Source organism: Camelus bactrianus, chromosome 11 (assembly GCF_048773025.1).
Source record: "Camelus bactrianus isolate YW-2024 breed Bactrian camel chromosome 11, ASM4877302v1, whole genome shotgun sequence".
Lineage (NCBI taxonomy): Eukaryota > Metazoa > Chordata > Mammalia > Artiodactyla > Camelidae > Camelus > Camelus bactrianus.
In genome coordinates this window covers 34,320,388-34,455,190 of record NC_133549.1, presented here as the reverse complement: position 1 = coordinate 34,455,190, position 134,803 = coordinate 34,320,388, and the positions used below count along the sequence as shown (strand labels likewise).

The window sequence follows — 134,803 nt, the reverse complement described above, 5'->3', positions numbered from 1 at the left end:
TTAGTGAAAAATAGATATGTGATTTTTTTCCCCATCCATGTTCAAGAAGTCCCTGCATTCACCTCTGAACTAAACTTAACCCTCTTAAAAGCAAGGATCATATCCTAACCACATTAAAAATTCAGAATCTGACACAAAATTTGGCACACCATTGGTGGTCAATAAATTTTTTTTAATGATAAACTCATGAATGACAGTAGCAAACTTTGCTTGTGCATAAAATATGTGCCAGGCACTGTGCTAGGCTCTTCAAATATTCTTCTAAAAATCCTCACAACAACCTTTTGATTACTGCCCCCATTTTATAGATAAGGAATGTAATTTGCCAAGATTCTACAATCAGTAAGTTTCAGGCCAGGAATTCAAATCCAAATATTTCTGACTCCAAAGCCCCCAGCGGACTGCTAACTTCTATGTTTACTGCTGACAACTGAATGAAGAGAGAAATGAATAAGTGAATAAACAAATTGATGAACTTTACCAATCACACTCTCTAGTCCCCTAATCCTTACAACTAGTGGAATAATTTCAAGATGCAACCCATTGGAATTAGTGATGAAGTCTGGTTGTTGAAGAATAATTTTTGTATGTGAGGCATTTGTGCTATTGCAAACCACATGGCAGGGAACATTCTTATAATTATCTTGTTCAACTGCTCATACAAGAATTTCCGTTGGGTAGCTTCTTTTATGTGGATTTACTTAGTCAAAGAGTCATATGTTTTCATGTTTGATGGTTATGGTCAAATTCAAGAGGAGATACTCTGAAGCCTCTGTTCGTAAGGAAACTTTCTCTGAGGTTTTGACTGATGTGAGAGCCACAGCTCTGGGTTATCTTATTTCTAAAGTCACAGAATTCCTTTCACTCCAGTAAAGTGAACATGTTCTTTGTATTGCTGCAACCTGTGCTCCCAGAGCACATTTTAGCCACTAGGCTTCATTTCAGAAGCAAATGATTTCTTTGTAGCAAAATTCAGAAGCCTCTCAAGCTTCAGAGTAAAGATTAAACTCCACCTCTACAGTGGATTTTTTTTCCTAACGGGCCAGTATACGCTCACCTACAATTTCATTAAGTCCATGTTCAAGCTCCCTTCTCCTTTTTTTTTTTTTTCTTTTTTTTTTTTTCTCCTTTTCTAATTGTACAAGGAAAAGAAGATTTATTGGGAAGGCAAATGCAGTGAAACATACAGGAAGTGGTTACTTATTTAGGACTGAAACAATGGGAAAAATTAGGACACTTTCAAAACAAACCATTGTAAGGAGGACATAAAATCATGCCATAAACTCCTCAAGCCTCAATAAATATTGATTCTGTTACATTCTAAGAAGAAGAATCTTCTTAACAGTCTTTTTTATTAAGGACTCTTTATGTGAAGGCATTTTACATAAATTATTTCTAATTCTCCTGACAGACTTACAGGGCAGGTTGCCATTTCTACGCTAGACAGATAAGGAAACTGAGCCTCATAGAAGGATGCAATTTGGTCAAGATTTCACAGCTAGGTAAGAGCTCGAGATGGGGACCCAGACTCAGGCTCACCTGATTCTTTTTCCACTGTACTGTATTCTTTCTGTCACCATCCATGTTGCCAACTCAGAACTTCACAGGGGAGAACTGAGGCCAATGAATAGAGGTCTGAGGTCCCTCCTGATGTATACAGAGCCTAGCTCTGATTAAGGAGAGTAAGGAGATTAAGAGTGTCCTTTCATGGAAGGTTGGGTGATTGGTTTTCTGTCAAAAATATCACAGGCAAAATTCTTGCAGTGGATCAGAGGCTGGATCAAATGAGCTCCAAGTCCCTTTCCAAGTTTACAAATGTATAATTTGACTCCCACACCCATTTTACAGATAAGGAAACAGAAGGTGAGAATCTTCAAGTAACTTTCTCAAGTTCACAGCTAACTAGTGCAGAACCCAAGCATCATGGTGACTCTTCTACTGACTTTCCTATAGAACACAACTACTTCCATGATTGTGGCCTTTCTAGCACTTTGTCTACCTAATTTTGAAACCCTTTACAGGCATACTTAATTTTATTGCGTTTTGCAGATATTGCCTTTTTTCAAATTAAAGGTTTGTGGCAATCCTGCTTTGAGAAAGTCTAACAATGCCATTTTTTCCAAAAGCATTTGCTCACTTCATGTCTCTGTGTCACATATTGGTAACTCTTGCTATATTTTAAACTTCTTCATTATTATTATTCTATTCATTATGGTGATCTGTGATCAGTGAGCTTCGATGTTACTATTGCAAAAAAGATTACTGCTGACTGAAGGCTCTGGTGATGGCTGGTGTTTTTTGGCAATAGAGGTTTGACCTTTTTTTTTATTGAGGTATAGCTGACTTACAATGTTGTGTTAATTTCTGGTGTACAGCATAGTCATTCAGCTATACACATACATATATTTCTTTTCATATTATTTTCATTATAGGCTATTGCAAGTTATTGAATACAGTTTCCTGTACTATACAGTAGGACCTTTTTGTGTATCTATTTTATATATGGTAGTTAGTGTCTGCAAATCCTGAACTCCCAATTTATCCTTCCCCATCCCTTTTCCCCTCTGGTAACCGTAAGTTTGTTTTCTGTGTCTGTGAATCTGTCTATGTTTTGTAAATAAGTTCATTTGTATCCTTTTTTAGATTCCACATACAAATGATATTATATGTTATTTCTAAATAAAATATTTTTAAATTAGGGTATGTACATTGTCTTTGTAGACATAATGTTATTGCACACTTAATAGACTGTGGTATAGTGTAAACATACATTTATATGCACCGGGAAGCCAAAAAATTCATGTGACTTGCTTTATTGTGATATTCACTTTATCTTGGTGGTCTGGAACAGAACCTGAAATATCTCCAAGGCACGACTGCACTCCCTTGTGACTTTGGCTAACCTAGGTTCCATCTTGATATCCTACAACAAATACATGATTAGAGGCAAGGAATCATGCCTTTTTTTTTTCTCTTCCTGATTCTTCCTTTTCTCCCCGATTTTGTCTCTTCTAGGAGCAAAGGCACAAAGGGCAGGACCATTTGGTGTCACCTGCCATTCTTTTTCTTTTTTGAACACCTAGGATTCCTAATCCAGTAATAAAGGTATGAATCTTGTATGTAAAGAAAGTGTCTACCTGAGGGAAGAGGGGCTGCATGCTCCCTGAAAAAAACAGAAGCCAAGCCCAACTAGAGGTACATCCTATAAAAACTCTGGTAAACTTTTGAAAAGCAGTCAGGATTGAATGAATTCTACATCCCACTTCAAGGGAAAGAAAATGAAAAAAGACTAAGAAGAATCTTCAAGAAACTACCCACCTTCAGGGCTGAAGCATGCTATGTCATGGTCAGATTGCAGGGAGACCAGTTCAGAAAGTCCACACTGTACCTGAAGAGAATGTTCAAGAATAGGTTTTTTAATGTATGTGTCACCCTCTCTGTACCCAGGTTGCTCCCAGATTCAAGTCCCAGACTGGTCTCTCAATTACCTCTCTGGCAAAGAAGTAAAAGCCATCTATCAGAGAAAAAACCCACTTTTCTGAGGTCATCAGCCTTTTTCCCATCCCAAATCCACAGTAACAATTGGCAAACCCTTCAAGGGAATTTGAAAACCAAATTCTTTGCTCATGCATTTGGAGACTTGACTTGGATTAGAGCTCTAAATTCTTACTATTTTACTCAAAGTGTAAATGTAGAATCTGGGTAAGTAAATTCTGTCAAGGCTGCTGGAAAGGCTCACCACTTAGTTAACAATTAACATCTGAGCAATTTGGCGTCTGACAAGTCTATTTTTTTCCATTACCTGGTTTAGGTACTTTTGAAAATGTAGTTTTAAACATTCAAAGTGAAAATTAGAAGGGCCTCAAGTACAGGGAGAAGACCAGGTGCTGTTTCTCTAACTCACCAAGAGATGTTGGAAGGTAGTAAGGGAAGACGTTGAGAGCCGAGATTGTGGAGTCATTTTATTACCCAGATTCAAAACTCAAACTCTGCCATTTACCAGCTCTTTGTTTGGTTGGGTTTTTTTTTGGGGGGGGGAAGGTAATTAGGCTTACTTACTTATTTTTAGAGGAGGTACTGGGGATTGAACCCAGGACCTCATGCATGCTAAGCATGCACTCTACCACTCGAGCTACACCTTTCCCACCATTTATCAGTTCTTTGATCTTCAGCAAATTGCTTAATCTCTCAGTGCTTCAGTTCCCTTGTTTCTAAACAGGAATAATAGGATAATAGCTCATGAGGTTGTTTTAAAGATTAAATGAGATATTTAGATCATAAAGTCTTTGAATAGTACCTGGAATATAGTAAGTGTTCAGCAAATGCTTGTAATACTATTTTATGTTTTAATGATGAGAATCGTGATCTGCCCCTCCCCACATTTGAAATGAAAATGATTGGCCATGCAAACACCATACAGATTTATAGCCAGATTTTATTGCACTTAGTTTACACAAATAGCAATCACTACTAAAAACAAATATGTTTAAATTAAAGAGACTGGTTTTTACATTTGATTTCCACTTATACTGCATATAATCTGCAAGTGATTAGATTTCATTTTTATTACTCCTGTTAAATTATAACATGTTCCTTATTCCTCTCTGGGTGTGGCTCACACTCAACTTGCTCTTGGCTGTGTTCAGCATCCTCACTCTTGTGACAATTTCAGTAATCACTATGAATGAGGTGTGAGAACCTTGTCTTGTTCAAAAATAATGCTTATAAGACACTAGTTAAGTCATTAATTTCTTAAGAGTCTTAAAGAGTTATAGGTCTTTTTTTTAAAAGGTCAACAAATGACTAGAATTTAACCCAAATGATTATAAGGACAGGATGTTCTTTTTTTCCCCTAGGGGCCACAGAAGGAAATGAGAACTAAATTTAATATTATGAGTTCTCATCATAAATTGATGTCTTAGGTTTATATGTCCCAGTAATTATGCCCTGTTTTGGAAAGGCTTACTCTGAACATTTAGTCTGAAGATAGAAATTCAGGAGCTGGGATAGCTGAGTAGAAATTACTTTGAGAGTTTCCAGCAAGGTATTTATTTCATGTGTAAACTCAGGACAAATTTGTAAAGTGGGATTTATGTGTCATGTGCCAGCCACATCCTTTTCCTTCCTATCTCTGTGGTGGGACTGATGTCAAACAAGGAGAACTTTCACTCTCATCTACCTGCTCAGTCTCTGCTATCAGACATTTACACTTTAGTGAAAACATGGTTCAATGTGCTACTGCTCTAAGGAAGGGTTTGTTTTGAAAGCTTTACCTGTAACTATAGATTGCGAGGTTTTTAACCGCTATGTTATAGGTTACATTGCAAGCAACTGAGACCACTCTTATTAATTTAGGCAAAAGGAATTTATTGGAAGAATAAGGCTCATGGCTCATAGAATTGAAGGAAAAGCTGAATAATCAGGTCTTGGAAGAGACAGGAGCTCAGTCAAGCAAGATTTTTGCAGTAGTATTTAATCACATTCTCCTCAGGGACCTCCTTCAAGATGAATTCTGATCTTCTGTAGTGTTTGTGTCATTCTACTCAGTATTTAAATGCTAGGGAGAAAACATTGGTTGATCCAACTTGAGGCCAACCTCTTGCTCAGGGAAAGGGAACAGTGCCAAGACTGCAGCAATGGGGTGAAAAGGGGTTCCACAAAGGAATACTGAAGCACTCTTACTGGAAAAGGGAATAGATGTGCAGACAAAAACATACATTCATGAAAATCACCAAGTAAAGGAATTTCATATACATGTAAATGCATGTGGGACACATACTTTGGAGATGTGGTAGAAGAGGAGGATTGTCTCAGAACTTGGGTAATCCCCTTTCTTCACATAAAAGACCTTCCAAAGAGATGCTTTCCTGGTCTCCAATGAGAGTCAAATGAGATAGGAGGGACCGCAAGATTCTTTCAATGGTTTTCTCTCAAAAGCTTTTAAATTAATACCTTATGACTTAACTATATATGAGAATACCATTGAATTCTGAAAGCCATACATTTTCATCTTTGGGGATGGTGCTGAAATGTGGTTTCCAAAGTAAATATTTGAATCAACATGAATATATCTAAACCACTGGTTTAGACTGTAGACCACTGCCCATCTATGGTGTTGACTAAATATGCAGTTTCCTGAATGTGACCCAGACCTACTCAAGCAGAGCTCTGGTGGGGAGAGGTTTGTGTGGGGGCTGATTCTAAACTTTTAATAAAAGGTTGCAGTGTAGAATAGCTCTGTGGTGGAGCATATGTTTAGCATGCATGAGGTCCTGGGTTCAATCCCCAGCACCTCCTTTAAAAATTTTTTTTTAAGAATTAAATAAATAAACTTTTAATAAGCTGCTCAGGTGGTTTTGATGTACATTTGCGAACCACTGAACTATACTCAACAAATTCCAAAAGTTGTTGAGCATATACTCTGTGCCAGTCAGTGTTGTAGACTCTGTGGACACAACAGTAAACAAGAGAAACAAGTTTTTGCTCTTTTGAAGATTTTTTATGGGGAGTAAATTAATGATGAACGAATACAAAAAATAAACAAGATAATTTTAGAGTAGGATAAGTATTTCGAAGGAAAAAAGTGGGTGATTGCAAGCTTAAAATGAGAGAACGGTAGCATTCACTTTTATGTGTCGTGCTCTTCCTGCTCAAGTCTTCTCTGTTTTCGATGATGGAGCCCCCACCAGACAGATGCTCAGGCCAAAGGCCTGGAGATCATTCTGGGTTGATTTCTCTCTTTCCCTCCCTTCTCTTACCTGTCACATGCACTCCATGCTCAAGTCATGTCAGATCTACTCCCAAAACGTGCCCAAGTCTCATCTCCACAGCCGCCTCTGCAACAAGACCCCATTTCCTCTTGTATGGAAGATTTGATAACTTCCTAACCAGCCTTCCAGTCTCTAATCACCTCTTTCTGCAGCCCATTCTCCACACAGTTGCCAGAGTGAAATTTTAAAAATGTAATTGAGACCCTATGACTTCTTGGCTTAAAATCTTCCATAATTGAAACTGTTACCCTGACCTACCAGAACTATGTGATGCAGCCTCCACCCAGTTTTCTGGCCACATCTGGGACACTTGGTCCCATGCATATAGTGCTCAGCCACCCTGCCCTTCTGTCAGTCACCCAAGCTTGTTCTGCCTCATGACCTGTAAATGTCTTTTTCTCTCCAGCTGATAACTTCAGGTCACTTGAGTCTCAGCTCAAATGTCACCTCCTCAAAAAGGCCTTCTTCATCCTTCCTAACTAGTCATTGTCAATGGTCTGTTTTATGTTCTTCATAGTCCTTAGCATCGGAAATAACTTTACTTGTCAACTTGTTTATATGTTAACATCTGTGTTTTCTCAGTACAAGAAATCTTCCTGAGCGCAAGGGTTTTTGTCTGTTTTATTCATTGCTCAATCCCTAGCACCCAATGGCTGGCACATAGTAGGAGTTCAATAAATACCGTAGTTTCATGAATGAAAATAAGTGAGTGTATCAATGGAAAGTAACTAGAGTTGGGGCTATTGAAACAGGCTGTCAGTAAGTAAAGACTGACATTTCAGGGCTATGGGTTTGGGGACTATATAAATTCTAACTTTGCCCTACACAAACTTTTCATTCCAGGCAGACAGGTTTACTTGCTGTTCTGCCAACATTCCTCATACATTCCTGCCTGCTCAGTAAAGAAGACCCAAGTCATGCATTCACCGTGAGCATTGCATAAGCCAAGTGCTGGGGGACCTGTCTCAGAAAACCCCCATACATACCTTTAGTCCTCCACCTCCATCATCAAAGGCCCTTCTCCTCCATCTCTCCCCCATCACAATTCTACTCTTCTTACTCTGAGATGTCGTCCCTGCCTTCTCCAGCAGGAACTGACCTCTCTCTTCCCTGACTCTTTTTGGATTCTTTGAGTATATTATTTACCCTAACTCTGGATATCAAATGTGTGGCTTGGGCAAGTTATTTAACCTCACTGAGTCTCAGTTTTTTTCATTTAAAAAAATATGATTAAGGATATTGATTTAGCAGGACTGATAAGATGGTTAAATATGTGTAAAACACTAAGCACAATACTTGGCACATAATCACTCATTAAATGGTAGCTATAACAATTATTATTTCTTCTTATTGTTAATAAAACTGTAATAATCAAATAATAATTGATAGTAACAATCATATTATTGATAACATTTATTGATTGTTTACTGTTTGCTAGGGGCTTCACATTTATTATCTCACATGTGGTGATTTTGCAATCTGGTTGCTTCATACATTTGTGTTTATTTCCCAGCTAGATGTCTCAAGTTGTTTTTTTTAAATAATCCTCTCAGTGCCAAACTAGTGCATAGTTCATTGCAAATGTTCAAGGACTATTTGTTGCCAATGATAAGATGATCTGTACCTCTGAAAGTTAGTGACTTGCATTATGTTAGAATACAATCTGATCAAGAAAATCTGGAAAATTTAAAACTTAGGCTTAGATACATCAGCTGCTTAAATAGTATGCTGGTTAAAGCTCTATCTTCCATCTGTTAAGGACTTTTGAATACCTACTATGTGCCATACTCTGTTACAGGCAACTAGTAAAGTCTCCTAAGAGAAGGAAATGATAGCATTCATCTTTCTGTATTTCTGGAAGGTTTATAAACTCCATTTTTGCAATTGCTTGTTCCTTCCAAAAGACTGGCCCTTATGTTGGAATCTAAGCACTGAGAGAATCTACAAAATATACAGCATAATGAACAGTTACTCTCTGGAGTCAGAATTCCTGGGTTTGAATCCCAGCTCTGCTAATTCTTTGCTCTGAGATTCTGGGAATGTTACTTATCCTCTATAAGCCTTAGTTCCTTTATCCAAAAACAATAATGGTACCTATGTCTAGGATTATGGTGGGTATGAAATGAAATAATGCATATTAAGTCTTAACACTGACATACTGTAAGTACTCAGAATATTAGCTATCATTTAAGTACTACTTCATATTCCTCTACCAAGTATACTAAAACACTGGACAAGAAGAATGCACCTGGAACTCATGTTTTGAACAAAGAGAGAAGAAATGAGCATATACTTAACTTCCATCATGGGTCAGACACTAGAGTAGAAGCTCTCCACGTGTTATGTCACTTAATCCTCGTAACAACACAGTCAAATAGAAATTATTTTACAGATGAGGATACTAAGACCAAGAGAGATTAAATATTTTGCCCAAGTTTACACTGTAGAAAGGGTGGAGCCAGTGTTAGTCCTTCTCTGAATCCTTTTCACAGAGTAAAAAACGAGCCACCTGCATCTCACTCACCGTGCCTCTGAGATCTACACACACTGCATTATTTCTGTAGGATAGCAATACTCAAATTTGGTGTACACGAGAATCATTTGGGAAGCTTAAAAAAGACCATCAATCCAGGGCCACACCCTAAAAGTCTCTAATTCAAGGACAGGGTCTAGGAATCAGCATTTTAGGAAATACTCCAAGTGATTCTGTTGCAGGTAGTTCCTGATCACGTTCTAGAAATAGTGCCATAAGGATTATAACACCCACCCAGTTTTAAGATCATGTAATTCAGACATATAAAGATTAGCAGCTGAAATCTTAAGGTAGATGATGATAAGATATATAGATAAGATGATGTATTTTAGGCTTAACATAGCAGTTGTATACTTTGTATTCATTTTACAGTTTCTCTACACAGAAACTGGTAACTCTTAACTTGATTCTGTGCGAGTTTTTATACTCCATTTGGAATACCTTATTTATAGCAGTTCTTTATTAGCTTTTTTGTGTACTAGCAGTTATTTACTTAGCCATGATTATTTCAAATGAATCATCAAATGAAAAATGAATAAGTGACAATAAATACCTTTGGGGAAAAAAAGGAGGAGGACACTGAGGGTGATATTTTATAAACATTACAGAAATTTATCAGGCCTGATCACTGAAACATTTGTATAAGGACCTATCAGGTATTTAGCAGAGGTAATTTCTTTAAAATAAACCATATAGGTCACATAGTGCTAATAAAATATGTTGATGAATCCTTGAGTGTTGCCCTGATTATGTCTCCTTGGGGAACAGAGAACTCATTAGCATGAGTTCCATGTCAATCCTTCCTGCCCTGTTCCCCAAGTACTTTCCAGACTTGTTTGACACAAAAGGGTCATCAAAACATATGTAGTATGGCCACGTTTCAGAATGAATGGTTCATCTAGCCCTGCTGATGGAATACATGACATTAGGTAATATGAAAAGGCTGTTGTGCTTTGGAGTTTATTTTTCTGTCTGAGAGCTTTAAAAAAGTAAATCTGGGGAGAAGGAATGGAGAAGGGCTCTCTATATAAATTCTTAACCCTTCAAATTGTAGATGTTATTTCCCAGTTCAAGGGAAAAGCCTCGAAGCTAAGAAGTTGTTAAACTGGGAGCAGCAGGGTGCATGCGCATATGTGTGTGTGTGTGTGTGTGTGTGTGTGTATGCGTGCGTGCACACAGGGAGATAAACCTGTTTGCCTTCTGAAACAGTAAGTAGTAAAACAGGTTGTTTAGGGTAAAGTCCCTTGAACTAGATAATTGATTTTAAATACATCTACCTATAATAATACCTTCTATTTATAAAGTGCTTTGAAAAGTTCAAAGCATTTTTACCTTTTATTGTCATTTGAACTTCATAACCACCCTATGAAGTAAGTACAGCAGGTATTATAATCCACCACCATCACTTAAAAGATGGCTAAACTGAGGCACAGTCAAGTCAAGAAACTCGTTTGAGGTCACATGACCAGCTGGTTTCACAACGAGAACTAGAGCACTGGAATTCTGAAACTGAATCCTGTGCTTTCTTGGCAGAGAGTGTCTCGGCTACTGCTTGATCTACCCAGAGTTCATGTGGAGATTTGTGGCTACAATTTAATTGGAGAATACAAATCAGGCATGCCTGAAGAGCTCTACAGAAAGGAGATTGTTTCTCTTAGATCATGACTGTGTTAGAAAAGGGAGGTAGAGAATGGAGTCAGTTGTTTCAGACAATGCAAATCACAAACAAACAAAAAGACTTTGTAATCAGTTTCTGGATATTTGGGGGGCTATTCATTCATTAGTTCGTGTATTCATTTTTAAAAGTATCTATTAAGTGCCTTTATATAAGAGACTGCACTCTGGGGAAGATACAAAGAAATACATTTAATTTTGAGGGGTTCTTTTAAATTATAGAAATAATGGCTATTTTATTCATTGTTCATTACCACCTGGTAGGAAATGAAATGCCTTCCTTGCAGAAGAGCAAGATAAACAAAAACAGATGAAGAGACTGGGCAACTAATTTCCTTCAATTCTCTCCCTATAGGAGGCTTTTTTTTTTTTTTTTTTAAATAGGGGATAAATTGTCCTGCCAGGTACACAAACACCAAGTTTACTATGTCATCTAATCTAATCTAATGCCTCCCTGAAACTAGGGAGAATGGGCTTAGGTTAGTGCTTATCAGGAATACCAGATCAGGATTAAAAGAAAAATGTAAGTATCTAGCCCAAAAAGCAACTTCCAAAAAGCATCTCTAAAGGCCAGAATCAAATCTCTATAGTACTTTCCCCTGCCTGGCTCCAAAAAGAATTCCTCTTGGCAGGCATGCTTAGGGACATAAACAAAAGGGAACAGAGGCACCAATGGGTGCAAGGAAACAAGTGACAGATTTGAGGGCCTTGTCATTTGGGTGGGAGATAGTAAGAGTTTACAAATGTTGTGAGTTTCCTTAGGGGCCACTTAAAAAAATTTCCCTAGACAAATTTTTTTACTTTCCAGCATAAACATCTCCAAACCTGAAGGCAAAAATCTGTGTTATTATTTACACACACTGTAAGTACTTGTTTGATATGTCTTTAGTTTATACTACATGTACACAAACAGTGTCATTGAGTGAAACTACTTTTTTTTGGTTCTGAAAGGTCTTGCTAAGTCCCCAATGTAGGTATGTGAAACAGTGTGTATGTTCATATATGTGGTTTTTTTTGCCATGGGTGTGAGTGAGTGTGTGTGTGTGTGTGTATGTGCGAACAGAGTTAACTCCCCTGCATCCCCATTTTGCTTCTCTGGGTTTCCATTTTTTCTACTTGTGAAACTACAGGGTTAGAGTCGGTGAGCTCTAAACTCTCTGTTTCAACTCTACTATCCAATAACGCGCCAGTTTTAAAAATATGTTCTCATTGCTATTAAACATACATTTTGCATTTTAGTCGGCATCCTTAGCAAGACAGGAAAATTGGTCATAGTTGAGCACAAAGTCATAAGTCAGATAAAATTAAGTTTATTCACTTTATAAAAATGATATTTAATTTGAGAAATAATTTCTGAATAGTAGTAGTAACAAACGCTGGTTATACATTAAAAATAAAGATATACCTTTAATCCAGGTTTCCAAGAAAAGTAATGTAGAGTGAGAAGTACATGCAATAAATAACAAAAAATATAAATGTATAAATGTCATGAAATCATAGTATTTTGGAATGCTAAAGGAAATGTTCAATCCAACATCCTCATTTTACACAATAGGGAACTATGGAACAAAAAAGTTCTCTTACTGGCTCAAGATCACACAGGTAGCTAACAAATGCTGTGAAAAAAAAAATCAGTTGCAGAATATTTTCTGTATTTTTCTCTGTTCATATTTTGGGACCACACCTCATCATTTACCCATGAAGAAAAAAGATCATAGATGTTCAGTGCTTAAATTGAGGAATATTATTTAAAATAAAATTTAAAGTTATAATGCAGACTCTCAAGTTCCTCATGTGTGGACACAACACAAAATAGTCTAAATAGTAGGTCTGCATTCATTTAAAGTAATCTACTTATGAGTTCCTTAATTTTGCTGACTTTTGAATTGCCACTGAAATAGTATAGTACCCTGCTATTATTTGCTAAAATTATTTTATATGTTAAATTTTTACACTTTTCGATAAATAATATTGTGATTTTTATAAGTATGCATTGATCCCTGTCAATAATATACTTTCTTTTTTATTGAAGTATAGTTGATTTACAATAATATATTTTCTAATATTAATATTCACTGAAATTCCAGATACGCTTATAAGTGTTAGTAAGACTTCACTCCATTGCTCCCAATCACATAAATGAGTTTTATGATTCTTTTCACATTCTTGTATTAAATACAAATAACCTCTCGTTATAAAGTTACCATTTTAGCGCAATGCTTGGAAATTAAATATTAACACAAAATACTAGTCAGTTTCAAGGCACACCCCTTTATTTTTGCCATGGACCCCAGTATTGGAAGTTAGCAGGGCTCTTTAAAACTAATGCTTCCAGCATTTCATTGACTCACACTAAATTGGTCCCTTGATCACCCAGTTAATTTTAACCTTGACCTCCCACAGCTGTACTGCCTTACTCAGACCAAAAAAACTCCCTGCTTCCACCCTTTCTGCCTCTTATGAAGCAATAGTGGGGAGGAAAAACAAAACCCATCCCTTTAAGAGAGATTCCGCCTCCTCTCTTATAAGCAAGCTCCTAATGGTAATTGTGGAGTCTCTACGAAAGTCACACACTTTACTACTCAGCATTGGAAAAAGCTGCTGTTGCCGCCGCCGCCGCCGCCGCTGCTGCTGCCGCCGCCGCTGCAGCCGCCGCCGGTCTGAGGCTGCAGTGGGTTTCTGTGCAGCACTGCAGAATCCACACCTAGAAGACACACACGCCTACTACCCTGGGCACCTGAAAGCCTTGAATCTTCAGTGGGTAAGCAAATCTTTTATCCATTTTGTCTAGAAACTGTGGCAAAGGGAGTGTTGATGGAAAGGGTTGCTCGTCAGACATAGTTTAAAATGGGTTATGTTAATTTGTCTTCCTTTGAAGGGGGTCTAGATTTGTGACTGGCAAATGCCCTGTACAGTGGAGACTATTGTCTGGTATGTGCCCTTAACATACTTTCGGGGGGCTATTCATAAAAAGGGCTAACCTTGATGCATGCCAAGCTTTTCATTTTTTGCTTTTTAAATGCAAGAAAACATCCAGCCACTCCCAATATTTCTTTCAAATACTGCAGATATTTCAAAATGCCAAATAAAATGACAGGCCGGGCATTTTCTAAATATTTTCTCCCCAAAGCCAGGAAGCCTTCCCTACCATCCTTTTGGGGTATTTAAAAATCATAAGGCATGGTTAGATTTTAAGCATATGGGAGATGGTGGTAGACTAAAATTTCTCTAGCTTTAGTCCAGTGGAGAGAGAAAACGGGGATAAATGAATCACAGTTTATGCCAAGACAAGATTCATTTTCCACACTTCATATGTGGGAAGAGGAAACTACATTTTAATTAGCACATTTTTAAAGAAGAGGGAGGGGACGAGAGTGAGGGGGATGGCGTGAAGTATTTGAGGGGGAAGAGAAGAGTCTGCAGAGGAGGAAGGAAATGAAGTGGACTGTCGCCAGTGCCTTGGAAACGAAGGAAGATAAGGGTGGAGAGTGAAGTTTGTTTGGTGTGTTAGGGTGGGGTTGACCCAAGGGACCATGAATAACCAGAATGGCGCTCAGAGGGGTGTGCTTGGGAGTGGGTTCATGTCCATACGAGACATATATGCGGGAGGCATGTGCAAGTCTTGGGTAGCAGAGAAAGGTGTGCGTTACTGGGAGGTCTATTTCTAGAGTAGGTCATGTCTTGGTGGCGAGGGTGGGCGGCCCAGTGTCACCTGTGGATGGATCCACATTCCTGCAATTATGTGTTGCAAAGTTTACCCGGCCCCGATTTCATTTTGAAGGCTGTCGGTACCTTGACTTTTCACAGCCAAAAGGTCAGCTCTCATAAGGTCTTAAGGCCAGGGGCCAAAGTGAAGACCCTCGATGGGTGCCAGTAGAGCAGGATAGAGAGAGCCCCTAACGCGCCCCTCTGTGGAAGTGGGGAGGAGGAGGCGCCCCCACAGGCAACTATGCTGAGAATACCCAGGCCCCTCACTGTGGGTGCGAGCAGAGGTTGAACCTTAGCAGTGGCCTCCCGCTGAAGACCCAGCAGCCAGTGGGCGGCAGAGGCTGACTCTGAAAGCCGTGGCTCAGCCTCGGGGCGAGGGGACTCTCTCAGGTTAGGGCGGGGACATTTCCGACGCGCCCCTCCTTCCTCTTGTAGACTGGTTTCCGTCAGGGTCGTTTACTCCTCCGACCCTCTGGGGACGCCGCGGATCGAAGCTGCATAGCTGGAGGAGGACGTGCAAGAGATGCCAAGCGGTTTCCCCGCGCCAGGCCCTCCCAAGAGGCCGGGCCAGTAGGCCGTGGGGGCTGCGGCTTCAGAGACTTAGTGCTCGCGGGCGCGGAGGGGGCCGCAAAGGGCGGGACCAAAGCTCTGGAGGGGCGCGAGGGACCACTAGGGGCGGGGCCTTGAGGAGGCGGGGCCAGGAACGTCCGGTGATTCCGAGGGGCGGGGCCGGGACGCTCGGGGGCCCGAGGGGCGGGACCAGGGGCGCTCAGGGGCTGCGAGGGGCTGGCCTGTGGGGGTGGAGCCAGGGGCGCTTGGGTACCTAAAGGCGGAGCCTTGGGGGCGGGGCCAGGGGACGCTCAGGGGGCGCTCGGCCAGTCGCGCCAGAGCGCCAGCCGCCTGCCCGTAACGGTCGCTGGGGCGAGGGGCGGGAGGGAAAGAAGGGGGGGTTAAATTATCATTTTAAAAACAGAGCTAGAGCTAGAGGCATCGCGACCCAGGTGTCGCCGCTTCCTGCTTCACAGGGCTCGGCGCCCAGGTCCCTCCCTCCTCACGCCCCCTCCCCTTCGGCCCTCCCCTCTGGAGCCGTGCGGCGTTTAAGAGGCAGCGGCGGAGGATCGCGCGGCCGCTGCAGTGCCAGCGGCCGCGGAGAAGGAGGGAGGGAAGCACAAAGCCGGCTGCGCGCCTGCGAGGTAATCCTGAGGGGAGAGAAGGCGTCGCCTTTCCGTCTCTCCTCGCGGTGGGGACGGCGGGCGCCCGCGCAGGCTGGGCTTCGGGGACCCTTCCAGGGGGTCGCGCGGGGGTGGGATACGCGAAGGCTCGTGGGGCGGAGGGGACTTCCTATTGGCTGCTCCTGCGGCCTCAGGTGACCCCCCCCTCCGTCCGAGGGGCGGGAATGGGAGCCTTGGGCTGGTTGGAGGCGGGTGGACCTGCAGGGGAGGATCTCGGGGCGCCATGGAGTGGGCCCAGTTCTTTCGGGCGTTTTTTGGTTTCCCCCGGGCGGTGGGGAATTCTAAAAATCAAGAACTAGCTGAAGCTTCGGTGACCCGGAGACCTTAAGCTCTGAAGGTGCTCTCCAGGAGGGTGGGAGGTTCCCGCGCATGGAAAAGGTGGAGGTAAGGGATGGAGTATTGGTTTGTTTTGTTTTCCTCATTTAAAAAACTTTGGTTACAAGTCGAAAGCGTTCAACCAAACGTTCCTCTTGTATTCTGCGTCCCCATCCCCCTCAACACACACCCACACAAACACCCACCCACCCTACCCCTACAAACGTATACACGTTAGGTTGCGCTTCCTGCCCGGGGTGACGAGCAGGGTTGGCAGCTGGTCGGCTTTGCTGGTGCTTGGGGGCACGTCCAGCCTCTTTGGAGGTATGCTATTACAGCTGAGGCAAGACCACAGAGACAGAATAAGCTAGGCCTCTATTAAAATGGCAAGAATGGCCTCAGGTAAACTTGCAGAGTTTTAATCGCAAGTAGGCGCCCGTTTAAAATGGGAGCGTGAGTAAAACCACCAATTTCTTTGGCACATGTGCTGTTGCAACTGACCTGCTAGAGTGGTATGGAGAGAAATGGAATTTAACTCAACCAGGAGGCTTTGAGTGGGGATTATGTGCATGTTTGGTGAAGGAGTTTATAAGATTTGGGGGGTAAGTGCCAACTACATAAACGTGTGTGCGCTTTTATGTTAAGTTATACGACATTTTAGATTTAGCGGTGTGAAATGGTTGCTTTCCTTGGAATAGAGTGCATCTACATCATGCTGAGTACATCCTAATTTTGGCTTTAGAAGACTTCTACTGAGACTGTTAAAAAGAGTATAATAAGAGTACGGTATAATTTGTCGTTTTTAAGTAAGATATTTGACTATTTTAAAAAATGTGTTATTAAGATGTGGGGCCGATTCATTTATAGGGTTAAATTACTTTTGGAACATGTGTATAAAGTTTTTATAGCTAAATCTCAATTGCATTGTAATTGCACTGTAACTCACTCATTTTCTTGTGCTCAAATTGCGCAGATTAACTTTGCAGAGGGAAGACCCCCCCCCAAAAAGCCACTTTTGCTACATTTAACTCTCCATCTTTCCAGAATTCAGTCTGTGCTCTTAAAAGTCTTAAAATTGACTTCAGGTGCTGGCATGTTATAATAGTTGCTTTTAAAGAAAAAAATTGGTGTATCTATTTTGAATGTTAAGCGTAATTAAGAGTTCTTGAAACAGTTGGTTATGAGGCATTCAATATGTGGCAGCTTGTTCCATGTATGATATAAGGAAATGTTTGTTGGGAGACATTTGACATATGACATAGGTGATTATACATCTGGAAAATATTTTGCATGATAGAATTGTATTTTCAGAATGTTTTACATTCTGAAAATAAATGAGAAAATAATAATGTACTCTTTGTTATTTCTAACCCCTTTTTCAGTAACGTTACACTGGGATGAATGTGAGTACTGCTCAATGATGTTTAAAGTGTGGTTTGGTCTTTGTGAAACCAGAATGTCTTTTGAGACTAAGAGGGCATAGCATCTGCTCACCTACACACAATCCTAAAACCTAAATACAGGGTGGGGCCCAGTTTCTGAGGTTGTGAGGCCTGCTGAAGGAGATCGATCGTGTCTTGAGTGTTTTTGTCACACTTAAGCCCATGCAGATTGTTAGCTCTTTAATCTCTTGTATCTCAAAGTAGTTGGTTAGCTGTACTGGGCAGCACTTATATACATCATCATGTGTAAGAAGCATTTCTGTTGAAGGAAAAAGTCACATAAAATCATAAAAACCCAACTGTGGACAGATTGGGTTTGTAAAATGTTGGGAAATGAGAATATCAGACCTTTAAACGAATTGTTGTAAGTAAAGTGCTTAGAATATATTCTGGTACTCAGTAAGTGCTTTGTTTATCATTATCAATATATAAAATGACTTTTTTTTTGAAGGCCATATATCATGCAACCCAGTAGGTGAAGGCTCCGCAAAAATTTGTAACAGCCAGTATTTATTTGCTCTACCTCTGTGCCAGGCACAGAGTTTTATATGATTTAATTTACTTAATCTTCATGACAGCACAATGACTAAACAGAGACAGAGAGAGGTTAAATATTTTGTACAGCTACTAGGTGGCACAGGCTGGTTCTGAACCTAGAACCTGGCTTGAGAGTGAGCCCATGTAACTAGTGGCCCCCGCTGCTGTTACCCTTCTGGTAATACTTAAAAATCAATGAAAGTTCTTCACAGTATCTCCAAGACTACTGTGTGTATATGTCTTTTGTTTAGGTACACCTTCCTGTATTAACACTACTAAGTTTAAATCTGAAGAGTGGTAATTAATCTGCATTAAGTAGAATCACCTTTTGACTTTGGAAGAAGGTTCTCTTTTCATATAACATGTTTAGCTAGGGTGCTAGAATTTGGGCTATAGTATGTTATCTTCTTAATTTCTAAAGATTAAGGTCTTTTTTGTTTTTTAAGCTTGCCAGATATGTAGGACTCCACCTGGTCCAGCAGGCTCCTTGGAGAGATTCTGGTTCTGCATTAAATTAGTAAGCCTGAGCTGATTACCAACACCATATCAACCTGAGGTGAATTTTAAGTTTGTTCGAAGTTCCACCTGAGTTGCCTCCTAAAATTAGCCTTAAGTGAAAAGCTGTATGTAGCTCGTGCCTTATACTTTGTCACTCACATTCCTCAAGGAACTGTGTTGCTGCTTCACCAGTGTAGCTGATAGGTCAAGTAAGTTAATTATAACGTAAATTAGTAGCTGTTTTAAGTAATGTTCAGAATTACTCTTGTAGAGAGCTAATATGTCCTTTGTTGACAATTTAGTGAAAGGCCATATTAAGAAAAAATGTTTAAAAACAAGCATACATTGAATTAAAGCTCAAATTGTATTGAAGACACAGGTTACTAATCTGTTTCTCACGCTCAATAACCACTAATTCTTTTGCTGTAATTAATATTCAGTGCTGTTTCATACTCCTTAGGATATATTAAACATGTAGAGTTTGAATAGAGAACATTTTAAGTGTTTCATCAGGAGTACTATTCTTCCCTTTTAAACATAGATACCCTATTTGAAATTAATTGAGCAGTCATAGACTGTGTCATGTCATTGAGATTCAAAATGAATGCCCTAATACTTTATTTCATGTCTTCTATGTTAACAGCTTTATCGTTTGATCTTGGGGTCCATGCTGTAGTATTTCTAGATGAGATTGTTATGACGTCTTTCAGATCCTGCTAATGACTAAATTCTCTCTGCCAAAACCCAAGACAATCTCAATTTTTTTTACTGTAATGGGATGTGTCTATTAAGAATCCTCCTTAAATCAAACAGTTTAGGAGTCTTTCATTGACTATGGCTTGAAAGACAAGTCTGTTATCCCTTGTATATCTCTTATATATAATAGAGGAATTACTTTTTTTCTTCTAGCAATAACTAGTTATGGATACACATGTGTGTAATCATACTACTTGGGGAATGCTTTTCCTTTCAGGTAAAGTTAAAAATGATTCACCTGGCACTCATGCAATGAATATTTGAACACCAGCAGTATGCAAGGAACAACAACTTTAACTGAAAATTAACTGAAAGTGTTGGAGAAAAAAGGTGTGTGGGGTTTTTGTTTGCTTATTTAATGTGTATTTTACTGTTGATCTCTTATATGTGGGTAAGTCTCAAAATCAAGTTTAAAAGTAATTGCACGGTTGAAAACATACTTGAATGTTAAGAAAGTACTGTTTAACTTATCCTAAAGTCTTAGATGATAGCGTGGATAATGAGAATCAGTCTTTGGTTTCTTTAAACTGTTTTTTGGAGTATCTTTGAAAAGCTGTCTTAATAATCTCTTTCAGGTTTCTAGAACATGATTTACTTCATTGAAGGAACAATTTAATAAAGAGTCTCCTACTTTAAAGAGTGGATGTGGCTTTCAGAATTGTCTAGCATAACCCAAAAAGTAGTCGCATGATCACCAAAAGATATAAAATGAATGAAACCCATATTTGTTATTAAAAGGCTTACCGTTCCTATAAATTTCCTTCTTAGTAAGATAGTATAGACTTGTTTTTACCTATGCCAAAGCTGAAATGTTACTATAAAAGATGTTTAGGCTTTGACCTAAGTTGTATCTTTATAATGAGTTTAGATCTAAATGAGCTTTTTACCTGATGTCAGGCTGATCTGTATCACCACCATATACTTTACATTTACTTGTTTTAAAAGTTGGCTTTAGTTAAAGCTTAATTGGAAATGGTAAGAGTCCCTGATATAAGATGAACTTTGAAACCTCTTGTTTTAAATTGCCTCAAACTGGGCCTGAGGATATTGGTGTATAGCAGTACATTAACTAGCATTTAAGATTGCTCCCTCCTTAAACAAGGCTACAGTTTGAACCCTGGGTTATGAAGCTCACTTTTTCTGCTGCATGCATGCATGACTTATATAAGATGAAAAATTTCCCACAACCAGCCGGCCAGGGGGTAAAAACACTGTTTAGAAACTTAAGGACAGTAACAACATAAGTTCTTAAATCCAGTTTCTCAAAAAACATGCTGTATATATGAAAAAAACAATTAAAATTTTTTAATGCTCACAATGTGGATTAAGGTAAGTAGACATTAAGGCAAGAAACTTGAAAACCTAACTCCAAGTAACATACGTAAAATTGTTACTTTATTCTTTTTTCTAACTCTCATGCCCCTTTAAATTTATTCTTGTAATTTTTCACTCCCCCATCCCCCACCAAGGAAGCGCTCACCTTGAATGGAGGAGGAAAGGAGAAGGCTGGTGTAGGTTCAGGAACCTGTTTAATTCAGCTCCCACGGCTATTGTTGGTTGCCTGCTAGGGGAGCTGGAATTCCAACAATGTAGAAAGCAGTCAGGTTGGAGAAGTGCTGAGTTTTATCAGTATCCTAGGGACTTAGTGTATGCCTTTAATTTGTCACCATCAGTAGTGTTTCTGTGAAGTTCTTCCACAATGGCTCAGCTCATCCTGTGCAAGGACAGCATTTCCTTTTCCCTTTTCCATACAATACCCTCATCCTGTCGTTTTTTGATCTGCTAGAATGACTAAATGCCATAGCAAAAAGATTGGTTTATTCAGTATCCTCATGGAGGAGGTAATTAGGCTTATTTGGTGTTTCTAAAGAAGTATATTTTGGGATCGAGGCCTCCCCAGGGACCCTTTAAGAAACGCTCTACTTTTAATCCTTCAGAAATTAGAGCCAGCAAGTGTTAGCTGCATTGTTACTTCTAATCTCATTTGACTTCTTGGTACGTAAGAAAAAGATATTAAAAAGATATTAAAAGGTCAGCCTTTTAATATCTAAGGAAGTGGTTGGGGAAGGGTGATGGTCAGAGCTCAAGTCATGTTTATGGATGGACTTAAGTGGCACAGTTGCCTGTGGACAGGGAAAGAAATTGGCAATGAATTTGATATATGGGTCTTACTTCTTACACCCACTCCAAGTGCTTTTTTTTTTCCCCCTTTTTAAAATTTTAAAACAATGTTCCTTTTACCTCACCTTTCTCCCTTGACTTTTATTGCTAGGACTGAGTTTTATCTCTCCTAGAGAAAGGTGGAATTTTTAGGGTGATTCCCCTGTGATTGCTGAAAAGTTTGGCTGTTGCACTAAAAAAGAATTTCCTTCCATCTGGCTCCACAACTGTCTGCTTTTTAAATTATATAAAAAAAAGATCTCTGAATCAGAAGTGTGAGAAACCTTATTTATCATATAATAGTTGGGAGCATTAGGTATTAAAGTAAAATACATATCACTAATGAATCAGAAATCCATATTACTTTAAACATTTTTTTCCCCAAAACTTGAATTACAGTAATTTGTATTAGAATGTTGAATTCTTTTAAAGTGGGCATCAAAAATAAGAATATGAATTTTTTAACCCAAAAATGTTAAAAGTAATATGAAAGTAATACTGCTTTCATTGGTCCTAGTGAATGTTGGTAATTACACAATCATAATTCTCTAAACATATTGCTATCATTAAAACTCTAATGAAGTACTCAATAGACAAGATTTGGTCACCAGCCACTGAAAGGCTGTCACCTCTGTAGCAGAATGTATGTAACAGGGGAAGAACATTTTGTGCCTGAGTAAGAGCTGTGGCATCTTCTTAACATAGACAAGGCTCTGAGAAGCTGATTACTTGGTAATCACTTGAGTTAGGTGATTTTATGTTGTGTTTGATGTTTTATAATCTGAACTTCCCTAGGCTGTTAAAGTGTCTGGTTGTACCATCAGCTTTTGACGAATGGGTTTCTGGAGGGATTGTGATGACCAGTAAAGTTCTTTGAAAAGAGACTCCCTGCTTTGTGTCATACCTGAATGTAACAGAACATGCTTCTTGGCACTTGTGTAATTTAGGCTCAAGGAGAAGAGTGCCATCTGCTGAATGGCCAGCATCAAGTTGAGCAGCCCCAAGTTTTTGTTGCAAAACTTTCAGCTGTTTTCTGGAGAAACCAGACTCAACTTCATTGAAGGATTTGAAAGGATCTTAGCACCAAGTGGAATTATTGCTTGCTTGATTTTAATTATGCTTCCCAGCAGGAGGCCTAAACACATGATGAAGAACTAATTCACCACTTGTTGGAATGCATGGGAAAGGAGAAACTTGAAGTTGTTGAGACTTTATATTGGAAAATAGTCTAGCAATGGTGAAATCATTGTTAAAATGGTAAAGAAAATTATTTTAATGAGCATGTTTCATTAGTAGTTTTGGTTATTGATGGCTCCTGCAAACAATGATGTTATTTAAAATTTGGCCTTCAAATCATCAAACAAATTATTTTCTTAACTGGAGGTAAGGGTTTTAAAAGTACTTGGATTTTGATTTTTTTTTTTTTTCTTTTTCTCTTGCCTTTTTCTTGTCTCAGGTTCTAAGGCAGTGACTCCTACTTGAGTGAGTTCACTGTTTCAAAGTGGATTTTGTTGTTTTGGCTTGCTCAAATAGCCTCCTGTGTTGTGTTTTGTTTCATTTCCCGTAAATTCCAGAAACTGGCTATGGTAGCCAGTTAGCCATGGGTAGAACTGGAGATAGTAGAACCAGTTGTAGGTCTGTAGTGGAGGTTTATGATACCTGGAATAGACCCGTCAGAGACAAGAAGGAATTGAAAGGAAGCATTGAAATTGGTATGATGAAATTGGTAGGCATATCTTTGTTGTTAAATATCTATTACATATATTACTTAATTAATCAGTGACCACTTTTATCCGCCCTTAAAATGTGCCGAGGATCATGTTAAGCACTTTACATCAATTATCTGAAGTTAAGTAACTTGCCCAAGATCATACAGTTAATAAGGGTTAGAGCCCAGACTTGAGCTGAGGGCTAATTCCTTTAAACACTATGCTATACTGCTATTTATTATAAGCTCTTTCTTATTGATGAGTGTTCAAAAACTTGAAGCAAAATTAGAATGGTATTTCTATGTCCGCTAGGAAATACTGGTGGTTTTCATTTGTTTGTTTTAAGAGGGTGATGAAATGGGTAGATAGGATTGAGATTTCACTAGAATCAGGAAACATATATGAGATGGACTTTCAAATATTTGCTATTTGGCTTTGTCTGTCATGTTCATTTCTTTGTTCTTTTTGCTATATTATTCACTAACTTAAAAACCACAAGATAAGTTTATTGTTGAAACAGAGAAGTGAATTGTTTCACATTGCTTAAAATACGCTACTTCTTGAGAGGAAGGGTTGAGTTACTGAAGGATTTTATGCCGGTTTCTTTTTTTTTTAGGCCAGGGTTGGGGGTAGATGGGGATTTGTTAGTCTTTCTATATTATCCTTGCTCCTAAATACTTAAAGGTGGTAGTACTTTTTGATGTGGCAGTAATGTTCCATGTTCACAGCACAGTAAAATTCAACCATGTGCCAGTCTGAGGTCCTGGGGGAACCTTAACTTGTGTGCACAGCAAGTGTGCTCTGGTAGACCAAATGAGTACCGTACCTCACACGTACGTACTTCTACTTTTGAATGCATATATTTTCAATTAAGAGATAAACACCTGACTAATATTTAAGTATGTGTTTGGTTTTTTAAAACATATTTTGACCTTAAAAGTCATCTTTATTACTTTAAAAGGTTGGGAATCATTATTTTGGTATAACCGAAGCTTCTAAAATTACATTACAGTGATGATTGTGCTGTGTATTCTAAAACCCAATCATTCTTTTAGGACTTCTGACTCTTTTCCGTTAATAGGTAAGAGCATTACGCTTTACATTCCAGAAAAATCCCCATAGGAATATCAACTATGTAACTCTTTGGGATCCTGACACTTTGCTGTCAGACATTTAAAAAGTCAGCAACAACTAAGACAACTGTACAAAAGATGTTACTTGCCAGTGTCTGAAGAGTGCTAAATGACAGGTACAGATAACAAATGCCATAGGTCATCTGTTCGAGAAAAGAGCACCATAGATGGAATGGTCAGAAAAAGGTCCTCAGGAAAGAGGAACAAGGGTGGTCCTGGAAAGGCACAGTAGGATTTCACTAGATGCAGACCATGGAAAGGGTTTTGGTGAGAAATAACTGTCCAGGAAATAATAGCCCTTTTTCCATAGCACTACAGGAGATAGTTTATAATAGTGGTTCACAGTCTCATCCCACTGTAAGGCACAACATACTCTTTATCAGTAGCAGTGCCAAGGACACACTTCCCTAGGAGATGTGTTAGAATATTGCAGGGGTAGGGGGAGAGGGTGGTGATAGGGGTGGTGAAAGTCATGTACATTTTAATAAATGCTCCCTCTGAACCCCACATGAAAATGACTGGTTTGTAGAAATAACCTTATACTGCTGTTTTTGAAGCGAGTTATGCTTAGGAAGGTTGGTACTTTCAAAAAGACTTTAGAAATCCTCATCATTCCCACATTGGACAAGTAAAGCCTCCTTTGTGGAAGAGGTGTACATATTTTTAAAATCTGAATTTGTCCATCCTTTACTTTGTGGAATGCTAGAGTATTGTTTTGTTGATGGGTCTGTATAATTTTAAAATCTAGTGTGTGGATAGATAGAAGGGGTGTTGGTATTATGAGACATAATCATTTCTTAATTTTTATAAACAATCTGGTTTTGGATTTTAGAGAATTTGTTCCAAATGTGCAAATTCTCTTAGATTTGATAATGTTTATTATTTACTATTTGAAATATTTAGTGTAACTATTTAACATATTTAGGCAAGTCCCTTTCTTTTTTACTATAATTTTTAAAGTATCTGACATATATGAGCAGTTGAGATTATTTTAAGATCCATTTCAGTTTGAAGATTCTGTGATTACTTCCAAGGAAGGTTAATTTACCAGTTAGTGGTTTTAGTTGGAAGGTGGCCAAGAAACCTATGATTGTACTGTATGACAGTCCTGGGAATAGGTCTTATAGACGGCCAGGACCGAGAAGGTCCTTAGCTTTGTGTATATCTGGCAATTAAGAAAAGGAACATCATCATTCCAGGAACTTGTCAACTCCCAGAGGTTGGGTTTTTTTTGTTTTTTTTTTCCTTCAGTTTTTCAAAAGCTAAGGGCCCTTGGCAATGGACAATTGACGGATCCTTTTCAAAAACAATGAAATGAGCAAGGATAGCAGTTTTTCTTAAAGCAAACTATAGAAATATTGTAGCATTTTTTTTTTTTTAGAAATGGTACTTTCCATTCCCATCATAATCATATTATGTTAGTATTTTGGTTCCTCATGGATATTCCTCTGACCTCTTTTTAGCTCTTCTGAGTAGCTGTATGCTTCCTTTCACATGTTCATTTATTCATTCAACAGATATTTATTGAGCACTTACTGTGTGCCAGGCCTTGTTCTGATTGCTGAGAATTCAGCAGTAAGCAAGACAGACAAACTCTCTTACCCCACTGGAGTTTATATTGTTAGAGGCAAAGAGAAATAAACGAGAAAAGCATATATTGTGTTGATATAAATATTGTGGAGACGTATAAAGCAAGGAAAGAAGATAAAGGGAGTGTTGGGGGCAATGGCAAATTTAAATGGAGTAGCCAGGCGAAGTCCTCATTGAGAAGGTGACATGAATTGCAAAGACTAGAAGAAGGTAAGGGAACATGTATAGCCTGCCCTCTGTTTCAGTGGGTTCTGCATCTGTGGATTCAATCAACCATGGGTCAAAAATACTTGGAAAAAAAATTCCAGAAAGTTCCAAAAATTAAACCTTGAATTTGCTGTGCACCAGAACTTATTTACGTAGCATTTACATTGTATTTACAACTATATACATTGCGTTTACATTGGATTAGGTATTGTAAGTGACCTAGAGATGTGTATGTGGGAGGATGGTCATAGATTATATGTAAATATTGGGCCATTTTATATAAGAGATTGAGCATCCTCAGATTTTGGTATCATCTAGGCCTGGAACCAGTCCTCCTCAGATACCAAGGGACAACTGTGGTATTAAAGGGAAGATCATCGCAGGCAGAGGGAACAGCAAGCAAAGACCCTGAGGCCCAAGAGTATCTGGCATGGATGAAACAGAGTGAGGGGTGGGTGCTGGGAAGCCACTGGATGACTCTGTTAACAGAGGTGGGACATGATCTGACATGTTTTAGAAGGATTTTTTTGGTGAAACACAATTCAAATGCTTCTTGGATCTGTGTCTCCTGGCATTTCATTTAAAAATTTTTGCATATTTGATCCCTTTGATGACTGGAATAAATTTTGCTGTAGTAAGGGCTTGATGTATTGCTATACATCTTTATGCTTTGAAGGGGTTTCGTCTATCTTGTAAAACTTTGAATTTATTTTAACTTGTAAGGACACTTAGTCCCCAAAGAAATCTTTTCCTCTAGAGATAGAACAACTTACTTTTAATCAAAATGTGAAAATAAAAATAGTGTTATTGCCCTTTAAAACGTGTGTGTGAATGTAAATGAACAGTTTGGCAATTCTTCCAAAAGTTAATACGGTTTAATGGTTAAAAATAGTAACATATAATTACCATAATGACCCAGCAATTCTATTCCTATGTTATATACTCAAGAGAAGTGAAAACATATGTTCACACAAAAACCTGAACACTAATGTTCATGGCAGCATTATTCATAATAGCCAAAAAATAGAAAAAACCTGTCTATCAACTGATTAATAGATAAGTAAATGTCATATATTCATGCAGTGGAATATTATTCAGTCATAGAAAGGAATGAAATACATTCTACAACATGGATGAACCTTGAAAACATGCTAAGTGACAGAAGCGAGACACAAAAGACCACATATTGAATAGTTTTACCCATAGTGACTAAAAACATTGTTTAGTGGTTGCTAGGGGCAGTGGTTAGGGAAAATAGTCAGTGTCTGCTTAATGGATACTGGGTTTCCCTTGGGGTGATGAAAAAGTTCTATAACTGGATAGTGTTGGTTGCACAACATTGTGAAGTGTAGAGTGTACAGTGTACAGTGAAGTGTAGAGTGAATTTTAAGGTGTGTGAATTGTATCTCAATTTTCAAAGAAAGATACCAGTTAAAAAAGTGTGCACACCCATATGTATGCAAGAACAACTGAAACAACATCTGTAGATCTTATTTTGAAAATCGAACTGTTTTTTCCAGTAGAAAGTTGATGAAGCAAAATCACATTAGACTTGGTTTAGCTTGCTTTGCTTAAAGAGACAGAATTAAGATACTTAGATCATTCAGGTAGAAATTGGAAGCAGTTTGTGATCCAATACTTGGCAAGTCATGAGTGAGTCTTAATTTTTTTTAAATACCCAATTTCATGGAGATGACCTAGATAAGCAAAAGAAAGCTCTATGATTATCATTTCTATGGGTTTCAGAGAGCAGGAACCAGTTTATAAACAAGTTTATTAGATCTTTTTTTTTTTCCAGTCATTATTGTGTTTATTTACCATAGCATTTTTTTTTTTTTTTTGCTTTTTGAAAGTTTATTAGATCTTAAGTCGATAATGATGGATTAATTTTTTTCTCCATACCTATGATTTAAAAAATGGAGAACTCAGTTCCCAATAATTTTTTAAGCCAACCCAAGATGATGTTTGCCTTCTTAAAAACATTATTACCATCAAAGAGTTGGTTGTTGAAGAAGTACATGAAAGGATTATCTTTAACTTTCAGGTACCACTTACCCTAATGTTATTTTTTATTAAGATATAATTCATATATCATAAAATTCACCCTCTGATTTTATTATGAATATACATATATTCATATATTCCTTTATTAGAATAAAAACTTCTAGAGAATAGAGATCCATATTATTTGAATGGCTTGATATGTTTTCAGCATTTTAAGGGAGACATATGTGAACCAGACAAGAACTGTAGTGGGGAAGATAGACACTTATATAACTGACTCAAGCACCAACCTGAGAGCAATGCTATAGCAACAATTTAAAGGAAGAGCAGGTGGGTACAGAGAAGGGAAATGTTTATCCCACTGGGGAGAAATAGTTCATGGAGGAAGATGGCATTTAACTTGAGCTTTAGAGAATCTCTCAAATATTGAAGAGAGGAGTAAATTACTGACCAAGATAACAGACTATGCAAAGGCATGTGGATCTGTGGGATGGGTGTGGTGGGAGAGAAAACAGGAAAGGTAAGGTTGAGAGCACCAGATCATGAAGGCCTTGGGTGCTATTTTAAGAAATTTAGGTTTTATTCTGTGGCACTTATTTTAGCTGATGAGAGGCAGAATCAGATGTCTGAGATTAGTGTTGTGAAGAGTGTTGTGATAGAGGGTCTCGGCAAAGACAAGTTAGGCATTTAGAGATAAGCAAATGAACTAAGGCAATGGCTTTGAGATTAGAAAGGAAAGAATGGAACATTTTGGAGACAGAAATCCATACAACTTGCAGAACAATGCAGAGGTTGAGGGAGCATTTGATTACCATGGGTAGAAATTTAATGTTTTACTTTATTTCCAATACTTTGATTTATGACAGAAGATATACCTGTAATACTAGAAATCAAGTGGATTCAGTAAGTCTTTTCCATACTGTACATAAAAGACTTTAGAAATGTGTATTTCTTAGTTTTCTTTAATTTTTACTGCTTGTCAACTGTTTCTCAGTTTTCAAGGCTTTAAATTTGTTTTTATTTGTACATTTGGAAATGTTGAATAGTCATCATTTGGCACAAGAATAGTCTTTTGTTTCCAAATGAAACTGCCTCCCTATGCTGCGTTTTTTGTGTTTCATTTTAAACTTTTGTGTAGTGGAATAATAAGAAAGAACTGAAGATACTGGGCACTGCAGTATCAAGTATTGTGTAGTGTCATTACAGGAAGTCATTGTTCCATCTTGAAGTTTCCCCTTAATAACATTTAGTGGTTTATCTTGTAACTTCTAAAGTAAACAAATGGTAAGCACCTGTAAGAAACAATTAGAAATGTCAAAAGAAGCACATGCAAAATCATTTGTTTTTTCTATGTAAATTTAGTGGAGAATCCAATCCAGTAAGATGTTTTTGCACATTTACTTAATGAAAAAACTAATATAAGATTTGGCTCCTCTGATGTTTCTCATAGCTTATTTATAGGCATGATTGACCATTTTTGTTTATTTGTTTGTAGCTCCCTTTAATAAAACATGTACAAAGAGGGTGTTATATTAGGAAATAATGATTTTATAAATGGGCGAAAGAAAATACCAGACTTGACAGAACTGACTTTTAAAGTGTTGCAGTGTAAAACTTGCTTTCATGCTTAAAACTTCTAAGTATTAAAAAATGTTTAAAATGACTTATTCAAAAGCAACTCAATAAAATTAAAAATATTTTATGAATATACAATATAATGAAAAGTTTAAAAATCAGAAATATGAGAGCACCCTTACTGAGTTTTTAAAAGGAAGAATGATTTTATTAACTTGATTTCTAAGGTAAACTTATTGAGTCACATTTTTACAAAATCAATTTCATTTTTAAATATTTGAAATTAAATTTTGTGTATGAAATAACAGGACGTGGAACAAAATCCAAAAGACATAAAAGAGTATACAGTGAAAAATAAGTCTTCACCCCACCCCTAAACTACTCCATTCTCTTTCTTTCTTGTATATTATTCCAGAGATAATTTTCCATTGTTTATTTTTAAGTTCCTGAATCAAGGCTTTGCCTACCTACACCTGGTGGATGAATTGCTGCATAAGAAATACAGCTTTAGGCTCAAAACAACCTGGGGAAATAGCCAGCACTGTTCCTCCTCCTAGGTGATTTCTAGATTCATTGTCTCTTTTTGTTAGAGTGTGCTTTCCTAGCTTCCCCTCCACTTAAGGCAGAGATATTGAAAGTGGGAGGTGGTAATTGTAATTATCTTTCACTCATATTGTTCCCTAGGTAATGACAAATAACTTTTATGAAATCATACATGCTAACAAAGCAAATTCCAGCTGAGAAGTGCTCCCAGGGAAAAACATCCTCTAGTAGGAAGGGCAAAGAATGGTCAGGCTTTCCCATCTTTGTGCATCTACCCTGTTAAGCCAGCTAGCTGGGCTAGACCCCTTCTAAAGCTTTACTTTTAATTTTTTAGTACTTGGCATTATTTTGTTGACTCTCCTTTTGGCTACTTACCAAGTCATAAGATTTTCTTCCAAGCCTTGGGATTACCTGACTCTAAAGTTTGTTACTAGACTTTATTTTCTTCTTTGGATGATATTTAATAGAATGCTATTCCTAAGCAGGTACTGTTAAGTAATAGTTTCATATTTTGTGTCTGTGTGTGTGGAAGGGGAGGTCCTTTTTAAAAATTTTCCAATATATTTCAAAAATTTTTACCAGTTATCTTTTATTGGGTGTTGTTCTCAATTAGTGTATGAAACTATTCAGCAGTGATCAGGTCCTTCAAGGAAGGGTGTCAGGCAAAGATCATGGTCAGGAAAGCAGAGTGCATCCTCTGCTCCAGACCCTCTTCAGTGATACTTGCATAGCTGCTCATGTTTGAGTTCCTTCTAAGAAAGGCAGTATTTGAAAAGCACGTAAGTGACCAGCACCATACAAACCCCAGCCGTGCTTCCTTTCTTCACAATGACATACTTGCCGTCATACCAGCAATAACCTCTCTGAAACACTCCAGCAATGCCTTTAGGGGCATAATTCTACATCAGTATCCAGCTTGGCAGCTCCCCTGTTTTAACATCCTTGAGTTTCCTTTTCACTGGTACCACTGATGCCATCTTGCAGTCTGCTGTCTTCCAGTAATTTTTATTGTGGTAAAATACACATGTAATCTACCATTTCATCTATTTTTAAGTGTATAGTTCAGTAGTATTAAATACATTCATAATGTTGTATACCCATCACCAGCATCCATTTCCAGAACTCTTTATCTTGTAACACTAAAATTCTGTACCCATTAGACAATAACTTCCCATTCCCCCCTTATATATTTCTGGATCAAAAAAAATTGTTTTAAGAGCAAGGTTTTGGGTGATACAAAATCTATTATTCCTATACTTAATCATGATTATAATTTGAAACTCTCTATACAGGTCTGTATCATGCAGCAAAGATTATAACTGACATTTAAGACCCTAGACTTTTGACAAGAGGCACAGAACCTATGTCCTTTGACACATTTCCAAGTGAAGAATCATAGCTTCATAACTAGAAGGGACCTCAGCCCTCATCTGTGCTGATTCTACGTTGGTAGATGAGAGAGAGAGGTTAATATTTATGGGAGAAGCAGGAATCAGCAAACTGGTGCTAGCCAACCTCTGCCTCCATGACCCAATAAAAAGGAAGTTTCCCCAGTATTAGAAGTAGGGGCTCCACAGGTTTGAAAATCCCATTAGATGCTAAAATTCTGCCTTTGTTGAATCGTTCAGGCTTTCTGCTATGAGTAGAAGTGGAAATTCTCTATAACCATTAACATTTGAAGAGGCAAAGTTTGGGAGAGTAAAAAGGAGGATGAAATCTAGACTCATACAATTTTGGAAACCCTCACTTCATTTTTATGGATGAAGGACCTGGTTTGATTGAGTGAAAAGACATGCTCAAGGTAACATGTCACTTGTGGCTGGTCTAGACTCACAGCTGTGATTCCCGACTCTTGGTCCAGTGCTTTTTCTACTTTATCACATTACCAGCCATCACAACACCCCATTCATGCAATTCTGGGGTGAGGGAGTTCACTAGACCTTCCCTGAAGCAAGGTTTAGATAGGATGAGAGACCTCAGTTTCCTAGGGATTTGAATCTGTTTTTCAAGAAATGGTAACTTTGTTTTAATCTTTCATTAAATTAGGGAGTGTTTTTTGTAAATAAGATTTTTTCCTTAAATTCTGGAATGTGTTGTGAACTTTCTTGCTATCTTAAAAAAGCTTTTCTGATCTTCTATAAATTGCTCCAGTTTAAGCATGCTCACCAATGAAGCAAGTCATGTACATGGTAAATGTTTCTGACATGTTTAGGAACATTATACTGAAGACTCAAACTGGATGTATTTGGCTGCCTTGACTTTTCTTTTGGAAAAGAACATATTTAAATGAGAAACAGTTTTCCAATGAGAAGGAAAAATTTTAGGTCATTTGTTTGAGTAAAATACATTATAGAATTTATGGCCCCAATTTTCCATTATTTTTACTAAATGGCCAATACATGAAGCACAGTGAAGAAGAAATCAGTCATATTAGAAATGTTAATGTTTTAATCAAATTTTGTGGTTAAACTAATTTATCAAATAAGATTTTTAGCCATCAAGAATACATTTTGTCTGTGTTGCGTTATACCATGGACTTTGGATGGAATCTATCAGATTTTTTTGTGTTTGCGATAGCATTTGGTTTCCTGACAACAGTTTTAGTAGGCAGTTGCAAGATACCCTGGTCTTTTCAAAATATGTCTATGGCCTTCTATAATACACCATTCTGAGGAACTAAAAAGATTCATTGTTATAGTTGGGGTCTAAGTAAAGTATAATTGGTTTTGACTTTATTACGAGTATAATCAGTTTTAATAGGAATAGGTACAAGGTCAAAGTACTTACTAGAGAACTTCAGTGTTTTATTAAGTTGATTTAAACTATTCCGGTGCTAGTTGTTTCATGGTGACAGTTATTTGTATTTAAAACCTACGTCCATTTTTATGAAAACCATGTAGTATTTCTTTTAGCTTACTAATTTTTTTAAGCTTCTATTGGTGCTTTTTCCTGAGATTTTTGGTCCATAGAGAATGAAATGTCTTTTAAAGAGAAACTTCAATTGCCTAAAATGTTAGGGGTCCTTTAATGGGAGAGTACCAAATGATTAAGCATACAAAGGGGTTTCAGGGATGTATTGGAAACAGTGACTTCTGGGGTGGGTGCTGAAGTTGGCACACTTTGACTCCCCTATCTTCAGTGGTCTACTGTACTTAGAATCAACATTCAGAATGAAGACCCTAATATTTTGCACAAGTCTTAAACAGTAAAGATAAATATGTTCACGAATATATAGGAAACCAGAAGCTGAAATGATGACTTTTTAGATTTTGGGGAGCATGAGTGAGAAGGCTGCATTTGTTTTGCTTATTATTGTAAGAATTAACATTTCTGTACCATTTCTGATCAGAATAATTAATTACTTGGGTTTCCCCAAAGTGTGTTTTTTTTTTTATAGCCCACTACATTTTATTTTAAGAAGTTTCATCAAAGGAACCTAGGCCTTCTGTTCAGGGATGGCTTTTGTACAGACTACCTGTATAGTTTGATCTGAAGTCTCGTAGGAAGGCCCTGGGCTACTACTGTCCCCTCTCCCAAAATACAAATGTAGTTTAAAATTTTCTAGTAGCCATGTTAAAATTCACACATGTTTCTTTGTATTTTTTTATTTAACACAATTTAGAAATATCTTTCAACATGTAATCAATATTAATGAAGTATTGATTCATTGAAATATTGATTTAGTGAAAAATTAATGAAATAGTTTGCTCTTTTTTATATACCAAGTTTCTGAAATCCTTTGTATATTTTGATTATAGCACATCTCAGTTCCGACTAGCCACATTTCAAGTGCTTGATGGTCACGTGCAGCTGGTGGCTACCAAGCTGGATGACACAGCCCTAGACAATCCTTCTGTTTTGTCCCATGTCAGTGTTGAGGATTCTTCCACTAGAAGTTTATTTGGGGAGTCTAAAGTCTTGGCATCTCTAAGTATGCTCTTCTATAATTGAGTGAAAAATGAAAGACTCCATAGAGAAAAAAAAATTCTCAATCATGTTTGTTTTGACCATTTTTTGCCTTTACAATGTGATAACAAAAACCGAACTGCTGAAGAAATGCAAGTATTATTGAAAGAACTTTAGAGGGCAGCAGGTTCAGTTGGTTGTGCTTACGTGAAGAGAGCTGGGGTAGAAAAGGAAGAGTAGTCAGCACTGGGTAATACCAATAGGACAGGATTTACCATTGAACATGTCTGACTTGGAATCCTGCCGGCTTTGAGCAAGTTGCTTCCCTTCTCTGAGCCTTGATACTTTATTCATATATTAGAATTAGGATAAAAATATCTATCTCTTGAGTTGCTATGAAGGTTAAATAAGATGACATGTGAAGTACTTTCTGTGTATCTGGTACCTATGAGGTGCTCAGTAAATTTGTTTTGAGTAAATGATTGTTGCTTACGTACATCCCCCTCTCCCAAATCCCTGCTTATAAGAGGAAGAGGAAGGAGGCATGCCTAAAATGAATGTTGTAATATATTAAAGAAACTCATCTCATTTACTAAACTGACTAGGATTCAGTGTTTGTCCAGAGCAAACTAGTCCCTAAGCATTGTGGTTAATTGAGATTTTAATTCAGGACCACTATCTGAAAGGTTCCCTTGGCAATGATGTGAAATAGTTCATACTCTACATTGTTGAAGTAGTAAGAAATGAATTTTGCCATTTTATTTCAGTATACTTATTTTAATAATCAGTGAAATAGCATCTGTAAATGTTTCTAAATTTGTTTCAATTATGTAAGAGAAAAACCTCAATTATTAAAGCTACCTCTTTATCTTTTTCTAGATATAATACAAGTGCATCATCTTCCATTTCTTTAAAAGTTTTATCACAGGGGTTATTGCAATTTGGAATTTAAGTATGTTTTGCATCTACTTCAGAAGACTGGTTTTCAGAGTAATAGCATCCTGATTGTAAACTTGTGTGGTAGTTGGAACTAAAGGAAAAGTTTTCTAAATGGAAGAAAAACTGTCACTTGGTGACTAAGCTTTACAATGCAAGTGACCTATTGTTCTTGCTCAGGCATTAACATCAATTTGTATTTTTAGATGAACGAGGACTTTTCTGTGACATTAGCTGTATAGCGTGTTCTGAATCTATTTAGGAGGAGGGAGTTTTCAATCATACATATATTTCTGATTTGCTATGCATTTTGAGAAATTTACTTTATTTGTAAATTTGAAACATCATTGAAATGCAGGAAAGCATGGAGTGTTCTGAATAGATGATTAGATTAGATATGAACTTTTCAAAGCTTATAAGCACCCAGTGTGTAGGCCACATCTGTGATAATGTTCTTGGAAATCGGTCACATTTGAAGATTGAGTTCTTTGCCAGTAGCATCTGGTTGCACTTTACATTACATACTTTGAAAGTACTTTTTGAATTGCAGAAAAGCAAACCATATGACACAGACTTTTTTCCTGATTGAAACTTGTTTACAGTTACAGTTCAACTTCAACAAACAACATAACTAAAGGCATAATTGTCCAAATTCATGGGTTATCACTGGCACCTCAGAGAGAAAGGATTCTTAAAGTTATCAGCTTTTCATATTATCCAGACTTTTACATTATTCTAGTGACCCCTTACAAAAAGTTCTTTAAGGTTTGTGGAATTTGAAAGGTGCTGACCTGATTCGAATACACTCTGCTAATGGACAATCAAGAAACGATGTTGATGTGATTGGCATTCCTCTGCCAATTTCTTACAGTTCTCAGCAGGTGTCACTGGTTACATCCTTGAGTATATATTTGTCATAGCTGGTTGTGTGAGCTTTTGATATAATAATAGTAACCTAGGGCTAGGGCTAAAGAAGATTTGTGAGATGATTTTAAGTGGCATGGATCATGGAACTAGACAAAATATGTCCTTGGTTTCCTTGAGAGTTCCTTTTCAGCACCCCTTTTTTGCTTTCTTCCTCTTGACGTAACAGGTCTCAGATAATTCCTGCTGAAATGTTAGCTGATTAGTTCACTGCTTTCCAGAGATGTTTAATTTTAAAGGTGAGATCTTTTAATAACTAGGCTTTCAATGTCTTTAGTGAGATAGTGGAGTAACAAGTATTAGGGTAGATTCTTTGGACTGGGCACAGGCTTGGTGTCAGGATTGTAGAGCCCCACTGTCCAATATGGCAGCCACTAGCTGCATATAGCTACTGACCACTTGAAATGTACTAGCCGTAATTGAGATGTGCTGCTAAGTGCAAAATACACACTAGGTTTCTGAGACTTAGTACTAGAAAAAGACTGTAAAATAACTCAATTTCTAATATTTATTGCTTGTTGAAATCATGGTATTTTGATATATTGGGTTAAATAAAATACATTACTAAAATTAATTTCACCTGTTTCTTTTTATGTTTTTAATGTGACTACTAGAAAATTTTAAAGCAATTGTGGTTCTCATTACATTTCTATAGGACAATGCTTTTATAAAGACAAGAGAGTTTATGTTGTGTTCTTACTGTTGGGACCTTGCAGAGGTTCAGGGAAATGCTCCCTCAGGATGCCTTAGCTACAGCTGTTCCAGCTGACTTGGCTGGGCCACTTTGTATTACAGTGCTGTTTTGAGAGCTATTGCCTACAAGCAGCCATTGTCTCTCCTTCTCTAACTCTCCAAATTTATGAGTTGTTTTTTTTTTTTAAAGTTACTCTGCCCACCACCTCTAATGGTTACTAACTCCTGACCAGCTTCTTCTTGAAGACAGGTGATTAAAAAAATAAAATTATGGCTACTATTTATTGGGCACTTGCCATGTACCAGATACTGTGCTAGATACTTTAGATAAAATCTTGAATCCTCACATCAGTTCTTCAGGATTGATATTATAAATGAGAAAAGAGATTCAGATACATTGTGACTTTGCCCTGGGTCACCCAGTAAGTGGCAGAATCAGGATTCCATCCCAAATCTGTCTAATTCCAGAGCCATTTTTCTTTCTGCTGTATTACATTCTGCTTACTGTGGTTTTCCATTAACTATGTGTGTACTTTAGTCTGAAACAGAGTGCTTGTATATAAAGAAGTCCTTTGCCAAGTGTTGTCTGATCTTGAATTGATTTCCTTTGTCTTGGTGAATGACTTCAGTGTCCCTCACTCCAGGTCACCTCCTCCCCTAACTAGAACCTAGTGAGTGGCCCTGACATTAATGGAGAGACTAAAGCTTACTGACAGCCTGTTGAGCAGGGTAGATGATCTAAAAGCCTGTGAAAGAGCATGTCTTCCACCTGGACAATCAGTCAACAATGTTTCAGTTGCCTTCAGGAAGAGATAGAAGAAGAGAAGTTCTCTGAATGCCAGGAATATCAAATCTTAGACTTAAAAGACTGGCCATGTAAGGAAAGGGCTTTTTATAGACAAAGGAGGTTGAAGTAAAATAATGGGATAGAATAAGCGTATTGAGCTGGATAAGTCTTGTATAATCCTAGATCATCTCTTAATGGCTGTGTCCTTGACATTGTTGCATTAAGAATGAGCAGGGGAAACAGCCCATGTGTTGGCATGATTGTCTATAAATTAGAATAGATGTCATAATTCATGGGATTCTGGAAGGCTGGATGCTGCATTTACTCTGCTGCTGTCACTTAGGCTCAAGCAAGTGGTAGTGACTGAGGGAAAAAAAAGGGGAGAAAAGGAAGATCGACGAGGTTGAAGGAGTGAAACTAGATGACGTGGGCCACAGGGAGGTTTGGGCAAGTTCAAAATGTAAAGCCTTTTATACATATACACACATATTTTATTTATAATACTAAAAGTTATATATGCTGTAAAATACTCTTTATTTCAGGAAAGAAACTGTGATAGACTAGAAAGAAAATAAAATTTCTAACAGGTGGTATGGATTAATTTTCCCAGCTCTATCACTACCCTAACTGTGTAACCCTAGGAAATTATAGAATCTGAGTTAGTCATTGTCTTTCTACCTTTCTGGCTTTCCTTTACGATTTAATAAGATTCTGGTGAGTTTGAAAACACTTTGGGTATGCTTACACGTTCTATTCATATTATTAGTTTTATTTATTCTTCATCTGAAGTGTTGCTTACCTGTAACTTCATTGAGAGGAAAAGACGTGTACCCAAGCATGATTAAGGGAAGATAGAGTTAAATGGCCAGCAAGTAGGGACTAATTTGGCTCTCATCCCTAGGCTTTATAAAAGGGACAGTGGCAGCCTTGTGGGCGAAGGGAATGTGAACCTAATTGCTTATTTAATTCAATCATTCATCTCTTTAACCCCTTTTATAGCTTGACTTTTGTAGGTCGATTATATAATGGTGTGAATGTGCAAGCACACATGGTGTTTCTCTTTAAGTGAAAAGCCCTTATTCAATGGCTATTTTAAAAAATGTTTTGATATAGTCATAGTAATAAACCTGGTTTGCATTTCTTTGAGGCTCATGGTCTTTAACTTCCGACCAAGTTAGTAAAGGGTTGCCATAACTACCAGATGGTAGTCTTTATTAATCCAGTGTTAGACACCAACAGACTAACACAGAATGAATGTAAACAAAATTCAAGCACAGAATTTGAAGAATTATTTAAACTGTTCGTCTTTCAAATTTAGTATAAAGAGGATAAGTTGAATATATCCATGTTACCATACAATTATTTGGTTCTCAGGGCAGTCCTGAAATTCATCTTTAATTTGTACTGCATATAAAATCCTGGATACGGGGATATTTTGCCAAATGCCAGTTTGAAATTTACTTGGGATCCATCCAGCTGGCAAATCAGTTGTGCTAATCAGCTGAGCCCATTTCTGGAGAATGGAATTTTATAGCAGGAGCAGTGTCCTTGAAGTATAGTTACTTTAAAAATAAATTAACTTTTAATTAAAAAATTCTCATGTGCTATATTGAAATGTATATACTGTAAACATTGTAGTATATGTAGTGCAAATACTTCATGCATTTTTGTAAATAATAAATAGGGACAGTAAGTTCATTGTATTGTATTCATTTGTTTTTCATTTCTGTTCTGAGTTCCGAAGATCATAACTTGCTTCCCCTTAATCTGTGAACAAGAGAGATACTGAAATGCAGATGGGTTAAACCTAATAACTGTGGGCAGTTAACTTTTGGTATAGAATAAACTCTAAACCAATATTCTGTTTAAGGGGAGCTGGTAGATGGACTTAGCCAAAGACCACTTGGAACAAATGAGAAGGAATTCAGACATCATAGGTGGAGATTAGACCTGAAAAACTAATATGGCTCCTGTTTAACCTCAAAGTTAACCTTGTTTAAATGTTAATATACACTTTCATGTTCATGTTAGAAACCTCATGCCCTAGAGTAGTATGTTCTGTAGATTATTAGTTCCAAAAGACTTCCCAGGGATATTTCCAAATATGTTTAGGAAACTACTTTCTGCACTCTTTCTCAAAGTTCATAATGCACATTAGCATAGCAAAGACTGATAAGTATTGCTAAGTACTGGGTTTACCTTTGAAAAAACAAGCTTAGTGTATCTCAAATATGTCACATAGGCCAGAGAAATCAGTCTCTCTGGTAAATTGTATTAATATCCCATGGAACTCTTGTTTCTTAGAATATATGGATGGAAGTGGGGAGGGGACAGTGTCATTAAGTAATGTGTTAACAGATCTCAACTTATTTTTGTGATTACTCTTTTTTTAAATCACAATTTAAATTATATTTGGCGGTCATAGATATCTTGGCCTGGGGTATGTAATGCTCATGTTTAAAATTTTTCTTTGTAAAATTTCCTTATAAGACAATTTTTATAGAAATGTTCATTTCTATGAGGTTATACCTTTATATTGATATTAACTTATCTTTTGGGGGCATTTTGATGTTTTTTGTAAATGTAATTTTCCTTAGTTTAAAGTTTACATTTACTTCTGATAGGCCAGGTAATTTCTTTAATGAGCTATTTTCTAATACAAATTATATATATAAGAATAAAGTAAGATGTAATTGTTTTAAATTGAACTGTTAGGTAAAGAGATGTTTTTATAGCAATTAAACTAGTCTATAATTGTTTTCATTTGAACTGGAAGGAAAACCAAAGATTCAATAACCCAAGATACTGCCACTAATTAATTCTATAAAATGAGGTCAACGTAGACAATGACACTCTCAGGATAAACAAATTACTTATCTATATCTAACCCTACTATTTATATTCTCTAACCTGAATGTACATCAAGGATTTTAAGCATTTCTTGCTTTTCATGAATTCCTTAAAAATGACATCTGAGAATTTTTTTTAAATGTTACATCTGGATGTGGATCTTGAATCATCCCCAGGTTGGAAAACTGGAAAGTTGTCTCATATTGTGAGTAATAAAAAATACTAAATATATTCAAGTTTCTAAGTGTGAGCCAGTGCATACATTAAATTAAACCAAAAAAGCTTAACCAGCCATGTTTCAGGTTTTGGGATATGTAATGTATAAATATAACCTCCAAGAAAAGAAGTAGCTCTTTTACGTGAACCACCAAACCAAACCATGAGACAATATTTTATTTTCAGTTGTATTTGGAAGACCATGTTAGCTTTGGGCTTGCCATTTGCTGAATAACTAAAAATGGCATGTTTAATGCTAAGTAGTATTTATGACTAGACCATCAAACCCCAAATGGAATTGAAGGAGAGACTTTTTTTTTCTGAAATATAAAATAAACATTTTTTTCCCCTTAGCATTATGTTAGCCAGTACAAAATCCTTAAACTTACTCTCTTGCAGAACATAAAGTAATTATCTCATCCACATGGTTTCCTTTTGTCAGCGGGTCTATCCACAGGATATTGCTTAGCGAGAAAGCCTAAAGATTAGAGATTAACTAACTCCACCAGAAAGGAACTGCTCAGCAACAGAAATGGGATCAAAAATTTTAAAGCCAGGCTAGACTAGCTGACTAAAGAGAAACTGCACTTGCAGAACTGTCCCAGCTACCTGTAGAGGGACGTGCTCTCTCACTACCAGTGACAGCGTTAAGCCTTTTAGACTGGTTCTCAGACTTCAGCGTGCACTGGAAGCAGTTGGTGGGCTTGTTAAACCATAGACTGCTGGGCCACACCCCCACACTTTCTGATTCAGTAGTCTGGATTAGGGCCCGATAATTTGCATTTTGAACAAAATTTCAGGTGATACTGCTGTTCTGAGACCAATTTTGAAAACCACTTGTTTTTTTCTAGACTAGAAAATGTTTTTGAATCTTCTCTTTTCCTTTCTGTCCTTTTCCTCCCTTATGCCACCCACTGGCCCCATCAAAGCCTGGCATCTTCTGTTATGGACTGTCCTAGAAACCCTCTTTTCTTAATGGCTTTTCCTACATTGGTTCCTTTATTTTTTTTAACCTCGACAGTGAGGCAGCATTGTATAGTGGAGTCCATTTTTTAAGTTATTATAACTGTACAGTATTTTTACCAGTCTTAGAATTTTTTATACTTTCTCCAAGTTCTGATATTTCTCCTATAAACATCCCATTTCATAATTTAGAAAGTACATCTTCCCTTTAAAGTTGTCACATTTCAACTTTTTTTTGTTCTGTTTTGGAGGTGATGGATGTGTTTATTACCTGGATTGTGGTGATAGTAAAATGAGTGTATACATACATTCAAACTCACCTAATTGTATTCATTAATAACAATTATACCTCAATAAAACTGGTGAGGGGGAGAAGTCAAATATCAAAAATGGGTTTTGATTCTTTATTTCAGGGGAAAGTTAAAACTCCCCTGCCCTTTCTTAACCCAAAGAAAACTCTGGCTGCTCCTCGGTGTAGGCTCTAACAGAAAATCTTAGGCAAAAGTCATGTCAGTAGCCTTCCTGAGTCATGTATATGCAGCATCAGTAGGCTCCTTTAAGGTTTAGAGAGGCTAATAAGAAAAGTGCTTTACCCCTTCTTGAGAAAGGGCAAAAAAGTTATCTCTTGAGAGGTGGGATGGAGCTTCTGGGTCTGTGAGGTGGTTGACGCAGGGGTGGATCCTGCTCAGCCTCCAGGGTTGTGCCATGCCCTGAAAAGTGACTGTGTGTGGAACAGAAGGTCATTCTGTAGAGCTGTAGTAATGACTTCTTAGGGAATTGCCACTGTGTGGCCAAGGAAATTGGTGTTTCTCCCACTGCTAGGGAAGGGCTCTGTGTAGCACCTGTCATGCCCAGGCACCTGCCTTCAGGGACAGCCTTATCATGCTTATCTGCCACCACAGACTTCAAGAAATTCTTGAGCAGCTTCAGATCACCTGTGCTGCTTCAACTCCCTACTCCTTGTCCTTGCCAGAGAGACCTATATTTCTTTTCTTTTTGTTGCATGTTTCAGATGTATAGCATTATAATTGGACATCTGTATATACTACAAAGTAATCACCACCACAAGTATAGTTAGCATTCATTTCAACTTTTAAATAGATGATTCTTACTCTCTGGGGTGTTGTCATATACGTGATCTTCCAAATTCACTTTGGCATTTTAAGGCAGGAGGATAGTGTTTCATGGAGGGGCATGCAGATCATTGCCCAGCAATAGAAAGTAGTGTTATGACTAGCCTGCTAGAGTTAGAAGTTAGGTGAGGAGAAACAGAATCTCTCTTCTCAAGCAACTGTTGCTTTAGCCACAAACAATACACAGACTGTTTGTTATCTCAGTCCCTCCCCCACTGTGGTCAGCCAGACTAGTGCTTTTTCACTTTCCAGAAATTGGCAGGTACTGAGTCCTGAGAATGAGCAGGTGGATTTTCTGGGGATGGAGAGTTACAGGAACACTAGGTGCATCTTAAGAAAGTAAGAAAATTCTAGGTGTAAAGAACTGTTCATCAATGTTAGAGGTCTTTGTTCAGCTTTCTCATTTTACATAGTAGGAAATGGAACATTTCCCAGACTTGCTCACAGTCATATAGCCAGTCATTTACAGATCACTTGACCACTGTTTCCATCTTGCCTCAAAGCTGCTTCTGCTCTTTGACACTGACATGAAGGGAAATTATGTGGTATACTCAGATAGTAACTAGCCACATAGTTCAGCTTCTTAAGAAATTAATGGCATATAATACTTATTTTTCAAATCGTAATGTTTTGGGTGTTTTAAAATTTATATAAATCCAAGGAAATCACTGTGCATGATAACATATACTGTGTGCCTGTCTTATTTGGCACTACTTTTTAAAAATGATGTTTGTTTCTGACTGTAAAAAAAAAATACATAAGCCCATTGTGAAATGTTTAGGAAATACGGATACAAGTTAGTAAATAAAAACCAGGAATAAACCATTCCCCAGAGAGAGCCTGTAATGTTAGAGTAGGCTATTGGTGCTTATAAACATCTCCAAAATTTAGTGATTTAATGCAGTGGTTTACTTTTCACTATGCGCAGTTCAGTGTAGATGGGGAGAGTGGTGGTTCTGAGACCCGGGCTTATCCAAATAGTGGCTCCATCCCCAGGGCCTTCAGATCCTGTGCTTAATCTTGGATGTTTTGCAACTGGCCAGTGAGGTAAGAGAGAGAGAATGAAGGAACCCATAGTAGTTTTTAAGAACTAGTGCTCAATCCTGTAACAGCAGTGTGAAAACAATTTTGTATCTTGTTTTATTAAAACATTTGCTTATCATTTGCCCCTAGTCATTAAGTACTACTGGAATATTATGCAGCTCTTACAAACTGTCTCATTATTAGTACTGTTTTTAAACAGATATATAAGATAGCTTCTTTAATCTAACTACCCCTTTAAAAGAACATTTTCTTGATGCACTCTTTCTGAAGGTTTGTGTGTGTGTTAAAACACTTTATACTCTGACTCAGTCCTACTCCAAAGAATTTACCAACAGCACATGTGAAAAATTTGTATGCATAAAGATGAAAATTACATCTGTAAAATAGTGAAAAACTAGGAAAAAACTGAATTTGTATGAAAGGGACTGATAAAGTTACAGTAATTACATGTGACATTGGAATACAGTGCAGCTATTAACAATGATGATTTTTATTTGCTTAGAAAGATGTCACAAGTGGGACTTGAAGGTTACAGAGTAGCATATATAGTATGTAAAATTGAATATGTGAATGTATGTGTATTATCAGAAGAGATAGATGTCCTTATGTTTGTATGAAGGATGTTTACTCAAATGTTAATAGTGATTATTTCTGATTTTTTTCAACTTTTAAAAAATGTTTCAGTAGTTTTAAATTTTATCAGTGAGCTTAAATCAATTTTATAAAATCAATAAAATTAGTAAGATTATTATTAGAAGGTAAAGTATGTTCAGGGTTATTTATATGTTGATTTACTCAATGTTCCCTGTTGTATGTTTTCAGCCTCAGAGTTACACATTCTTCTAGTTACTATGGGACAAAATCATAAGGTTACATTTGTCCTGTAGAAGAAATCCCAATGTAGTTTAGAGCGTCAGACCCTGTATGTAATGGTCTTTTGCTGATAAGGAGCAACCTTAAATGCTGAACTGTAAGCCTCGGATGTGGCAACTATTTTCATTTAGGGATTGCAGGCCCTATGTTATAATGCATCTGTGGGCTATTGCTTTGTTCTGTTACTGAATCATTTCTTACAGAGTTATTGTCATGGGTACCTTTCATTTTATTTACTACTGGATCCTTACCTGTCCATTATATTCTTTCTTAGAAAACTGACTTGATCTGTAATCACAGCTAAAATGTACATATAGGGCCTGAAGTAACTCTGGGAGCCCATGGTCATAGCCCTTCCCTCAGCAACCTCCCTTCTTTCCCTCTCCCCAACACTTCCTCACCTTTCACAGATACCAGGTACCCAGATACCTTTTATAGTTCTGTTTTTTAGTGTTTGAGTTTTTTCCTTTAAAAGTTGATATGTTATTCAAGCTTGACAAATGCTGCTTTAAGGGATTTTTGGTGATACATCGGAGATGGGGGAAGAATTTGTGTGCCTCATTGTTTCCAAGAGGTAAGTAAACATGAGCGCTCTCTGATGTTAAAATAAGCAAAACCCAAAATACTATATTAGTTATCTACTGCCATGCAACAAATCACCTCAAAACTTAGCAGTTCAAGACAACAAACATTTATTATTTCACAATTTCTGTGGGTCAGGAATCCAAGAGCAGCTTGAGCTGGGTGGTTCTGGCTCAAGATCTTTCTTGAGGTTGCAGTCAAGCTACTGGCTGGGGCTTCAGTCTCAAGACTTGTCTGGGGCTGGAGAATCTCCTTCCAGGCTCATGCACTTGTTTGTTGGCACACCTTAGTTCCTTATGACTGGAGCCTCAGTTCCTTGCCACATGAGCTTTGCCACAGGGCTGTCTGAGTGTCCTTAAGACATGTCAGCTGGCTTCCCCCAGAACAAGTGGGTGGGGTGTGTGTAGGGGTGGAGGAGGATCTAAGATGGAAGCCATAGTATTTTTATAACCTAATCTTGCAGGCATACCATTACTTCTGTCATATGTTGTTATTGCTCTCTCAGACCAGTCGTAATACAGTGTGAGAGTGGACTACACCAGAGTGTGAATACAGGAGGGTAGAATCATTGGAGGCCATCTTAGAGGCTGCCTACCACAAATACCAATGTTCTTTTTAGGTAAATCATTAGGAAAGTTAATATTTTCACAGATTCCTAACTTTTATCTTAGGAAGAGATGTTAGACATTGCCAGCAGTGCTTGTTTGAGTGAGGTTTTGGTGAGAATACACTCAGTGGAAAATGTGTGGCGTGAAGCTAGATCATGTAAAATGTTTGCCAAGATTGAGAGGTGATTAATGGGCCAGTTTACCTGAAACATGATTGAACAAATTCACACTGGCAAGATTTTATAGCACACATCTGCAGCCAGTTAATATATGTACCAATTAACATATGTATACTTGTACAGTAATTTTTAAATCATTATCCGTAATTAGGAGTAGTTAATTACAAATTTAAGTACTCATTATTTCATTGCAGTATAAAGCAGATAGTAATTTTATAGCAAAGATTATATCATGGAGAATTTTACTTACCATGTTGAGGAATTTGGACGTTATTCTTTGGGAAATGGAGAGCCATTGAAGAATTTATAGGAAAAGGAATGATGCAGTCAGATTTGTTTTTAAAAATCTCACTTTGGCAGCATTTTGAAAGTAGACTGAGGGATGAAAAGTTGAAGGCAAAGAGATCATTATAGTATTGCAGAAGAGAGAGAAAATGAGTGCTTGAAATAAATCAGTTGTCTCAGGGATAAAGAGGAGGAGACTGGTCCAAGAGAAAGAATGGTAAAATCAGAAAGAATTGGTTACTATCCAGATGTAGGAGGTGAAGGTCTGGTTAAAGAAACTCCTACACTTCTAGCACAGAGAAAGAAAACTGTGAGAGAGGTCTCTTTTATCTCTGTAGAAGAATGTGTGGGAAATAATGAGTTTGATTTTTCAACATGTGAAGGTTGAGAGACTTGGAAGCAGTAGGAGATACCACGTGAGCAGTTGAACATATAGATCTGGAGCACAAGCACGAAGTTTGACAGGACTGGAGATACAGATTTGTGAATTATGAGAGAATGATAGTTGAAGCTGGGGGAGGCAAATGAGGTTGTCCAAGGTGAATGTGTGGAGAAAAAGAAGTATACCAAGGACGGAACTTTGTCAAATACCAAGGTATAAAATCATTCTTTTTGTAGCTACAATCCAGACTAGAAAATTCCAGTGTAGGGATCCATTCTAATCCCAGCCCTGCTTGAGGTTACATAGATTGAAGTACCAGGACTCCTCTGTGACTTTGAACAGTCACTTAAAATCGCTGAGCCTGTTTCTTCACCTATAAAATGAGGAGGTTGGTTCAAATCAGTGGTTCTCAAGCTTTTTTCTGCAGGATTATGTGTGATGTATGATGTTCACATGCACAGCACATTTCCACGGGTGTGCTCAGAATTAGGGGCAGTTTCACTGCTCTCATCTTCTCTGTCGTACGAGAAGTACAAGTAAATGAGAGTTATGTTAATATAAAGATAATTTTAGGTCTGCTCCATTATGTATTTCAAAAAGCAAATATTCTAGAGACTTGAGTACTTAAATCAGCAAGAAGTTATTTGTGACAGATAACCTCACAGCTGATAGACATGTAACAAAGAAACCATACTTAAAACTCTCAATCTAGTTTGATCACTTCCTAAACTCTTTTACAGGCCACTTTGAGAATCTGATGAAATCTATGGACTCTTCCCAGAAAAGTGCACGTAAAATTTTTGTATTTCATTTCAGAGTCCAGATTAATTTTTCTGAAGTTTATCCATGGAAGCTCTTGGGATCCATAGGCCCTTTGTTAAATTTCTCATCTTAGAAAAATCTTCTCCATCAAGATTTTATGACTTTATATGTTGCAAAAGGAGGCCTCATTCTTTGAAAATATACTTTGTGATTAGTTAATTGTAGGTGAGGAATTCCATAGTAGTTTTCAAATAATGTTGTTTCTTAAAGGCATTATTATTGTTTATATTCAAGCTTGTCATAATTAGAAAACAGTTGCCTATTTTGTGGGCAAACTAGAAACCACATTAACATAAAGAATAATAAGGTGATTTAAAACACAACTATATTAAAATAACAATTAGTTATTTTATGTTAACATTCTATATTATCTTCTTGGGAGGGAGACAGTGGTGGCAGTGGTAGTAAGGCAGCTAGAAGGTTAGAAAGAGCCCAGGCACTCAGGAGGTTTGACTGGTATGAAAGTGTTTTTGCTTGTTCCTGACAATGTGTTTGCCAAATTCGGTCTTGCCTGAGTGACTTGGAGGTATTTAGGAGTGTATGTTAGGTGAACTGTAAGTAATCCATAAATAAAATGATCCTATAAGAGAAATTCTATGTGAGAAATAATCCTACAAATCTTTTTACCAAAAAAAACCCCCTTATGCTTTAAAAAAAGAGAAAAAAATAATTTATTTCAATTAAAATAATGCTGTTTTTAACCAGGGAATATTCTGGAATTACATGGAAACTGAATTTTAATTTAGACTTAGGACACTAATACAATCATCATCATCATCTTACTCATAACTGATTTTGTCTGGTACTTTTTGCCATCAATTTTTTATGTCTTAAACTCAGGAACCAAATCTAATTCTCCTGATAATTACAAATAAGTACTACAACAATTTCCATCATCTAGTATTTCATAAGAAAGTTTCCACTAATGGTGAAACAATTTGATTTTGTTCTTTATTTAAAATTATACACATATGAAAGAAAATTTAGATTAACTTTGATCTAAACTAGTTATAACTTTGAGGAAAAAAGAATGCCTTTTTTTTTCACTTCAGAATCTTAATGGGTTATTTTTTATTTTGTTTTTCATGAATTATTATGTATTTCACCTTTTCAGCAGAATGCATGTACTGGCCAGGAATGATTAATCCTGGTTCAGTGGTCAAGAATGTTGATTTAAAAAACTTATTTCCAGGCTGTGGAATAGCCTAGGGAGGACATAGTAATTTTGTTTGCATTTCAGTTATGTGCTATAGACCTTTGTCTGTATGGTTGTTGGGCCAGTCCAATTTTTAGTCATTCTGCTTGCTCTTCACAAGTGGACCTCTCCTCCTGCTCTTGTAGTAGTTAAAACTTTACTTGAGCCTTGAGTGTTAGCCTTTAAATCCAGATGTATTGATTTTTTTTTCCTGAAATAACTTCAAGCACTAAAAAAAACAGGATTGATATATATACCCATCAAATTTTTTTGGTATTTTTAAACCATGCAATAGAAACTTTTCAAATATGTACATGTGTATTTTTGAAAGAAGGAGCATTTATTTTCAGCTGTATCTTAATGTTTTTCAAGAAAGCTACATTATCGTGTAAAGAAATTGATCCCCCACCTCAGTATTTTCTAACGATTCTATTTTTAAAGTATGGCCGGTCTTTCCTTACGACTTTCTACCTTTACTGTATAAGTTACATTTGAAGTTTTTAATATATTACTTAACTGTTTGCTTTTATCCCATTTTTATGGTTAAGTTACTCGGTCTGATTTTTTATTTTTATGTTTCAACCCAGGATGAATAGTTTGGGAAGAATGACATGGCGAAAAGAACCTATCTTTCTTTGAGGGGGGAAAAATATCCCCATGGGAGCCATGTTTTTGCACTGAATAAGTTCTCTCAAGAGTAGACTGGGAAATTTTAAAAGCTACATTAATCCCTTGAAACTAAGATGTTATTTTTGAATTATTTCATGGGGTTCTAAATTCTTCATTCAATAAACATTTTAATTTTGGCTGTTACAAAACAGGATAGAGGATACAACGATATGTCAGAAATAGACCCTTTCCTCAAGGAATATCAACTCACTTGGAGAGGACATGCTGTGTACTTAAATGACTATGACGTAAAGTACCAAGTGTTAAGTAGGTACAGATCGAGAACCATGGTAGCTCACAGGAAGGATCGATTTTTTTTTCCTTTTTTAGTTTGGGAGGAATGAGAATTGGGGAAGATATTCTTATGAATCTTTTATAATGAAGTTTTCTAACTACTTAGTTAAAAGGAAGCTAATGGTTCTATAAATGAGACTTCATACTTTGAGTATATCTTATGGAGGTCCTTATGTGGGAATTTATCATTTTGTATAGTTGTATCTTCTGGCCTATTAGACCACTGACTTCTTGACAGTAAGAATCATGTATTTTTATTTTTGTGTTTCTAGAACTTTATACTTGATTAATGTGTATTATGTGATTTCTGAGAAAAATCAGCTAGGAACCTAGAATATTACTCAGCCATAAAAAAAAAAGAATGAAATCTTGCAACGTGCGACGACATGAATGGACCTAGAGGGTATTATGCTAAGTGAAATAAGTCAGACAGAGAAAGACAGATACTGATGATTTCACTTATATGTGGAATCTAAAAAACAAATGAACAAACATAAAACAGAAACAGTCATGGGTACAGAGGACAAACACAGAGGAGAAGGGTTGGGGGATGAGAGAAATAGGTGAGGGAGATTGAGAGGTACAAACTTCCAGTTACAAAATAAATGAGCTACAGGTATGAAATGTACAATGTGGAGAATATAGTCAATAATAATTTAATATCTTTATGTAGTGGCAGATAGTAACTAGACATATTGTGGTGATCATTTTGTAATATATAGAAATAATTGAATCACTATGTTATAGATCAGGAACTAACATAGTGTTGTAGGTCAGTTATACTTCAAAAACAAACTTACAGAAAAAGGGAGCAGAATCTTGTAACCAGAGACATGGGGTAAGGGGAGGGGTAATTAGATGAAGGCAGTCAAAATGTACAAACTTTCAGTTATAACATAAGTACTAAGGATGTAATGTACAACGTGATAAATATGACTAATAGTGCTGTATGTTATACGTGAAGGTTAAGAGAGTAAATCCTAAGAATTCTCATTACAAAGAAAAAAAATTTCTTTTTCTTTTATTTTGAATTTATATAAGATGATGGATGTTCACCAAACTTACTGTAGTAATCATTTTATGTTAAGTCATTATGCTGTTAACTTACACAGTGCTGTATGTCATTTATATCTTAATAATACTAGAAGGAAAAAAGAAATACAGTGTAATAGAATCTTCACCGATCATTTGGTGATAATGTGTTTTCATGCTTTCTTAGTGTGCCCTGAATAATGATAGCTCAGTTCAAAGTAGCTAAATACATGTTATCCTTTATTCTTTAATATTTACCTTTTGGGGCAGTTATAAGAGTTTTCCTATTGATAGTCATTTAGATGTTTAAAACTCATAAGTAATTTATAATCTAAAATGTAGATTTACCAAATTAACACACTTTTAGAAACCATATGAGTAAGATTGGACTTATTTGTGTAATCCACTTACAGTTGGAGGACTTGGATTCTATGACATAGCCTTGGGCAAGCCACTTGGCTAACTGAGCCTCAAGTTGCACATCTATAAATGCATACTATAAAAGAATTGTTACTGCACAGAATTGTCATGATCGTCAAATGAGTGATTCTTAACCAAGGAGATGCATTAGAATCAGATATGAGCATTTTATAGGTATATACGTCTAGGTCCAATTCCAAGTCTTCTAAATCAGAATTTCTGTGGGTTGAGGCCTAAATAATTTTTATATCAATCCATGGTTAAGAACCATTTTACAAGTGAAAATTTGTACAAATCCTGTCTTATAATATTTATTCTTTTTTGAATCTTAAGTATTTTGGGATCAGTGGAGAGAAACACTTGTCTTGCTACTTATCATAGATCTTTTAGGAAAATATTCCAGTATTTTATGAAAAAAAATTACTATTTCATATCATCTTTGACCTAAAAGTCCCACTTCTGGGTATTTATCCTACAGGTAGACTAACAAATATGTACGAAGAAATATATACAAAGATAACCAGTGCATCATTTTAAGAGAATGTTTAGGAAAAATCTGAATGCCTATTACAGAGAATTTTTTTAAATATCCATAAAATGGAATACTATGCAATAATTCAAAAATAAATTTGGATCTGTAAATTCTGTAATAGGATGTACTCTAAGATATGACATTAAGTGGAACAAAGCAAGATGTAGAGAGTGTGCATTCTTTAATTTTTGTAAAAATGGGTGAGTGAAGCTATATGGAAAGTATCAGAAGAAAGTGGCAAAAGTGGTTTCTTTTAGAAAGAGGTTCTAGATTGAGAGAAAGTCTAATAACTTCATCGTGTAGATTACTTTGTACAATTGACTTTTTTGTATTTTGAATTTTTTACCATGTGCAGGTATTACTAAGTAAATTGGAAAAAAGTGTATAATATATCAACAGTATGGTTTTATAGAGATCTTTTATATGACCCTCTTTATCAGCCTATGACCCTCATTATCAGCCTGAAAAATGAGTAGAAGGTAGGGACCACCTTCCTCATGTGGAAAACACTGAAGAATCACTGCTCATAAGATGTCTCTTTCATTCTAAATAGTCTGTGCTACCAAATGTTTAGGATAAAACATTAGTTTCCTTGGGCAAGTTAAAGGGCATGGTCCTCCTGTGCATAAGTATACCCTGGTTATTTTGACAAATAGCTTATATTAAAAACATAGTAAGTGAATGAATGGTTTTCTTTTTAAGCTTAAAAACCATTTTAAGGGGTGAGTATAGGTCAGTGGTAGAGCACATGCTTAGCATGCACGAGGTCCTGGGTTCTATCCCCAGTACCTCCATTAAAAAAAAAAATTCAGAGGTTTTATATATATATTTGATAGTAAAGAAAGTGACAGTGATTCAGATGGAAGAGACTGTATTAGTGAGGGTCTCCCAGAGAAACAGAACCAATAGGTCGGTCTGTCTGTCTATCTATCTATCTATCTATCTATCTATCTATCTATCTATCTATATCTATCTATCTATCTAAAGAGATTTCTTACGAGGAATTGGCTCATGCACTTACGGAGTCTGAGAAGTCCCATGATCAGCCATCTGCCAGTCAGAAACCCAGGAAACCTGCTGGTATAATTTAGTCTAAGTATGAAGTCCTGAGAACCAGGGGAACCCATGGTGTAAATCTCAGAGCAGGAAATGAGGTGAGATGTCCCAGCTCAAACAGTAAGGCAGAAAGAAGAGTGAATTCCTCCTTCCTCCACCTTTTGTTGTGTTCAGGCCTTCAAAGGATTAGATGATGCTCATCCACACTGGGGAGGGCAGTCTACTAAATCCACTGATTCAAATACTAATCTCATCCAGAAACACCCTCACAGACACACCCGGAAGTAACATTTAATTTAGACACTCCATGGCCAGTCAAGCTGACATGTAAAATTAACTATCACAGGCAGTAAGGCCCTTACAGCAACAGGAGAAGTTGGAGTAGAACAGAGGGATTTCCTTAGAGGTTAAAGAAACCATTGTTAAAACATAGTGCAAAAACAACCAATATGCCTACCATAAGAAAGTAGGCATATTCTGTTGAGTTAATAAATAATAATGAAGCCTTCAAGAATCTGTTCTGAAGTGGGCAGAATACCTGGTTTAAGACACGGGAATAACTGGAAACACACAGGAAAGACAGAGCTTTTACTTTTGTTAGTGAGTAAATATAGCTTCCCAGGAGTACACTAAATACAATCCAGATGGCTGAGAGCATAAGATAATAGCAGAAGGGGGAGGAATAAACTCAACAGTTTACCATTAGTCATCTTTCTGCATTTTCACATTTAGTTCAGTAATAAAAAGGATGCTGTTAGATTCACTTTAAAGTAGGTGAATTTAAATAATGACAGTTTCTGTTTGGGCTTAATGTGAATATTTTTTGTGGCAAATGATAATAGAATATGAAATCGCTTTTCGGTAAGCATTCCTCAATATATTATCTTTTTGATTATTACTATTGGAAACTGTCTCTCTGGATTCTATAAGGTCACAGTTGGGTGTTTAGATATATTTTATGTTGGCATTTCTAGTAATACTCTATTAGAATCAAGTGCATGTGCACTAATACCCAAGACTGTTCTTTTTCTGTAAACTTAATATAAGACACAATTATTTGTTTGAATTATTGAATTATTCATTTGTTTTTATAGCTTTTTTTTTTAACTTAAAAGAAAAAGAGTAATTGGAACCTTCATTGATTGTTAGTAGTCTAATCTTGCTGGGAAGTTAATAGAACCACTGATTCCTTTTCCTTGAGCATTAATATTTTCATTGAGTAAAGAAATGAGTAGATAAGATTCCCCTAGAACAGAAATTATAAATGCAACTTTAATTCCAATGTATAGGTGATGAGACTGTTAATAAGTTCAAATTTCATGGAAGGCAATTCATCAATATTTATCAGAGGTTAAATGTGTCTACCCCTTGACCCACCAATTACATACTAGGAGTTTACCTTATACTTTACTCCCCAAAAATGTGCCAAGTTATATATACAAGGATATCTATTATTGGCAGAGTTGGTTATGATTTTTTCAAAAACCTGAAAATGGAGGATGACTATGGATAACCATTCACTGTGACTATTGAAGAATGGCATCATTCTGTATATACTTTGAATAAAATATCCATTATGTAATTGTTAATTTAAAAACTAAGGTGTAGAGCAAGAGTATACAGTATAATATGAGGGTTTTTTAAAGCTGAACAGGAATGTTTGTTTATATATGCTGAGAAAACATATGAAAGAATACAAACTGATTAAAATTTACTTCTAGGAAACAGTATATAAATATGAGTATGTATTATTTTTATAATAATAAATTCTCAGAAATCAAGAATGTAGTATGAAGTACAAGAGCTGTAACTCTTAGTCACAAAATATTTAGTACTATCAGATAATGCTAATACTGTTTGTGTGTAATGGATGGAGCACTTAGTTTAGAGTTAGAAGTCCTAGGTTCATATCCTGGAACTACCACCCAACCAGCTACAAGACGCTGGAAGAAAGGCCAGGCTTTAGGAGCTAATTTTTTCATTCTTAAATGAAATTCATGTAAAATGTTTAGCATTTAATGAGTTCCCAGTGGTAATAATCATAATGCTGCTGAAATCTTCCTTGATTGACATAATGTCAAACTGGTAAAAACACCAGAAAGACAAGAAACAGGAGTAAGCTGTAGTGATAAAACATCCAGGCAGATGTATTCACAATATTTGATTGAACTGCTGAACTTCTTGCCCAAGTGTTCTGAATTATTTTGACATTGTGTGGATGCAGAAAATGGTGGTAAATCAGTGTCTTTACATAGACCACTCAGCTGCTTGTCACTCTCATCTTTAATTTCAGAAATACTACATGTAGTACTCTATGAACATTAGTTTGCTTTAAAATATGTGTATTCTGGGCTTACGTACTGAGTACAGTGTTCCGTATTTGGCAGAGTTGATAAAAAAATCTGCTTTGTTCCAAGTGTCCATCAGTGAATGAATGGATAAGCATAATATGGTTCATACGTACAATGAAATATTATCCAGCCTTTAAAAGGAAGGAAATTCTGACCTATGCTACAACATGGATGGACCTTCAGGACATTATGCTGAGTGAGATAAGTCAGTTACAAAGCACGAGTACTGTATGACTCCACATAAATGAGACTTACAATTTTGACTACTTGAAGTGACAGAAAGTAGAATTGAGGTTGCCAGAGCCTGAGGAGAGGAAATTAGAAGTTATTGCTTAACAGATATAGAGTTTCAATTTTATAAGATTAAAAGAGCTATGGGGGATGGTAGTAATGGTTACACAACATTATGAATGTATTTAAATACCAGTTAACTCTACACCTAAAAATGGTCAAGATGGCAAATTGTTATGTGTATTTTATCACAACAAAACAAAATTGAAAAAAAAAAGTGGGTTGCCAAACTTCACAATGTAAATTTATTGGGGTGATGGTATTATCTAAGGTTCAAAGTCTTTATACATATTTATGATATTAATAACATTATTTTTTCCTTGATTTTTCATATTACAAGCCTAAGAAAAGCCCTGATTAAGAAAACTAATATACTGAAAGTTTAAGCATACTAAAGTATGCGTAAGAATAGAGGCAGGCGTCAGAAGACTTGGATTTCAGTCCTAATTCTGCCATTTATTAATTCTGTGTTCTTGTTAGATGTTAGTCTGTACCATGGAGGTATAACTTTACAGAGTTATTTTGAGCATAAAGTGAAACAATAGATATGAAAGTGTATTGTAAACTAGAAGGCGCTATGCACATAGAAGGAGCTACATAATATTTTTGTAATCTGGACTTACTTTGTACAGTGTGTTTTATTAGATGACATAAAAGCCCATCATGCCAATTTTCTTAGTGGAATTAGACAGTAATGGTAAAATAGAACACTTTGTAAATTCACACTAAGCACTATGAAATCTTTTGGCCTAGCTAAACATGCAGACTACCGTAGTGCCTGTGGTAGCATATTAGCTTATGACCTGAAGGCTGTTGAATTGCAAGCAGATTTTTATAAATCAGCGGAGACATTAATCCAAAGTCATATCACAGTCTCAAGGGTTCTTAATGAGATAACTAGCTGTGTAACTGTCGCCCTTCCTCAGTTCTTAGGTTCAGGCTTGGAGCAGAAGCCTTAATCCTTAAACTGACATAATTCAGAAAAGGTTCTGATGAGCCTTAAATGTGTATAATAATTAACTCCATGAATAAATTGCATGCTGTCATTACTCACTTTCATTTTACATTTGCAAACTTTCTGTTTCTGGATTGAATAGTATGTTTTCTAATCTACTTGTTCCTTTAGTGAGCAATTTCAGGCACAAACAGTAATATTTATAAAAAGCAGGAAAATGAAAATGAAAATAGTAAGGATTAAAAAAATTAGTCTTGACCTCCTTTTATAATGGAAATTAAAATTATTTTGAATATGACAGCTCAGCTGAAGTTGAGGGGTTTCCCCTCTTTCACTAACAATAGTAGACATAATTTTTAGAAATAGAATACCTTTCCTGATGCTTTGGGAAAAAGTGGAATAATTCCAGGATTTGGAGTAGAAAGTGAAAAATTAACTGTGGTTTAGAGTGTTAATTTGTTCTGGTCAAGAGTTAATAGAGGCAATGGGCAACGGACAAATCCAATTTTCATCTAGCCAGCAATGAATAAATTCACAAAAGTATTGAATTTGAAACCACTGGTATAAATTTAAAATCTAAGATCCCTACCTCTAAACCCTGCCAAGTGAAACTTGAGGGAGTTACTTTATAGTCCACCTTCCTGAGAGGTACCCTCATCATACATCTAGAGCAAATAGAAAACGCTTGCTTAGTTTTCTTCAGCCTCCAAAGGTACTGTTTGGACAGTGGCTACACTAGTGGGAAGATGGAATTATAATTAGATTATTTTGGTTCTTTCCAGACCCATGTCTTCTTAGAAAGTTGTTTGGATTCCTGTGGTCAGTGTTATAAGGAAACACTAGGTTATTAACAGTTTCCAGTGACTTCCTCAGGAGTTCCTTTGGTTGCAAAATGTTTTGATGCCTTTGTTGATAAGAGGTGGGGTGCAGGTAGTGACTCAGTTACACAGATTCTTAAGAAATCTGTGATTCTTGCATATTCTTCCCTCACACCCCAGTCTTCCCCTTCACTACCCCATCCCACCCAACACTTTTCTAATTGGTTATTATGTGACAATTAACTTTTCTCTGTATTGAATATTTTACATTGTTACATATCCAAAAATAACTGCCAGTGATTTTTCCCTAATAGTTTGCTCTAGAAAATTCTCCTTCCTTTGAAAAGATGCAGGAAAGCGTTTTTACTTACCCAAGAGGTGTTTTTGTTTTTTGCCACTAGATCTTTTCTCTCTCTACTCATAGATGAGAGAAAGATGTCTTAAACTTGGAATGTATTCTTTCTAATGTGGATTGAACTTTATACATAAACAGAACAAAAGATATTAAATATATTGTTCGATTAACAGGCAATATACTATAATGAATGGTTCTACCATCTTAGAAATGGTGATTTTGTGGTTTCTGTTTGTGTATGATGTTACTTTTCCAATATGTTATTTTTAAATCATGGACTATTGCCAAGTACATTCTTGAGACATACTAATGGGACATGCTTAAAACGTTTAGAATATTCATGTTGAAGAGAAAAGATGTACACTAGAAACTGAGTATGGTGGATATTACAACACATGGTATAAATACTGAAAAATGCTTGTGACTCACATGTGAGATGAAACCAACCAAGAAGACACCAGTGACATGCCTAAAGGATTTGGCCTAAAATCTAGTGGGCAAAAGGCTTTTGGATATAGTAGACTGGAAGAGCACAAGGTTTTGTAAAGTAGGTAATGACAGACTTTCTAGATGCAACTTTTAAGATACATCAAGTATGTTCTCCAGAAAGATCTGTGTAGGTCTTGAGTACTAGTGAACTAGAGCACTAGGGAACTCTTTAGAATTTTGTAAGTTAGTTTTTACTTTTTAAGTTTTTTATTGAAGTATAGTTGATTTACAGTGTTATATTAGTTTCTGGTTACAGCAAAGTGATTCAGTTATACATATATATTCTTTTATATGCTCTTTTTCATATGGTTTATTACAGGATATTGAGTATAGTTCCCTGTGCTATACAGTAGGACCTTGTTGTTTATCTATTTTATATATAGTAGGTTTTATCTCCTAATCTCAAACTCCCAATTTACCCCTCCCCCACCCTTCCATTTTTAATTTTTAATGAGATACTTAAATGCAGGGAATATTCTTTCATGGGAAAAACTTAGTTCCATTTTGCTCTTACTAGTTGATTTAAATTGCTTTTTAAATAAACATATAGAAATATGAAAATTAAAGGGACTATATTTTGCTTTATAAAGGACTTTAATTTTGTCTGTCTTTTGGCTTTTGTTCCCTTTAACTCCACAACATTATTCATAATACCTACCTTTGGGTTTGAGCATTTCCTAATGATTTTGCCTGTATTCTTCCCACTGAGAACTGAAATGTCTTGATTTTGGATTTATTTTTCTGAAACATATACTTGAGTTAATGATGCCTAACCCCTTCTTGCTAATTTGGACCCCAGTGTGATTCTTTTGATCCTAAGATTAGAAAAATAATCCAATAAACAGAATTTTTAAAAACAATTCTTATGCTATTATCCTATTATAGAAGCAGTCCCACATGCTTCATGTGTGTCAGTACATCCCAGGATGACTATTCTGTCCCCAGTTTGTGTATCCTAAATGTAGTCCTAGCAGGAGGCAGAAATAGCAAGCTTGATAGTCCCTCTGCAAGGATTATCTTTTGATTAGGCTGAAGGATGAGGGGAGTTGCTGTTGTTGATAGCAAGTAGATCTCACCTTCCCACTGAGAAACTTGTCCTGTACCCCCAGTGAACCTTCTTACTTTGGGCTGGTAGGATTGGGAGAACATAGAGGAATCTATTTCTAGAGAGTCTTTATTTTTATCTTCATTCCATCAAAGATCCAAAGCTGAGAACCAATGCTCTAGTTCACTAGTACTCAAATATGACTATTCTTTGAAGTCATCTAGGAAGCTTAAAAAAAAAATACTGATTGGGTCTCACTCCCAAGGTTCTGATTTAAATAGTTTGGGAATGCAGCCTGGGTATTAAGATTTTTTAAAACCCCTCATGTGATTCTGTTTTGCAGTAAAGTTATAAAGTCACAGTAAAACTTTGTAAAGTCAGTACAACAAAACTAGGCAAAGCGGTTTTTAAAATATGTCCTTCACAACTGTGAATAATGTAAATTTCTAGAGGGCAGGAAGCTTATACTCCACTGTGTCTCAGTCATGTTAACTGCTGTCTAGTGCAGAGTAGGCACTCAGAGAATACTTTTTGTTGAATGAAAGAATATGCTTATTAAGAATCACTACAGTTTATTTAATGAATAAGTCATTAAGCATCAATTCTTTGAAATAACCTGAGCTATAAGAACTAGTGATGTTAGTGGTAAAACATGGATCCTTTGTGTGTGTGTAAGAAAAACAAACTAGATACTTATTTTTTTAAATATAGATAAAAATCCCTGTGTGTGTATAAAGTGCAAACGTGTTCTTAACATTCTCATTAAGCGTATTTGTACTTGAGATAACCCACTGGGACAAAATGATTATCCACTGAGGCTAACTTCTACTATGAAACATCTTGATTTAGTTGTTTCCTCCTTTATCTCTTAAAAAATATTTTTTCTGCTTGCTGTATTCATATATTTTGCTTTTCCTGTGTGTGTGTGTGTGCATACATGCTTTAATAAAGGCAGTGCTTTGTCTCCTTCCTTCAGGAAACACCTTTTTTTCTGTGTAATACAGTCGGTTTTTGTCATTTCCACTTTACTGTGAACTAAGATGTCACCCTTTTCCTGTGAAGAGGAAATTTCCCAGCTGTTCATAAATTGTGGAGCGTGCTTTGGGAGAGAGCAAAATCTCAGAAAGAGTTCCTTCTCTCTGTTCCACGTGTTCTTTTATTGCTTTTTCCATACAGCTGATCTTTTCATTTCTAATGTGTACGATTTAACTGACAAGACGGTGACTTCCTGTTTGAGGGTGAACTCTGTTTTTGTGTGTGAGATCCATGGTTTGGTACTTTGTGAGGAACTGTGGCAACACCAGTGTGCTCTCCTCCAATTGATTTAAAAAGTAAGCTGGAAAAATCAGGCTATTAAAAGGGGGTATTCTTTTGAAAGTAATTCTATATGTTTTCTTGGTTAAAATGCTCAACCACTTCCTCCCTTCTCTAAACACACCCATTTGAGCACATCACTATTTCCTTTGTTTTGAGCCTTTCTTATCTATATATGCAGAGTTACCATTTGCAATATGATCTATTGATTCACCTGAGCACCTCAGTCAGCATCTAAGTATCCAGCTGACTGACTTTTCAGGATCACAGACCCATTCTCAAATGGAGCTGTAGGAAGGATCTGCTATAAATTATCATTGGTCCCAAATATGCTGTTGCTTTTTCTCATGCTCCTGCTAGTACATAGACTACTCTTACACTGCTTCTTTGCTTGGCTAACTCTTATCCTTTTAAATTATAATTCATAAATCACATGTATATAATTTATGTCTCTTAAAAAGTGTGTATACATTACAATCACATGTTAGCTCCATTATGAAATGGTCCCTTTTCACCTCTGTTGCCCTGGGCCTGCGTTAGATACCTTATTTGTGAGCTCACATAGTATCCTGCAAAGGATATAAAAGGATATTATATATTTTAGTTATATTTTGGTGCCATGGAAGGAACTTTCAGAAATGTGAAACTAAAGATCATCCATAGAAGTATGAATTTCTTAAGAGCCAAGGCTGGTTTTGTCATTCTCACTACAACTTGTTTCCTCAGAAGGGTATAGTCAACATAGGTTTTTTTATTTGGGGACATCATGATTAAAGGTTATTCTTGTGGGCTCTCAAAATACTTGTCCTCTATAGGCTTACTGACACTTCGTCAAGGCTATTTAAATGGGTGTGTTCAACACAGGCTTGGTCAAAGGGTGAGTGTGTGCTGGATATGTGAAGTGAAAGGAATAGAATTCGGGCTTGGGAACATTCTGTTTTCTAGATTGCTACTTCCTGTTGAGTTAAGGAGAGTCCTGTAACTTTGCTGTTAGCTGAGGAGATAGTCCGGTAAGGTTGACAGATCACAGCTGTATCCTGTACTTTGTGTGAAAATATACTTGCTTTCCCTCCTGTTCATTTAATTTTTTAAGTTTCCTAATATATTAAAGTTTTTTCCAGTGTTTCACAAAGCAAGAGATTGGATTTATGCCCAGATTAGAATGTGAACAATGTTTAAATACTAGGTTAGAGGCAGAGAGTGAATTAAACATGGGATATGTGTGCTGCAAAAACTGAATGACAAGGAGAAACCCTCTCTGAATAAATTTTTAACAGAAGGTCCCAAGAGCATTTTCTTATTTTAGTGCTATAATTGAAGCAGCTCTATTTCTTTTATAAACCACACAATTCCTTTATAAAGAATCAAATACTTGCTCTGTATTCTAACCATTCCACTATTTTGTTCTCTCAAGGCTTTAGAAAAACCTCAGGATGTTTCTTCTTTTATCCCTTACCACCCTAAAAATCTTTGATTGCCACTAGAACAATACTAATTACTCAGAGCACCTTCCTTCCTTAGGATTTTTGTAGTCTAATGTATGTTTAGGCCTAATATGCTAGTAAGTTGCTCTCATTAGTGCAAATTTGTTTCTTGACATTGGACAGATAGCTTGGAAATGTTTTTCAATATTTCATCTCATTTGCAGTGGAAATGTTTCATTGATGATTCAGCGGAATGATAATCAACAAGTTCCACAGGAGAGAGAATTCTGATCTGAGCATTCTTTCCTGAATGGCAACTTTAACTTTTATGATAAGAGTGGAAGGAGTACTGGGCTGAAGTCAGGAGATAAGTATTCTGTGTGACCTTAGGTAGTGACCTGAATTCTCAAAGGTGAAAAGAGAGGATTGGACAAGATGACCTTTTAGGTCCTTTCAGCTGTATTTGACATTTAGGGAGCACGAGCTCTCTACTAGGACAGAATGCAGTTGTCTCTCATTGTATTAATGGCTATTACCTCCAAATATGAAAGGTGGAAAGAAGCCAGTTGAGCTTTTTGACTTAAAAGGATGAAGCCACAGTGTTCCAGATGGTGAAGCTTACCCAACAGAGCCACAAATTACAGCCAAAGTAGACACAGGTAATGCTGATGGCCTCCTGACATTGTAGATAGTGGACAGGGGCTTATGGCTGACACTTATGTTGGTGTAGCACAGTATGAAAAGAATTTTTTTTTTTTTCGTCTTACTACTAGTTGGTCTTGGGGAAGTCTAAGTTAAGCCTTACTTTAGGAACACAGAATGAAAGCATCTTCAAGAAGTATTTTTGTAAGGAGTGAAGCAAATTGGCACTATACCTCACATCGAGTAAAATTACTGTAGCGCACATAAATGCTGTAATACGCAGATGAAATCCAGTTGCTTGTAGAGTAATAAGGAATATCAATTTGCATGGAGATCTACCACAACAAATGGACTGCCTAATGGAGAATTAACAATTTGCTTTTTTAAAATACATATATATGTATTTTACTGAAGTATAATTGACATACAACAGTATATTCATTTTAGATGTACAACGTAATATTTGTATATGCTTTTTCTCTTGTGTTTCTGCATTATCTTTATCTGGGTAGTATAATCATTCATGTAAATTTCTAGTCTGAGTTAAATTTTTCATCAAACTCATCATAGAATGTTAACATTGTATGAAATCTTCAAGGGTATCTAATTCAGTCCCCTCATTTGCAGTTGAGGAAACTTGGGTCCAGAAAGACTGAGTAAATTAGCCAAAATCGTGCTGTGAGTTAGAAATAGAGTTAGAACTAGAACTAGATCCTGGTTCTGTTGACGACTAGATTTTTATTATCAAGAATACAAACCTCACCAGTGCATAGATCCCAGATCAGTTGGAACCAGAAGTTTGATGACTGAGATTGCTGAAACATCACCCTGTTACCTCACCATCAACCAATGAGAAAAGTGTGCATAAGTGGTCATGCACCCTGTTACCCTCTCCCTCACACTGTCTTTAAAAACCCATCCATCAAGGAGTTCGGGTCTTTTGAACATGAGCTGCCTATTCTTCTTGCTTGGCCTTGCAATAAAGGCTGTACTTTCCTTCACCAAAAACAAAACAAAATAAAAAAACTATCCTTTATATGTTTTAAAGTATGAATTACAAACCACAAAAGTTTTCAAAATGGTGTGCAATTTTAATAAATTACTGAATGAGACTGAATCTTCCAATTTTTTTTAGGAATCCTTTTCCCAGTCTTTGCTCTTTGATAACACCAGAAAATAGCCATCTGCCGACAGAGATAGATTTCCACATCATATTCTCTATCAGATTCTTGCACTGTGAGATGAAATAATGTTAGGCAAAAGTAGAATAACATGAACATAAAGTTTCTGTACAATAAGAATCCAGAAAACTCTCTTATGATAGGGCAAGATGGTATAGCACTGAAATGTGTTAGTTTTGGATAGAAATTTCAGAATCTTAACCCAGTAGAAAATATGATAAAGAGAAACAAAGAATTCCTGATTATTTGCTGTGCATCAGTAATTACATACAGCTTTTTGGTTTTGTTTTATGTGATTATTTAGTTTTGAACGTCAATTTTTAAATGACTGAGTCTTATTTTATATTTAAATGTTTTGTGAGCATGTTGGAAATGTTTCTAATCACTGAAAAATGGTATTAGTATCTGAAGATGGGAGAAACTGTTGAATACATTCAGACAGTGGAATGTGTTAATTCTTTAATGTTGCATTGGCCACAGTGATTGAACATTGTGATCATTTAAGTTACACTGTCCATTTCAGTCCATTCATTGTATTGTTAATGTGATAAAGTAAGAGTATACTGTTTTGTGACTTAATTCTTTGAGAATCTCTTAATTTATTATGCCTCATACTGAGCAGTTAAAATTATATGGATTGCTTAATTCTTGTTTTTATAGGAAATATACAATTTAGTGTGTAGAAGAGCTTGGATTATTTCTTAGATTAAATTAGGAAAATGCTTTGGTTTGTGAAAAAGAGGATTTAACAGTATTTCTGGAGAGCCAATGGAAGAGATCACATCAAGTTTTAAGCTTTTGCTACAGAAAGAAAGGAATCTTTTCTCTTATAAATTGTCTAAATTTTTTCAGATAAACCTTTAAATGAAGTTTAACATAACATACAAACATAAAAGTGCACACATCATAAGGTGAAGCTTGATGAATATGTACAAAATGAACACTGTGTAACCTCGCCTAGATCAGGAAACTGAATACCAGAAACACCCTGATGTTCCTTCTCAGGCATTACCCACTCCCTGCATGGTAGCCCTAATGCTGACATACCATAGGTTGGCATTGCCTGCTTCTGAATTTTGTATAAATGGAATCATTCAATATCTCCTCTTTTGTATCTGGCTTATTTTGCTCAACATTTTTTTTTTGTGAAACTCGTCCATGCTGTTGCATGTTACAATAGCTCATCCTCACTAGGAATGTACAATAATCCATTTTGTTGATGGACATTCAGATTATTTCCAGGTTTTGGCTATTAAAAACAATTCTGCCATGAACATCTTTGTGTATATTTTTGGTGTTCATGTATATGCATTTCTACTGGATGTATTCCTGGGAGAGGAGTGGCTGGATTACAGGGCAGGTGCATGTCCAGCTTTTGTAGGTAATGCCAGTTTTCCAAAATATTTATACTAATTGCACAAGAACTTGTAGTGTTTGAGAGTTCCAGATGCTCCGCCTTCTTTCCAATACATGGTAGTAACAGTTTTTTGGGTTTTATTTTTGTTATCATTTTAAACATATTTGTAGGTAGATAGCAGTATCTCACTGTGGTTTTAATTTGTATTTCCCTAATGACTGATGATGATGGTTATTTCTTTATGTAAATTATTGGTCACTTAGAGAGTCTCTTTTGTGAAGTGCCTGTTCAGATCTTTTACTAATAGGCAGAATTAGATTGTCTTTTTTTATTATTACTGATTTTTAGTGGTTTTGAAAATATTCCAGATAAAGGTAATAGCGCTCTCTCCCCTTGTGAACAATGCAAGGATCTTAAAACACTTTAACTCTTACTCTCCATTCCCATTTTATGTGATGCTTTTGACCAAGATTTTAGTTCCTCCTTCTTTTTAACCCCCTGCATTTGTATTGCTATTGTTTTATATAGCATTTTAAAAATTACTTGTTTACGAATTTCTTCGCTCACTCCTCTATCTCAGGTCTTACTTCCAGTCTTTATTTCTTTCTAAAATTAATCCTTTGAAAGTTCCTTTAATGAGTTTAGAGGACACTTTAGTGAGACAGTGTTTATTTTACTTACCCTTGATAAGTTTTGTTTGATATACAATTCTAGACTGACAGTTACCTTCTCTCAGCACTTTGGAAATATTATTTCTGTGTCTTAACAACTTTTACTTATTTTTTTCTTTTGAAGTCTACTGCAAAGCTAATTGTTAGTCCTTTACAGGTGATTTGTCTCTGAACAGCTCTGGAAATTTTCTAGTCCTGATCTCCTTGAGCATGACCTCTTTCCCCTTTCTGTTTCCTCTTTAGGAACTCTGTCGAGTATATCGACTTCTTTACTCGCTGTGCCTCTTAGTCTATCTTGTACATACTCCCTTTCTTTGTCTCTCTGTGCTTCAGTCTGGCTAGTTTTTTCAAATCTGTATTGCAGTTTATTCTCTTTCCACTTGGGTCTATTCTACTTTTAATCTATTCATTAAGGTTTTTTTCAATTATTATATCAGTAATTTTACAAATCTACTGGTCTTCCTTTATAACATCTTGTTTCTGTCTCTTGCTTCTAAATATTTTTAACATTGTAAAAAATACTTATTTTATAGTCTATATCTCAGTATTCCATTGTCTGCGGTTCTGGGGGTGGGGGAGGTATCAAATTCTACTCTGTTGTTTCTGCTGATTTTTTGTTTAATGTGGTTGGTTTACTCATGTGCTTTGTAATTCTGAATTTTGAACTTGGCAGGGTTTTATCTTTGGGAATCCTTAGGTAGTCTGTTTTGAATGCATCTTTCTCCAGACAGGATCTGTTTCCTTTTTGCCAGATATCTGGGTGGGGACTACCAACCTAAGACCACTTTAGGTTACTTTCCTGGCATGGAGTTTTCTGGACCATACTGGTATGTAAATTCAAGTCTCAAATTCTTGGGAGGATAAACCGGTAGTTACAGATTCTCACGGGAGACTTTTCTTTTCCTATTCATTGTCCTAGAAAAGACAGATAAGGCTTTTGGGGGGGGGGTGTTTTAAATTCCCTTTGTTTGTGAACAGTTTTTTTTTTTTGTCTACCTTTTAAACTGAGGGTATTACCCTTCAAGATTCTGGCTTTATGTGGGGGTTGGGGGGGATGGGGGTCTAATAACAACTCCCTACTTTGCAGAAAGAACTCTCTACCCCCGTAAGTTGTAACTTAAAATCTGATTTCTAATTTAGCAATTTTCTCTTCACAATGTTGAGCTCATCATTTTCAGAAGGGCAGGCAACTTTTATTTTTTCCTTTTGATCCTATTCTCCCTGGTAAATTGACTGACTGTGATTAGGAATTCTTTCATAAGTTTTTAACTGTTTATACTGCTTTGTGATGTATGTTTATATTGTTTTGTGATGTAATTAAATGTCTCGGTTTTTAAAATTACTGAAATAAAAGAATATTTATTTCTATGAGTATTTCTTAATAGTGGTATGATCTACATAATGACTTTATATTGAAAGAAGTTTGCTCCTTTGAACCCTAGCTACAAATTCTTGTTTTTAAACCGGTGAGTCAGAATGCTAAAACTGCCGCTGGTTGCTCTGTTCTGATGGTACTAAAGACACTGTCGAGGGACGCTGATGGCTTACTTGGTTTATCAGGTACATCTTTTATGTCATGGCAAAGGCAAATACTTGAATCTACAATGTCCCTTTTCCAATTCCTGTAGGAAGGTATTAATTAATGCCTAGAAGAATGAACAGATGTGATTAATGTAAATCATCTGCAAAAAGCTTGAAATATCTCTTGTTTTGAAGGGGGTTGCTTTTAGCTTTTATTTCTGGGGGTGTGGCAAATGTAATAAATAAGTATTAAACTTGAAATTGAAGAAAGTAATTTGCTTCTGGGAGAAGGCCTATGAAAAATCCTTTCTATAATTTCTAGCCACACAATTGGAAAAATATGGTAGTAAATGTATATTACATATTGATTCTACTTCAAGTTTTTTTAAACTTAATAGCAACTCCAGAGGTACTAGTTTGGGCCTTCTTTTCCCCATCGCCCTCCCCTTTTTATTTAAAACACCATATCATTTATTATACTGGACCAGCAGGAATCAGTTTAAAGGATTTGAGAGCTGTTTTAGATTAATGGCTTGGCAACTTGGAAATAGCCCACTGGAGTCACAGTCCTGCTTATCTTGGAGTAAGCTTTAAAAACTCAGCCATTGAGAATTGTTTCTATAAGCTGCCAAATTGAAAGTTGGAGTAAAGAAAAACTACACTGACCCACATCCCCCACAATGCTTGTCAGTGAGCTTTGTGGGGATCTTCTTGTTTGAAGGATGGCACAGTCCACAGGATAAAAGGCTTTATCATGACAATCAATAAATAATGCAGCTCTGGATTTCCATGGGCTTTATAGTGTTTTTCCTCAAAGGTCTCAATTTTTCATGTTCATATATAAGATACTCTCTTTTGTTGTTTAAAATTTTTTAAAGTGTTAGCCATTTATCATATCCTAACTTACTCTGTGTTAAAAAAAAACACCTCTTCTTTTTCCTTCTCCCACTTGTAGGGTTGCTCAACCTTTCAGTTAAACAAAACCAAAATTGTTTACTTGCTCACAGCATTCCACCCCCTTGAAGTAAGCCCTGCGGCTGCCTGTGGGGCCTGGGTGTGTACTGCTGCCACGGTTACTTGATCTTCCTTATCTCATCACTCGTGGCTCCTTAGATGTCTCTTCATCTGCTTTTCTTAGCTCCTCCTTTTCCCTCTTCCACCCAGTGTTTGTGCTGCTCTAGTCACCTCCCTTCTCAGAGGCTCAGGAGCAGTTCTCATGAGGTTGTTGGTGATTTGTTCTTTCTCTAAATATTCTGAGGAAGTTACTTAAACACTGTCCAAAGATACGTATTTCACTGAGGAATTCCTACACTAGGATTAAACCTCTCAGTTTGAACATTTTGCAACAGTTTTTTTTTCTTTTTTGTCAGAGCTTAGTTGTTATAGGTGTGAATTCATGAATATAAAGTAGACAGCCCTTGCTTTATGTAAAACAGGTGCTCTAAAAAGGTGGCTGTATCCTAATATAATATGTTAAATGCAGGGGAGATTACTATTTAAAATAACCTGGCAAGGAATCTTTTAGGAATTCACATAATATTAAGTGATCCTACTTAAATTTTTCTGTTTTAGATTTTATTACTTGTTGTCATGTCGTGTGTGTTGTAAATGATGATCTTTATAATAATATTCTCCATAAAAATGGGGAGTTTGTTACTTAAAAGTACTTTGATATGAAAACATCTTTTTTTTCTTCCTTTTTCATTTGGAAACGTATCTTAAATGTTAACCTTATGGCATTTTCACATCAGTAATAACTTAATCAAAATGGGTGGTCTGTTCTCAGCAATTTAACAGGGCATTCTTTTCACCTTTCATCAGATTAGTCAAATTTTCCAATCCACAAAAGTAATCTTTCTTGTAGGCATCAGCACCTTCCTGGGCCAGTGAACTTGAGCATTTAGGAGCCTTACAAACACAATCACAATGCTTGTGATCAATTGTGCTTTTCTCTTTTCTTCCTAGGCCCTCCCATTAAATCTACTATGCTTATACTTGGTACTATTAAGGCTTTGAACCCATAGGGTATGGTGTATCTGTGCCAGGTTGACCATGTCTTTGTTTACTGACTTTGGTATTAGCCTAGAACATTCTTAAGCCTCCTTTCATGATGATATGGTAGCAGATTGCAGTTTGACTGCCTTCAAGATAATTGGTCTTAATTATTTCTAAGTCATTAGTTAGTGCAGTGTAAGAACAAGCATTGGATATAAATGGCTTTTGAGTTTCTTTTCTTAGCATGCAAGTCAAAAGATTAGTGTGAAAGCAAAAGCACAAGACACAAAACTATGGTTTGCTAGTAGATTGCAGGGTTCCTCTTGCTTAAATTATATAAGCCGCTGCAAGCTATTAACTAGTGACAGTTTTTATTTCCTTTTTGTGTTTGTTGCAATCCGTGATACTTTTATTTAAAGTAAAGCCATGTGGTAGAGGTTTGTTAAGAAGTATGTTGTCCCTGCATATCTTTCTACCCTCCACCCCCCATACCTACTCATTCTTTTAAGGCCATGCTCCAATGTAACTTCCCAGGAACCTTTCAAATTGGCTCCTTTCTCTGAGTCTGTAATACATCTATTATAACACAGAAACACAGTGTACTGTATAATTCTTTAAGAAGCTGTATCTCCTTTCTTCCTCCCCCAAACCCACTATGTCTACGTTGCTAGTATTTTAGAATTAGGGGTCATGTCTCATTCACTTTTTGCATTCTCCAGCTGTACGACCTCCTCACTTGTAGCATATAACAGGCGTTGAATGAATTGCTATTAAAAGAATAAATGAATTTAAGCAGAAAAGTAGAAAGATTAGTTGATAAATTGACTAACCACCTTAGAATTTAAAGAAAAAAATTTTAAATCTAAAATCAGTACAGCTATAGATTTGGCACAGAACAAGTTGATATTCTCCAACTTTAGTAATACTTGGGGGCAGGAAATATAATGCAGTAAACTGAAGTGCCTCTAAAATGTGAAGAAGAGATGTGTTTATGGGCCACTTTTGTTTTTGTGTTTTGTTTTAATTAAATCTCCTATCATGCTGTCAGTTTGAGGAAATAGAAAGTTAGCAAATCTACAACCATCTGAAGATACTTTCACTGAGGGCAGGTGAAGCAGGAGGGGTTGAGAAATGGTAGTGAAGGTGGGGAGAAAATTTCTAAACCTCTTTCTTGCCTGTCTCAGAAAGAGTTTATGGTAGTATTTGGGGATTTGAAGCTTTTTTAGCTTTAGAGGATGGGCTGTAGTTCTTGTCATGGATAGGTGGCACGTGTTCCAGAGCAAGCTCTGGAGAGGTAAGAATATTAGTTCGGAAAGTCATGTGATTTGTCAACTTGGCCACTTACCAATCTTAACAGTGTTTGAAGCTAAATACTTGAATTTGGGGGATGAGAATACTTAAATTTTCCGAGATTGAAAAAAAAAATTGGTATGGCTTTTTTCACTGAGTAAATTATTTGAAATATTTCTCCAACTAAAGAGATTTTTTTTCTCATATTTAGAAAAAGCAACAGTGGCTGTAGTAGTCCCATACCCTTAGATGGAGCAGATCAGAACAAAAGTAATGTTTTTAACAAGAAATTGCATTTGTTATGAATGTTTCATATGTTGTGTAGCCATTTTATATTTTATTTTTACTTGTTTTCTGCTCTGTTTTTGGACTTTTCTCCAAAGCAAAAATTATATGTGAATGCAGATTTTTTAATAGCACATAAATATTCACACTTTACTTTCTATTCTGTGGGGTTTTTTTTCAATGACGCCTTTGTCATCTTCTAAAAGGTTAATAAAATGCATTGTTTTTGGACTTATTATGCCATGGTTGAGTCAAAGCCACATTTTTTTCCACTTGAAGTTTGGCAACCTCCAGATATAATACAAGCTCACTAGTTTGGTTAATTTTTGTTTAAAATTGGAATAATGCCTAGTCTTTTAGACCTAATGTTTTACTGAAGTTCAACCTCAGCTTTATTAGGCTTGACTCACCAATCATTGTATATTGAATACATTTTTTTAATCCAGAAAAAACTTACTTTGAACATTAACCATATCTCATTCCCAACCTTTTCTATACTATGATTCTTCTGTAATTACTTCCTCTTTAGATCTTGTATTACCTCTTTTTTGTTTTGTTCTGTTTTTAATTCTTTTTGGGGGGCGTAGGTAATTAGGCTTATTTTTAATTTTTTTTAATGGAGGTACTGGGTATTGAACCCAAGACCTCATGCATGCTAAGCATGCGCTCTACCACTTGAGCTATACCCTCCCCCCTTGTATTACCTCTTTTAACAAATAACCATCTATCAAATATTAAATAGGGAAAGGACATTATTCATTTACCATCTGTAATATTTTTTGAACTGAGGGGCTCTGTCCTGCCACTTCTCATAGCATGTGTGACAACTCTGTCAGTGAACAGGCACTTGTGAATCAGTGTAATGAGTGCTGTGTTAGGGTTGAGCCAGAGGCTGTGGGACTTAAGGCTTTAAACGTCATGGTGGAGGCTTCTAGGAGGTTTTCTGTTATAAATCCATCTTTGCCAGGGAGACAAAACCAGGGTGTTCTTAAAGGAGAAATTATAGACTGTAGCCAGAGATGCCCGAAGAAGAGAGTTCATTTTACCAGCTTGGCAAGGCTCTCTGTATCTCCTGAAGCATGAACACCATGGTCAGCATTTCTGCCAAAGAGTTATCCATGTTGTATCATCACCTTTGAGAACAGTTCGTTTGGGGTGAAAAGCCACGCGAGGGTAAGCACTACTCTTTAGCACTCCCACGGATTCTAGGGCTATCTCTCGCTTACGTTTCATAACTCCGGGCTGGCGGACTGTCCTGAAAAGATAAATTCCTACTTAGAACTCACACACCTCTTACTGCCTCAGCTGTTTCTTTTATGTTTTGTCCAGGCCTTTTTTTCCTTTGAATCTCTTGTACTATTTGGTTGCCTCTCAACTGTCTGGGTTTTCTTTAACCCAGAACCTCCTCACACTGTGTGTAAAATTGGTCTCATGTGAAAACGACTTGTAATGAAAAATCACTGCTCTGCTTTTTCTCTCCATTGCTACTAGTTGTGTGACCTTATTTGCTTAACCTCTTTGAGTCCCAGTACTCTGGTCTGTAAAAGGAACATAACGTTACTGCCTGATAGGGTTGTTGTGGGTAGTACACGGGATAAGGATATAAAGCACACAGCAGTCTGAGTTACTCTAGTGGCACTTTAATTGCTTAGTGGCAGTCACTTCTCTGAGAACACAAAAGTTTGCACACAGTTGGCTTCTAATCTCTTTTTTAATTTCATGCCTTTTAATATGCTCTATGATCATCTCCCTGCCCTCCTTTTTTCTGGTGCTTTCCTTTCCTTTTAAGTGTTCAGCCTTAGTCGTTTTGCTACTTTTATCATAACTACCCACTTACCCAGGCATGTCCATTCAGGACATACTTAGGGATGGTTTCAGTGTGCTAGGCTCTGGGGTACAGAAATGCTCCCATTCAAGTAGCGGAAACACATAGAAGCAGCCAGCTGGTATGTAGAGTTCTGTAATGCTGTTATTTACAGCATTATGGCAACACGGATGAAGGAGCTTTCAATTTGTTTGGAGTAGATCAGGAAAGTAGGTTAGATTTTAACTGGGCCTTGAATTTTCATTTGGTGGATAAAAGGAAGATCACTCCAGGCAAAGGGAGCTGTATATACATACACAGGTAAAAATATAAGGTATCCGTCATCACTACGAAGTCAGAAGTCTATGCTTTCCTCCTCCTACCACTCAGTTCTGTCATAGAGGTAAACAGAAAAGTAGTAGCCTTTTTTTTTCTCTCAAATGTGAACAACTCTCATATATGCAAAATGAGAGCAAATATAGGGTAGCACAAGAACTTAGGAGCAATATGGGAAAGTGCATGTCCTTGAACTATACTTTGTACTGTCAGTTTTCCCTCTGATTCCTGGGTTTCCTTCCTTTGATCACTTACTAGATGCCAGGCACTTTACAAAGGTTCTCTCTTTTAATCCATACAACTTTACGAGTTAAGATTTTCCTTGTTTTGCAGATGAGAGAACTGAGATTCAACAGCGTTTAAAAAGCCAAAACCAAAAAAATAATGTTTAAGATGCAGAGCCTGTAAGTGGTTGACCTCTTCCTCTGAGCCAGCATTATCTCCAAAGCTTCTGCTCTCTTCATCCTAAAATGAAGTGTAGCGCTGCTGCCTAAGAGCCTTCAACTAGGCCCATCCAGTAAATTACTGACCGGTTAGTTGGGTGACTGGTACAGGCAGCCAAGACTTTAAGGTTTTTTTCCTTCACCTAAGAGATTAAGTAATTGGAGCAGATGAGTCTCCACTTCTTTTTAACTTTATGATTTCTTCTTAGGCTTCTTCCATCTATTTGTAGTGGAGAATATTCTGATGCACAGGTTGCAAAGGCATGACTACTTGAGGTTGTTTAAAACACTTTTAAAATCAAAATAATGATTGTCTCTGGGGAAGTGGGAGAAGGGGATTGCCTGGGAAGAGGCATGAGGGAATTTTCTGGGGTGAAGATCATGTTCTGTATCTTGACAGGAACTGGATATACAAGTGTACACTTACTTTTCTGCATTTCATTGTATGTAAATTGTACATCAAAAGAAAAAAGTCGTAAGCAAATATTGAACTCTAGGTAATGATAAGCATGCGGAAGTATTTAGGGGGAAGTATACTGATGCTTGTAATTTACTTTAAAATACCTGAAAGATAAGATACATTAATGGATGGAAAGGAGAATGGACAGATGAAGAGATATGTGATAAGATAAGTATAGTAACAGTGTTAATGATAGAATCTAGGTAGTGCATATATGGTGCTCTCTTTAAAATTCTTTAAAATTTGGTGTATATGTCAAATTCTTAAGAATAACATAATAAATACATATATATCAGTATTAAATATTATAATAAATTGTTGAGGGGAAAAAAATCACTTTAAAAATGAGTTCCTCTCTTGAAGGGTCTTTGTTAATGCCACCCAAGGCTTTAGTTAGAGTACCATGAGTTTAAGTTACCCGATTTAAACAGCTCAGAAAGACTTTTTCTTTCCTTAGCTAGCCCTGTAGGTAGGGAGGTTCCTTCCCTTAGACATTTCAAACTAGTCTGAATGTCCCACAGAGCTAAAGCTTGCCAAGCAAAATTCATCTCTGTCACTGTTTGAGTCACTAACAATTATACATATTTCTAGGAGTCACCATGAGCCAGAGGTTAAACTTTGTTCTCCTCCCGTCTCCTGCCCCAGACACATCCTTGATCAGATGACGTTTGTTAAGGGAAAAACTTTTTTGATTTTGTGCTTTGTTTTCAGTCTACCACATGTTTGAGATGCCTTATATTTCTTTTAACAAAACACACTACATGCTCTTACAGCACTTTACTTGGAGACAACCTCTCATTGTGCTGGTTTGTGTTCCGGCACTTGAGAGAGTCTTCATTCTGAAGATTATAAAATGTCGTTCGTTTTTGGACCAGAGAGCTTTTCTTCTCTTCAGTTCTTCCCCTAGTAGTGCCCAAATTGAGTGTCCCATCTAAGTTGTGTTTGAAAACATTCTGGCATTAGCACATGAACTCTTGTGCAGCAAAAGAGGGGAGGGGAGGTGCTTAGAACAATGAATTCAATCATAGGGATACCTAGTTTCTTATAAAAACCCAGTAAAATAGCTAAAATATGCTTTGAATTATTTTCTTCTAAAAATGTCATTTTCTTTTCTCTAACTTTCATAACAATAATTAATCACAAGTCATTTTTAATACTGAAAGCGCAAGTTATTTGACATACTGTGTTTTTGAAAATACAGTATAACAAAATGACATTTTACAAGATTTAAATGAAACAAATATTCAAGATAAAATTGGAATTGGAGGGCAGGGAGGGAAGGGGAGTTCTTCCTTCTTGAGTTGCACATGAACACATACTATAGTTGTAAAGCCTCTGGCACTTAGTAAAGACTATTTTTATTTAAAACCCACAAAACTGATGGGGAGAGGGAAGGAGAAATTTGATTACTTGAGAGTTACCCTAGAAGATTGAATCTGTAAATTTACATGAATCCCTGAAATAGGCAGGTGTATATGGATGCCAAATAGTGTCTGAGCTAACCAAGAAAAACTTGCTTTTCTGCAGGACTGTGGTGAAAGCACTGGTTCCCAACAACTTTTCTTGTTTATAAGGATTTTTTTTTTTAGGAGACTAACTACACATTGGGCAAGCAGCTATGTAGTCCAAAAAGTATTGGCTGGATTTAACGAATTGGGGGCATGTGGATTCCTAAGAATGTGACACCTTGTCTATGCCAATAAATCAGAGTGTCTATTCTTGATACTAAATCTGATGTCATTGGCAGATTTTCCTCTACTGGAAGAGTGGTATTCAGAAGGGAGAATTTTTTTTAATGTATTTTGCTCTCTTTGTGATTGAGGTGTTTTTATGGTGTCTTTTTCTTTGCTTTGGTTTTTTTTTTTTGTTTTTTTTGTTTTTTTTTTTTTTAAGCTATGAAATAATACTGGCAAGTCCCAAGAAAACTAGATCTGGATTTCATTTTGTCTCTTCAACCCTGTGTGATCTTGTGCACATTCCTGACATGTTACAAACAGCTTGTGTCTCTGAATGTGCAGTATCAATTTTCAGTGGTGAAAGCCCCAAAAGGAAACAGACTGATTCTTCCATGCACAAACAGCTGGGCAGTTGTGGATGGAATTAATTGCTGATATATATTGGCTGTGTTTTTCTTCTCTTGTCATTTCCTTTGCAGCTGTGAAAGTGAAGTTTGACTTGAAAACAGACATTTCCAGCAGTGCAAATCCAAAAAGTATCAAGATGGGATTCTTCAAATATAATGTAATATCCAACTGCTACTTTTGTGTTGTTCAGTTTGGAGGTTAGGTGGGGAAGAGCAAGGGATGGCAGCAGGTGATCCATAATTACATATATGGTTGAAAAAATAATTGTATCAGATACTTAGACTATAAAAGGAGTATTTTGGAATGGGTTAACTTATCATATGGTAAGAGTGGCCTCATAATCCAACAAAAGGCTAGATCAGTTAGTACCTACCCCCAGGATCCTGAAAGAAGATGCTCTAGGCCATCTCTCAAAATATTGAAATGTTTAATACTCCAAACTGGTTTATTGTTCCAATGTGAGGGAGTAGCAGTTGGAGAGGGTAATATGACAACATGTATCATTAAAAATATTTTCCTGGTCTTTTCCCAAAGCTTTTTCCATTGTTAGTTTTAAATTCTATGTAAATGATTATATAACTAATTTTTTATATGCTTGAGTATTCCACTGAGAAACCTGTTTTTTATTTCATGGGTTATAGGAGTTCAATTAAAAGTAACTGTTGGTTGTGTCTCTGTGCATATACTGGAAGTAGCAGTAATTAAAATCACCTTGAACAATAATCAAATGTTTAGTAATAGTTTCAATAACTGAAATTTTAGACACTATTAAAGATTTTTAGACAGTATAAATACATCCTACTGAATATCTTATTTAGAAATGAGTCAGAAAAGAAATTCTTTAAATCAAAACATATGGAATTATTTGAAAGAGTGGGTGATCACAAAAAATGTTTAAAGCATATTATGCCTATTAGTGATTTTCTTCAAAGTGATTTCCTGTTTGTGTGTTAATTTCAATATTATAGCAAAGCAAGTCCATAAGTTAAATCCCTTATTCTTGGAGGCAGCTCTTGCTAGTTAGTTGATGAGAAAATATTTTTAGTGTTTGTGCATTGCCAGGAGAGCTAGAGCCCTGGTAGAGAAGGAGAGGTAATGCTTATTGATGTTTGGGTCCCCTGTCTTGGCCAAATAGGCCAAAGTCAAGTTCTAGAGTAAGCAATGTTGCTGACACCTTGAGATATGCAGAAGCTGCTGTTGCTAAACTTAGAAGTTGGCATCGTTGGACTTCCTTTATAGTAGAGCACTTCCACCTAACATTCTGTTGGTTGAGCTGGGTGATCTACCTTGCCTTTTTTTTTTTTTACTTTCTTCACAAAAAGGAAATGTCTATGTTTCATTCCATGGCAGGAAAGCTGATCTACAAACATGAACTTTCCCTCTGTTTCTTTGAAGAGGATTAACCAATTAATTTTGACTCTGAGGCCCTGAAAAATGTTGTGGCAATATTAACGTGCAGTTTGCTCTCACTGAAATCTGCCTGGGTGTGTTGTTTCCCCCAGAGTGGGCTCCACCCTTGCTCTAACCGCACCGTGTGGATATCTCACTGTTTAAAACAAAGTTCATTTTTAGGGCAGCATTGCATGAGAATTGCCACACAAAAACCAGCTTAAGAAATGTACAGCAGCTTCCATTTTTTTTGGTAAGTAAGTACAAAATTGTCTATTATAATACTGATAGTTCACAGCTTGGGAGAAGCACAGATAAGACAGATGATTAATTTTGTGCCAGCTGCTGGTAATGTGCAATATTCTTCTTGGGGAGGAGCCTGTGGCTTTATCCCTTAACTAAATTTTTTCCTACTGGTTTACTTATCTGCCTTTTTTTTTTTCTTGAACAGTTTATTGAATTATTGTTGTTCTTAATTGTTTTGGGGGTGACATTGACTGTTTAAAGAAAATACTGGTAGTTTCCCAAATGTGCTAATTATTTAAGATTAAAATGCTTAAAGTAGTGTTTTGCACTGAATTTATTGGACCCATTGGTAGCATAATCTGGCAGTACTGTATTTCGAAACATCGTGACATGAACTTTGTGTGTAAGAGTGGGTTCACTGAATTAAAAATAGGCAGTATCTAAAGAGCCTTTATTTCTGTCATAATGATGCTTTGTCCTTCTGCTGTTGGGTATTTGTCAGAAGAGTTGGGGAAGGCTGCAGCCCAAAGTTCTGTTCCATGCCTTGTCTGTGCCTCAGTGTTCTTTCTAGAGTTTGTGACGTGAACGGTAAGTTGAACTATAGGAGATTTATTGTTATTCATTGAGAGCCACGTTCAGCAGTTTTTTCTTTGCAAATGGGTCTAACTTGTCGTCTTCTCACATACTGGAGTTCTGTTTGTAGTTGGATTTTAAATGTCTGTGAAGTATTTAATTATGCACTGGCCAAAGTGAGCATGTTGAGAGAGAGGCTGTACTCTGTGATGTGTGTGCTGTTGTTTTTCTCTCATGCATGTTCACCGTGTACCCTTGTGGGGTAGACACACCCATTCAGTACAAGCAAGTTCAGTCATTTGCCTCAGCTGAAATCAAAGGTGACTTTTGAAAACGGCAGATTTCTGTAAAGCTTGCAGGGGTGGCATTGTGTCATCCTTTTGTGACTTAGACATCCTAGCATTTCCTTCAGCTTCCTCTTTGCAACTTGGTAGTAATTGTATTTACCTATTTTCTAACATCATAAGGATATAAGAATAAAGTAAAAGCATGGTATCAGAAAAAAAATCGCTAGTCTGAGAATCGAGAAGTTACTACTTGGGCACAAGTTTCTTCACCTGTAAAATTAGGGATTTGGATTAGCTCTCTAAGATTTTTTCCAGCTTAGAATACCCTAATTCTCTTTGTAAAAGATGCATGCCTATTCCAGAAATGCTGAAGGGAATGTATGTATTAGAATTGAGACAAAATGTTTAGATCTTAACCCAGAATAATTCTTATAAATGACATTAAAACTAAAGCTTTGCTTTAAACAAACTGTGTATCTCAGAAGTTTTAGAAATTTATTGTTTAATATCTGAGCAATTAGATATATAGGTATATAAATCATCTCCTCAACAAGAACATAAAATTCTAAGCTGGAACTAGGTAAACCTCTCACCACAGGTGTTATGTAGACATTTCATTAAACATTGCCTAAACTCACTGTACACTTATTAGTTGTACAGCTTTGGGTAAGTGGCTTTCAGTCTTTTTTTTTTTTTTTAATATATTTTGCATTATGACCTGATACATGCACCATATACACACCAATTAATTTTGTCTTAACAGCACAAAAAAACACACTGCTGTATTTCTTGTTCTAATTCATTTTTTAAAATGTTTGTTTCAATCCACTGAACTAGATTACCTCTCCTGGCCCTTTGAACTTGAGGAGAATACAGTTACTCTTAGACTTTTATAGCTGCTCCAGAGCAAAGCTTGCCCCAACTAGTTTGTTGTTAAATATTGAAATTAGGTTTTCTAAATAGATTTTATTTGGAACTTTTTGAGAAAGTCAGTAAATATCTCCAATTTATACCTTTTCTTATTTTTCTTGTAATAATTATGTAACATAGAGAAAATGGAGTGATTTTTTTTCACTTAGCCCTATTATATAGCTGCCCCTCCCAAAACCCCTCCTCTTTACTCCAATATGCTGTACAAATTTTATCTTATTTATGCACACTGAATTAGTGAAAACTAATATACAAACTGACATGAAAAGGGTTAGGAAGTCTTTTCTAGAGAATTAAATTATGTGTCACATAGATTGGATGTAGATTAGGTGTAAAGTATCAAATTACCCTTGACAGACCCCATCTTTGTGTTCCTTATCAGAGCTTTCCCGGGGGTCTAAAGAAGTTCCCTTCTCTGCTTTAATGTACTTCTAAAAAGTATAAAAAGTATTAATTTTATAACTTAAAAAATGCACATGGTAAAAAAGAAACAATATAGAGGGCATACAACAAAATGTCTCTTACTCTAATCTCTGAGTCCTGCTTCCTAGTGGGAAGTTTCTTCTCTATTTTTCCAGAATTTTTCTATGAATATGAGTGGACATCTTTTTAAAAAATCCAAATTAAATTATACTACACATACCATTATGTATCAACCTCATTCTTTTTAATGATGGTATGGTGCTTTAGTATATGGATGGATATACTGTAATTTAATCATCTTTTGATAGATATCTGGATTATTTCCAAGTTGTTCTCTTTCTTTCCTTTCAGATACATTTAGGTTATCAGTTCTCTCTCCTACCTCCATTTTGGGACAGAATCCAGAACCCAGATGCTATCAGAAAGGGGTGATGGTGCAGTATGGAAGTGGACAAACCCCTCACTAACTTCTCTTCCTCTGGCTGGAACACCTAAAGTAGGCCCCGCTGTCCCAGCCATTCATGAGTGCCCTTGGAGTCATTTTTCAGCAGCTTAATGAAATAACATTGGGATCAAAGTCTAGTAACTGGAGTGTGAGATTGTGGGGTGGGTCACTTAACTTCCTTGATCCTCATTTTTACTATCTATAAAATGAGAGGTTGAAATAGATAAGTTTTAATGCCCCTTCCAACTGTAATATAGTATTTTTTTGAATATCAGCTTAAGCTATATAACCCAAATTATATGAAGTGTCTGTTATTTAAATTAAAAACATCTTTTGTCGATATTATGTGATCTGTAATTTATTTGACCTGCCTTATGGCCTAAGCTATTTGAGAGTTTAAGAATGTAAAGGAAGAGAAGTTGAATATTATACTGCATTTTACATAAAGTCTCCTTTTGTGAAAAATCACTTTCAAAAATATAAAACCCACTCCAGAAGAAAAGCAAATCCTTTTATCAAGCTTGAATACTTGAGGAAAAGATTGAGTGAGGTGATGTTTGTTTTTAAAATGGATCCTTGTAATTTTCAATGAATCCGACCATTCAGAGTTAATTCTAAAGGCTTTGAAACTTGGCTTCAGTCCCCTTGTTTAAATTGTTTTCACTTTCTAGTCCTCTAATACATCTGCTTGTTTGATTGAATGCTAAAATTGACATTGCTTGACATAGCTAAAGTTTTCGGATTTGATGCCTAGGAAGCAGCCTTAGAGGTGAGCTGTACACTACCACCCTGCCAGCAAAGTTACCAAGTTACACAGCAAAGTTATAAAGTGGCAGAAGCAGGAATTTTTGCTGCATCACAAGAGGATGTTTAGCATTACCTGTTTCACAACTTTGTTCTTATAATTCTGTCAAATGACAGCTGTCCTGAAAGCAAAATGGAGTAAGAACTTCATCGTTTGATTTGTATAATTACAACAGGAAGATAAAAAGACATTTTCTTGGCCTGGGGTTTGGGTGGGGGACGGTTTGCATGTGAAAATAAGTGGGAAAAAAGTATACTTTCAGTATTTAAAAAGGAATATTAATGTCTTGTTAGGGCAGTGACAGTTACTTCTTCCATGTGTGGATATCCCAGTGACATCAAGTTTCTCACTAGTCAAATTCTAAACAAACTTGTGGTGCTTGGATTAATTCAGCCCCAATTTTTGCCTACTGTTGAAATTATTGGACCTCATATATTGTAGTGGCTTAAACAATTGCTTATATGAAACTAACCTTGAAAATGGTCACCCTATGTCTTGGTGACACATCCCGATATCATCTTTGTTAAGTTACCTTATCCGTTGTGGCATTTATGACAAAGGAAATTGTCCATAGTTAAAAATATACAGGATACTGCTGCCTACAGGATGTTGAACAAACTTTGTCTAAAACATTTGAAATCATTTTAGAAAAACAGTCTTAGGACAGCAAAATCAGTCAAATAGATTGTAATTTGAGCTGAAGGAGAAAGCCATTTTAAACAAGAGAGAGAAGAAGTCTGATCATTACTCTGGTCTGTTATGTATGCAATCCCAGAAGGGACTGCTTTTTCTCCTTGAGAGCCCAGCTTTTGGCTGGGGGCCTGTGACACACAGTGGGAATTCACTTCCTATCAGGAAATGATGTTTTTCAATGTATTATCTTGTTGAGACAACCACAGTGGACAATAGGCTATTAATGTATTAGAACAACAAGTGTCATAACTAAGCCAATATTTGCTTTGTTTTGAGTGTTGCCCTAAAAAAAAAAAATCTTTGGCTGGGCTTCAGAATACATTTGACCATCAGTAACTGCTGGATACAAAAGCCATGACAGTTAAAAGGAACAAAGAAGAAAAAAAGTGCTTTAATAATGGAGCTGAACTTTTGCAGGTTTATTCTATTCACTTCCTGTCCACAGAGAGACTAGAATAAATTAAATGATTTCAAATACATCTTTTGGGTATGAAAAAATGTCCATTTAAAAGCCTGTTTTGAATTTTGGAAACCACAGCAAGAAACTTGCATGAAGACAAGAAGCCTCCAACTCAAGTTCTCTTCCAAAATATTAAACCTCTTGGGAGATAAATCCCATTCAGTTTTGGATAGTTATATTTAAAATAATTTGATGATACTGCTTACTTGGGGACTGACAGCTTTTTGAAAGCTGTTACTTTCATAATGATTAAGAGGAAAACTCCATTCAAAGGGTGGTTAATTAATATCAAGTCACTGTTATAATTATGTGGTAAGACTGCAATAAAATTTTCAGATTTGGAAGGCAAGCCCAGAGATCATCTAGTTCAAACCACTTCATTTTATACATCATGAAATTCAGACTTTAACCTCTTCATTGAAATCTTTCTTCTTTTAATATTTTAATCCAGAATTCTGTTTATCAGCAATCCCCAACAACTCTTGGATATCTTATATTTATCTTTCATTTGGCATTTGTCATAAACTGACTTCTACTGTCAGTTATCTTCCCTTGTAGACAGTAAAGAATTTTAGCAGAGAATTTTAGTTCTCTGTAATTAAACTGGAAAGTTATTAAGGGCAGGACCTAGAACTGTGCTTTCTATCTCTTTATACACTTTACCTAACAACTGAATTAGTGATTACTGATTGACTGGATAAGTAGGGTTTTGATTTTGGTTACTTTAAGATGACAGTTTGTAGCATTAGATACAGTAGAATACAGTGGTAGGCATAGATTTCTTTAAATTGCTCTTTTTATGCGTTCATACTTTTTTTGTGATTTCTTTCAAGTCTGCTTAAGATATTTCATACACAGGTCACAATATTCACTGCCTCAACCATCTTGGGTACTTGGCCATTCTGATCACACCATGATTAGCCCAGTTTTCAAGAGTTGCTCCAGATTCTCTGCCCTGGTTTTACTCAGTGGGATATGATGAGTCAATAGCCCTACTCACCTCAGTTTAAAAAACTCTTACTAAGTAACTGTAAGTGGACAGTAAAGAAAAGAAAAAGATGTTGACCCAGTTACTGGGGCAGACAGACATACTCAAATAGTTCAAAAGCAACACAGAGTGCGACAAAGTGCTTTGGGAACACTAAAGGGGAAAAAGTGCTAGTTCTGGTGGAGAAGGTTGGGAAACCATCATGTAAGGAGTTGGCTTTTGAATAAGACCTCAAAGTGTGGATTAAGATTTGAATGGATGGAGATGAGCAAGGGAAACAGTCCAAGTGTGAGAAATAATGGGAGCAAAGCATCAGTCAGGAAAGTGGCTTTTGTTTGGGAGAGCTATCATTGTCCTCAAAGTCTGTGGGGGATACTTAAAGCCTTTTCCATCCTATTTTCAGATCCTGAATTTTAGAAACTGCCAGCCTGATTCCTGATAGTTTTTTTCCCTTAAAATGGGTCTCCAGAATTTTTTGTTTGTTCGTTTGCTTTTTTTTTTTAACTGGAGGGAATAACTAAGAAATGGTGTGCTTGGAAAATTATGGTAGGTAGCTTTGTGCTTCTCACTTGTAACCATGAACCGGAAGGACTGTAGTATCCATATTACCTTTTAGATGTTTAAAGTAGCACTTTACATCCAGCTCTTTACAACTCTGTTGTACCCTTTCTTGACAATAGAGATCAAAAGTAGACACAGAATATTTACCAAATTCTGGAGAGCCACTTAAGTTACTAAACTCCATGATGATTGCTTTTTATTTGACAATAAAGTACTTGATGTAGGCTTTAAGTCCAGCTAAATAGGCACTGTAGAACCAAGCTGTGAGTCTAGTCTTTGTGAGCCTCAGAAAAACAAGAATCCTACTCCAAGCCTGAGTTTAAAATATAGCAAGCAATTTAAGTGGACCCTTCAGGCATGTGTGAGTGGGCACAGAAAGCTAAGTCATAAAGTTTACTCTGTCTAGTGAATTACCATGAAAGCTTGAGAGAGAAGCATTCTCATTATTTTAAAATGGTATAAATGAGTCTAAATCCTAATGAAAACACACACCAAAACTGTTTTGTGCATTTTGAACTCTGAAGGCATACCTACGAACTCCTTAAAAATCAAAAAACTGGTGCTTGAGGCATTAGGTGATTTTTCTTTTTCATGAAAGTTACCATTTTGTTTAATGTACAGTAGCTTTTGAAATAAGTTTGTTGCCAAAACATTTAGTTAAAGCAATTTCTAATGTTCATCTTTTAAATCTTTTCTTACGTTGATAGATCATACGATCTACATTCTGTGTATCATATGCTGCTCTAGATAATGTGAAAAGTCTTGACTGAGTAAGGTAAGTTGAGGGACTTGGACAAGTCACATTCTCTCTGGGACCTGTTTATTCATATGGAAAAATGAGGGGATAGGATTAGATGTAATAAAATCTTACATTCTGTTCTTAAGACCTATTCTAAGACCTTTAAATTTTGAAGATATTACTCTTTTGGTTCTAATTAGATAATATTAGGGAAGACAGTATTTATTTCTTGGAAGCACTGTTATTTGGATTTAGAAGTGCTTTATTTCTCTGTTCTTACAAAGGTATTCTTCAGCCTGTCGTTTTTTATAAACTTTCCTCTGTAAATTAAATGATGAGTTTAACGCTTTCTCTTATCCCCTGAATTTGACATTAGTCTTTTTAGGTCTTCTTTCAGATTTTTTTACTTTTTATTAAGACTCCGGTTTCAAGCTGTGGATTAGAGACTTGAGTTGTGTCTCTTTATCTTCCCATCATCTCCATTCTCTTCACTGTTCATGTCAAAAAAGAATCTCAACCTCTTTTCTCTTAGGTGAATTAATCGCCATAAAATATCAAAATGTGTGCATATATTTTCAAGGTTCTTATTCATACTGACTAGACTTATTTTTCAAGGCTAAACCTTATTTTATACTCTGTCAGAGCCTAGACCTCTGTAAATCGACAAGCCTGTATGGCAGCAAATGTCCAACACAGTTCTAGATGAAACAGTGGGGCACATATAATCTAGATATTAGGGTCCAGAGGACTCCCCTCACTTGTTACTAAAGCTCACAGTTATAGTTGTAGTTTAGATTATACTTTGTAGAAGATTAGATTTGGTGAAAGACCAGAGAGTTTTACTTATTTATTATTGATTTAATAATCAAACTCCTGAGTGTCACACCTTATACTTCATGCTTTTATATTAAACTTCACTGTAAGAAAATACAATCTATGAAAACATGTTTTGTCAAAGAGTTCACATAGAACCTAGATTTGGGGCTGGGTAGGGGATAAGCTGGAAATGTTTACCAAAAGATCTTAACAGGTGTAAATTTGAAATGACTCAGAATTTGAAAACAACATGGGGCATTGGGGGCGATGGGGTAGTAGAAGGCAGAGATACAATATAGTGTAGTGGTTAAGAACACAGGTTCTGAAGCCAGTCTTCTTGAATTTATATATCAGCTGCCCAGATATTGGTGTGTGACCTTGGACAGGTAACTTCTATATGCTGTTTCCTTGTCTGTAAAATGAGTATGATAAGAGCATCTATCTCTCTGAGGTTATTATGAGGATTAAAGGAGTTGAAACAGGGTACCTTCTAAAAACAATGTTAAATAATTGTAGATGCTCAGGAGATGCTGACTATTGGCCATTACAGCTCTCTCCCCATAAAAACATTTTCATTAAAAATTGTGTTTTTAAAAATTCTGGTGTAATGTGTTTAATGAAAAACCACTAAAGCTAAATTACCAACAAGGATGGTGTCAGTAACAGAATTGGAGTGGCTGAAACATGCCTGACAAAGATTTGGAATCCAGCAAGACCCTTGAGGACAGGGCAGATTCTTAGCAACAGGCAATAGGAAAGAGCTCAGATATATGGAATGTTGGGATAAGGGAGGTTGGACAGTAGGTTTCAAACCCTGGCCTGTAGGCAGAGCATAGGGACACGGTGTTTTGGCAAAGGGTGAGAATTGGCAGAAATCTAGGTGGAGAAATTAATACCAGAGAGATCAGCATGGCATCAGAAATCCCCTAGTATAAGCCAAGGTGTGACCTGTCGGGTGGCTTCAGGGAGAAGTAGAAATTGATAGAAGGGTCTAAAACCAAGACATGGGAAAGAGAGTTTGGGCATAGATCTTCAATTTTGAAATTATTTGGAGTTACCTGATAGAAAAACAAGAAAGGGCTTTAGGCTGCTTTAGAGTGAGTGGAGAGTGGCTGTGAGATTAAGAGTTTGATTATTAACAATCAGATAAAAGGATTGCTAAAGTGAAAGTCAAACATCAGAATGGGAGTAGCAGCAGCAAGACTAACTTGATGCTGAGCTGCTAAACTAGTTTCTTAAGGTTTCTCATAATCCTACGGGCCCAGAGCCTGGCATGATGCCAAGTCTGCAGGTTATGGTTTAATGGTCCCTAATGTGGGGGAAAGGGCAGAAATGCAGCTCGTATATACACATGGCAAAAAACCTGATAAACTAAGCAAGTGGCTTTTAAAATCTACCCTTGCTTAAATGAAAAGACATGTCATCAGACTGGAATATTTTACAATTTGATAACTGCTTTAACAATGTTTCAGCTGTGATGGAGCCAACAGAGCCCATTGTGTCCTATTTTGTGGTTGTAGATTCATTGTGAATCTTCATGGAGTTTTAACAAAGAAATTTCTGTTCAGAATCTGTTATGACAAGAACACTCATATCTTCTTGCTTCAGATTTTCTTGGAAACATTGTTTCTTGGTCTAACATTATAATAGTTTGCAAAATTCATGCCATTGCATATCAAATGGTGTATCAAATGTCGTTCAGGCTGCTATTTTGATTTGTTATTCCTGAAGCGCTGACTTATTTTTTGCAAAGGTGTGCTATCCACACTGTTTTGATGGTAAAATGCCTCTGAAAATAGGTATTGTTAAGATGGAGATTCCATTGGAATAATATGTATATTAGTTTCCTAGGACTACCATAACAAAGTATCACAAAATGAGTGGCTGAAAACAACAGAAATTTATTCTCGTACAGTTCTTGAGTCCAGAAGTCCAAAATCAGGATTGTTAACAGGGTTGGTTTCTGCTGGCGGCTCTGAGGGAAAATCTCTTCTGGCTTCTGGTAGTTGCTAGCCATCCTTGGTGTTCCTGGGCTTAAAGCTGCATCAGTTCAGCCTGCACCTCCGTCATCTCATGGCTTTCCCCCTGTGTTTTTCTGTATTCACATCTCTTTTTCTCTTCTCTTATAAAGACGTGGGTCTTTGGATTTAGGGCCGGCTGTAATCCAGTGTGACTTCATCTTAATTTGATTACAAATTAAGACCCTATTTTCAAATAAGTCACATTCTGATGTAATAACATGAATTTTAGGGGACACTATTTACAGTATTGAATATCACACTTTAGATTTAAAGGATAATTCATTTGAAAAAGCTAGTTTCACAAAAATTTTTTTATTACAAAAACAGATTTTCGAGGTTGATAAACATCTCTTTTCCTGGACTTCTACTTAAAACCATTATCAGAGTTCTAAATGGCAGTTTATGACCAAGTATTTCTGAAAATGATTTTCAAGTACTATTACCTGTGCTTAATAAATTGCATTTTCATGGCTCAGTATTAGACTTTCCATAGAAAGAAAACAGATGAGTTTGTAATGATCTTGAAATCCTCTGTACTAGCCAAAATCTAAAGGTAGGAACTCCTTCAAATCAGACTTCTTTGCAGTAACGATGTATTGAGTTACCTGGAGTTTTTGGATTGATTTTTACAGCTGTATTTTATAAGTTATAGCCATAAAAGCCAGAAATCTTCAGCTGGAATACCTGAAATAATAGATCAAAATGAACTCTTGGGACTTATTCATACCTTGTGTTCTTTAACATTTTTTTATTTGGTATATTTTCCTCCAATTTTTAAAATAAAAAATTTTGCCTCATATTTTTTTGTGCCAGCCTCCCTCCTGTCCTCACTGGTAAATGACCACGTTAGGAGTAGACCATTAGAAGTACCATCCACAGTAATAAATCAGTTTCATAGACTAGCCTTTTGGGTAAATGTTTTATTTTGCAAACTCAACTCATTTTTAATAATGAGCTTTTGTAGAATCATTTGCATTTCTTCAGAATAAGGAACTAGAATTTTTTTAGATCAAAATCCTTGAAAAACAGGTAGATTGGAATTTAGGGGTTAAGTTTTCTGTATTACTTGTATTCTCACTTTGGAAAAAATTTCCTGAGGTTTCAGAGTAGATGTGCAATAATAGGTAACGGTGAATTTTCCTCAAACATTGCTCTCAAAATGTCAAAAGCAAGGACTTTAAATTTTTCAGGCTCAGTGCTGCACAAATAATTAAATAGACTTTAGTTCATGAAGTATGTGAGAGTTGATACTTCTTTTTTTTAAAAAAAAAATTAGCTTTTTTTTTTTTTCCAGAAGGACTACCAAATAGTAGAGAGCCAAAGATTTAAGGTATCTCCAGAAATCGAGGGCAATGAATCTTTCCTTAAAAATCGTAATCTCCAGTGATTCCACTTTTTAAAACCTCTAATTTATCATGAGCTGTCAAGTTCTGGATAGTTTCCTGGATCTCAGTTTTAAAATTTTCACTGATACCAAGGGACTTAATAACAGAAACTAAATGTCTGAGAAGCACATTTGAGTAATCAATCCACTAGTCTCTGTCAGTTTGCTCTTAGGGCAAAAAAAAATTCCACCCTTTGGTTTTTTTCCCCAACCATTTCCAAATACACTCCATGTTAAGACAAATGATGACTGAGGGAACACGTACAGAATGTTCATCATATTTTGTAGAAAGGAGGGTAAAGGCACTGAGGCCGTGTGTTTTTTGGATTCTGTGAAGTACTTGAGGGAGTACCTCTCTATGGTTAATTGTTTTACTCATCATTTTACAAGACTATATATTTATTTAAAATCAGTTTTATATTTGTTTTTCTAAATGGTTCATGTTGAAAACAATTTGAGCTAAGTCTAGAAAGTGATTGAGTTTGGACTTCAAGAAAATACACTTCTTCAGAACTTTTTTATGCATGTTTTCAATTTTGTAACTCTGACCCCTGCATGGCCATTGTAATTGGTAAATTTTTTCATCTTACCGATAAATATTATTTCTACTACTACTACCAGTGCCTAAGCAAGTGACTGCCTCTCTTCTCCTCACCCCTTACTCTTCAAATACATAAGTACAGCTCACTGTTGTTGCAGCAGGTAATGATGATCAATACAATATTCTTCATCAAGTATTGATACTTTAGTGAGAATGAGGTTAGATTCATCCTCCGCTTTGTCCAGTAGTGAATGCCTTTACTCTTTGGATCACCCTGCTGAATGTGACCTAGTAAGCACCTACTTGAAATTTTGTAGTTATTGGTCTGCATTTATATTTTGAATAACGTGTATTTATGATTACATGTAGCTACTACTATGTCCCATTTGTATCAGCACAGGGTGTATTTTTCATGTTTGCTAAAATAGTTTATCTTAATTAGCAGTACTACTTTTATTTATAAAACAAGGTTCAAAACCAAAATGCTCTCATAGCTGTGCCTTCCAATTGACACTTTTCTTTTATCTGTTTTTTGAATGCATGCTTAACCAGCTACTAACTTCCATTAAGTACAGGACCCTTAGAAACATAAAAGGTTGTTGTTACTGTTATTAGTTTTATTTTGTTATTGTTGACATTTTTTCCTTGACTTTAAGATCAGTGTTTTAAATTGAAGTATAGTTGATTTACAGAAATTATATTAATTTCAGATGTATAGCATAGTGATTCCGTATTTTTACAGATTATACTCCATTAAGAGTTTTTATAAGATAATGGCTATAATTCCCTGTGCTATACAATGTGTTCTTATTGCTTACTATTTTATACATAGTAGTTTGTATCTCTTAATCCCACACCCCTAGTTTTCCCCTCTCCCCTTCCATCTCCCCATTAGTAACCACGAGTTTTTCTGTATCTGTGAGTCTGTTGTTTGCATATACATTCATTTGAGTTTTTTTTTTTAAGATTCCACATATAAGTGATTTCACACAGTATTTGTTTGCATGTAGTTCCTCTTTCTTTGGAACTCAAAATTGTGTGGAATACTCCATGATACTTTATATTATTCATCTTTGCCTACCGCATTACGCTTCTTGGTCTGTGCATCTCCTAATACTCCTTGTCCTTATGTATCTTATTTATCTGGTTTGCTAAGTACCGATAGAAAGGAAGACCAAGTATATAGGGTGACAGATTATGAGGCAGGAATATTGTGTTGCAGAAAGAGCCTTGCACTAGAAGAACTTAGATTGCTCTGTTGATGTTAGGTATATGATCTTGGGCATATCTCTGTATGAAGACCTTTTTCATTAGTTATCTAATTGAGAAAACAAGAGATCTGGAGTGAATGTGGAAAGGTAGATCCTTAATTTACTGGTGATATGTTAGTGGATACTTCCTAATCTCAAAAAATCTAGTTACTTAAAATGTGTTTCTTGGATATTTAAGTCAAGCAGATCACCACTATACAACTACCTCATTTGTACATCTATTTTTCTGTGCATCCTGGACAGACAGACAGTTGTAACATTAAGCTCAGTGATAAGCACTAGAATTTTTAACCTTTCCTTTCAGCCTGAGCCTATTCCTCTCACTCAATAGTATTTATAAAATAACTGTGCAAGCTGTGTATGGTGGGCCTTGTTTTTTTTTTTCCCCTTATATTTCATTGGAGGAGTAAATTTTGCTCTTCAGGCAATCTGTGAATGACATGGTAATGCTAATAAGTGTCATTATTATTTCATAACACTATTTGATACTTGAGCATTATAGCTTTAGAAAAATCACTCAACACTTCTGAGTATAATTTTCCCTCATCTGTAAATGTGATCCTTGAATCTAGTCTGAAATATTCCAAGAGAGCTCTCAGAATCAATAGCCATTATAGCAATAAAATCCTAGTGCTTTGTTGGGTAATTAAATCTTCTTCTATTTGGACACTTAGAAAGTGCCATCTGTATTACTCAGTGCCAGTTTTAACATTTTTTTCTTGACTTTTGTGTACTAGTTCAGTTTTCCAAGTCTGTCAATTTCCATGTCAGTTGTATATAAGATCTTGGCTAGCAGTTGAAAGTAGTTCATGTCTTTTACAATTTAAAATGAGTAAAAATTTCACTGATCAATCTGAGGATGTGGCTTGTCGTAGTATATGCAGAGTCCAAGTTGTTTTCTAGAATTTTAAATACCTTCACAATTTTATAGTAACTTTCATTAAAAAAAAAAAACAAAACTAACTCAAAAAACCAGTATTTGTTGTTACTGTTTTTAACCAAATTTGCTGCTTTGAAGTCTTGGTGTATCTTTGATGATTATTTTAAATATGAAACAATAGGCCTGGTACTTGAAAGTACAGCCATATTTTTGCTTGTGTTCTAGAGAAAGCTGTTAAAACTGCTAAGAATTTCAAGTTTGGAAAGACTTTTTATAAGTAATAACTTTTCATAAGATTGTTTTTACCATTCCCAGCCTAGAAATAATACAAACCAGATTGATTTGGAAGGAGTTGTGATACAGTAAAATAACTCAGTTCAGCCTCCACTGTGGAGTTCTCTGCCATTGTGGGGACTACAAACATAAGCAACGAAATCTCAAAAATTGAACTAGAAGTAGATACGAGTCAAGAAAAATGAAAAAAAAAAAAAAAACTGGCAATGAGTAATACACATGGTACTTTCTAATTGAGAAGAATTTAGTTACCCTACAAAATACTAGAATCTTATTGCTTATAACCTACTATAAACATTTCTTTAAAAAAAAAAATTAAGGAATCATTTCTTATTGCCTTTCGTCTCTCCAGCACATATTCACTCCCCACCCCGGCACATACTTTCTACTTCCCATCTGACCGTGGACTTAGAGTTCCTACGGCACTGTTTTTCAAACTGTAGATCACAACTTATTGGTAGATCATGAATCTACTTGACCAGCATTTTTTTTAATGAATAGATTAAAATAGAAAGTATCAGAATGTACCGTTACAGTAAGGGAAAGAAACACATCCTGAATTTATTTCAGTTTTATAGCTCATGTGTTTGTATGTGATTCCAATATTAAATGTATTTCTTATTAGGGATTGTCATTTTTGAAAGTTCAAAAGCCGTCATTCTTGAGTGTTTCATCTAATTGTATCTTGAACCTGATGTTCTTTAAACGTACATATTGGATAGTTACTGCATAAATATTTGGATAAGATTTTTAAAGCTAGAATTTTGTTTATGCTTGATGCCTTGTTTCCAATCTGCATGGCCAGAGGAAAACCTGCAGTGTTAACAAGTTTATAACATTACTTTTTAAAAAATTTGTTTTCTGCATCATTTTCAATTCAAAGAACACTGTAAAAAGTCTAATTTTTTACCCCAGTGGAATTCATACTGGTTTGCACTGATGTTTATATTGCTCTGAAGTACTAGAAAGCATGACTGGGTATATGCAGTATTAAAAATAGGGTTGGTTAATTTTAAAGAAGAGCCTTGGAAGCAGAAATATTTAGGCTTAGGATTAGCTGTTCAAGGTTAAGAGGAACTAGAATCTACCACTTAATTTCCTTAAAACACCCTTCCTTAGGGGGCAGTATATAAAGATGCCTGACTCCCTTCCAAGTCCTGGCAAATTCTGGTACTTTTTCTTCTTGAGCCTCTGTAGAACCTTTCCAACCCATCAGTACCACCCAATAGCTGGAATTGGCGTTTGAAAAGAAACTTCTAGCTACCCTTGCCTGAGTCTGGGTTGTGATTAAGACCGTGGGCTTTAGAGACCAACAGACTAGATTTAAATCCCTGGTCCACCACTTGCTAACTCTTGGACCTGAAACAAGTTACTTCTCAGTGACTTTATTTCCTCATCTGTAAAACGGAGATAATATTTACCTCATAGGTGGTATTTCAAGTCCAGTAGCTAGCACATAGTAAGAGCTTAGTAACTGATAGTTGTTTTTAAATGCTGTGATGACCCATCACTAAAGTAAGGAATACCTAGTTATTGTTGGAAAATCTCTTGCTATTATGATTACCAAATTATATCAAGATTCCTTATCTGCCTCATTATGGTACTAGATCAGGGGATACCAGCAGGATCATGTGAGGTAGAACTAGGAAAATCTGAAGGGTCTTTTGAGATGGCCCTTTAATTTCACAGTTGATCATGGTAACTTAATGATGTAATTACTTATTTACTTCTTTGTTTTCCTCACTAGACTGCAAACCTCAGGAAGAACTATGTCGTATTTGCTGTTTTATCTCCACATACTAGGACCTTGGCGGATAGTAGATGCTCAGACACTTACTGAATGAATGTTCCATAGTTCCTCTGAGGTCACATAGCACTTGGGGGAAATGCTAAGACTTGAGTCCTGGTTTCTTTATCCTCAGTCCAGTACTCTGCACCATTCTGCATTCTTGTTGAAAGGATTACATTCAAGGACATTTTTAGCATATAACTAAAAGGTTTTTAGTCTGATAATCAGATAAAGCTCCTAGAACATTTTTACTATATTTAACTAAGTGAAAATTTCTTATAGAAAATAATCGTTTTTAAATTGATCTCACCACAACAAGATTTTTTTGAACTTCCTTAACAAAGCCAACAATTGAGTTAATGTTTCCACTTGCTGTGTCCCCTGGCTTATAAAGACTGGTACTGAAACCTAAACAGTATCCATTAAATGCTTTTTAAAAATATTTTATTTTGTCTCCTAGGGACTTTATATTTTAACTGTTCTTACTTGAGTAAACTGTTACGTAACCAGATTTTAAGTTCCAAAAGTTGTTCTAGACTAATTGTCATGAGAAGTATTTTGCAATAACCAGTTGATGCTACTAGGATGTATGCATTTTTATTCAAATGCAATTTAGTTACATTGACAGAACTGCTTTAAAATATCTTCTGGTGCAGAAAATATTTAAAAATAGCCACAATATAAGCTTTATTCTTTCTGTAGAGTTGATCACATTCTTACGTGAAATAGAAACTATAAGCTTGACTTCTTCCATTACTGTGGAATGGCCCTTTAAAAATAAATGTTTTAAAATTTAAGATAATTGTAGATTTGCATGCAATTATAAGAATTAATACAGAGAGATCCTGTGTTCCCGTCATCCACTTTCCCCTAGTGGTAACATCTTATAAAACCATACTGTAATATCACAATCAGGATATTGACATTGCTGTAATCCACTGCTTATTCAGATATTCCCAGTCTGTGCAGTTTTTTCACATGTGTATGTTCATGTATCCACCACCATAGTCAAGATATAGAAGGGTTCCATACCACAAAGACCCCTCTTATAACCATACCTGCCTCCCTCCCTGCTGTATCCCCCTCCCTCTCTCTGGAGCATACTCCTTCCCAACTCCTGGCAACCACTAATCTATTCCTCACTTCCATAATTTTGCATATGAAGGATATTGTATAAATGGAATCATGCTGTATGTAACCTTTTGGATTGGCAATTTATTTACAATAGTGTGTATCTAATTCATTCCATTTTTTTATATTTATAATATTCCATAGTATGGAAAAGCCATAGTTTGTTTCATCATTCACCTGTTGAAGGACATCTAGATTATTTCTAGTCTGTTATAAATAAAGCTACTATGAACACTTGTGTATGGATTATATGAACATGTTTTGTTTTTCTGGGTTAAATGACCAGAAGAGCAATTGCTGGCTCATATAGTAGTTGCATATTCAGTTTTTTTAAGAAAATGCCAAACTGCTAGAGTTGCTGGACCATTTTATATTCCCACTAGCAATATATGAAGGATCCAGTTTCTCTGCAGCCTCTCCAGCATTGGAGATTATCATTATTTTTTGTTGTTGCTTTAGTCATTCTGGGACCAGTGTAATAATTCATGATTTTAATTTGTGTTTCCATTGACTAATGATGTTAAACATCTTTTCATGTGCTTTTCTATAATGGATCCTTTTCAGTGGAATGGATGTTCATGTCTTTTGCCCATTTTCTAGTTGAGTTTTTGTTTGTTTTTTACTGTTGAGTTTTGAGAGTTGTGTATTATGCATGCTAGTCCTTTGTCAGATGTGTGGTTTGCAAATATTTTCTTGTGTTCTGTAGCTTGTCTTTTTATCCTCTTAACAGAGTCTTTTGCAGATACACATTTAAAATTTTGATGAAGTTCAATTTATCAGTTTTTCCTCGTGTGGCTCATGTTTTGGTGTCAAATCTATGAGCACTGCCTGAGCCTAGATCCTGAAGATTTTCTATTTTTTTCTAAAATTTTGTAATTTCTATTTTAAGTTAATTTGGTCTATTTTGAGTTAATTTTTATCATAGTAAAATACATATAAATTTTACCATTTTAAAGTGTGTAATTCAGTGGTATTAAGTACATTCATCATGCTGTACAGCCATCACCATTGTCTAGATCCAGAGCTTTTTCATCATCTCAAACAGAAACTCAGTACCCGTCAAGTAGTCACTCTGCATTCCTCCCCCCAACCCTAGCCCCTGACAACCATCAGTCTGCTTTTTGTCTCATGGATTTGCCTATTCTGGATATTTCATATAAATGAAATCATACAGTAGATGGCTTTTTGTGTCTGGTTTCTTTCACTCAGCTAATGTTTTTGAGGTTCATTCATGTTGTAGATGTATCAGTACTTCATTTCTTTTATGGATGAATACCATTCCATTCTGTGGAAAACACCACACTTACTGTTTATCCACTCATCAGTTGAAGAACATTTGGGTTGTGTGTCTGCCTTTTGGCTATTCTGAATAGTACAGCTATGAACAGTTTATGTACAAGTTTTTATTTGAATACCTGTTTTCAATTCTTTTGGGTGTATACTTAGAAGTGAGTTAATTTTTTAATAAGGTGTGAAATAGATTGAGGTTCTCTTTTTTCTTTTTCCTTTGCCTATGGATGTACAATTTCATAACCATTTTTTGAAAAAGTTTTCTTGGAATGGCCATATTAAAGACTCTTTTTAAGCTTCTGGAGAATCACTAGAATTTCTGGACGTATACAGTAATTTTGAAGAAAAGCAAAAGAATTTACAGTGGAGTATTGTAAGGATAGTTTGGTAGGTTTTACTAGGATTTTCTTTATATTTGTGAAAGTTTAGGCTTGGATATTTCTATTACAGATAAAGCAGTTGTATTTTCTGTGAAAGAAACATTTAGATGATGATGGTAAGATAAACAGGTGAGTAATAGAGTTTTATTTCGTGGATGACAGGAAGCCATTTAAGATTTTAAGAAAGTCAGACATAATCAGATCAAATTAAAAGATGAAATTTAAGAACAATAACTCTTGATAGGATGGAATATGGGCTCTGGTCAGACAAGACTGCTGCAAAGATGTGGAAAGGTTTTCACATCTGTTTTAAATGAACTCACATGCATTTTCTGTGACATTCTGACTCGGAATCTTGAAAAACAATTTGAGAAAATCAGCCTCAGATTAATAAACCTGGGGCCATTTTGCATATACTGCTTATGAGTTGTTAGTTTTCCTTGAATTTACTCAAGCTCAAGGACCTAAAATCTTAACTCCTGAAACTAGCTTGAGGAGAAAACTTTTATTTAAAGAAGTCTACTTAGCTGCTATCTTTAGGGGCCTATTATTATTATTGCTCTTTTTCTTAGACTACTTTATTCCCCAGCTCCAGAAAAGAATGTTTTAACAGTAGTAGGTAACACAGGCTTGATTTCTTAGTCTCATTAAAACTGTTGAACTTCATACAAAATACTGTGAGAAAACCTCTGGGTCAACTTTTTAGTGAAGGAGAATAGAGTATATGTGTTAAAAAGTAACGGTTACTAATACTTCTTTAAAGTTTCACTTCGAAAACCCAATTTTTCAGACAGTTGATATTGTATAACCTGCTGAGAAATGGGAGGAAATAACTACTTTGCTTGCCTTATAGGTCTGTTAGGGAGCTTGCATTGCCTTCTAAGCAAGCGTGAAATTCACCTGTTTCTTTAAAACTCATAGACCTTTTCTTTATAAAAATAATGCAAGTTACCTGCAGGACTGACTTTTAACACCAAATTTTTGAGCAACATTGCTCCTATAAGATGTGCTGTTTATTCCAGTGCTAACTGGCACATTGCTGTTTCCCTGGCCTATACCTTCTTTAGTGTGAGAAAATGTTACATTCTCGAGGAAGCTTCCCCTTGTGATGGGTAGAATCCTTTTCACTGGGTTACGGGAACCTCTGAACAACTGTGCTAGGAGCTCCCAGAAAGATTTGATTCAACATCTCATCCAAACCTCTAGTACAGGGCCTGGCATATGGGAGACGCTCAGTAAATATTTTTTTGAAGGAAGGAAGACCTCTAACATGTATTTATCTACAGCAAGTTATTTTACTGTGAGTACTTTGGGTGGTGGGGGGAGGGACCTTTTTATCATTTCAGACTAATTTAGGAATTTTTTATAAGCATAGAAATCACTTATTTTTATATTGTATAAGCAAATTTATTAGGTTCAGTAAAAATTATTTAGTATTTTCTATTTGGTATCATAAGCTTCCAGAAAGGTATCTGGTGTTAGGTGTCCTATTAGTAACTATATAATTAAGGTATAAGTGATATAACATTGTATATGTTTAAGGTGTATAATGTGATGATTGGATACATGTACAGTAAAATAATTACCACAATAAGGTTAGTTAACACAACCTTTACTTCACATACTGATTTTGTTGTGGTGGTGGTGAGAACATTAAAGCTCTATTCTAATAGCATCTTTCAACTGTATCATATGGTATTGTTAACTGTGGTCACCATGCTGTACCTTAGATCCCCAGAACTTACTCATCTTATAACTGAAAGTTTGTACCCTTTGACCTACATCTCACCATTTCTCCCACCCCTCAGCCCCTGACAACCACCATTCTACTCTCTATTTCTATGAGTTTGATGTTTTTAGATTCTATATATGAGTGAAATCATACAGTGTTTGTCTGTGTCTGTCTGACTTACTTCACTCAGCATAATGCCGTCAAGGTCCATCCATGTTGCTGCAAATGGGAGAGAATTTCCGTTACTTATGGCTGAATAGTATTCCTGTGTGTGTGTGTGTGTGTGTGTGTGTGTGTGTGTGTGTGTGTGTGTGTGTGTGTGTGCGCCACATTTTCTTTATCCAGACATCTGTGGATGGGCACTTAGGTTGTTTCCATGTCTTGGCTGTTGTAAATAATGCTGAAAGCATCTCATATTTTTTCTGAATTCTGTTTATGTTCAGATAATCTTGTGGATCCTAAGTGTTTTGCAGGCTTGGCAGTAACAGTTCAGTCGGTTGGTCTGCAAAATTGCAGATAATCAGTTGTGGCTTATTGGTTTAAAATCTGTGTAAAACTCTTATTCTTGAGCAGCTATGTATAGAAGAGCACCTAAATGACAAGCTATTATTCATATTCTTTATTTCTATATATTTAATATATATTCCCAAGTCTTATTCCAAGTACATAAAACTTTGAAATTTCTTACATTACCAAGTCATACTAAATAATGAGCTTTTGAAGTTTTTAAAAAGTGAGAATGTTTTGAGTCATTTCTAATCTTATTTCCCCTTTTTGGTGTCATTTCCTCAGTTTTGACAGAGTCTTATAAACTCCCAATTGCTTAATATTCAGGACAGAATGTAGGCAAAAAGTCTAAAAATTTTGTATCCCTCTTATGTTTTACGATGTGAAATAGTATGTGTCATTGTAAAGTGGACTAGGAGACAGAAATTGTGGTTTTGAATATTGCCTATGACATAAACAGTGCAATTTTTGGCAAGATGTTTAATCCATTGAACCTCCAGATTATTAACCTCTATCTCATTGTGTAGTTGCAAAAATAAGATAGAAAGGTGTAAGAGCATGATGTAAAATTATAACTGTTAACGTATATATAATATGTTTTTATTTTTAAAATGGATGGTTAAATGTATTTTCCTCTTTGCCATACTCATCTAAAAATGCATTCATCAAGAGTTCTTTAAACTCTGAGCTTTTGCTTATTGATGTTTCTGTTGTCAATTTCTTAAACCAATGCTGAGACAGCAAAATAAATCTACCACCACAGTTCCTTGCTTTTTGCTGTTTTTTTTTTAACTTCTTTTTTTTTTAAACATTTTTGAGTTATAATCATTTTACAATGTTGTTTCAAATTCCAGTGTAGAGCACAATTTTGCTTTTTGCTGTGTTTTAATAAAATTAGTTTATAAACATTAGCAAATTCAGTTAGACACAAGCTAATTATCTAACTATTCTCCACGAGGCCAAACAATGCTTTGGGGATTGAGGAACAGGTTACATCCAACTAAAGGCAACATTTGTGGATTGTCTTTAAAAAATGACTTAAGAAACCAATGACCTAGTGCGGTAAACTTAAAATAGAATTGATTTTTGTTAATTGATGCCCATTTATTAAGTGCCCACTTAGTCTATACTTGGCCAAGTCAGCATGACATTTACTAATACATGTGAGTCTGTTTGCTTTTTAAAACACTTTAATTCTCTTTGAATTTTATCTGTTAGTAATAAACTATTTTAAGGAGTTCGAAGGGACTTGTAAACAGCTTCTAAGAAAGTTAGGTTCCAGATTGGTTAGATTTTGAAACTGCTGATAACCCAGATGGAGATGAAAAAAGAAGTTTCTTACATTTGGTGCTCTGTGCACCACATTTTTGGATAATAGCAAGATGATGATAAATACAATAGGTTAGTAAGCCAAGCTAGTAACAGTGTAGCAAAATCTAATTTTTGAAGAATATAATATGGCCAATATTTCCATTAGTAGTGGATGTTACATAAAGAAAAGAGACACCTATAATGATCAGATACTCATTCTTTATTTGAATGTAATGAATTCAGATTTGGAAGATTCAATTATACAAAAGCTCATTTTTTATATTTCTAACATTGATAGTTGCTTTCTAGTCATAAAATCAAAATTTCATTAAAACCATATGATATAAAATGTTTTTAACCATATTTCATGAATTTGGGGAGGTAGTACACTAAAATAATTTAGGTAGCTTATAAAATGTTGTATATGAGATTGGCATTGGCAAGTAGAAGACAGAACAGTTGTAACATAATTTGAAAAAAATATTTTTTAACATTTTTATTGATTTATAATAATTTTACAATGTTGTGTCAAATTCCAGTGTAGAGCACAATTTTTCAGTTATACATGAATATATATATATGTTCATTGCCACACTTTTTTCTCTGTGAGCTGCCATAAGATCTTGTGTATACTTCCCTGTGCTATACAGTATTTTTAACAGAATAAGTTTACATTTCCAGGACAAAAATTAATTCAATAAGTTTTATGTTTTATAATGAGCTTCCTGAGACTAAGTTGGGTCAAGGCAGCTTTAGAGATGAACTCTACCAGAGAAAACTTTTTAGAGACAAATCCAGTAACCTCACTGGTTGTCACTGTGTTTAAAAGATGAGACCAGATGTCTCTGGTCTTTATTAGGGATTCAGATCCCTAAGAAGAAGGTGGTCTTTGCTTTTTCCCTTCTGGATCTATTTAGAAAAGTGTTCTGCTGGGAGGGACTCAAGCTGTTGAAGAATCTGCAGTTTCAGGTTGACAGAAATTTCTCTCTCCTTAGTTTTCTACATAAATAGAAAAAAAAATACTTGGAATGTTTTACATTTAACTTTCCTTATTATGAAGTAATTCTTCCCACCAGGCAAATAATCCGTTGATGAATAAATACCATTTTGTAGTCAGAATGGTTTTTTCTGTTACCCAATCATTTATATTCAACAGATTGTATTTGTCACCACCTGTAGTGAAAATTGTGTTAAAGCAAAACCATCTTTACAATTTCTTTTTAAAAATTTGTTTCCTTTTCTTCCTTGTTGCACATTTTTGTATTTTCTATATTCATTTCAAAAGAACAGCCAGGTAAAGGGAAATGCTAAGTATTGGTGCCCTGTTCTCTTGATTTAGGCTTATGCCACATCACTTCTGCAAGCTGGAGGAAGCACTCCTTTAGTGTGCAGTGACGGTTCCTCTCTGCTAGGTCAGCGGCACTCTAAGTGTGGTCCGGGATCAGTCTGCAGAGTATGATATTAAGTGTTTAGAAACTTCTTGCAGTGTGACATTGCCATGACATCTAAGACATTATTTTGTATTTTACAAAAAATATTGGTCCACAGCAAAGTGGAGAATGTTCTTTACCACTGAGAATTTGAGAAGCACTGGGTTAGATGACTTCATCACTTTTTAACACTAGCCGGCACACACTGTGGGTGGGGTGTGAATGTTAAATGACTGTCCTGTTGATCTAGCTATCATTGGTTGATGGTTAGGTGCTCATCTATAGCAAAGCCCAAATGAATTTGTTTCCCTGGCATAAAATCAGGGATTATCCTAAGTGTCAGTAATAATTAAGTGAATCAGCTATTCCTTTAATTAAGTGAAAAGGCTATTCTGAATAGCTTTTTATTGTTTCTTACTTGGATTTGAAGCACTATCTGCCAAAGTTAAATAGTCTGGCAGTCTTAATAATTCCTATATTTTTCCCAGGAAGTTATCGCATCATTTGAAAAATTTAAAGTTGTGTTTCTGTCATATGTTAGTAAATTACATTCACTGTAAAATATAGTGGTCATTAAATATGGCCAAAGTTTAATCTAACAAAAGCATAAGTAAGAGAGAAAAGAGAAGCTCCTCTAATGGTAATCACCTAATTGTGAAATTTTGCCATCGTAGGTGTGACCTTTTACTTTTGGATATTTTGATCATTGCTTTTTTTAAAAAGTTCATTCAGCAGTTGATAGCATTATTATAATTGAACCACAAGTTTCCACTAGCTCTGAAAATACCAATTTCCAACTTAGCATTATAATCTAAGGTATTTTTACCTTAATAAAAAATTATTCTAATATTTTTTGAGAAGCTGCCTTTTAGAGAAAGTTGCCACTGCTACTCTGAGGGCAAAAAAAAAAAGTTGTACTAGATCCATGTAAAATTTGAATTTAATAGTGAATTTTTTAAGAATGTCCTACTTTGTGTTTATTAATGCAGATAACAAGGGGAATCAGCAGGCTTGAAGCATGAGTTCAGATGCCAGCCAAGACGTGGTCACTACTCCTCCTCCTCCCAGCATGCCTCACAAAGAGAGGTATTTTGACCGCATCAATGAAAATGACCCAGAATACATTAGGGAGAGGAACATGTCTCCTGACCTACGACAAGACTTCAATATGATGGAGCAGAGGAAACGAGTTACTCAGATCTTGCAAAGCCCGGTGAGTCGAAATAATTAAAGGCTATAATTTTTCTTCCTCTTTGTAAACCTTGATATATTGAGGTAGGAGGTATCTTAAACTACTCCCAGGTTAGAAGAGGGGTGAGGAAGAGTGACTAATTGCCTCCTGTCTTCCAGAGGTAAAATAAGCACCTGATTTGTAAATTTAATTTGCAAGGCTTTAATAACAGACTAGTATTGTCTTGGTGGCGTAAATTTTCTCGAGTGATTTCTGAGTGTAATGTTTCGTTAAAGGAGGACAAAAGATGCTACTGAAATCAAGAACCAATTCAGACTTAATATCTGTGAAGAAAAGAAAGGTGTGAGTGAAGTGTTAGGAACCAAGAAATGAGTTAGATACACCCCATGCACATATTTTCTTCTTCCTTTGGGTTTCTTGACACTCAGAGCAGCATAGGAGGACTTGAGGTTTGTGAGGATGTCTGTGATTTGGCAGTTTAATGTTACATACACCTAATGTAGGTACACATATATGCATACACACCAAACTAGATTAGACATGGATTCTAAACTTAAGCTGAAAATTCTGTCTGCGCAGTAACATCCAGACTTTGTAAATCATATTCAAGTGATTTGTTACTTTCTTATAAACCTTTAGTGGGATTGTAAAGGTCACAGATAAGGGATGGAAAATAAGAGAACAGCTTGATTTAAGATGCAGAATGAGTTCATAACTTTATATATAATGAAGATCATGGGCCCCTTAAGGCCGAGTTCAGCATGCATAGACACATGATGCCCAGGTTAGAGCTATATTAGATTTCCAACTTAGGTACTAAAATAAGCACCAAGACATAGAATTGCCTGAGGTGACCCTGATAAATCATTTTTGTTGTACCCTTGTGAATTTAATCACAGAGGTTGAGTCCAAAGCCAAAGGGGAATTCCACTCTCGAGTAATTCTCCTGTACCAGTGGCCTGGATAAAAGCAAGTACAAGTTATAAAAGCAGTGCAAGCTTTGAGGAACTTGTATAGCTTAAATGTAAAGCTATCTTTTAAATAAACCCTTAAAGAAACCTTTTTCCAGTGGAAAGGAGATTAACTAGAAAATTCATCATGAGAGAGTAAATGTTCAGTGCCTCTTTTATGCAGACAAGTTTCTATCTTTTTAAATACTTAAAGGGCTTGTTAATTATTTGGATCAAAATAAATATATTTCCTTCTCTAAAGAAACCCCACTTTGAAGAACTAACTCATTAGCCAAAGGATAATGGTGATATGTAGAATAAAGTAACTGAAGGAATGAGATAAAGTTCAGATTTTGTTCAAGATTATTAAATATTGAGTTTTCTTTGGGAAGTGCCCCAAAAAGGACCATTCAACTCAAGCTAAAGTTTGAAAAGTACTAAACTACATTTCTGTGCCAAGGTTTTTGTTTTATAATTTCCCCATTAAACTAAAGACAGAATAACTGTGAGTAGATGACTTTTTTTTTTTTTTTTTTTTTTTTTTGTACTGTGTATTGCCATTTAGTTTAAAAGTATTGGTTTTACTTATGCCCTGGGGAGCTTAATGAAATAATGGGAAAGAGCAGGCATATAGATTGTCATTTCCATATTCATGTAGCAAGGGTGATAATTTTCAACCCAGAGAAGCAGAGAAGATTTTAAAGAATTGTGGATTGATCATTTTTCCCCTAGATCTTTGCTAGTGAATTTAAAATCTTATTTGTGAAAGACTTGGAAAAGTATATATATTTTGTCTTTCTGCCATGTTTTAGGACAATGGTTTTCAAATTTCTCTTAATACAACAAAGTTTCTACAAAAGGAAATGATATATAGTGGCCTCCTGCTAAATAACAATTACCCGCAAAACTTAGCAGGTTAAAACAACAAGCTTTATCGTCTCATCATTTCTGTGGGTCACAAATTCAGGAGCAACTTAGCTGAGTGGTTCCGGCTTCAGGTCTCTCATGAAGTTGCAGCCAAGACATTAGTCAGGGTTGCTGTCATCTGAAGGCTTGGCTGGCGTGGAGGTTTTCACTCTGAAGATGGGTCACTCACATGGATGTTGGCAAAAGGCCACTGTTCCTTGCCACATGGACCTTTACCTGGGGTTGTTTGAGTGTTCTCCCCAAAGCAAGTATCTGAGAGCAAAGTGGGGCTGCCTTTTATGACCTAATCTCAGACAATAAACACCATAATTTTCAACATATTTATTAGCTAGAAGTAAGTCACTATGTTCAGTCACTATTAAGCTTCACCTTTTGAGAGGAAGATTGTCCACTCTCTGATCACAATTTATTTTAAAAGCACCACATTCTGCCACAGCTTATTTACCTTCCTTCCACATGCAAAACACACTCTCCTAACATCCCATTAATTTTATCCCATTACAGCATTAGCCTGAATCTAGAATATCATCATCTAAATCTGTTCCAGGTACAGATGATACTTCTCAGGGGTAATTTCTTAAGTATGACTCCTTAAATACAGTTCCTCTCAATCTATAGACCTGAGAACTAAAAAGACAATTTTTCTGCCCCCATGCACATCTAGTGGTTGGACAGGCAAAGATAGCTGCTGTAGACATCCATGTTCAAAAAGGGGGGAAACCGGGGGTACAAAGGAGTCACTGCTCCATAGCAGTTCTGAAATTCATCTGGGCAAATGTTTGGGAGTTCCCTTGATGAAGACTCAGTTTTTCTACTTAGTAGAGATGAGTCTCCCTAGCTCTTGGCTCTGCCCTATGGGCTTTTGGTTCCACCGTCTGAATCATCCTTCCTTTTCCTTGAAAGAGCCTGTATTTGCAACTGTGTGTTTTTCTCCCCCTACATTCAGCTTGTAGAGGTTTTGGAGTTCAAAGACCTCTTCTTGTTCTGTCTTTGTTCCTTTAAGCCCAAGCTTGTAATGTTTCTGCAAATATAATTTTCTTAAATCTTTGTGGATCTCCTGTGAATACGAGGGTTTACTCTGTTAGACAAAACCCATAACCAATAAGGATCAAAGTCAAAGGTATTATTAATTTATGTTCATAAGAAACAAATTTGTAAGCCTCCTATTTAAAGTGCTGTGTTCATTTGGGAAGAAAAGAAATTAGGAGAGAAACTAATAAAAGCAAAATATAATACTTCTATTAAGTACTTTATATACCAGGCACCTATTATGTACCAAGTCCTATTTAATCCTCAGAACAAGTCTGTCAAAGAAATATTACTATCATCCCTAGTTTACAGATGAATAAACTGAAACTTAGAGGCATTAAATAACTTGCTGAAGTTTTTACAAGCTTAGTTAAATGGTGGGGTCTGGATTTAAACCCAAAGCTCATACCCTTAACCACTAGGCTGCACCATTGAAAGTATTCAATAACCATGAAAAATTCCACCCATATATTATTATTTCATTCTTCTTCGAATTCTGTTGCTCAAGTTAATTCAACCCAACTCAAGAAGAGGTTTGAATCATAAGACATTTTGATAACTATAAATTTGGATGACAAACAGCACCTTATTGCCTTGAGCTGAGAAAATAAGAGAAGAGCAATTTGTCTCATCCTGACTCCCAGGTATTCTTTCTAGGAATTTCATGGCCTTTTGTCATTTTTTTTTAATTTAATAAAGTATTTGTCTTAGAAATCAAGTGCTGGTGAGTAAATTGGTTTACGTAGAAATTTTGTTAATGCACTAAAAAGAATCCATATACTTACATATATATACACAGACACAGACATATATATGATTGCCCTTGTCTCAGAATGAAATGTTCAGAGCAAACTTTTAGAACTAATGATGGGCCTCATCAAAGTTAAAGAAGCATTTAAGATGAAAACTGACAGCACGTTGTGCATAGTAGATATTTGGTAAATTATGAATACATGGATGGATGGCTGTATGAATAGCTGGATGGGCTTTGAGTCATTAAACATTTGAATGTTGTTCAGCCAGCTACTACTGAACTTGACTGCTTAAATGAAAAACAGTTGGTGGGTTTCAGAAAAAAGAATGAAAGTTCTTAAGCCGTATCACTACAGGAAACAATTCAGACAGGTTAACAGAAGTGTGTAATGTTACTCCGGAAGGTAAGACAACAGCAGTGTAGGTGGTGGTTGCTCAGGCATATGACACATTAGCATGTCTTAATAACAGGACAATGTAATGCTACAAGCTTCTTTTGAAGATAGGAGAAACTTTAAAGCCATATACATCTTAGAATACCACCATAATTAAGGCCTAAAATGTTAACAGATCACCTTAATTAGAATAGTTGGTCAAAATCACCATGGTTCATCTGGTCACTTTGGGAGTTTCAGATCCGAGTATTCTTTGTTAACTTTGTTTGCATTTTTATTATATACCAGCTTTAAGAAAATACATTATTCTAACCTTTAGCTTTCTATTAAGACACTTTTAGATACAGGAGAAAGACCAACCAGAAGAAAATTTGGTTTATTTGTTTTTTCTCCTTTTAACAGGGACCAGTGGTAATTTATTTCCAAATGAATACATTTCTTAATGGAGAAATTCTAAGTAAGTTTGTTATGCTCCTAATCCCACTTTAGGAGAGATCTAATAACATAATTGCAGGGTGCCTTGGGAGCGGCAAATCTGTAATCTGTTTTTCTTTTCACTCCAGTTTTTCTCTCTAGTAATTAGTATGAGGTTGAACATCCAGATGTGGATATTTAAAATCCATCTCTGATATGTATTAGTATTCTGTTACCTGATTTTCATGAGTTCTAAATCAGCCTGTGTAAATTTTTTAGCCTTAACTAAAACAATCGCGTCAAGTCAGTTTCTTTTATTGGTATTCTTTTTCTGTGATTTAAAAATAAAAAATTTTTCACCTATTGCCACTTTCTCCTGAAAGTTCTCATCTTAGATGCAGAAGCCTTAAGATCTGCTATTTCAAATTACTCCTACTTTTGTTTTATAGTATATATGAATATGCATGTGCTTAAAGTATATTCTTACCTTACCTGAATCTCAAATCTCTGAATCTTTCGTGTTTTTACAAGTTTACTTTTATCCATACCTCTGTGAGTTCAGAATTTATAAGATCACTCCCTCAACATTGACAGAAGATATATAAAATAGAAGAGGGTGTGAGATTCAGAGAAGGGTTTTAAGGCACCCTTTCTCTAATTTAAACATTTTGTTTTTCACCTAGTGGTTTTCTTTAACCACGCTTTTTTGGACATGTATTTGTTGAGAGAGCTGTCCCAGCTGTAATGTTCTGAGGACAAACCAAGTTTTAAGTAGGATTTTGTTTGAGCTCAAGAAAAACTTTTACAAAACTTACGGCTTTCTGTGAGGATTTATTTCTTATTAAAAAAAATGAATTTCTCCCATTAGATGATGGACAGGCCTTACACAGGAGAAATTTCTCGTTTAAGTAACAGGCTGATAAGATTGTTTTCTAGAGCTTCAGATTCCAGTGCTGGTAACCTATGAAATGGATCTTTGCCGTCATTAACTCACTTAGGATCAAGATCAGATTCTTTACTTATTCTTACCTTCTATCTAGGAAAATGAAAAGAAACTCTAACTTACAATTATAATACTTGAGCACTGAACTAGACACTCGGGGAGACTTTAAAAATGTAAAAAAGGCACAGTCCTAGCCATCAGATATTATGGTTTAGCAGAGTAGAAGAAATAGATCACAATCATAAGCGTAGTAACAGTGAGCAGAGGAGGAACGATCGATCACAATCGCAATATGTGTCATATAGGCAAATGTTAAAAGATTTCAAAGTGGGGTGAGAAGAGAAGAAATATGGAGATCCCTTCTAACTACAGTGATTAAAGTAAAGACTTCAAGGAGAAGGTGGAATTTAAGATGAGTGTTGAGTAAAGGTTGAGAATTCATTTGGTGGAGGAACAGCAGAACCAAGCATTTCCATTTGATGCTCACTGGAATGAGCAAGGATAGAAAAGTACAAGTTGTGATCAGAGCACGTGGTGGTAGTGGTACATACAGCCAGAAACTGACCTCACAGATTGCAGAGACCTGGAGTACCAGACTCTTGTGACCTAAGTTAAGGGCCAGCCCATTTTCTCTTCATTTCCAGTTTAAACCTGTTTATATAAATTTTTATACTTGCATATATGCATATAGTACTTATTTTGGATCTGGGCTCACTGCCACCTGTTAGCTATATGACATTAGCAAACTCACTTAACTTGAGCCTCACTCTCCTTGTTGGTAAAAATGGACCTCATGCGATTGTTGTGACAGTTAAATGAAATAACATAAAAGCATGTAGTGCAGTGCCTAGCATATAGTAGGCAACAATTTTGGTGGAAATGTATATATAATGTTTTATGCAGTATTGCTAATTTAAAGCATTTTTATGCTTTTGTGACAACACTGAAGATTATAATTGTAGGTCATTAGACAGTATTTTAGTTTTTGAAGGTCTGAAAGCGTCTCTCACCCCGATGGCACTCTGACTTACTCATGCTGAAGTATTCAAGGTGTAACAACCCCCACTACCTCCTCTTCTCTGTTCTTCTGTGTCTGAGAAGGAAGACAATTTATGCTGTAAAACCACATATGTGTATGTGTTTAATCTTTCAACGTGACTTGTCTCTGGTGGAGACCTTAGGGAATTGTTGGTTTAATCTGACTTCAGAAGCCCGGCATGTGATCTTGCTGCCCTACTTCTAAATTAGTTTCTCATTCTACTTTGATGGGAGAATTCCAGGCTGCAAGATGGCAAGTACTCCAGGATCTGCTCTGTAACTTTTTTTTTTTTTTTTTTTTGCTTATCCATCATTACAACCGAATGCTCTAACCTAGCCTAAGATGTTTACTCGTGCTTCTGATCAGAGCACACCTGCTACCTTATTAGTTGTACAGGCGTACCTTGGAGAGATTGTGGGTTCAGTTCCAGACCCCTGCAATAAAACAACTATCACAGTAAAATGAGTCATGTGAAGTTTTGATTTCCCAGTGCGTGTAAAAGTTATGTTTACACTATATTGTAATCTGTTAAGTGTGCAATAGTGTTATGTCTGAAAAAACAATGTACATACCTTAATTTTAAAATAACGTTGTTGGAAAAATGGTGCTGATAGACTTGCTGCCACAAACCTTCAATTTGTTTAAAAAAAAAAAACTGTGATATCTGCAAAGCTCAATAAAGTGTGAAGCGCAATAAAATGAGATGTGCCTGTATTTGGCTTCAGTGATACAACTCATCTCTTGATAAAATTAGGCAAAGAGCCTGTGCCCAACTGAGAGTCTGAGATTTTAATCTTTATTCCAATTACCTGTTAGTTGTGCAACCATGAGCAAATCATTGCTTATCTCAGGACTTTGTTGTGAGATTCAAGTGAATCAACTGTAAAGGATTATTTTATCAGCATTGGATTTTAGTAGGAATATGATTGACTATCCATCATAAAGATAAGCAAAATTTTTATTCTTTTAATATAATATTTTAGTGAAAGTGTAATAAGTTTATTGATAAATTTTTAAAACCAACTGAAACAATTTTATATCATTAGTAAATTTTACACTAACTTTTGTGGGTTAGGCACTTATCTGAACAATATTTCAAAAATATTTGAAACATTAATAAATGAGTAATAAATGTTCCTTACAAAAATGTTAAATCTTTTGAAATAGAAGAATTCATATCTTTTGAAGCACTGTCAACTACATAAAAAGTCTGGGGAAGTTTCACTTATTTTGAAAATTATTTTCTTCTATACAGCATAGACTATTTCACTAGCTTTAAAGGGGAAATTCATATTTTTCTCTTAATTGATTTCAGAAGGGCTTATACATTCCTTTGTGACCCTCATGGATCATCTCAAAGCTTTAGGATTGCACTCCCTATATTGTAGAATAAATGGAAGTGAAAACAGCATTGTCACTAATGAAAAAAAGCATTTGACCTGAATGCTTGCCTCTGACATTTATTAACTCTGTGACCTTGAACAGATTTTTCAGCCTTTCTTACTGAGCTCTCTCATTCCACCTGGTAGAAATTTCTCATCAGTTTCATAAATAGTTGTGATTCTCTTGAGCAACTAGTTTTTTTTTTTTTTTCCTAAAGCCTTTATAAATCAGCATACTAAGCAGATTGTCTCAATTTGTGTTGGCTGCTGGAGACTTTAGATAAAGTTTGGCCCATCTCTAGCAAATGATACAATTTTATAGTGTACACTTTGTATCTTAACCTCATTCTTGGCTCTGTCTAACCTCCTCAAGCATTTTTCTCTTTAGCTTGATTTTTCTTGCCTATATTGAATTTATTTTTGTGTCATTTTAATCTGTGCAATCTGCCTTAAATTATTCCTAGAATATGAGATGGGGCAGTCAATAAAATAAATAATGCCTACTTCTCAGAGCTATTATGATACATATACTAAGTTTTTGGGGTTTTTTTTTTTACTGAATCAAAGAATATTGGGTATAGCTGCTTTGAACTATAAGTTTAAGGAAAAGGAAAGTTTAAACAGAGTTTGGTTTTGAAGAGAAGATAAAGTCTCAAAAGAGCAGATTGGCCCATTGCCAAGTGTCTAGAAGTTTTCTGTAGTTTATATAAAGATAAATGAGTATATCTGGAAGATTCTTTTCTTTCCAGCCTTAAACATGGTAAAACACTCATGTTCTTCATCAGTATGAAGGTGTCCATCCATCTTCTATGCAGCTAACCATCGTTTTATGTTCACAGGGTCTTAGAAATGTATTAATGGAGTTTTCTGATAAATGTAATGTGTCTTTGTAGAGGATATTTTATACGATAACTTCTCTGGTTTAAATCATGTATTTAAATGAACTAGATCAAAGTCAATGGAATTAGATGTTTAGAATTTTTAAATTATGTTAAGGATTTACATTGAACAAGCCTTGAATTTGTAAAAGAAAAACCGTATTTAACTGGTGTAAACTGCTTCATGAACTCAGAATTGAAAAACTATATTTTTTACATTAATCACTCAAGCATCCATCTGCTGTGTAAGCAGAAAGTACACCATCTTCCTCTTGGAATTTCTGCTTTCCCCTAACTTGTCCCAAGAACTTTAGTGGCTTACATAGTCCAGAAAGGTTCATCAGGCTTCCATCTCTAAGGTGTGGTGTGTGATGTACACGTGTGTCTGCATCTGCAGAAGAGTCATGCCCAAGTCTGTTCAGTCCACCACTGCCACTGTCACAGGCCCTCCCTACCACATGGTGATGGTGTTGAAAACTTTGTCCAACAAAAGATGCAGGTTCACTGTTGACCCACATCTCTGTGCAGGCCACCATGATGAATCAGGGAAGAATGAGCTCCCTCTCTCTTCTGTGCTAAGCCCGGGTAGGGTATTCAATGGTGCCGCATGGTTGAGCTCCCAAGGTTACAGCTATTCGCTGTGTTAGCACTCAGCTCTTTCAGTTAATATCACAGATACCTTTCAGCTCTTGTTCTAAAAGCAACACAAGCATTGAGTCAGGACTGGTTTTAATATTTACTAGCACCTCATAGCCTCAGAACTGCAGTTCCCCTTTTCACTGTGAACTTCTATGCCATTACTTAAATTTTTTTAAAGAGTTCTTCTTTCTGAAAACCCTAAGATATTTAACCATCCCCTAAGCAAGGCTGCATCTAAGCAGCTGCTCCAGGAGATCTTACTCCCAGTCTTCGAAGAAGGCTACTGTCAGTGACTCGGAGAGCCACCCTTCTAAGGAGAATTTCCCGGTGATCCCCATGGTGTCCGTACCTACTCCTCTAGGAGGTAATGATTCCAAAGCCATTTTCTGCTTTCTCCCTCCTAGGTGAAATGGGAGTAAATTAAATTTAATTTTTAGCAGGGCATTCTACTACCCATGTACCCAATCTCAAAAGGAAGAGTAAGGTCTAGATGATTTATATTGCAAGAACCTTCGTGTTTAAAATGAATGAATATAGACAGAAGCAAGAGAATAAATGATGAATTTGATAAAATAAGTGTTGGTTGGATGTGATGGAAATACAAAAACAGCTATTTCAACTAATATGAAGGATTGAAAGATGTTTCAAATGATGAATCATATTAGCAACTCAAGGGTTACTGGAATAGAGATTTTTCTCTTAATGTTCAGGATTTTTTTATATAAACACTGTTCCTGCCACACACACACACACACACACACACACACACACACACACACACACCACACCACACCACACCACACCACACCACACCTAAAAAGAAAAGGTAACAGCAGAGTTCCAGAAGAGGAACATATAGTACCCAAAGTTAGGGGGGAAAGTTCTTTCTTTAGCACAGTGTTGCAGAAGGGGAGTAATAAGCTCTCAGCTCTTTACAAGTTTGCTTTCAGAGTTTATAGAGCTGAGGAATTGCCATGGAAATCATAAAATGGAGGCCATGATTTACTGTGTCTTCGTCAAGACTTGTGCTGTGAGTCACTGTAGTCAGACTCATGCCCCTTTCAGATAGGGGCGGACGCTGCCCTAACCTAGCTGACGAGGTCTCTTCTTGCATCAGTCTGTATTTGGTGCTCTGGCTGCATGTTATTAACAGAGTTGCTTTTACCTGTACCTGTCTATTGTAGATGTTATAATAGTTTATTTTCTTTGAAATTAAAAATACCTAATGATTTTTCCTCCTCTGAAAACAAGCTTCTTGCTTTTTCTTCTAGTGTTTTAATTTTATTATTTTGTGTTTTCTGTTTGTTTTAAAATAGTATAGATGAAAGTTATTCCAAAGAGGAATGGGAAAGATTGATTATTTCAGAGCAAGTTATGTTTGGGTCGTTCTGCTCCAGGTAAGATGCATGTGTTCAGTGATAATTTTTGCGTATTACAGGCCTTTCGGGAAGACCTGGAATGCCTTATTCAAGAACAGATGAAGAAAGGCCACAATCCAACTGGATTACTAGCATTGCAACAGATTGCAGATTACATCATGGCCAATTCTTTTTCAGGCTTTACTTCACCTCCCCTCAGTACTTCAGGTCTGTAAAATTTTAAAAATTGTAATCTTATCTTTACTTTGAACACTGCACATCTCTAGCAGCATATTCTGCTCTGATTCAGTCCTTAAATTTATAACATCCAGTACTTAGAGTACAATAGTGTTAGTCTCGCTTACTTTTTCATCCCAACCAGACATTTACTAGACTTTGGAAGATTACAAAATAATTATAAAATGTGGCCCCTGCCCCAGATAAATGCATAGTTGAGTTGAGACATAACAATGAATGCACAAAAGATTAAAACTGCAAGATAACTGTAGAGGAAAAAATTACAAAGCAGCTCATAAGAAATTGCCTAATGACCTTTTCTAAGCCATCTTGCTGTAAACCCAGTGTTGAAATTGATTATTGGCTGAAGTGGACTGAGAGAACTTTATGGAAGTAGTGAGGCCTGAAGTAACCAGGCTTTAAAGGATGGAGCAGTTAGACCTTGGTCTAAAAGAGTTTAGGACATTTTATTTATTCAACAGTTCTTTGGTGAGAACACCAGTTTGGTTAACTGAACACTTTAAGGATACCAAGAATCATAAGGCATTGAGTTCAAGCTCAGTGAGATGTACAGAACTCACTGCGGTACTGGGGCAGGTGCCAGGCCATTAGGGACTACTTCATCTCCGAGATAAGGGGTTTTCTTTTCCCCTTTTTTTCTTTTCCTTCTCTTTCTTCCTATATTACTTCTTTTCTTTCTTCCTGATTAAAGGTTTATAAATAGGAGTTTGATGAATTCAAGTACTTCCCAAACAGAAGAGTAGCATGAAAAGAGACATGATGGTTGCACTCTTAAGTGGATCAGAATGTTGGCACATACATACTGGCTAACGGATCTTTGAAAGAGTCCCAGTGTGAGTTATAAGTGCTTGAACTAAAGTAGTGGTTGTGGGTACAAGAAGGTTGAGATCAATGAGAACGGCAAAGCCAAGGAAAAGTAGAGAAGACAGCAACAGGTTTGAATGTGGTGATGGCAGAGGCAGGGGGAGGAGAATGAGGAGTTTCAAAATCACTCACTCTCCCAGCTTGGGAGAAACATTCTGTCAGAAGGAACAGAAAAATTAAAAAGATTGACCTAGTTTGGTTCACGTTTCCTGTAATATTGAGTATCTCTTATGAGCCATACACCCTAATAAGAGTGCGTAAGGGCAAAAGGATAAGAGATCCAGACCATACAAGCCTGGAGAAGAATTCTCTGTGAGAGGGGGTAAATGGTGTCCAGGAGAATGAAGACTTGAGCAAAAGTTGAATGTAGCAATTGGATTATTAGAGATTAAGACTAGTTTTTGTTGCTTGGGAAGAGCAGAAACCAGACCACTGTTTGAATGCATTTTTAAATATCTTTTGGTTGAATAAAAGTCAAAAGAGGTAATAGAAAGGTAGCTTTCTGTCGAGATCTTTTCATCATAAAATTAGCAATAACCTCAGTATTCATAACGTTTTCACCATTGGGATCACATGACCATTTTTCCCCAGTGGTGTGAGCCTAGCGTCCCTAATATCACTCCCTAACAAGTACTAGATGAAACAGCAAGACGATAGCTGGTACGTGTTTTTACACTCAGTGTACTTCTCTGAAGGAAGATAAGCTAATGAAACATTGTGTGGGCTGATAAATTTCAGATCACCATTTACAAGGCTGGGACACTCCCAGACCCGGGCTGCCTGGCAACTAATTTTCAGGTAAAGAATTATTTGACCTGAATCTCTCTCCACAATTTTTCCTCTTTTAGGTCTCGGCATGGTCACACCTATCAATGACCTTCCTGGGGCAGATACATCCTCATACGTGAAAGGAGAAAAGCTTACTCGCTGTAAACTTGCCAGCCTGTACAGACTTGCAGACTTGTTTGGATGGGCCCACCTGGCAAATACGTATATCTCAGTGAGTCCTTTGGCTTTCAATTCCTTTTTTAAAAAATCCCAACTAGAAGGCAACTGTACTCCTCTCACTTTTACTCAGAAGTCCAGTTTTCAGACCTTATTCTCTGAACCTAGCATGCCAGATCACAACCTTATCCTGATTTAAACTTTATCGCTGCAGTTACCCCAACTTTCTTCGCCGCTTACTATCTGTGTTGATCCTTTAATTCAGACCAGTTGTAGAACGTATACCAGAAGAAATCCTGCTGACAGAATTTTCTCTGTGTGTATTAATTATATCTGTGAGTCAATGATATTAAAAAGTGCTTTAAAAAGCATTTGGGGCAGGGAAAACGGAAGGGGTCAGGGAAGTTTCCTCCCGGGTCTTTATTTTTTAAATACGCTTTTCCCATTCATCATCATCTTGTTTTCGTGTTGCCACATTTGGAAACAAGATAATATTTAGAAGCAAAGAAGTATGAAAATATCGTGTGATAAAAATGGCACAGATGTGAGATACAGTCTTCCTACAACTTTTCATCCTTTCCTCTCGGCTGTTTCTTAGTTTCCCCTTCCATTTCCACCTTAATTCCTTCTTAGGAAGAGACTCTGTTGTCTTTCCTTTGCCCATTTCCCCTTAATTTTTATATTGTAAATCAAGATTATCATCATTACCACATTCATTTGAATAATATTGTCATTTGTTTCTCATGAATGTAGCTGACCCTAAACAACCTTAGAGCCCCCAAATTAACACTTTAGGTAAGTCCAGTAAATGAGAAGCTAACGTTAGAATTTTTTAGCAAGTGCTTAAAGGTTGAGGGAAGAAAACTTTTCAAGGAAAGTTTTACGTTGCACACCTTTCATTTCTGCTTTGGTCATTTTCCCCCAGATCTCTTACAGTTATTCATTGTAAATATATTCCTAGTAATTTTCATACTGGAAAACATGAACACCTCATAGTAATTCAATATTGTTTGTTTTTTCTTTCTCCCAGGTAAGAATAAGTAAGGAGCAAGACCACATAATAATAATACCCAGAGGCCTGTCTTTTTCTGAAGCCACAGCCTCCAATTTGGTACATTTTTTATTCCTGTGTTACTTTTTCTGTGCTTCCTTGTGCTTTTCTGACCGTTTTTAGCTTTTAGTACAGGACAGAACAAGAAAAGGTATGGATGGAAAAACATTTACCAATGAACAGGGAAGAATTTGAAAAGTTAATATTTATTTTTAAGAAAAGCTTCAGGGTTCAAGAAAAACAGGGTAGTTGAAGAGCCTAATAAATGAATTGTTCTAATCAGTAAACCTATTCATGTTTTGAAGAGAATCTTTTGATTTTTTTTCCACCCTGTACTCTCTGTAATTTGTTTAAAATTAAAAAAGAAAGAAAGAAAGAAACACACACACACACACACACGTCTGTGTACTTCACAGGCAAATTTAAACAAAGTTCAGTTGGTGTGGGCATAGGGTCTGACATTCCAGCATTTTATTTTTCCATGATTTTACTCCTAGCCACTGACATTGTCCTCTAAAATAGCAGGAACTACCTTGGTTCTGGTGCTGCAGTGTTAATTAGCAAATGGACATTTTTCCAGCCAGTTCCGTAAATGTCAGACTTGTCCAGACCTTTGGTGAAGAGCTTAAGTTATTCAGTTTCTTGGAAATTGTGCATCTTGCTAAATACTAAGTTTTGTTGGAGACTACTTATTTTTGTAAATAAAGTTTTATGGGGACAAAGGCCACACCCATTCTTTTACGGTAGTTTGTGGCTGCTTTTATACTCTAGCGGTAGCATTGAGTAGTTGCAGCAGAGGCCCACAAAATCTATAATATTTCCTACCTGCATTTTGATAAAAGTTTGCCACTCCCTGGTTTAGCTTGTAGAACTCAAGCAAACTTTGATGCATGTGTACCAATTAATTACGTCTTTCTGATTTTCTAGGTGAAAGTCAATATAATAGGAGAAGTGGTTGATCAGGGAAGTACTAATTTGAAAATTGACCACACAGGATTCAGTCCCCATGCGGCAATCTATTCAACACGTCCTGATGTTAAGTGCGTGATCCACATCCATACCCTTGCAACAGCAGCTGTAAGTCACTGCAGGGCCAAAAACAACAATAACCCTGGGAAGTGTGTAATTTTCAGGGCTTTCCTTACATATGATACTTTACAGTCTGCACGCTTTCAGATCTGCCATTTGAAATCATTTTCAAAATATTAATCCTCTGCATATCCAGAAAGCAAAAGGCCCTTTGGACTAAATGCTGTCATTCTAGGAAACAACTGGAGAGATAGCATTTGCATTTTTGAACTAATCATTTTAATAATTGGGTCACTGAGTTCTTTAAAGCAAAGCTTCTTTCATAATATCTGGCACAGCATGTAAATTGAATAGTAGGCCAAGTTCTTTTTTTCCCTCTTGAAGAAGCAAAGAACTAAAGTGGGAGGTGGGTTGGAATGGTGAACACAGGGAAGAAGCCAGTGCTTTCTGAGCTAACTGGAGAATCCATTTCTACAAAAGCGTGATTAGTAACTAAATGTGTCATCTTGGCATGGACCCAATCAAATAGGTATCCTCCATGAAGTGCGGGATCCTTCCAATTTCTCAAGAGTCCCTGATCCTGGGAGATGTCGCCTATTATGACTACCAAGGGTCACTTGATGAACAGGAGGAGAGAATTCAACTGCAGAAAGTTCTGGGACCAAGTTGTAAGGTATGTAGTAGAGTTTCTATCTAAGGAGCTATTTTGGTGCTGTTACTGTTGATGAAAGCAGTGTGAGCTATGCCAGTTATTTAAAGGGATTGCTTTGGGATTCTATTTTAGGTGCTGGTACTCAGAAACCATGGTGTGGTGGCACTTGGAGAAACAGTCGAGGAGGCTTTTCATTACGTTTTTAATGTGCAGATAGCCTGTGAGATTCAGGTAAGAAATATTGTTTACCTCCCCCCCCTTTCTTTTTCTTTGTTATTTGTTTACTTGGGTTTTATGTTTACTTATTTCCAAAGTTCTATCAGTTGGTGGCGTTTTACTTTATTTTATCTTTTAAGAGAAGTTCTGCTTCACTTGAATAAAAAGGGTCAACTCAGGTACCTCTTGAATTAAAAACAGGAGGAAAGAAAATTAAACTTCGCATACAGACACACACACCAAACCTAAGTGCCTCGTAAACTTCATTTTCCCCATAATCCTACTTTTTTAAGATGATACAGTTGCATTTCCCCATTTTCACCCTCCAGTGGTATGGTGCTAATTGAGAAACAAAGGTGATCGCCAGTTATCAAAGATCAGATGTGTTGTGGCCACTTTTAGAAAAAGTTTAAGAGCAGCGCCAGAAGTTTTATGAACTCATGCAATTTCCAGAGAGTCCAGAGCCTCAGTCTCGGCCTCCTTGTTATAATGGATTAGGTATTTGTTAACCACTTTTTCCCCAGAGAAGCTGAATGTATTTAACAGCCCTGATTTTCCTCTTTAAGAAAATTAAGCAGATTCTTTTGAAGCAAATGGTAATAATCTGAGTTTATGGAAGGGCCACCAAAAAGGGGGAAAAAACTTTTCCTACCAACTTTAACTTGTCCTAACAACCAATGTTTTTTTTTCTTTTGTGTTTTAATTGTCACTCCTTCTCAAATGAGGCTATAAAGAGCTAAATTAAATTAAGATAACTAGCTGACTTCTTCTGCCTAAATATCCTTAAATTTACAATATAGTGTTTATATTCCTTTAAAATTATAACTTTCAGCCAAAGTATTAGCTGGATTGCCATGGGAAAACTACAAGAAAAGAACTTTAAAATTTGTCAAGAGAATTCGGTTTCTTGAAATATTAAAAGGTATGCCTCTAAATGTGTTTTCCATCAGGATTTTTGAGAGTCCTGGAAGGTGTCTTTTCAGATAGGTGGATAAGACACTTTAGCTGCCTGCTTTCACAAGTGTATTTCTTTGTTAGTATCCTGAACAAGAATTACAAATATCTGCTGAATCAAACTTGTGCTTTTTTAAAAGTGAAATACTAATTCTGGTCTTTACATCCTGTGCGTCTATATTGTGCCATTGCTTACAGGTGCGGGCATTAGCAGGGGCAGGTGGGGTGGACAATCTGCTTGTCCTGGATCTTCAGAAGTACAAAACTTTCACCCACACCGTAGCAGCCGCTGGAGGAGGAGGAGTGAATATGGCTTCCCATCAAAAATGGAAGGTTGGCGAGATTGAGTTTGAAGGACTGATGAGGACTCTGGATAATTTGGTAGGTGGAAAATTGAACATAAACTTGGGTTTTGTGTTTTCAGACTCAAGAGCAGCTGTTTCCATGTCCCTTTGGTTTGGGAACATGTTCCTTACTCCTCTGGGAGCAGAGTTTGACCCCAGGATGAATTCAGTGTAATTTTACCACATTTTTAAGAAACAGTGAAACCTGTACATGTTGTCCTATCTTAGAGTTACCCTCTTCCACTAAGAGTCGGAAGGCAGATTGCCTTCAGACCCAGGAACAAAGACTTAAATGAGCACTGAGATTCGGCCTCCAGAAAACCAGTTTATAGCTAGAAAAAATGTTTCCAGCCAGCAGTTTTGAAATTACCTTTGTCAGGAATGGTTATGTGAGTGGAAATTTCTGTCAGCTGGAATCAGTTTTAACCAGATCTTGAAATTTGCTTAATTTCAACTCTAGTATTATGTGGAGGTTATGTGGAGTTTGGAAGGATGTTTTCCCCTTTATTTGTTTTTCAGTAAAGGAGTCTCGTTGAAGCATTTGTTTAAAGAATTATACTCCAAATGGTGTGCTTGGTACAGTTTGATTATTTCAAATGTGGTTTTTCCCTCCCCTAGGGATACAGAACAGGCTACGCTTACAGGCATCCTCTCATTCGAGAAAAGCCTAGGCACAAGAGTGATGTGGAAATCCCAGCGACTGTGACTGCCTTTTCCTTTGAAGATGATACAGTGCCACTGTCTCCTCTGAAATACATGGCACAGAGGCAGCAGCGTGAGAAAACAAGATGGCTGAACTCACCAAATACTTACATGAAAGTGAATGTCCCTGAGGAGTCTCGGAACGGGGAAACCAGCCCCAGGACCAAAATCACAGTATGCCCCTCTTTCTCATGGTTTGCCTTTACTAAATACTTTGCCTGGTTACTGATGAATTGGATGTTCTGAAAATATTGGGAAAGTAAAATACAAATTAACAGTAATGCACTGTAACTTTATCAGGTAACCTTTGTGCGAGGCACTTTGTTCTAAGTGCCATACGTATGAATATCACATTTAATCCTAGTATGGAAAGGATGCTGTTTTTCCTCTCCATTTTATAGGTGAGCAAAACAAATGATTAAACGGTTAGTTAATCATTTGTGAATGGTAAAAGCAGAGTCTGGATGCAGGCAGTCTGACCCTGGAGCCCAATTTTACCCGTATTACATGGTACTGCTTTGTAGTTTATATGGCACCCATGAGTCAGAACTATAAAAGTTATCAACACCTAATGGTGCCAAATCTCCTGAATTACTGCACATAGCTACCCTTAGGCAAGATCCTATATGGTTTCTCTTTTATAGCATTTTGCTTCAGATTTGGTTTAATTTTGGAGTGTTTATCACCAAATATTCTCTAGGTACTCAAAATTAGTTCATCCTATCATATAAATCAGTAATATTCTATATGGAAATGCCTAGGCATCAGTGTTTTTCCTTGGTCTGTATAATTTCTTATCTCTTAGTAAAAGAACATAAGTTTCCCAGAATTAATTTTATTGACAGAGGCTGATGGCCAGCCATCATTAATCTTGATGAATACTGACTTTCTTAAAGGAATATAATGTGGGGTAAATGAGAAGAATTACCCCTTTCACCCTGTGTTGCCATTTTACTACAAATGACTGCTAGATTATCCCCTTTATAAAATGCTGGTCAGGGCCTTGGCCCATTGTGTCAGCCAAATATGAAAAGTGAAGTCTGGAAAACTAAGTCTTAAGAGATTTCTTGAGTCCTCTTTGGTAACTTCTTAGTCGTCATCACTTGATGAAACTTCAATGTAGGTGGCAACTCTGGATGTGAGTTAATGTGAGATCAAGCTCTAGATCTACGCTTGAAATACTCTCACCAACGTATTTAAAATGCCAAAAGGAGAAAAAACTTAAGTAGAAGAATAATTGAGTATTCACGTGAATAGTAATGACATTTGTTTTTAAGTGAATGCTGATTCTAACTAACATGAGACACACGTACACTAATTGACCACTTAGATACTGCTTAGTGAAATTCTTTAACATATTGGCAGTGTATGCCCCCCTCCATGAGTCAATAAACAGTTGTCAAGAACCGACCATATTTCTCTTAACACAAAGCTTCATTCTAGAAAATTTTTGATTCTTTAGTGGATGAAAGCGGAGGACTCTTCTAAAGTTAGCAGTGGAACACCTATCAAAATTGAAGATCCAAATCAGTTTGTTCCCTTAAACACAAACCCGAATGAAGTACTAGAAAAGAGAAATAAGGTAAGAAGTGGTCTTCTGTGGCTAGAGGAGGCATGTTTATGGTGCTTTATGTTTAAATCACTAGTGATTGAATCTGACTAATACCAAGCTTAAGGTTTTGAATACAGAATTTGAAATTTAATTCTGTATAATTTTAAAGTTCTTTTTTTTGTGGGGGGGGGCTGATAGGTAATTAGGTTTGTTTATTTACCTTTTTAATGGAGGTACCGGGGATTGAACCCAAGACCTCATGTAATTCTAATTAATTTTAGCTTGTATTGAATACCTCCAGCTCTGCTAGTTACGGTGAGAGGGCTATATGGGGAAGAGGTAGTAAACATATTTCTGCTGTATTAGTGAAAAATGTGGTTCTGTAACAATGTAAGACAGTAGGAAATCATACATCAGGAAGAGTGGTGGAGATTAATGTGAGTTGTTAGGATGGTAAAAGGGCCTTATGGAGGGGGAATTAAAGAGACTCTTACTCCGGGGTGGTTGAATAGTAAGCCAGAGGTCACCTGCAGAGTTGCTCCCAAAAATTTGTTGATACTGTTTTTCAATTCAGATTCGAGAACAAAATCGATATGACTTGAAAACAGCAGGACCACAATCTCAGTTGCTTGCTGGAATTGTTGTGGATAAGCCTCCTTCTGTAAGTCTGTGAAGCAATATGATTTTTGTTTTCACTTAACTTCTTTGCTTTTTAAATATGAGTATTTGTTTTTACTAAAGTTAATATAAGCACAAGCCTAAAAGTCAAATAATCCACAAGAGTTAAAATGTCATCTTCAATTTCCAGTTTCTAAGGACAAGGACTTTTCTTCTAGCGTTTATCTTTGTTTCTAAAGAGCATCTTTATTCTGCCTTTTCTTGTTAAGTACCATTATTTTATGTTATCACTAAAAGAGAAAAAAGTCTCTGATAATTATAATGGTAGGAAGCCATCAATTATAAGAAGAACCCCAATTTGAGAGATTGGAAAATACTGGGGGGAAAGTGCATCCTAGAATTAATGAAAGACCGTAGTGACCTCTCCATGGATGATGAGGATTTTAGCCTGTTTACACAAGGCTTCCCTCTTTCATTCTCCCAGTGAGGCTGTATCACAATGCTTTGTCTAATCAGCTTTCCGCATTTGTATTTAAACGTTTCCTGCTGAGCCAGGTAGTATCCCAGGATGACATTTCCTTTCTTATACAGCTTTTCTCCCCCTGGAGAAAAAGTTGCCTGCTTTTTTCATTGACTTAGTATGTGGGTTACATTGGCTTAGTTCTTCCCAAACTTTTCTTAATATTATATTCCATGGGATCAAAGATAGCAGGTAATCTCTCAGCTCCAGCCTTCTGTCATTCTGGTCCAGGTCTGGGCTCGCTGCTCTCTAGGCCAGATGAACAGGCCCATCCCGAGGATCCTGTGCTCCTCACCTGTGCAGTGTCCATTTCCTGCACTGAATGTCTTCCACTTTCTTGATTTGCTCCTTTATCATTGGGCGCATCCTCTAATAGCTTTCTAAGAAAGGATACATAGGAGGTAACAGTCAGAAGGCCTGGTATTCTGCCTTCAAATGTGCATGTAATGATACAGAATTTTCCTTTACAAATAATATGAAAAGCATTACCCGATTGCCCCCTACCTCCATATTACTGTTGAGAAGGAGGACAGTATTGTGATTCAGGTACCTTTGTATAGGACTCTTTTTCTTTTAGACTTTTTCTACATTCCTGCTGTTCTGAAATTTTATGATTTGCAGATTTCTTTTTAGTCTTTGTTTTTACCATGTAGTAACCCTTTTCAGTCTGCAAATTTATGTCCTTCAATTCTTTTTAAAATATTTCTTCAGTAAGTAGTCTTTTTCCGTCTGGATACACTATTAGTTGGATCACTTTGAGCCTCTGATTTTGTTTTCGTTTCTACTTTCCATCTTTGTCTTTTAATCCTACTTTCTGGGAGATTTGCTTACCTTTATTTTCCAAGGCTTCGATTTCATTTTCTATTTTGATTTTTTTTTTTTAATTTTTAAGGCTTCTTATTCTCTGAATATTCTTTTTTTAAAAAGTAACATCCTGGTCTTTCTGGACACAATATTTTCTCTTATAGCCCTAAGGAAATCAATTTTACATTTTCTTGGCTCCCTTTATTGTCTGTTTCTTCTGAGCCCCTTTTTCTTCTTAATTCTGGTCTCTTCCATGTTGGAAACTTTCCTCAAGTGTCTAGAAATCCGTGGTAGTCTGTCTGTATTTAATAATAAGACACTACAGGGGAGGATATAGCTCAAGTTGTAGAGCACACGCTTAGCATGCATAAGGTCCTGGGTTCAATCTCCAGTACCTCCTCTAAGAATAAATAAATAAACCTAATTACCTACCCCCACCAAAAAAAAAAAAAAAAAAAAAAAAAAAAAGAAAGAGAGAGACACTGAAAGTCAATCAGAAGCCCTGGGTGTGTGCAGCGCTTGGGAACTGGTGAGCTCCACTGTAGAGTGACTGAATGTGCACCGAGTTGTTTCTTTGAAGAATCCCCAAATGTTAGTGTCTGTGATTCTTTTATCTGGGCCCATTTAACTTACCTGGAGAATTCTCCACTCTCCTGCCAGTCTCCCACTATCATTCTGAGAGCCTTCAGCTGTGTTTTGTATCCCTTAATCAGTTGCTCTGAAGAATAAGCCTCTGATCTTCCACAGAGAAGAGGGAGAGGTAATTGCTCAGCTGTGTGGACCAGGAAAGGGGACCTGAGAATCTGTCTGTCCCTTATTCAGACTCTTAACTTGTCCCTCTTTTTAGCTTTTCTTCACCACCGCCTTTTGTCTTTCCTGATGCCTCTAGTTACTGAGCCTTACCAGACCTCTGCAGGGCAGATGAGCACGCTTCTCCTTTGCATCCTTCTTTGCAGGGCTGAGGCTTCAGTTTTCTCAGCTCTGCCACTCACTCTTCCACCTGCTTTCCATCTTCCAACAGTGTGCTATCATTTCTCATCCTCGGTTGTCTCCTCTTCCATTTTTTTGTCCTTAAAAGTTTATACCATTTTTGTTGTTGTTTCTTTACTATCATTTTAGTAGGGTTTAGGGAGGAATTTTTTTAAACGCATGGGTTCAATCTGCCAGGTTTAACTGAAAGTCTCATTAATTTCTTTCCTAGAGCAAATAGGTACAAGTTTATTTTCATAGCAAATTTAAAGTTCTTTTGGTACAGCTTTATTTTTCTGAGGCTTTTTTAAAAAGGCTTTTTGAAATTCTTGGTTTTTTAAGATATTTCTTACTTGTATGAAGCTTTCTAGAACTTGGCTTAGTGTTTTCCTTTTTAAGAGTTATTAAAATTGACCTATGCAGGCTCATTTGAGGAAACATCACTGGCAGTTTTAGTCCATTGGATCAGTAGTCTAAAAGCATTAATCTGATACGTGTGTTTTAAACAAAGCACATTGCTTTATCATTTCTTATGATTGTTATGAGGTGGAGTGTCACAAACATCATATATACATTTGTGTGTGTGTATGAATTTGTGTATATATATGTAAATATCCATATAAATAAATATATAGACATAAGTTAGACTCTTGGTAACAAGTCATTGTTTTTCTTCTCCAGACCATGCAGTTTGAAGATGATGATCACAGCCCCCCAGCTCCCCCCAACCCCTTCAGCCATCTCACAGAAGGAGAGCTTGAGGAGTATAAGAAGACAATCGAGCGTAAACAGCAAGGCCTGGAAGGTTAGTTCATGCTGAGATTAAGCCCAGGATAACTACACTCCTGGCCACAGAGCCCCTCAAGTTGGAGAATAGAAGGCAGTCAGTGTTTTGTTGTTTTTTTTAACGTTCCTTTTACAGTCAGTTGTTCCATGTCCTCTCTCCCAGTCCTTACTTGAGTATAGATAGGACTAAAATGCAAAGAGCTACCACAGACCATGTATGTTAACATGAGGAGAAGACTGTTTTCCTCAGAAAGCATCTGATAGCTAACAAAAAGTTTCACTCTTCTATAGTAAAGTGAAATCCCCAGCTAAAGAAAGTGTAGATACATTAATAGATTTAAACATCTCAGAATATGTGTCTTTTTAAAAATTTTTACTTTGACACAATAATAGATTTACAAGTATATTGCTTTAATGCTTTGTAAACATCTCTACTTTTTCTGGATATCTCAAGGTGCCAATATTATAATTTATAAATATAGAGCAAATTGCTTGTTTTTATGTGACTTTCCTTAAGCACATGGGTACTCTAGTGAGATTGCATTTTTCTGAGTTCAGAACCCTAAGTCAGGGTTATATTTAAGAATTGTTCATGAAAATGCCCTGGCCAATTCAATACTAGCTTCCTTTTTCTCAAGAATAAGAGATTCTTTATAAGAAGGGTTCTCAATTTTGAGTTTTTGAATAAGCTTCAGACAGTCCATGAGCCATCTGAAAAATACATGCTTAATCTTGTATGATATACATTTGAGGAAAGAAGGGTTCAAGGTGGAGGACAAGAAGTCTATGACCCCAAAAGAGAGTAACAGTCTCTGCTTTAGAGCATCCATAACATGCAGTTGAAATTTTTACCCGAAGCAAAACAGAACCAATAATTAAAGAATCTTTGTCCCCGTTAGTTACCATATAGAAAGAACTAGTGACATCTGAATCATCCAGGGAATAGTTTTTATCGGTGTGTCAGTGTCTTTAGCACAAAAGGGAGCCATCCTGACTCATCAATGTAATTACACTAAGTGTTCTAAGTGATATTGAATTTGTTCTAACATAAGGTTGGAAACTTCATTTTTGTATTTTGTAAAATGTCCTCTTCAATCTCTTATTTTTTGAAAGCCTAAAGATGCCAGGTAACAAATATTGCACAACAGAACCATCGCCTTTTATATATAACTTTATAAATAGTTTCTTCCACATTCATTATGACCTGAGTTAGCTCACTAATATTGCTCTGACAGGAGTCACTAATTGGATATTGTTCAAAAATTCAGTGAGACATTCTGCCTCATTAACGTAGCATCATTGGTGAGGCTTTCATGTTTCTCTCCATTTGGCTGCTCGATACATTTTGGTTTTCTAACACTAGCAAAAGCTAAATGCATACATATTATTTGCCTGGGCTGCCAGCAACCATGCTTCCTTAAAAGCATGTATGTGAAATTACTGTTAGCAGCCAGAAATATTAACCCATTAACCTCCTCTTGGTGCATAGTTACCAATATGTGGGATAACTGTTAGCATGCTCAGCTCATTGCTGGAGAGTTTATCATCCCTGTGTGTGCAGACATTCGATGTAGCATTAACCTCCCTGAAATCTTATGCTTCTTTGTTTTGCATGGCTTTTAACTAAACTCTTATCCGACAGATGCTGAGCAGGAATTACTCTCAGATGACGCTTCATCTGTTTCACAAATTCAGTCTCAAACTCAGTCACCGCAAAATATCCCTGAAAAATTAGAAGGTATTCAATGTGATTTCCCACAGCTTTCACCGAGTCAGTCTTTAGAGTTTGTCCCTCTGTCATTTGTTTTCATGTAAAGAAATGAACACCTGACTGCAGTAAGTTTGCCATGGATTTTACTTAAAGCTCCCGATAATGTTATTTCTTATTAAATGGGGTGCTACTTTTGATCAGCATTTATATTGATTTGCCTTAATCTGGATTTTGGCTACCTGTAGTTCTTAAGAATTTGTGAAATTAAAATCGGCTTGTCGTATGTCTTCCAGTCAGAAGCATGAAATCTGTTTCAGTTTTGATTGCAAAATGACTGCAGAATTAAAGAGAAATATATGTATGTTGTCTTCCTCATTTATACTGACTTGCTTTACAATGACTATCACGTCATCAAACCAGACTTATGTAGCCTTCATTCTGTGGTCTTTACAACTTTTATACTACTTAAGAACATTAGCTTCATGCTAGTAGGACCATAGTCTATCAAAATAATGGTCTACCTTTATTGGAATTAAAGTAATGCCTTAGTACATTGCTTAGACACTTCTGTTTTATGGAATAAAGCAAAGATATTGACCATATAAAATAATTTTTTTTAAATCCCTTTTTGTAGAAAACGATGAGCTATTTTCCAAGAGCTTCATCTCCATGGACATGCCTGTCCTGATAGTGAACGGCAAGGATGATGTGCATAGTGTTGAGGAGGAGCTTGCTCAGCGAGTGAGTAGGTTGACTACAAGCACCACCATAGAAAACATCGAGATTACCATTAAGTCTCCAGAAAAAATTGAAGAAGTCATGTCACCTGAAGGCTCACCTTCAAAATCACCATCCAAGAAAAAGAAGAAATTCCGCACTCCTTCTTTTCTGAAAAAGAACAAAAAAAAGGAGAAGGTTGAAGCCTAAATAAAGTCATTTTATAATTATTATTATTACAATGTGACATTGCACATTTAAAAACCACATTTAAGTTGATTATTAATATGCAGTGGTAGATCAGATTGGGGGTATGCAGCAAACTGGACTTTTAAGAACTGGAAAGAGGTTTTATACTAAAAGAAAAACATTATGAAAAACACTTTCAAATTCATCTCTCATTTTACATGTCCAAAAAAAGTTTGGAATTTTTAAACAATTGCTAGTTTTAATTAGCTCTGCCCTCATGAAGTATTATAATCACCAAAAACAGATTATCTGTCTGAATTACTTCAGGCCTTCTACGAAATATCTGTTGGAAAGAAATTACCAGTGAACAAGTGAGAGAATTTTTGTTTCTCAGCACCTTCTTCACTTGGTAATCAGATTATAGTTTTTTACCATGATTATTGACTGTACCTTTTGGGTTCCCATTGTTTCAATGGGCATTAACAGAATGCTTTAAAAGCTTCTAAGATAAGAATCTATAGCATTAGTATACACTGGCACATGTTTTTTTTAAATTTAAGAAAAGATTCATTTGGAATTTTATTCATAGTATAAAATTCCTCACCTGAAGTAACTTTGCCAAAAAAAAAAAAAGGTCATTTTAGTAAACTATAATTTTTGAAAAATTCCTTTTTTATTAGTTTAGAAAGCCCCTTATTTTTCAACAAAGGGGATTTTATACACATAACGTGGGTTATTTAGTTTAACTCTGGCAAAAATGACTTTTGTATGTTGAGATGTTTGTATACCATTCAGTATAAAAGTGTCATAAGCACATTAGCCAATCATTTAACAGTAGAGCATGTTTGAGGCTGCTTGGTACTAAGTATACTTAAATATAATTCAAAAACCCTGGGACTTGGTATCAAAAGGGGATTAGAGCATGTAAAGGCATAATAAGATTCATATTTGAACCTTATGATGTATTTTTCTCTTAGTATTGCTATGAATGAAGAAGCTCTCACAAGGTAACCAAATGAAAAGGAAAAGAAAGAGAAAGTGTAAAATGAAGGGAGCAAAAGAGATGTCATGAGAAGAATTCTAGTTTGATAATGACTCATAGTCATGATAGGATTTGAAGCATAATTTATTTGAAACATGTCCCAAATTTCAAAAATTCTGCTTCTCTGCCAAAATCGTTATATTTCTTAGTTGATATTTGAAGTTTAAAAGGGTCAAATCCTTTTCACTTACGTATTTTTAGCATGCAGCCCAAGAAGAAATCAGTGGGTCTAATCCCCCCCCCCACCATGAGAAAACTACCACTTCTTGATTTTTATAAATTTTTCTTATCTTCTCAGTTAACTTTCTTTCTAATGTAAATACAAATTTAAACCTAGACTTAATATAGTTTTTTCCCCTTCACCCAAGTGATGTCACAAATCAATGTAAAATCAGTGATCCAAAACAGTGGGTAAAAATAATCCAAAGTATTTCTGAAAGATGAATTGGCGTGTAAAAAATTACATTGATTATAGTGTTTTCTGGGGCTGGTTCTGTTTGACGGTGTGTCTAAGATGATGCAAAGTTGAAACAGAGCCTAGAAAGTTCATTCTAGATCTCACTCACTAACTACTGGAATCAGTGTTTTAATCTTAGTGGAAACTTTCAGTTGCTTAATTCTGTATTTGAGGATTCTTTTATGTTCTACATCATTTATATTGTATTACAATGTATGTAGAAACAGTAACCTGTGAACTATGCTTTTCCATAACTTTTTAAAAATATATATATCTTAAATGAATGCAATGCGCATAAATATTTTTTAAACGCAACAGTGAACTATTTGCACCTTTTGCTAATGCCTCTATTTACTTGCTTTGGCATAAAGAATGAGCCAATGAACCTCTGTGTCCTGTGGAAAATGTATAAATGTTATCTGATATTGCTCTTAGATGTAATGCTAATTAATGTAAAATCACAAATAAACAGTATTTTAAATAGATGGATTTGATATCATGAGCTTTCAATTCAGGGGTGGTTACTTATCCTGAATTACTCTGTAGACTGTTGAGTTTTATGCTGCAGTGAGATTTTGCGTAAGATTGACGCTTCTGAATAAGGACCTGATACCTTTATTTTCAAATTAGTTGAAAACTATTTAAAACCCTTCTTGTTTCAGCTCATTTTGGAGTAAATATTTCCTAAGTGACCTATCTTTGTCTTGATAGAATGTGGCACCCTTAGCTATTTCTCTGACATCTGAAGATCTTTGAAGGACTTAGAATTCTGATTCTCTGTCTCATTGCTACTGTTCAGATCTGTGGATGTGGACTAGAAACTGTTACAGAATATATGCTGAGTTTATACATTACCTTGTCTTTGATTTTTATTTAAATAACAATGTAATAATAAAGAAGATAGTGGAAGAATGGAAAGTAGGTTACAATTTTCCGACATTAACATTCAAAAACTATTTTATTCCCTTCCAGCTCTTGTTCAGTTATGTATGTGTTTCCTATATGTTGGTTATCATAGTGTAAATGTAATTTGATTCAGAGTTTTGCTTGTTTGTTTTTTTCACTTAACATAGCATAATCCAGCCTAGAATATTTTCAGACTAAATCCCTCACAATAATAATTTCTTGTGATTTTTTTCCCCATTTTGTCCTAAAAATAGAGTTCAAGAGGGGAAGTCATGTTAATTGAGGGTTCTGGTTAATTGAAGTTTTTACTGTAATTACCCATTATAAAAATGAAGGGTTTGGGCAGAGAATAGATTCATAGTCTTGGGCATATTTAATTATTACCTTAGCTTGTAAATAACCCTTTGGTGAAAAATTGCTGTTTTAGAAAGATGCTCATTTCAAAATTCCCTTTCACAAAGCAACAGACGATTACCTTCAGTTCTCACTCGAGAGCCCACATAGCATGAGAGATAATGTCGCCTGTGACTTTTCCTCTATTGATTAGTATTTTCATTCACAGGAAGTAGAGAACCATGGATTAAGTTGTGACAGCACTGGCTTTTCTAAACATTAGGTTTTGGCTTTTGTTTTTTGTTTTGTTTTGTTGACATAGGCAGAAAACACATAAAGGCACTTTGGTTATTTTTTAAACTCAAGGGTGATGTGTGTATATATATATATATATATATATATGTGTATATATATATATATGTGTGTGTGTGTGTATATATATATGTGTGTCTATATATATGTGTGTCTATATATATATATATGTGTGTCTATATATATATATGTGTGTCTATATATATATATATATATATATACACATACACACCCAAGTTGCAATCTTGGCCAAACCAGGATTTTTAAAAGAACAATCTTCTCTGCGGCCACTAGAGGGTGCAATAGACCTAGCAATCCTGAATGTTTCTACTCCTTGGCACTTAACTTCCCTCTTCTTAGTCTCTTGGCACAACCATGTTTGTTGTGAAATACCCAGAACTTAGAAGACTTTATTGCTTATAATTCTTCTCACTAGACTGTTCTCAACTTTGTTGTCTTAGCAGGTCCCGTTTCACCAATACAAATACCACCATCAGGGACTCTAATGCCTATGGAGAACACATTGAAAAATTTTGAGATGCTGTCTCAGGAAGAAAGCGTGGTAGAAAATAATTCCTCAGAGTTTTCATTCCTGTGAGTGGCAACATAATGCCTACTTCAGTAATTGGCATTTTTTGGCTGGGGAAATGACTGATAACATCTGTCATTTTTTTGTTGCTTTGTGTGTATCAAAGATTATGCTAAGTGCTTTTCATGCATTACCTCATTCGGCCTCCCCAACATCCTAAGAAAGTAGGTGATATTATCCCTATTTTGTAGATAGAGACTAAGGCTTGTGGAAAACAAAAAGGAGATGTTAGTATTTCACTTAGAGATTCAGATTTCTAAAATTACTAGTGCCATGTGCACCAGACCCTGTGTGGCTCCAGTGTATGTTTCCTGTGGGGAGAGGACTATAAGACTAGCCATGGTGAATTCATGTTTTGATATAAGATGGGATGTAGATTTAGGATAAAACATTAACTTTTGGGGGGGCGGGGTCAGGCAATTATGTTTATTTATTTGGTTAGTAGAGGTACTGGGGATTGAACCTGGGACCTCATGCATGCAAGGTACACACTCTAACACTGAGCTATACCCTCCCCCTAAAACATTAACTTTTGATTTGGAAGACTTTTTTTTTTTTTAAACAAATTACTCCAAGAATGAAGGAATTGATGAATACCTGGAAAGTAGGAATGGCTGTGGTAATATCATCCTTTAGGATAAAAAAACCAGCTCTTGAATCTTCACCATGACACCTGGAAGACAAAGTAATCTATACTTTGCTTAAGATGCGAAAAAGACTTGGGTAGAAGCTCTTTATCGTTGCCTGTTTTTTCCTTTTTGCTTCCAGTGTTGGGGGCAGAAAGAGACATTCTGAGCAGAGTGTTGTTTTAAAAACCTGAAAAGACTTTATAGAGGTAGTTTTGAAGATAAGAAATTTACTGTACCTACTTACAGTTTTATTTAAGTGACTATATTTGGAAATGATCTTCCTTAGAGAAAAATCTAGTAATGTACATGCTAGAGATCAGAACAAGGATGAGCAAGCCTTTGGGGGAAATCTTGATAGAAAAAACAATTTGCAAATCCAGTATTTTTCAGAGGGATGTCATTTCTAAGAGATGGCCGTTAGGGGGCAGCCCTGGGTCTAAATTAAATTTTACTTAATCAAGGGAACTTCCTTCAAAATATCTATGAGCTTGGATTTGGAACTTCATTCTGATTATGCATTACTAGATGCAGTTTAAGGTTGAGGAAAATTTTTTAATACCAAATATTTCAGTTATTGCTTACAGCCTAGTTATCTTGTTCTGATTTAGGAAGAATTGGTCCTCCAGAGAAGTTGTACTTGCCTAACAGTTCAGAGGTGGCTAAGCCGAGATTCAAGCAAAGGTCCTCAGGTCTGTGTCTCCTGCTTTTCTGCTATACTATAGTCTCCCCTGAAAGCCCACTGGATTGTAACCTAGGAATAGATAAATACACAGTTATCTTAAGTTCCCTGCAAATTAACGTTTAGAATTTTATTACAGGAATAGTTAAGAGAAACATATTACAGAACCAAGCCTGTATATTATTTATCAATAATTCATTTTTCCTAAAACTTCAAGTCTTAGATCATCTGTGAGAGTCTTTCGTGTTTCCCCTCAAGTTAATTAAGATGCTGATTTCTTTACTGCTGCACCTTATAATATTTTATTCTTTTATTTTTTAACACCTTTATTGTGGTGTGATTCCTGTTCGGTAAACTACACATGTCTTAGATGTACAACTTTATGAATTTTGATAGATGTATATACACCCATGAAACCATGACCACAATCAAGATAGCTAACATTTCCATCGCTCCCCAAGAGGTGCGATTTTCGAACTCCCGATTTACCTCTTCCCACGCCTTTACCCCCTGGTAACCATAAGTTTGTTATCTCTGTCTGTGAGTCTGTTTCTGTTTTGTAGATAAGGTCATTTGTGTGCTTATTTTTTTTTTTGGATTCCACATATAAGTGATATCATATGGCATTTTTCTTTCTCTTTCAGACTTACTTCACTTAGAATGACCATCTCCAGGCCTATCCATGTTGCTGCAAATGGCTTTATTTTATTTATTTTTTATGGCTGAGTAGTATTCCATTTGTGTGTGTGTGTGTGTGTGTGTAATCTCACATCTTCTCTAGTTCTCTGTCATTGGAATTTAGGTTGTTTCCATGTCTTGGCTGTTGTAAATAGTGCTGCTGTGAATATTGGAGTGCAGGTGTCTTTTTGAATTATATTTTTTCTGGATATATGCCCAGGAATGGGATTGTTGAATCATATGGTAACTCTATTTTTTTTTTAAGGAACCTCCATACTGTCCTCCATAGCAAGTGTACCAATTTACATTCCCACCAACAGTGTAGGAGGGTTCCCTTTTCTCCACAGCCTCTCCAGCATTTATCGTTTGTAGACTTTTTAACGATGGCCATACTGACTGGTATGAGGTGATACCTCACTGTAGTTTTGATTTGCATTTCTCTAACAATTAGTGATGGTGAGCATCTTTTCATGTGCTTGTTGGCCATTTTTATGTCTTCTCTGGAGAGATGTCTATTTAGGTCTTCTGCCCATTTTTTGATTGAGTTGCTTGTTTTTGTTTGTTAGTTTGTTTGATATTAAGGTCTGTGAGCTGTTTGTATATTTTGGAAATTAGTCCCTTATTGGTTGCATCATTTGCAAATATTTTCTCCCATTCTGAAGTTTGTTACACCCTATAATATTTTAAATGTCATTTATACCTTAAATGGCAAACTGACCTTAAATGACCTTTTGATTTGGTGGGGTTTTTTAAATTTTTTTATTGAAGTATAGTTGTTGTACAATCTTGTTAGTTTCTGGTGTACAGCATAGTGATTCAGTTACATATATATATTCCTTTTCATATTCTTTTCCATTATGGGCTATTACAAGGTATTGAATATTGTCCCCTGTGCTATACAGTGGGAGCTTGCTGTTTGTTTTCAGACTGATACCTTTTGATATTCCCTTTGTAGCAAACAATGTTATATGTCTTATCTAGCAGATAGATGGATATGTCTCCAGTCCACAGTTATTTTTAATTAAGGCCTATATAATTTCTGGTTGGTTAAGTCTTGCTATTGAAGCAATGGTGAAGGTTATTGATTAAGCTAGCTTTTGTTTTATTCCTACACAAACTACTTTAGATTTTGTCATTCTCCAGGGCCAGCTTTGACGTTGCTTATAATAGTAAAAAAGAAAAAAAAAATTCCTTATTTTCAGTC

At 36.2% G+C, this 134,803-nt stretch overlaps 1 protein-coding gene and 1 pseudogene across 16 annotated transcripts; one reads left to right on the top strand and one right to left on the bottom strand.

Annotated features, from left to right (window-relative positions):
• The first annotated feature begins 13,493 nt into the window (after nt 1-13,493).
• On the top strand, nt 13,494-129,958 carry ADD3 (adducin 3). 16 transcript variants are annotated; one of them, XM_074373653.1, is made up of 18 exons: nt 15,575-15,878; nt 18,658-18,767; nt 19,683-19,795; nt 84,386-84,453; nt 102,184-102,407; nt 113,174-113,321; nt 115,064-115,215; nt 116,191-116,271; nt 117,139-117,288; nt 117,770-117,913; nt 118,025-118,123; nt 119,261-119,443; nt 120,025-120,282; nt 121,571-121,690; nt 122,235-122,321; nt 125,253-125,376; nt 127,000-127,095; nt 127,703-129,958. In XM_074373653.1, exons 5-18 carry the CDS (start codon nt 102,213-102,215, stop codon nt 127,993-127,995), a joined length of 2,130 nt encoding a protein of 709 aa, XP_074229754.1. In that variant the 5' UTR covers nt 15,575-15,878; nt 18,658-18,767; nt 19,683-19,795; nt 84,386-84,453; nt 102,184-102,212; the 3' UTR covers nt 127,996-129,958. The 16 variants fall into 16 exon arrangements, with proteins under 16 accessions (XP_045362587.1, XP_010968081.1, XP_045362583.1 ...); XM_045506631.2 differs by lacking the exons at nt 15,575-15,878; nt 18,658-18,767 and adding an exon at nt 13,494-13,738; XM_045506627.2 differs by lacking the exons at nt 15,575-15,878; nt 84,386-84,453 and adding an exon at nt 13,495-13,738.
• LOC105080720 (ATP synthase F(0) complex subunit f, mitochondrial pseudogene) lies at nt 31,100-31,363 on the bottom strand (annotated as a pseudogene).
• Nucleotides 129,959-134,803: the final 4,845 nt, after the last annotated feature.

Bases quoted from the DNA above. Each gene is read 5' to 3' on its own strand.
- ADD3 (XM_010969779.3), top strand. From the start codon at position 102,213: ATGAGTTCAGATGCCAGCCAAGACGTGGTCACTACTCCTCCTCCTCCC. The intron at 115,216-116,190 runs GTGAGTCCTTTG...TCTTTCTCCCAG, and splicing joins TGGCAAATACGTATATCTCA to GTAAGAATAAGTAAGGAGCA. The intron at 122,322-125,252 runs GTAAGTCTGTGA...TTTCTTCTCCAG, and splicing joins TTGTGGATAAGCCTCCTTCT to ACCATGCAGTTTGAAGATGA.